Source organism: Xenopus tropicalis, chromosome 9 (assembly GCF_000004195.4).
Source record: "Xenopus tropicalis strain Nigerian chromosome 9, UCB_Xtro_10.0, whole genome shotgun sequence".
NCBI lineage: Eukaryota > Metazoa > Chordata > Amphibia > Anura > Pipidae > Xenopus > Xenopus tropicalis.
In genome coordinates, this window is record NC_030685.2 from 9,887,323 (window position 1) to 10,009,218 (window position 121,896).

A 121,896-nucleotide genomic window follows, 5' to 3' on the forward strand; every position below is an offset into this window, starting at 1 on the left:
CCAGCCAAACCCTTTCAAAGAACTAAGATAGGGTGCTAAGCACAGAAGACAGAAAAAACATCAAAGCTAGATGGTATCATAACCATGCCCCAGGCAAACTCTTTCAAAGAACTAAGATAGGGTGCCAAGCACAGAAGACAGAAAAAACATCAAAGCTAGATGGTATCATAACCATGCCCCAGCCAAACACTTTCAAAGAACTAAGATAGGGTGACAAGCACAGAAGACAGAAAAAACATCAAAGCTAGATGGTATCATATCCATGCCCCAGGCAAACCCTTTCAAAGAACAAAGATAGGGTGCCAAGCACAGAAAAAACATCAAAGCTAGATGGTATCATAACCATGCCCCAGGCAAACCCTTTCAAAGAACTAAGATAGGGTGCCAAGCACAGAAAAAACATCAAAGCTAGATGGTATCATAACCAATCCTCAGGCAAACCCTTTCAAAGAACTAAAATAGGGTGCCAAGCACAGAAGACAGAAAAAACATCAAAGCTAGATGGTATCATAACCATGCCCCAGGCAAAACCTTTCAAAGAACTAAGATAGGGTGCCAAGCACAGAAGACAGAAAAAACATCAAAGCTAGATGGTATCATAATCATGCCCCAGCCAAACCCTTTCAAAGAAATAAGATAGGGTGCCAAGCACAGAAGACAGAAAAAACATCAAAGCTAGATGGTATCATAACCATGCCCCAGGCAAACCCTTTCAAAGAACTAAGATAGGGTGACAAGCACAGAAGACAAAAAAAACATCAAAGCTAGATGGTATCATAACCATGCCCCAGGCAAACCCTTTCAAATAACTAAGATAGGGTGACAAGCACAGAAGACAGAAAAAACATCAAAGCTAGATGGTATCATAACCATGCCCCAGGCAAACCCTTTCAAAGAACAAAGATAGGGTGCCAAGCACAGAAGACAGAAAAAACATCAAAGCTAGATGGTATCATAACCATGCCCCAGGCAAACCCTTTCAAAGAACTAAGATAGGGTGCAAAGCACAGAAGACAGAAAAAACATCAAAGCTAGATGGTATCATAAATCATGCCCCAGGCAAACCCTTTCAAATAACTAAGATAGGGTGACAAGCACAGAAGACAGAAAAAACATCAACGCTAGATGGTATCATAAATCATGCCCCAGGCAAACCCTTTCAAATAACTAAGATAGGGTGACAAGCACAGAAGACAGAAAAAACATCAAAGCTAGATGGTATCATAACCATGCCCCAGCCAAACCCTTTCAAAGAACAAAGATAGGGTGCCAAGCACAGAAGACAGAAAAAACATCAAAGCTAGATGGTATCATAACCATGCCCCAGGCAAACCCTTTCAAAGAACTAAGATAGGGTGACAAGCACAGAAGACAGAAAAAACATCAAAGCTAGATGGTATCATAACCATGTCCCAGCCAAACCCTTTCAAAGAACTAAGATAGGGTGACAAGCACAGAAGACAGAAAAAACATCAAAGCTAGATGGTATCATAACCATGCCCCAGGCAAACCCTTTCAAAGAACTAAGATAGGGTGCCAAGCACAGAAGACAGAAAAAACATCAAAGCTAGATGGTATCATAACCATGCCCCAGGCAAACCCTTTCAAAGAACTAAGATAGGGTGCAAAGCACAGAAGACAGAAAAAACATCACAGCTAGATGGTATCATAATCAATCCCCAGCCAAACCCTTTCAAAGAACTAAGATAGGGTGCTAAGCACAGAAGACAGAAAAAACATCAAAGCTAGATGGTATCATAACCATGCCCCAGGCAAACTCTTTCAAAGAACTAAGATAGGGTGCCAAGCACAGAAGACAGAAAAAACATCAAAGCTAGATGGTATCATAACCATGCCCCAGCCAAACACTTTCAAAGAACTAAGATAGGGTGACAAGCACAGAAGACAGAAAAAACATCAAAGCTAGATGGTATCATATCCATGCCCCAGGCAAACCCTTTCAAAGAACAAAGATAGGGTGCCAAGCACAGAAAAAACATCAAAGCTAGATGGTATCATAACCATGCCCCAGGCAAACCCTTTCAAAGAACTAAGATAGGGTGCCAAGCACAGAAAAAACATCAAAGCTAGATGGTATCATAACCAATCCTCAGGCAAACCCTTTCAAAGAACTAAAATAGGGTGCCAAGCACAGAAGACAGAAAAAACATCAAAGCTAGATGGTATCATAACCATGCCCCAGGCAAAACCTTTCAAAGAACTAAGATAGGGTGCCAAGCACAGAAGACAGAAAAAACATCAAAGCTAGATGGTATCATAATCATGCCCCAGCCAAACCCTTTCAAAGAAATAAGATAGGGTGCCAAGCACAGAAGACAGAAAAAACATCAAAGCTAGATGGTATCATAACCATGCCCCAGGCAAACCCTTTCAAAGAACTAAGATAGGGTGACAAGCACAGAAGACAGAAAAAACATCAAAGCTAGATGGTATCATAACCATGCCCCAGGCAAACCCTTTCAAATAACTAAGATAGGGTGACAAGCACAGAAGACAGAAAAAACATCAAAGCTAGATGGTATCATAACCATGCCCCAGGCAAACTCTTTCAAAGAACTAAAATAGGGTGCCAAGCACAGAAGACAGAAAAAACATCAAAGCTAGATGGTATCATAACCATGCCCCAGGCAAACCCTTTCAAAGAACTAAGATAGGGTGCCAAGCACAGAAGACAGAAAAAACATCAAAGCTAGATGGTATCATAAATCATGCCCCAGGCAAACCCTTTCAAATAACTAAGATAGGGTGACAAGCACAGAAGACAGAAAAAACATCAACGCTAGATGGTATCATAAATCATGCCCCAGGCAAACCCTTTCAAATAACTAAGATAGGGTGACAAGCACAGAAGACAGAAAAAACATCAAAGCTAGATGGTATCATAACCATGCCCCAGCCAAACCCTTTCAAAGAACAAAGATAGGGTGCCAAGCACAGAAGACAGAAAAAACATCAAAGCTAGATGGTATCATAACCATGCCCCAGGCAAACCCTTTCAAAGAACTAAGATAGGGTGACAAGCACAGAAGACAGAAAAAACATCAAAGCTAGATGGTATCATAAATCATGCCCCAGGCAAACCCTTTCAAAGAACTAAGATAGGGTGACAAGCACAGAAGACAGAAAAAACATCAAAGCTAGATGGTATCATAACCATGCCCCAGGCAAACTCTTTCAAAGAACTAAAATAGGGTGCCAAGCACAGAAGACAGAAAAAACATCAAAGCTAGATGGTATCATAACCATGCCCCAGGCAAACCCTTTCAAAGAACTAAGATAGGGTGACAAGCACAGAAGACAGAAAAAACATCAAAGCTAGATGGTATCATAAATCATGCCCCAGGCAAACCCTTTCAAAGAACTAAGATAGGGTGACAAGCACAGAAGACAGAAAAAACATCAAAGCTAGATGGTATCATAACCATGCCCCAGGCAAACTCTTTCAAAGAACTAAAATAGGGTGCCAAGCACAGAAGACAGAAAAAACATCAAAGCTAGATGGTATCATAACCATGCCCCAGGCAAACCCTTTCAAAGAACTAAGATAGGGTGCCAAGCACAGAAGACAGAAAAAACATCAAAGCTAGATGGTATCATAAATCATGCCCCAGGCAAACCCTTTCAAATAACTAAGATAGGGTGACAAGCACAGAAGACAGAAAAAACATCAACGCTAGATGGTATCATAAATCATGCCCCAGGCAAACCCTTTCAAATAACTAAGATAGGGTGACAAGCACAGAAGACAGAAAAAACATCAAAGCTAGATGGTATCATAACCATGCCCCAGCCAAACCCTTTCAAAGAACAAAGATAGGGTGCCAAGCACAGAAGACAGAAAAAACATCAAAGCTAGATGGTATCATAACCATGCCCCAGGCAAACCCTTTCAAAGAACTAAGATAGGGTGACAAGCACAGAAGACAGAAAAAACATCAAAGCTAGATGGTATCATAACCATGCCCCAGCCAAACCCTTTCAAAGAACTAAGATAGGGTGACAAGCACAGAAGACAGAAAAAACATCAAAGCTAGATGGTATCATAACCATGCCCCAGGCAAACCCTTTCAAAGAACTAAGATAGGGTGCCAAGCACAGAAGACAGAAAAAACATCAAAGCTAGATGGTATCATAACCATGCCCCAGGCAAACCCTTTCAAAGAACTAAGATAGGGTGCAAAGCACAGAAGACAGAAAAATCATCACAGCTAGATGGTATCATAATCAATCCCCAGCCAAACCCTTTCAAAGAACTAAGATAGGGTGCAAAGCACAGAAGACAGAAAAAACATCACAGCTAGATGGTATCATAATCAATCCCCAGCCAAACCCTTTCAAAGAACTAAGATAGGGTGCAAAGCACAGAAGACAGAAAAAACATCACAGCTAGATGGTATCATAATCAATCCCCAGCCAAACCCTTTCAAAGAACTAAGATAGGGTGCCAAGCACAGAAGACAAAAAAAACATCAAAGCTAGATGGTATTATAACCATGCCCCAGGCAAACACTTTCAAAGAACTAAGATAGGGTGACAAGCACAGAAGACAGAAAAAACATCAAAGCTAGATGGTATCATATCCATGCCCCAGGCAAACCCTTTCAAAGAACAAAGATAGGGTGCCAAGCACAGAAAAAACATCAAAGCTAGATGGTATCATAACCATGCCCCAGCCAAACCCTTTCAAAGAACTAAGATAGGGTGACAAGCACAGAAGACAGAAAAAACATCAAAGCTAGATAGTATCATAACCATGCCCCAGGCAAACCCTTTCAAAGAACTAAGATAGGGTGACAAGCACAGAAGACAGAAAAAACATCAAAGCTAGATGGTATCATAACCATGCCCCAGCCAAACCCTTTCAAAGAACTAAGATAGGGTGACAAGCACAGAAGACAGAAAAAACATCAAAGCTAGATGGTATCATATCCATGCCCCAGGCAAACCCTTTCAAAGAACAAAGATAGGGTGCCAAGCACAGAAAAAACATCAAAGCTAGATGGTATCATAACCATGCCCCAGCCAAACCCTTTCAAAGAACTAAGATAGGGTGACAAGCACAGAAGACAGAAAAAACATCAAAGCTAGATAGTATCATAACCATGCCCCAGGCAAACCCTTTCAAAGAACTAAGATAGGGTGACAAGCACAGAAGACAGAAAAAACATCAAAGCTAGATGGTATCATAACCATGCCCCAGCCAAACCCTTTCAAAGAACTAAGATAGGGTGACAAGCACAGAAGACAGAAAAAACATCAAAGCTAGATGGTATCATAACCATGCCCCAGGCAAACCCTTTCAAAGAACTAAGATAGGGTGACAAGCACAGAAGACAGAAAAAACATCAAAGCTAGATGGTATCATAACCATGCCCCAGCCAAACCCTTTCAAAGAACTAAGATAGGGTGACAAGCACAGAAGACAGAAAAAACATCAAAGCTAGATGGTATCATAACCATGCCCCAGCCAAACCCTTTCAAAGAACTAAGATAGGGTGACAAGCACAGAAGACAGAAAAAACATCAAAGCTAGATGGTATCATAACCATGCCCCAGCCAAACCCTTTCAAAGAACTAAGATAGGGTGACAAGCACAGAAGACAGAAAAAACATCAAAGCTAGATGGTATCATAACCATGCCCCAGCCAAACCCTTTCAAAGAACTAAGATAGGGTGCCAAGCACAGAAGACAGAAGAAACATCAAAGCTAGATTGTATCATAACCATGCCCCAGGCAAACCCTTTCAAAGAACTAAGATAGGGTGCCAAGCACAGAAGACAGAAAAAACATCTTAGATAGATGGTATCATAACCATGCCCTAGGCAAACCCTTTAAAAAAATGAAGATAGGGTGCCAAGCACAGAAGACAGAAAAATTCAGGATTTACCTGTCCAAAAAGTTTGGCTTAAAATTAAGCCAGTAGGATTTGCACCCTAGTTTGAACGGTGGTGGAGGAGGACGCTAAAGGACAGCTGTGGGTGGTGTCAAGCGGCGTGCAGAGAAGGACAGCTGCATGGGCAGTCATATCCATGCCTCATTCATTTTAATAAAGGTCAGGTAATCAACACTTTTGTGACCTAGGCGAGTTCTCTTCTCAGTTACAATCCCTCCTGCTGCACTGAAGGTCCTTTCTGAGAGGACACTTGAGGCAGGGCAAGACAAGAGATTTATGGCAAATTGTGACAGCTCTGGCCACAGATCAAGCCTGCGCACCTAGTAGTCCAGGGGTTCATCGCTCCTCAGAGTGTCAATATCTGCAGTTAATGCCAGGTAGTCCGCTACCTGCCAGTCGAGGCGTTCTCTGAGGGTGGATCCAGAAGGGTCCTGGCACTGCCTTGGACTGAAAAAACTTTGCATGTCTGACGTTACAGAGTGGCCAAAGTGCATTGTCCTTGCAGGTGTGCTCGTGGGAGGATTACCAGCACCTCTGCCCCTGGAATGTGGAGTGACATCACCCTTAAAAGCATTGTACAACATGTTTTGCAGGCTGGTTTGGAAATGCAGCATCCTTTCGGACTTGTGGTACGTTGGTGACATTTCTGCCACTTTATGCTTGTAACGAGGGTCTAGTAGTGTTGCCACCCAGTACAGGTCCTTCTCCTTAAGCCTCTTGATACGGGGGTCCTTCAACAGGCATGACAGCAAGGTTGGATGCAGAGGTATCCATCTCCCCTTCCTCGTTATCAAGGACTACGTCCTCATCCACCACCGTCTCCTCCCCCCAGCCACGTACAAGACCAGGGCTCCACAAAAGGTGACCACAAGCCCCCGGGAAGCCTGCTCCTGTTGGTCTTCTGCCTCCACAAAGCCACCTTCCTCCTCTGACTCCACTTCTGACACCTCTCCCTGCGTTGCAGCAGGTGCCTGGGAACGTTCTGGTGATTCCGCCCAGAAATCATGCTCTTGGTCACGCTGGTCTACAGTGTCATCTGTCACTCGTCGCACGGCACGCTCAAGAAAAAAAGCAAAGGGTATTAGGTCGCTGAGGGTATTAGGTCGCTGATGGTGCCTTCAGTGCGACTAACCATATTTGTGACCTCTTCAAAAGGGCGCATCAGCCTGCAGGCGTCGCGCATAAGCACCCAGTAACGGGGGGAAAAAATCCCCAGCTCTGCAGATCCAGTCCTACCACCCAGTTCAAATAGGTATTCATTGACGGCTCTTTGTTGTTGCAGCAGCGAGTCTGGCTGTCGCAAATTAAACGCCTGACTGGCAACTTGTGTCGCCGCTGAATGTCAGCAAGGCATGCCATGGCTGTGTAGGAACGTCTGAAATGGCCAGACACCTTCCTGGACAGCCTGAGAATGTCATGCAATCCTGGGTACTTCGAGACAAACCGTTGGACTATCAAATTTAAAACATGTGCCATGCAGGGCACATGTGTTAAATTGCCCAGTCTCAGTGCTGCCAACAGATTGCTTCCATTGTCACACACCACTTTTCCGATTTTCAGTTGGTGTGGGGTCAGCCACCGATCGGCCTGTGAGTGCAGAGATGACAGGTGTGCAGATCTGGTATGGTTTCTACTTTCCAGGCACGTCATGCCCAAGACAGCATGACAACGGCGTACCTGGCACGTCGAATAGCCTATGTGGAGCTGGGGGTGCACAGGTGTGGAGGAGGACACAGCAGCAGAGGAGGAAGAAGCCGAGGAAGAAGCCAAGTTAGAAGACAACTTAGAAGACGACTTAGAAGACGAGTTAGACAGCAAAGGAGGAGTAGAGGTGGTGGCAGACCCGCATGCAACCCGTGGCGGTGACACCAACTCCACTGTTGTTGAACCACGCATTCCCTGCTTCCCAGCCATCACCAGGTTCACCCAGTGGGCAGTGTAGGTGACATACCTGCCCTGACCATGCTTGGAGGACCATGTGTCAGTAGTCATATGGACCTTTGCCCCAACACTAAATGACAGAGATGCGGTGATTTGGCTCTGCACATGCTGGTACAGGTGTGGTATTCCCTTCTGTGAAAAAAAATTGCGGCTGGGTACCTTCCACTGCGGTGTCCCAATTGCTACAAATTGGTGGAAAGCCTCAGAGTCCACCAGCTGGTATGGTAAAAGCTGGCGGGCTAAGAGTGCAGACAATCCAGCTGTCAGACGCCGGGCAAGGGGATGACTCGGAGGCATTGGTTTCTTACGCTCAAACATGGCCCTCACAGAAACTTGGCTGGGGGCAGATGAGCAGGAACTGGAAGGCGGAGTGGAGGGTGGTTGAGACGGGTCAAGGACAGCAGAGGTAGAGCAGTAAGATGCTGGAGCAGAAGGAGGGTGGCTTAGCGTTTGGCTGCTGCCTTTGAGGTGTTGCTCCCATAGTGCTTTGTGTTTGGCGTTCATGTGCCTTCGCATAGCAGTTGTACCTAAGTGGGTGTTGGGCTTCCCAAGACTCAGTTTCTGACTGCACTCATTGCAAATTACAGCGCTTTTGTCAGAGGCACACACATTAAAAAAATGCCACACTGCTGAGCCTTTTGATGTGGGCTTTCTAGCAGTAACAGTAGAAGTTGGCGGGTGCGTTGGCTGGCTGACAACAGGTGCCGATTCATGTTGTTGCCCTACTGTTCCCTGGGACCTGTCCCTGCTTCTTCTAAGTCTTATTCTCCTCCTGCCTCTCTGACTCTCCGTCTCTCCATCTGAACTATCCTCCTCTTGCTCTCTTCTTGTGGGCACCCACAAAACATCAAGCTCCTCATCATCATTCTCCTCAGATGCATCAATTTCTTCTGACAGCTCACAGAAGACAGCAGCAGCGGGGACCTCATTACACCTTATGTCCATCTCTGTTGTGTTGCCTGCCTGAATTATGATATCTGGTGTAACGTCCTCATCTCCTTCATCTTCTTCTGGCAATAATGGTTGCGCATCACTCAGTTCAACAAACTCATGAGTAAATAACTCCTCTGACTCCAGTGAAGAAGGGGCGGCGGTGGTGGAGGAAGTGGTACGTGGGGTGCCCATAGCAGAGGAGGATGAGGATGTTGTGGCAAAGTTAGAAACAGTAGAGGATGGGGTGTGCTGTGTAAGCCAGTCAACTACCTCTTCAGCATTTTGGGAGTTCAGGGTAAGTGCCTTCGGAAAACTGGGCAATTTCCTAGGGCCACAGGATATCATAGCAGCACGGCCCCTAGTGCCTCTGCGTGGCGGCCTGCCTTTGCCTGGCATTTTTTTTATTTTTACAAAACAACAACAACTTGGGTGATGTTTCTGGACACGGAATTATTATTGTTATTTAGACAAATTGTGAAAAAGTTCACACAGCTAGGTGGCACTTGGTTGCAGACACCGGGCAACAAGGCCTGCAAGGGCAACGTATACAGTAGTGGATACGGAATATATTATTGCTGGTGGAAAACCGTCACTCAGGTGATGTTTCTGGACACGGAATTATTATTGTTATTTAGACAAATTGTGAAAAAGCTCACACAGCTAGGTGGCACTTGGTTGCAGACACCGGGCAACAAGGCCTGCAAGGGCAACGTATACAGTAGTGGATACGGAATATATTATTGCTGGTGGAAAACCATCACTCAGGTGATGTTTTTGGACACGGAATTATTATTGTTATTTAGACAAATTGTGAAAAAGCTCACACAGCTAGGTGGCACTTGGTTGCAGACACCGGGCAACAAGGCCTGCAAGGGCAACGTATTCAGTAGTGGATACGGAATATATTATTGCTGGTGGAAAACCATCACTCAGGTGATGTTTCTGGACACAGAATTATTATTGTTATTTAGACAAATTGTTATTTAGACAAAAAATACAGAGCAGTAGAAAGTAGATTACTAGCCAGAAAACCTACTTAAACTCTCCCTCAAATCAATACACAGCTCTCTCCCCACACAAATACAGAGCAGTAGAAAGTAGATTACTATCCAGAAATCCTACTTAAACTCTCCCTCAAATCAATGCACAGCTCCTCTCCCCACACAAATACAGAGCAGTAGTAGATTACTAGCCAGAAATCCTACTTAAACTCTCCCTCAAATCAATGCACAGCTCCTCTCCCCACACAAATACAGAGCAGTAGTAGATTACTAGCCAGAAATCCTACTTAAACTCTGCCTCAAATCAATGCACAGCTCCTATCCCCACACAAATACAGAGCAGTAGTAGATTACTAGCCAGAAATCCTACTTAAACTCTGCCTCAAATCAATACACAGCTCTCTCCCCACACAAATACAGAGCAGTAGAAAGTAGATTACTAGCCAGAAAACCTACTTAAACTCTCCCTCAAATCAATACACAGCTCTCTCCCTACACTATCTCTTCAAGCACACACAGGCAGAATGTAAAATGGCTGCTGGGCTTCGGTTTATATATGGAAGGGAGTGGTCCAAGGGGGGGGTGGCCCAGGAGGGAGAGCTGCCTGATTGGCTGACATGTATCTGCTGGTCTGGGGTGAGAGGTCAAAATTTGGCGCCAGCTAAGGCGAACCCAAATGGCGAACATCGCCAAAAGTTCGCGAATTTGCGGACTTGCGAACACCCGATGTTCGCGCGAATTAGTTCGCCGGCGAACAGTTCGCTACATCCCTAGTTGTGATGAGATGTGTCGCAACAGCCCATATTCCAGCTAGAACTTCACGTACATACACCACCAACTGAATTTTGTTTCATACGCTCAGATGTTATATATAAAATACTTTTTGTTTGTAGAAAAGGTTATTTGCTTCAGTAAATATCACAAAATATAATTGTACTGTATTACAGTAGTAGAATTACTAGTACATCATAGTGATCAGCATTATGGCATTATTAGTGCTGAGCGAAACTGTCCCATTGTGCCTTGACCAGAAAATTCATGAAACTGTGAAAAATTTGCGTAATGACAAATAATTTGCAAAATGTGGGTACCGCATGACTTTTTTTGACACACGCAACTGTTTTGACGTAACCACTCTCTATTTTGACTCGACTGTGACCTTTTTAATGTGACCATCAACTTTTTTTTTTTAATGTGGCCACTGATTTTTCATGCCTGAATTCTGCTGAAGTTTTTCAAAACAATTAGCCAATGGCAAAATGCGGAATTTCGCTGCAAATTCATTCCTGGTGAAAAAAAGTTGGATTTTTTCTCGCTACTGCAATAGCATTTGAAGCTCGGGTTTTTACCAGCAGATCTGAAAACGAGTTGGCCTTCACTTGGGACATTTAGTCCCATTGGCTAATGTTGGCAGCAATGACTCTTGGTAAACTCTTCAAACTGCTTAATCAGTTGAGATATCTGCGCGGAATATTGCTGATTCTGTCTGGTTATCTCTGCCTGATGTTGCTGAATCATTCTGGGTATCTCTGCCTGATGTTGCTGAGCCAGTCTGGTTATCTCTGCCTGATGTTGCTGAACCAGTCTGGTTATCTCTGCCTGATGTTGCTGAACCAGTCTGGTTATCTCTGCCTGATGTTGCTGAGCCAGTCTGGTTATCTCTGCCTGATGTTGCTGAGCCAGTCTGGTTATCTCTGCCTGATGTTGCTGAATCATTCTGGGTATCTCTGCCTGATGTTGCTGAGCCAGTCTGGTTATCTCTGCCTGATGTTGCTGAACCAGTCTGGGTATCTCTGCCTGATGTTGCTGAGCCAGTCTGGTTATCTCTGCCTGATGTTGCTGAACCAGTCTGGGTATCTCTGCCTGATGTTGCTGAGCCAGTCTGGTTATCTCTGCCTGATGTTGCTGAACCAGTCTGGGTATCTCTGCCTGATGTTGCTGAGCCAGTCTGGTTATCTCTGCCTGATGTTGCTGAACCAGTCTGGTTATCTCTGCCTGATGTTGCTGAATCATTCTGGGTATCTCTGCCTGATGTTGCTGATTCTGTCTGGATATCTCTTCATGATGTTGCTGAATCAGACTTGATATCTCCTGGTGATGCTCCTTCTTAAACTCCTCAAGCTGTTGTTTTTGGTTGGATAGCTCGGTTCTCATTTGCTGTATAATGCTCAATATCTGATCCAACTTTTGACCAAAGATATGAGTGTCAGCCGGTGTCCGGGCTGATTCTGTTCCCCTAGAAATACCAGTCCCTTCACTGCGTAAAGGAAATTGATCATCCCCACTGCCTGGGGAAAGAAAAGAAGACGTTAAGAATTGAAGCAAAAGAAGATGTTCAGAATTGATTTGAACAGAGTGAATATCTGGAAATCCTTCAGGATTCCTCATTGGGTGACTGATAAATCTTTCCCATCTGATATGGGCAGTTATTGATGGATGTAAAAACAGGAAAGATACAGGTATTGATTTAATATAAGAATTTTAAGGGCCTTGATTTAATATAAGAATTTTCTACATACATTTTAGCAGGGCAGATTGGATAGGAATGGATATTTCTAAAAGAAAGAAGTTATGGTGTGGTTTTGTTTTGGTCCTAGAGAGATTCTGATCTATAGATGACGATGATGATGATAAGTGAGATTTTACTAAAAAAATGATTTAGTAAATAAATATAAATTATATCAATTCATAATTTAAAGAGTACTACAGCCCTCAGCGTATTCCAAGAAATCTGACAAATCGGGGCTTGAGAAGTGATACTGCTTGGTTTTACTTTTCCTCTGATCTCCAGAAGACAAGGATTCTCCAGTGGGAAAGAAGACTCAAGTGAGGAAACATCCCTATCAGTGTGCAATAAATATTAAATATATAGGGATAAATATTAGGCTGGAGGTGAGGAATCTGCCACTAGTTGTACAGAAAGAGTCAGCCATCTCCATTCCCTTCAAGAGGGAAGTCAATGATATAATAATAATAATATAATTAGATATATAATTGCACAAATTCAGTGCCTAATGAAGCTATTTAAATACAAAACCCAAAGTAATATTGTCAAATGGTACAACCAGGAGGTTGGACTGAAAGGCTACATCTACTGCCCTGCTGCTCTCACTGTATAGAACGGCTGTATGTATCAACTACATGCTTCATATCTGCCCTAAAGTGTGATCTTCCACCCATTTATGTGTATTGAATAAAGTAAAAGTGTGAGAGGGAGAATTTGTTGCTCTGAAATATAATATAATGTATAAACTTACGGCTGGTCTCCATGGACTTCTTGAGTATCTCCAGTCTGTCCTGAATAATTCCAGAAGCATAGCCTCCTGACTTTTTTTCTGTTTCACTGAAGAGAAGGAGTTCTTGGGAATATCGCCCGATGCTTGGCTGGTTCTGAAGGATTCTCCTCTTCTCCTGAAAACTGCTCTCCTTCAAGTCATCAAGTACTACAATGACTTTCTCCTTGCCTACAAACCCAGCGAAGGAAAACAATCATAAGTATTAACTGATAAAAAGCTTAAAAGAAAAGAATATTATTATGTTTTGCCTGACTCTGGCTGGCCTTGTCGCTTCTCGCCATAAGTTCCACCAAGAGAGGACAACCTTTCATTTAAGAAGTTCTGTTCAGAATTTTTATAGTCAGCACGTAACACCTTGCATGATTAAAGTTTCCCAGTCAATACTAAATTAACTTTGGGGGGGAAGGGTCTGTTGTGCACTTTATATAATTCTATATCTGTATGTTAATGTATATATGGTATCTAACTGCTCAACAAATTAGTATATGAATGTCTGTGTATCCCCTTGTAGTTTTGTCTTTGTGTGGCTTCTATAGTCTCCATTAGCCAGCTATCGCATTGCAAATTTTAATCAGTCATACCTAGTGATGAGCGAATATGTCCTGTTTCGTTTTGCCGAAAAATTTGCAAAACAACAGCAAAATTGCAACAACAAAAGTGTTTGTTGTGCGTTTTTTTTTGTCGCCCTCACCCATTTTTACGTTACTGCGACTTTGTTTGACGTGCACCTTTTGCCAATTAAGTCAGCCTTATGTTTTTCTTAGAAAAAAAAATACTTTGTTAATGGTCATTTCCCATTTCTCCAACTTACACAGATTGGACTCTAAGGGGCAGATTTATCAAATCACGAGTTCGAATCCCTAACACCTCTGTAGACACCATAGTGAGGGCAATGGTTAGTGAGTTGGCCAAGCTGCGCGTCCCAGTGCCATGATACCAGGGCACACATTAGCCGCCCTTACCCTGTTAGCTGCTGCCTGGCTTACTGGTTATTTGTGGTCTCAACTGGGATTCCCATGGGGCCATAGTTCATGTAACAATATGTTTCTCCCAGGTTTTCTAGGAGTTGTCACATTGTTATTAGACTTGGTTCTTACATGGGACTTGGAGCTTTCTGGACCTGCCAAGCTCACTATGTTGGATTTTGCTCCTTCAGACCCCCGGGAGCAATAGGATATAAATACGTTTGATTTTCCATCGTCCTCTTCCGGAAATCCACGGCAAAATCATAGACTCTTCCCAGGACTGAGACTGCTTTTCTCCATATGTCAGGATCTTCATCAGGACATTTGGCCAGTGGACTGGGGGGGTTGAATTTTAGTTGTAACTTGTAATTATTGGCCGGCATGTCGGTCTGAGCTCTGTTAATTCTCTTTTGTGAAGTTTTTAATAAAACCACATAAAAACCCTAATGGGAAAAATTTGGATTGGATATGAAAGATTGCAAATATCACGAAAATGCTTACGAAAAAATTGTATTAGTCACAATAATATCATATTGGCGATCCGAAAGTCACGGAATTTTCATACTGAACCATTGTAAACAGCGGCAAAACCGATCCGATTTTTTTGCACTAGAAATACGAAACCCAAACGTCGAAAAAGTCATGCAAGGTACGAAAAAGTCGCGGAAAATACGATCGGCCCGATCGAACGCACGCTCGGAGCATTCATGGATAAGTAAATGTGCCCCTAAATGTGAGCGACCAGGGTCAAAATGAAATCCATCTTGTTGGTCAAATTGCCCTACCAGCTTCATTGCTCTCCTCCTTTATCCTATAGTGGTGCAAAGTATTAGACTTAGTACAGCCTCAGAATAGTATACCTCATAACCTTCTGAGGGACTATGGGGTTATGGAAAGAAAACAGGGAGAGGAGTAGAATTGTTAGTAGGACCTGTATATAGAGTTTCCTGAGGAGCCTCAACGCCACTTTGTGACTACTTTCTAATGGTACTAGACCTTTCCCTTGATTTTAATTCCACTTAAAAGACAAACACTGTTTCTGCTCAAATAGTTTCTTTGGGCTCAGAATTAGCTGTAGCATATTACGGCAACTCTTTCTGGAATATATGAAATATAATGAGCATGTGTTTCTTTCTGTGGTTAGATGCTGCTCGGCAGGCACTCACCAAGACGCTGAGATAAGTCCTTTAGGTGTTCCTCATACAAGGAGTCAGGCACATCGGTGATGCTAAGGTGCCCATGGTGGAGTGAATGATAGAGAATGGCAAATGTGCAATTATTGGCATCGGATACAAATTTTGGAAGGGTGTTAGTTATTTCCACAGCATGGACCTCCTTCACCAGGCTCCCAAAGTCTTCATTTTGCAGCAGGTCTAGGAGCCAGTTATAACTGCTCTTTGCGCACCTTGAGAAGACCCTGACTGAATGCTTCTGCCCAGATGGAACGTCCAGCTTAGGATTCTTTCTGCTGAACTGTTGAGTTGCCCCTGTATCAACCTGTAACAACATTCACAAAATATACTTCAAATTGTCCCAGTATCTTAGTAGGAAATATGAATTCTGAATTCAGTTGTTAAACAATGGCCAGGCTTCCCCTCTTGATTGTTTTGTAAGTTCTTTTTCTCTTAGGGGAAATCACAAGAACCTTCCAGTTGTCCTTAATCACCTGTGAGTTTCATAAGAAACCATTAGAGAGATTCTGTAATTCAAACCTGTATAGAGAAGCCCTGCACTGATACTTTCTAGACTTGGTATTAGATCATTCATACGTACAAAGGAACTAGGTCCAGAACTTAAACATTGTGATAAACTGCATAGCAACATGTAATATATATATAGTGCTCAACAACTACAAGATCCCACTTTATTCCTCCCAGAAACATAACTTTAGTATCTCTTGTCATATCTAGCCATACCCATGACTGATAATGACATATTTCCGCATTATAATGATTATTAGAACTTCACAGATCTTCCTTACTTACTGAGTGTGTGTGTTTGTAATCAGTCTCAGGAAACCCTGAAGAAGAAGCCGAGGTTCTCTCTGATGGAGGAAAACCAAAACCAAAAAAAGGTAAGTTGGAAGCCTACAGCAGCAGTAATATATAGTAACATTAAGAGCAAATGGGTTTTCTCTGTGTTAGTAATGGCTTCTTGAAAACTTAGGTAGATATAGATAGATAGATAGATAGATAGATAGATAGATGATAGATAGATAGATGATAGATAGATAGATAGATAGATAGATAGATGATAGATTAGATAGATAGATGATAGATAGATAGATGATAGGAAAACTGCCTTCTCTGACTATGAATTTGTTGACTCTTTAGGTACCATGTTTATTCTTATATTATTATTATAAATCTGTGTATGACCCAGCCTGGCTTCTGTTCTTATGTTGGTTAAATCCTTTGGTGCTTCTCCCAGCAAACAGGCTTTGATTTACAGCTTTTTTTGTACACAGAAAGGGGCTCCGTACCTTTAGGTGAAGGAACCTTGAGGATGCTAGGGAGGGCAGGCAGGAGAAGGGTTAACAGGAGTTGGTTGGGATTGGTAGGAAATGCAGAGTTGCACGAGAAGTCAAGATAGGGAAGGATAGAAGTGAACGAAAGGAAGAAGAAGTCTCTTTTACGTGCTGGAAGGTGAGGAGCATCGTCCCACCCAACCTTTAAGTAGAACTGGTGGCAGAATGAAGGGATGCAGATATGGGGGGAATGCTTGAGGAGGAAAGCTTGCCAGGGGGTGGGAGTTAGGCCACGGTGATTGGACATGGGTGCCAAAATGGTGGATTGTAACCTCCATGGACAAGGGTCCCATCAGGCTGGTACATTACGGTTCCCTGCACCCACTTGCCCACCATAGTTGGTTGTTTCTCAGTCAGCAAGCATTCTGGTATTCTGGCTATAACATGTATGTTCCATGTTCCTGGTTAAAACATTGCACTTTCAATTACTTATTAGTATTTAGCTTTTTATTCTATTGCCTGTTTGATAAATGCTGTGACCTGTTTATATCCTATCCTGGTCTTTATCATTATCATTAAGATGGGGTCCATTGTGGGAGGATTGAAGGGAAGCAGAATGGGTAAGTGGTGAGTTAGAAGCCGGCACTTTCATGGCCAGCTAAAAATCCCAAGAGTCCCAGACCTTCCTGACTGTACCTGCTCATTAATGATCATCAAATCATAGGGTGTTGCATATCATTATGGGAACATATAATATCATTGGCTTACAGAAAGTAGGGCATCTTAGTTAGTAACACAAATAATACAAAAGTAGAACATTACCTCCCCTCAGAAACCGACATATGGAATCAATTTGGTCTAAAAATGTCTCTTTCTTATTGGCCTTTGGAATCAAGAGGAGAAGGGATGAGCAGCTATTGATGGTGGGATTGGCACTTGGGATTCTCTTGGTTTCTGTCATGTCCTCCACATCATCCAACACAACCATCACATTCTGCTTGTCTGTGTGACAAGAGAAATGAGAATGGAAATACACTCTGTGGGGCCTAAAGATGAAGGAAGGAAGAAGAGACCAACACCAACAAATAATGCATTGAAGAACATAAATGTGCAGTAAATTCCGTGTAAAGCTTTTTCTAACCAAATCATTTTTAGACGGAAATACGTATTTATCATGTACGACCTGACACAATGGGATCTAGAAAACAGAATAAATAGTGCTCCCACCTAGACAATAGGACAGATACACAAGCTCATCCTTGTACAGTGATTCGGCCACATTAGTGACGGTTTCATACTTCAGTCTGTGGTATAAGATCCCAACACGACACCCCCAACAGGACATCTTCCAATGATAATCATTAGCGATAGGAAGGTACCGCACCCCTGACACAAGCTGAGAGAAATGGGACTGAAGCAGATCCATCAGCCACTGAAGGTCAGACTGGGGGCATTTGGAGCTGATCCCCACCATCCGCCGTGAACTGCAAGAAAAATAAGTAATAATAATAATATATATTGCGCCAAATATTAGGGTATTTCTAAAATGACACAAATCACAAGCAAGATACCCAGTTACCCCCTTGCTGTGTCACTGGGGAAGGGGGGGGGGGCATTTGGGGCAAACCAGCCATTTTGAAAGCTCTTATGTTGGGTAACTTCTTGCTAAATACACCACAATTACACTTTAAATTGTCTCCAAATGTCATTGCTACAGTTGATTTTAAAGGTGAACTACTCGTTCAACTGTACGATACCATTTACAAAACCAACCTCACTATACAAACTTTTCTTCTAGACTCAATTTGTCATGTTTTTCCCCAAACATAGAATTTTCCTCCTAAAATTCTTTGTTCCTGCAATTGGAGTTGGGAGCATTAAGCACAGTTTCCCAGCACTGAACAAGTCTGTCCCTTTATCCCCATGTCTGATTCCTGTGCCATATAATGAGGGGAAAATGCCATCATTATCTCTATATGTAAGGTACCAGCAAGGGGCCTGACACAGTGCTGGGAATCAGCATTCTCATTGGTCACTTCTCTTGCATCTATAATTAAGTTTTGGGTCAGTAGAATTCTCATTGGTGAATTGGTTTCCATGTGTAAATACAGAGAACCTATGATCAGCTGGGATTCTCATTGGAGGATTCTTTTGCATATTTATGCAGCCACTGGCTCTGGAGAGCTGGGAAATGTTTCATTAAACAAAGTAAAAACACTAAAACCCACATTACATTACAGGGCAACACAGGAACCAGTGCAGTCTGCATATTATGATTCTTATTATTAATCAGCTTCTATGGCAGATATTACCTGACCTGCTGTTTTGATAATTTACTATAATCCCTAAACTCCGCCTCCCAGAGCAAACTGAGCATGTGCAGGAGCCAAATCTTACAAAAGATTGGTATAACAAACTAACAACATGGTGGTCCCCTCTGGACAGTTTTGAAAGCATAAATCATTACTTTAATTTGGCTTCTCAACCTCTGGGCTTGTGGATTAAGTTCCGAATACAAAATACAGCATTTCTTATGATTTTCAATTTTAGACTTTAGTTGTCCTTTAATGCTCCCAACTCCAATTGCAGGAACAGAGAACAGGGAGCCAGATTTATACAGATCAGCTGGGATTCTCATTGGAGGATTCTTTTGCATTTCAATGCTGCCAATGCGGGCCCTAGAGAGCTGGGAAAGTTTTATTGTGCAATATTGCTTTAAGAATACAACCCTGATGTTGCTGGACTACAGCTCCCAGCATGCCTCACCCTTCATTATATGTTACATTATTCTGGGATTTGTAGTCCAGCAACAGCTGAGTAACGTTTGGTTGAGCCGCGCTGTGCAGCAGGGTTTAGTGTCCTTTTAATACGTGCAACAAGTTGAATCATTTTTTGTGGGACTACTAGTGATGAGTGAATCTGTCCCATTTCACTTTTCCCAAAAAGTTTATGAAACAGCCAAATTCTCAGATGACTAACTGTAAGCTCTATCCCCTGTTCTCTCATATGGCTTGATATATCCCAACATTATGTACCTTATTCCTAGGATTGCCTTATACACATTACTCCCTGACCCCCACACTATTGCATCCCTTCCCATTGTCAGTGTTAGTTACAGACTCTATTGTGTTACTATCACAAACCCCTTACTCCCCTTAGTCAGTGTTACTATCACAAACCCCTTACTCCCCTTGTAGATAGAATTAAAGAATTAGCAGCCATCTTACCTCCTCAGTGGCCATTCCATGGTTACCTGGAGCTTTGGATTTATTCACTTTGTTTAATGAATCCTTTTCATGTATGTGTTCCTCTCTTTTTCATCCTACTTCTCCTTCTCTCCCTCTCTCCTCCTCCCTCTCTCTCTGTGTATTTATTCAGCGCAACTGCCAGTTTGGTTAGTTCTGCAGGTTGGGCTCCGGGGAGCGACTCTCACACTTTCACTTTCATTCTGATGAATACAGAATGGATGTGTATTTACTGCACTTTTGTTTTCTGTAGCAGGTCGGACACCTCCTTATCACCCCATTCAGGGCTATTGTTCTGCAGGGAAAATAAATCACTTGGGGAGAGTGAAAATTTGTTGGAAACTAAGCAACATAGGTGGTGAGGTTGAAAACAATATCAACACTATTACCCAACAGTTGAGGCAGAGGAAGAAATAAACCCCATCTGTAGCCTCTCCAGTTTGCACTAGAGAGAGATACAAACAAATTCTCCATAACGCCAAGGTGGCATTGGACCAATCCATGGATCATTTGTAGTAAATGTTAATTTCAGTAAATTTATATTTGTTGGCTGGATAAAAAGGCAAGTTGCCCTTCCTGCAGTTGGGTTTGAAGTAGTCAAATTCAAATGTTTTGTGCACTAAAACGCCCAGTACAGGTAAGGGATCCCTTATCCGGAAACCCGATATCCAGAAAGCTCCGAATTACGGAAAGCCTGTCTCCCATAGACTCCATTTTAATCAAATAATTCAGATTTTTAAAATTGATTTCCTTTTTCTCTGTAAAAATAAAACAGTACCTGTACTTGATCCCAACTAAGATATAATTACCCCTTATTGGGGGCAGAACAGCCCTATTGGGTTTATTTCATGGTTAAATGATTCCCTTTTCTCTGTAATAATAAAACAGTACCTGTACTTGATCCCAACTAAGATATAATTACCCCTTATTGGGGGCAGAACAGCCCTATTGGGTTTATTTAATGGTTAAATGATTCCCTTTTCTCTGTAATAATAAAACAGTACCTGTACTTGATCCCAACTAAGATATAATTACCCCTTATTGGGGCAGAACAGCCCTATTGGGTTTATTTCATGGTTAAATGATTCCCTTTTCTCTGTAATAATAAAACAGTACCTGTACTTGATCCCAACTAAGATATAATTACCCCTTATTGGGGCAGAACAGCCCTATTGGGTTTATGTCATGGTTAAATGATTCCCTTTTCTCTGTAATAATAAAACAGTACCTGTACTTGATCCCAACTAAGATATAATTACCCCTTATTGGGGCAGAACAGCCCTATTGGGTTTATTTAATGGTTAAATGATTCCCTTTTCTCTGTAATAATAAAACAGTACCTGTACTTGATCCCAACTAAGATATAATTACCCCTTATTGGGGGCAGAACAGCCCTATTGGGTTTATTTAATGGTTAAATGATTCCCTTTTCTCTGTAATAATAAAACAGTACCTGTACTTGATCCCAACTAAGATATAATTACCCCTTATTGGGGCAGAACAGCCCTATTGGGTTTATTTAATGGTTAAATGATTCCCTTTTCTCTGTAATAATAAAACAGTACCTGTACTTGATCCCAACTAAGATATAATTACCCCTTATTGGGGCAGAACAGCCCTATTGGGTTTATTTAATGGTTAAATGATTCCCTTTTCTCTGTAATAATAAAACAGTACCTGTACTTGATCCCAACTAAGATATAATTACCCCTTATTGGGGGCAGAACAATCCTATTGGGTTTATTTAATGGTTAAATGATTCCCTTTTCTCTGTAATAATAAAACAGTACCTGTACTTGATCCCAACTAAGATATAATTACCCCTTATTGGGGCAGAACAGCCCTATTGGGTTTATTTAATGGTTAAATGATTCCCTTTTCTCTGTAATAATAAAACAGTACCTGTACTTGATCCCAACTAAGATATAATTACCCCTTATTGGGGCAGAACAGCCCTATTGGGTTTATTTAATGGTTAAATGATTCCCTTTTCTCTGTAATAATAAAACAGTACCTGTACTTGATCCCAACTAAGATATAATTACCCCTTATTGGGGCAGAACAGCCCTATTGGGTTTATTTAATGGTTAAATGATTCCCTTTTCTCTGTAATAATAAAACAGTACCTGTACTTGATCCCAACTAAGATATAATTAATCCTTATTGGATGCACAATAATCCTATTGGGTTTAATTAATGCTTTATTGATTTTTTAGTAGACTTAAGGTATGAAGATCCAAATTACAGAAGGACCCCTTATCCGGAATACTCTTGGTCCCGAGCATTCTGGATAACGGGTCCCCAAATAACATGACCTACAACTGACCAGATTATGCCATTCCATAGTATTAGACATTTACTGTCAAGGCATTGTGGGAAAGGATATAACATATACTGAGAGATTTTTCAATCTTCAAGCTGCTATCTGGTTACATTAAAATCCCGTCTCAGTCTGACCAATGAGATTCCACCATTCTGTAGTATTGCAACTGTACTCAACAGCCCCCCACCTCTTTAAAGGGGCACTAAACCCTGCTGCACAGCGCGGCTCAACCAAACTTTACTCCGCTGTTGCTGAACTACAAATTCCAGAATAATGTAACATTGAGCAATATTGCACAATGAAACTTTTCTAAAACTTAAAGGGACACTAAGCCTTAAAGGAGAACTAAAGTCTAAAATGGAAAATCATTAGAAATGCTGTATTTTGTATACTGAACATAAACATAAACATTCTGAACTTACTGCACAAGCCCAGAGGTTGAGAAACCTAACTAAAATAATGATTTATGCTTTCAAAGTTGTCCACAGGGGGCTGCCATCTTGTTACTTTGTTATACCATCTTCTATAAGATCTGGCTCCTGCACATGCTCAGTTTGCTCTGGGCTGCTGTTGGGAGGCGGAGCTTAGAGAACGTAGTAAATTATCAAAACAACAGCACAAAGCCAGTGGCTGCATAAATATGCAAAAGAATCCTCCAATGAGAATCCCAGCTGATCTGTATAAATCTGGCTCCCTGTTCTCTGTTCCTGCAATTGGAGTTGGGAGCATTAAGCACAGTTTCCCAGCACTGAACAAGTCTGTCCCTTTATCCCCATGTCTGATTCCTGTGCCATATAATGACGGGAAAATGACATCATTATCTCTATATGTAAGATAATATCAAAATGGCTGATATAGTGCTGGGAATCTAATTAGCATTCTCATTGGTCAATGCTCTTGTGTATATATTTTTTTCTTCAACCTCCATAGAGAACTAGGTGGAACCTAAAAATGATCCCATTGGGACAGAGACACAGGTGCATCATGGGTACAGGTACATATAAACTAGCGGGAACCAGGACAGACACTTTCTTGGCTTTAAGGCAGTTTATTTACACAGGGGGCCCATTTCAGCATACAAAACAAATCATAAAAATAAATCCTGCCCTCTGGGCGCTCCCTTCACACATTAGATTAGTTCCCTCACTAACCTGGGCCCCTTGTGGCTACCAGTGGGAAAACACAAATGTTGGGGTCACCCCTGTACTCACAACCCTTCTGGGGGATTAGCTCAGCCTCCTGGCTTTCCTTTCAGCTCCTTAGATCCTCAGTCTCTTGGCAGCTTTCTCAAGTCTGGGCTCCCTCTGCTTCTGGCAGTGGCAGGAAGCCCCCCAGCCCCTCTGGGAGTCCTAATACAGAGAGGTGGCCTTCCTGCTCTGAGAGACTGTCTTACACCTTTCTATACCATTAAATACCTTTTCCACAGAACAGCCTTCCCGTGGAAAGTAAGCTCCAATAGGTGAGCTGGATTACTGGAATGGATCGCCTGATCCGTTTGTTCCTTCCAGAACCCTATAGCTTCCAGGGCCAGACAGCAACATCCTTTTAAACAGAGCAAACCTTCTCGGTTTATCATCCTCTGTCAGGAACTATAGGGATTCGATCCCTGGACTGTGTGTGGAACTGGAGGTGCACTTGCTTGGTGAGCCACAGGAGGCTCCATGGGATCAGTCGCCCTTATGTGCCTTCTGCATTTCCACCAGTTTTGCTTATGTCGCAACAGATATCGTTTATCACATGTGTGGCTGCTTTTCTAATTACCCGCCTATATAAACCCTCTTCGGGCAACACCCAGTTGCTTGATCATCGTTCCTGCTGAGCTTTGTCTTGCCACTCCTGATTCCTGTTCCCTGCCTTTGCCCTGCCTGATCTCTGTTTGGTTCCCCGGTTTGACCTCTGCCTGATTATTGGATTTGCTTGAACTCTGCCTGGACTGACCTCTGCCTGCTCACGGATTTTCCTATTGCCGGACTCTGCACCTTACCTTACCACAGGCTTGTACTTTACTTTTATTTTTGTGTTCATTAAACTACCTATTTTCATCTCACTTGGCTGTCTGGCCCTTTAAGGGAGTTCTGGGGGTTATCTATACAAAGGCTCCTACCTGCTGGTCTCTCGCCAGAGGCCAGGCCTGACATCCTCTCCCTTAAAGATTACATCTCCAACTATGGAAAACTTGAAGGGAAAACTCACCTTTTCTCTCATTTGTTGGGCCATTCTACCACATATCCCCCCCCTCAGCTTCAGCCCGTAGGGGTGAGCACAATAAGCCATCCCACTGCTTTCTTGCTCTAGGGACTTAGGGGCTTTTACTTCAGGACCGTCACCAGTTTTAGCTTGTCTCTGACTTTTCAAGCTCAGTTCCACACACTCTTGCTCCCTTAACAAAGTGGAGCTTGGAGTGAGACCATTTTTACTCACCATGATCTCAACATCCCTTTCATCACATCTTTGTGGACCCAAATGCATTTTTGGAATTCCTACAGCTTGGGACACCTGTCCTAGGGGTACATTTTTCCTACCTAGTGACCCCCACAGCAATTTAAAGTCTCCTTTCAAAAGCATCATTGGCATCACATTTACAATACTTCTCTGTTGTAACACAATTGGGTCTGGAACCTGCGGAGAAAAACGGTTAGACAACAAAACATCACTTTTAGAGTCTCTAAACTGTTCCTTTGCGTAAGGCACCTCCTTATCACTACTTGGCCTCACAGTTCTAGAGCATGAACATTTGTCATATATTTGTGCAACAGTCCAGCCACAGTTCTGTCTTGTTCCCAGTCCTTCTTGATCTTTTACATCAGAAAGTTCAATGTCATTTTCACCAGCACACTTTACTTTTGGTTGCAAGTCACACAGTATTAATCCTTTAGCTGAAGCCTTTACAGCATCAGGACTATGGTCATCAGAATCCACAGGAGTACTACCTGGCTGCACATTACAAACTGGACTTTCTAGCTCAAAGTCACTCAGTTCTTTACCTTGAGGTATACTTACCACCACTGGAATCTTACCATCAAGGTATGTGGTCTGTATGCAACCCACCCCCAGATAACTTTGTTGGTACTTTTAAAGGACAATGAAAGGTTAATATAAATTAAAAGTTAGTCTAAAGGCATTCTTTTTAAGTACTTACTGCATATCTAAATTCCCAGATCCCTGCTTGCGTCTCTGAGATATGGTGCTGGCAGCCTACAGCAGTGTGAAGCCTACAGTGACATCACTGAAATCTCTCTCCCCTTCCTGTAGGTGCCAGCGGCAGCCTTCCTATTCTCTGAGCATGTGTGTAACTTGATCCTGTCTCCTGTTCTGAGCTACACATGCCCACCAGCCAATCAGAAGCGGATCTGCCAGAGGGGAGGGGGGGAATGAAACACATGTGCAGTATGAAGCAAGGAGGGAAAGGAAGGGAGAATACCTTTTTAGAGATGGCTGCCTGTTCTAGAAAATGTGAAGTAAGTGTGACTGAGTAAATATGTGATTGGGTGAGCCAAAAGTGTGGCGTTTTTACTAAACAATAGGAGGACTATTGGGCAGTATGCTTTTTAAATTTTGACTTGCATTCTCCTTTAAGGCTTGGGGTTCCAGTCCTGGCACAACCACATCACTTACTTCATCAGAAGATAAGACTTTACAACGTAACCCTCCTACCTCCTCAGGCCTAGGAGGTGGTGCCACTAGATTCTCCTTTTGAATGTCATCTTGCAGCTTTTCCTGTCGCTGTAGCAACTGCTCCTTTAGCAGCTGGATTTCAGCATCCTTCTTACCAACACACTGTTTTAAAGATTCCATCTCTTGCCAAACTGTGTGGTTCTGTGTTGCTCCTCCTGTAACACTTGATCCTGAAACATGCTAAGTCTTTGCTGCAGGGAACCTCTCTCAACTTTTAAATCAAAGTTCTGATCCCTCAGAAACTTTTTGTCAGTCTGACGGACTGTTAGTTGGGCCTGAAGACTGTTAGCTTTGGCCTGTACCTGTATGCACTGCTCCAGATCCTCTTTCTGGGCTTTGCAATCACACAGCTGAGTCTCCAGCATTCCGTGTGACTTAAAAAGGTTATTTAACTGTAACTCCAATGTTGCTCTTTCTGCAGTGTCTTTCCTCAACTGTTCCTGCAGACTCTTTTCTCTCTCAGTCAATATGACCTTGGCATCAGTCAGCTCTGTACTTTGCCTTTGCAAATTTACTATGTGTGTGTGCAGTGCTGCATTTGCTTGGGCTAACTCTCTACACTTTTCCTCACATTTTTGCTCTCTCTCAGCAGTCTCTTTGTGAAGGTTTGAGGCCTCAGCAAGCCTCTTGGTTAGGTCAGCGACCTCCTTCTGTAGCTCCATCATGACTTTATTTTTCTGTTCTGACTCCAGTGCATTTCTCTCAACCTCTGAAGCCAGACTCTCCTTTAGAGTCTTGATTTCACTTTCCATATCAAGAATCTCTATAGAGTGCATCTCTTTAAGCAACACTCCTTCTCTTTGGGACTGTTCAAGCTGGCTTTCTTTCTCTTTAAAAGCCTTGACCAGTTGAGCATACATCACTTTCAACTTTTCAATGTATTTTACCTGTTCAGACTGATCACTCCTTTCAGCCTCTTTTACCGCAGCTTTAGTGGGCACTTTCACTTTAGCCGACAACTTTGCCTCTTTTGCCTTGGGTACATTTGCGGCACCAAACTCTTGGGACTTTACAGCACATTCACTCTGTATACCGGGCACACTTCCCACCAAGGATACACTCTCACTATTTGCCAATACCTTTACCAGTGAGAGTAGGGATGCCACAGTCTTGCTCCCCTTGCCATCAGACTGCTGGATGTGAGACACCAGTTCAGGACACAGCACTTTTTCCAACATCCCCTGGTTAAACTGGAAGTTATTAATGAGATGGAGGAAACACAGGAGTATACTTTCCACTGACTCCTTGTCCTGATGGGTTAACCTTTGTGATAATTCTGGCAAAGCTTTAGCAATCAAATGAAACTCACTGGGCTGAATGTCCTGGCAACATTTGGCAGCCATGGCTAAAGCATTTCTCTTTGCTTGGATGCTGAAGCATTCTAGGTCATAGAAACAATCCCCCAGTTCACCAGTCAGTAATATGGCCCTGCCCTGTGTATGAGACAAAATCTCAAGGATAGCAAAAGCTTGTTCCACCACATCAAGGTTTCTTACACGCTGTACCTCTTCCAGTAGTATGGGGACTGCATCAATTACTACTTCAGAAGAGAGAGGAAATACATCCAAAATACTTTTTAATGCTTGGCAGGTAAAGTTCATAATATCAAAGTTATGGTTCATTTCCAGCAGTTAAACCAGTGCAACTACAACACTCTGTACTGGAAAACTTTTTAAACATGTTACAGTCCATTCTTTTAACCACTGAATCAATTCAGCAAGGCTGACTCTCAATGTCAGGTTTCACTTTATTTAACCATTGCTGCACCTGGAAGTTTGCTTTTGTGTTAGCTCCCTTGGGCTGTGAAACGCACACTTTAACTGCACAATCTTCTGCTTGACACGGAGATATTTTACATTCATGCCATTTATTCACATCCCCAAGCATTGCACAGTCTATGCCCCATTTCTGTTTAACACCAACAGCAGTTTCAGGTTTAATCACAAAATTCACATCTTTTTGCAGTAAACACTCAGCATAATTTTGGTATCCCAAACTTTTCCCTTGTTCAAGACACATTTTCAGCAAACACTTTGCTTTCACAGAACCTTTTCTCTTTTTCTTGCCCATTTTGCACTCTTAGCCACATTAATTGTCCCGCACCTGTTAGCAGACTCTCAGCTTGAATCACAAGCAATGATTCCACACACCTCTCATAGGATTTTAAACATTTGTTTTAGCCCAAATTTACTTCACACAGTCCCACAGCAACTGCAACACACAGCATGGGTACTTTAAACTCACGGTACACTTTTAACAACTTCACTGTTGTTGGTCATCTTTAAACCTTGCCTTTAAGATGGTGTCTGTCACTTTAAATCTTCAAACCTTTGCTTTTCCTAGCAAACTTCTCTTTTTAAGCAAACTTTTGCATTTGCCCGCATCCTCCGCCATATGTAAACTAGCGGGATCCAGGACAGACACTTTCTTGGCTTTAAGGCAGTTTATTTACACAGGGGTGCCCATTTCAGCATACAAAACAAATCATAAAAATAAATCCTGCCCTCTGGGCGCTCCCTTCACACATTAGATTAGTTCCCTCACTAACCTGGGCCCCTTGTGGCTACCAGTGGGAAAACACAAATGTTGGGGTCACCCCTGTACTCACAACCCTTATACTCTAGACGCTGGCATAAGACGCAATCTATATGATCCTCGGACGTACTAAAGCGTGCGGATCGGCAAGAATGCCCTATAGAGTATCGCGGTCCATTCCCGTGGTGGGACGGCCCATACATTGGTGGCCTCTCGACATACACTCAATTGAGTGAAGACGCTGTTTCCTAGTGGGCGCTCTCTTTCTAATGCTTGCAGCTCCCTGTATTCGAGGTACTATTCTACTAATCGGTACCCCCACCATCCCATGATTTTTTATCCATTATGCGCTCTTAACAAAGTGACATCACGACCGGATAATATCCTTTTATTCTTATTTCTTTTATCCTTATTTACCCACCCGTCTCTCAGCACTCCCTGGGTCTCGTTCCTTTTATCTACCTATCTCCTTCTTATGCTGCTTTCGCCATCTGTTCTTTCGTATCTTTACTTTACTTTACTCTCCGTCTGACTTGCGGTTGGTATCCCGGGACCTAGCTCTCACTACTGGATTCTCACTAGCAGTCTCCGCGAATGGGGTGAAAACAATACCCGGCACTCGGTTGGAACAATCATCCCTTTTACACCAGATAGTCTGCAAGGTGTCCGTAACTTCGATCATGGTATAAATACTATACCTTTGTTCTTCACTCAAGAACTTGTTGGAGCTATGTGAATAATGTTATTTGTTTTTCTGGCATGTCACCATGAATGCGCTCTATACATATGACTACGCTGCATCAATGTAAATAACGTCATCTGTTCTGCATATTTCTAATTATGTAATTTTGGCTATTAATGTCCTTGCAACAGTTAAATTATAGCAGCTATCCACCTTCCGTCCGTAGTCGAACACAGCCGTATAAATAGTTTCCTTTATGTTGGACACTTTGTCACCATCTGCTGTTTCATTTTATATCTTTTATTGTTACATTCTCATGTTACTGTCTAATACGCACTATCTATTTGCTTGAATTGTTTTTTATCAGTCTCCATAACATAACCCCTTATAATGGGCTATGAGCTAGACACGGAGCAAGTGATAATTTTTTGATACTTAACCAATGATGCTCGGGGGATTTATATGCTTTCTTGAGTTAGTATCCTCCGATTTATAGTGTTTATTGTTTATTTTTTATTTATTTTCTTCTTTAATTTTGGTTGCCTTGATGTTTTGTTCGTTTTTCAATGTTTTACACATTTGGTGTTTTGTGTAGGTATATAGTGTTTCTGTACACTCCATTTTGTGACTTTGACAAAGGCTGGTGCTCCAGCCGAAACGTTAGTCCTCTGTTCACCTTAATAAACTGATTTATAACTACATAAGACCTGCGTGAGCGGTTCCTGAACTGTGACTATATATATATATATATATATATATATATATATATATATATATATATATATATATAGTGACAAAAAGGCTTGTCTCAGTGAGAAATGTCTGTTGGAGGGCAGGTATATAGCACCCAGGCTGAGGTACTGGCTCCTTTAAATCTCCAGGGCAGGAGAGGCTAGTGCCCTGCAGTATGGATAGAGAATGCTGGAGCCAATTAGGGAATGCTGGAGCCAATTAGGCAACAGCTGAAGCATTTAAGGTGAGCCTGGGTGTGCAGCAAGGCATCAGTTTTCTGAGAGACTTGGAGGTTGAGCCTGGTCTAATTGAAGGTCACTCCCAGAGCAGGGCACAGTGCAGGAGGGCTGCCTGTGTTGGGAACCCCTAGAGGAGCTGGGGGTGCCACCTGCCACTGTGAGGGAGCAGTGGGAGTCACGACCAGATAGTTCAGTTTCTGAGAGAGACTGAGAGGGGCAGGCTGGACTGACGACAAGCTCCCCTGATTCTGGGACTCCAGAAAAGGACTGCCGGGCATTGGCAGTGAGGATTTGGGTATCCCGTTTGTTGAAACTACAGTCTGGTGAGACTTATGTTTTCTTGAACTGTTTACTTGCAAAATACCCAGTTGTGATATGTACTGCTTTACTGTGGAAAATAAAGCACAGGCAGGAGCCTGATCGTTTTGGTTGCAAACCAGAGTTGTCTGTCTCGTCTGTGAAGCCCAGATTACCATCCGCTACCGGCTGCTACCAGCTAAATCCCCACAATTGGTGCTCGGATGCGGGCAGACAGATCCTTAAAGAGACATACACATTTGTACTAAAGCGGCAAGATGTGCCATAGAGGGGCAGAACTGCACCATGATGACTGGTGGTCGCAGTTTCTAGCAGACTGGATGAGAGTCTGTGAGCCCAGAGGGAAAGAGGCAACAAGTGTTGCATTGCAAGGAGCAGGAAAGGCTCCCTGTGTGTTTTCTAACCAAGAGATTGAGTTTTGTGTTCTACAGCGAGACTTGTTCCAGGATTCCTTAAAGGGACAGCGGCGTGTGGACTTGCAACAGATGGCAAAGGAAGTGAGGAAGACTTCGCGAGTGGTAAAGGAGACCGCTTCATCTGGATGCAAGCTTGGAAAAGGCCAAGGAGATGGGGCCCCAAGGTTGGAGCCTGTGCAGTTGGCACAAGTGCAGCATGCCAAGGAGAGAGGCTATGCTGGATTCTGGTCTGGAAAGGTTTGCCAGAGTTCATCCCCAGCAGTTCCAGAAAATATACCCTACAGGAATGGTAAGACTGTTCTTAAAGGGGTGGTGGAAAGGGAACAGTATGCTGGTGGGGTAAAGGACTGGGACTGTGTGCTTAAAGGCAAGGTCCTGGGAGCTGAGGTAAAGAAAGAAAGCAAAGAGTTAAGTGCCTGGACAGAGAGCACTGTGTCTCTTAAAGGGAAGGTTGAAAAATCAATTGAAGTAAAAGTGGATGGGATCCAATTATGGGTCACACTAGATGCTGAGTTACCCATGTCTAAGGTTTTGCATGAAACCCTGATGTTTGTTTTATCCCCGCAAGATATCCCAGAGATACAAGAGCTTCCTAATAAACCAACTGTCTGTGTGACTTTTGAAACAACAAGAGGGACAGTTGGCCACTCACTTATGGTGGTTGATGACATTGATGTGGAAATTATTCTGGGAACAGACTTTCCCCTATTCTGGGAGTTATGGGGGAATGACAAATCTTTGGTTGAGGGGCAAACAAACCAGTTGGCTAATGTTTGTTCTATGCAAAATGTTAACTGTAATTCTGCTGAGAAATGTCCAGATGTGAGTAATGAGAGTGTGACTGTGGGGTGGGAGGTAACACCCATGGTACAAAGTTTAGGGGTGACCCCTTGTGTAAAGGTTTCCCTAGAGAGTGTGAATGAGGGAATTCACAGGGGGAAACACTTGAATGCAGAGAAGGCGTATCTGCAAAAAGATTTCTCAAGTAAGAAATGTACCAATGTTGTGCCTGAGGTAAAGGGAGTAGGGGTGCCCCCCAATGTATATGTGTCCCTAGCAGGTGTGACTGACGCAGTGAGTGTAAACTGCTCTGAGTCTGTTAAAACAAAACAAAATGTTACCAGTGTGAATGGTAATGATTGTGCCGCTTTGTTGCAAAAAGATGTTGCAACTGATGCAAATGAGAGTCTGCATGTAGAACTGCTGAGCAAAGTGTGCTCAAGTTCTTCAGTGAACAAAAGTTAAAGCCATGTGTTGAGAGTAACACTTTGTTGCCCGGCTGCAGCTCATCTCCTGAAAGTCTTAAAGGGGATGAGTGTACTAATGAGCAATCTCTGTCAACTGCTATAGCTAGATTGGCTGAGCTAATTGAAAGGGAAAGGTGTACCCACTGTTATGTTACTGGGCATGTTACGGCTAACTGTCCGCTATATGCGGCAATACAAAGGTCACTAGAAGCCTATAAGGAGTGCTGGGGCAGTAAGGCACTTGAAAGTGAGTTCAGTGAGAAGTCAGGGGAACTTCCTGTACTTATTAAAGGTAAAGCTGTGTGTGTGAACAGAGCTGATGGCAAAATTGAAGTAAAAATTGGTAACATGGCAGTGAATGGTGGTAAGCCAAACAGTGTGTCTGAGGAGGTAAATGAGGAAAAGGTAAAACTACCTCCTGATTCTGTGTGTGAGGATGTGTCGGCCACAGAACTGGTCTCCAGTGAGCTGAATTGTGTGAGAGTGGGAACACAATGTGCTGGAGAGAAAAATGTCATGACTGAAAAGGGTGCTTTGCTATCTGAAGGGTTAATGCAAAGTGAGAATGTTTCCCTGTTGTGTGGTTGTGAGTCCACCTGGGAGTGCCTTAAAGGTGAGGGAAAATGCAAGCCCTGCACCATGTGTGACTTGTCTGAGAGTGTGTGCAAAGTGGAACCGGTAAATTGCACCTTTTGCTATGCTCCAGGTCATACTGCAGACAATTGTGCATTTGTGAAGGCAGCGGCTGCGTTGGCCCAGCTGAGAGAGACAAATCACCTGCAGTTGGGTGAGCAAGTTGATACAGGTGAATGGGTTGAGCTGACTGAGTGTCAGGTTTTGAGTGAAAATGGAACTGAGTGTTCCAAGGTAATTGGCAGCCACATTGCCAGTGAAAGTAAGCCAGATGGAATGACTGTGGAGGAAAGTGGAGTTACTTTGAAGCTTCCTCCTAATCAGTGCTGTGAGGTTCTGGACACCTCAGATTCTGTCTGCAGTGAGTACCTTGTGACGAATCAAATGACTGAGGAATGTCTTAAAGGACAACTAAAGCCTAAAAATGAATATGGCTAGAAATGATTATCTGTGTGTTTTGGGCCCTTGCATCAGCCCAATATCCCCAAAGCTCTATAGAAATAAAGCCCCATGCCCCTGAAGATGCCCCCAGTAGCTCTCCATCTTTTGCCTTGCCCAACTACTGCACATGCTCAGTCTGCTCTTGGCTGATGTCAGTGACCTGAGCTTAGGGATCGACTCACAATATTCTTCTTTCCCCTGCCTGCTTGGTCTGGTCACTATTAAACATGCATACTAGCCAACCAATCACAGTCCTGTCTGGCTGCTCTCTTAAAAACTAAAGGCCCTTTGAGCTTGGGGCGAGACTTTAGCTGAATCCTAAGTGTGACTTTTCTTTCCACCTTGTAATGATTCCAAATACTGAGCTGTGTAACAAATATAAGTTACAAAGGTTGGAAACAGAGGCAGAAGCTGTGACAAAAGTTTCAGTCACTTTGCTATTACCCAGCAGCCCCTCTGGGAATAAACTTTCCCATTGGAAAGGTTTGTCTGTATGTAATACAGTGATTGTATATGCACCTTACACTCCCCCCCATGGCTAAGGTACAGAATATTACTGGCTTTAGCACTGGGGCTGGCTGGCTGGCTGGCTGGGGTTGTTTTTTTTTTTTTTTTTTGCTTTTATATATACAACCACACAACAGACCAATAACTTCTCTCAAAGTGTTTATGAAGCAGTTGCATGGGGGTTTGTGTGCATTACACACGGGGAGAGGCCAAACTGTGCCAGTAGGTGTATAGGCAGAACAACATGATATGTACAGGGGAACCTCTGCACAAACACTATGTTCCTTCCCAGGATGCAAAGTGACTGACACTGAGCTCAGAGTTTGGGCTCTCACTATTATAAACAGGCTGTGTATGGAACCCCCAGGCTGCTCAGCAACCCTTTGCTTTGGTCAGTGTAATGCAAGTGTTAGAGAGAGTCATTTGTAGAAGGATAGAATTTATAATGTGTTTTGGTTAGAAAAAGCCACAATTATCTTCTGAGCTGATATTTTGGGGGATGGGGATATGGGAATATTTGGGAGTCTGTTATAAACAAGTTATGTCTAAATGCTAAGCTCAAACTTTTTTTTTCAGTTATATCCTGTAATAAAATGTGTATAATAGGGCAGCGCTAGTTTATATGTACCTGTACCCATGATGCACCTGTGTCTCTGTGCCAATGGGATCATTTGTAGGTTCCACCTAGTTCTCTATGGAGGTTGAAGGAAAAAAAATATGTACACAAAAGCATTGACCAATCAGAATGCTGATTAGACTCCCAGCACTATATCAGCCATTTTGATATTATCTTACATATAGAGATAATGATGTCATTTTCCCGTCATTATATGGCACAGGAATCAGACATGGGGATAAAGGGACAGACTTGTTCAGTGCTGGGAAACTGTGCTTAATGCTCCCAACTCCAATTGCAGGAACAGAGAACAGGGAGCCAGATTTATACAGATCAGCTGGGATTCTCATTGGAGGATTCTTTTGCATATTTATGCAGCCACTGGCTTTGTGCTGTTGTTTTGATAATTTACTACGTTCCCTAAGCTCCGCCTCCCGACAGCAGCCCAGAGCAAACTGAGCATGTGCAGGAGCCAGATCTTATAGAAGATGGTCTAACAAAGTAACAAGATGGCAGCCCCCTGTGGACAACTTTGAAAGCATAAATCATTATTTAAATTAGGCTTCTCACCCTCTGGGCTTGTGCAGTAAGTTCATAATGTTTATATTTATGTTCAGTATACAAAATACAGCATTTCTAATGATTTTCTATTTTAGGGTTTAGTTCTCCTTTAAAGGCAAAGTAATGAGGTCTTTGCCAAATTCTGTGGAAAGAGATGTTCAGACCGACAATGTGAGTTTGGCAGAGAGTGTTGATACAGGTGATGCCAAATGTGTGCTAGATGTGAACACTGAGTGTGTACCAGGCTGTGTGTCACAAGACAGTGTGCGAGAAGTGACAAATGCTACCAGATGGCAGGGTGCATCTGGTGAGCAAAAGCCTAAAGGCAAAGACAAATGTTTGCTAGAAAACCTAGTGTTGCAGGCCGAGGAAGAGCCCACTGTAGGTTTTGCAGCGGTGAGTGATAAAATGCTGTGCGTGCATGATTTTGACAAAAATGGTGAGGCATGTGTGTCTGACAGAGTTGGCAAAAGTCTGGCCACTGTTTCCTCCCCATTGGATGAGAAACAGGAGAAGAAAGTGTGTGTGGCTACTCATATAGAGACACATGTGTTAGATCCCGGTGATATAGGCTGCCTTAAAGGGTTCTTTCAAAGGTGACCCACCACTTTCCATTGATGGTAATAAAGTGGAAAATAAGCCTGAAACTACAGAGGCAAGTTTACTAGCAGAATGCGTGTCTGTGCATGATGAAGATGACTCAACTAACTCAGATGTGATAACCCTGTTGAGTGAAGCGATGCAGGAGTATGAAAGAGGGTCACTAATGCCTGAGAGAAAGGACTTTCAGAAAAGCATGTGTGTGTACTCTCAGACTGAGATGAGGGTGTTGGATTTTTCCCATGCTGGGAAAAAGTCATGCTTAAAAGGGGGTATGATTGGCACCTCCTGCTGTAGTGAAAAGCTTCTCCCTATCCCTTTAACGAAACACAAAGTGGAGAGACTTGAAATAGAAATCCCTTTAAGAGAAAGAGAGTTTCTAGGGGGATTGCAAGGTGTTTTGCCCCTGGGTCAAAACAAAGGGGGGGGATATGTGAGAGAGGCAATGGGAAATATCGTTATTTGGTGTGTTTCCACCAGGGAATCAGTGTCCGAACCCACGGGCTCGAACAGAGGGGGGAAGTATGTGACAAAAAGGTTTGTCTCAGTGAGAAATGTCTGTTGGAGGGCAGATATATAGCACCCAGGCTGAGGTACTGGCTCCTTTAAATCTCCAGGGCAGGAGAGGCTAGTGCCCTGCAGTATGGTTAGAGAATGCTGGAGCCAATTAGGGAATGCTGGAGCCAATTAGGGAATGCTGGAGCCAATTAGGCAACAGCTGAAGCATTTAAGGTGAGCCTGGGTGTGCAGCAAGGCGTCCGTTTTCTGAGAGACTTGGAGGTTGAGCCTGGTCTAATTGAAGGTCACTCCCAGAGCAGGGCACAGTGCAGGAGGGCTGCCTGTGTTGGGAACCCCTAGAGGAGCTGGGGGTGCCACCTGCCACTGTGAGGGAGCAGTGGGAGTCACGACCAGATAGTTCAGTTTCTGAGAGAGACTGAGAGGGGCAGGCTGGACTGACGACAAGCTCCCCTGATTCTGGGACGCCAGAAAAGCACTGCCGGGCATTGGCAGTGAGGATTTGGGTATCCCGTTTGTTGAAACTACAGTCTGGTGAGACTTATGTTTTCTTGAACTGTTTACTTGCAAAATACCAAGTTCTGATATATGCTGCTTTACTGTGGAAAATAAAGCACAGGCAGGAGCCTGATCGTTTTGGTTGCAAACCAGAGTTGTCTGTCTCGTCTGTGAAGCCCAGATTACCATCCGCTACCGGCTGCTACCAGCTAAATACCCACAATATATATTAAAAAAAAAAAAAAAGCAAGCCCCAGTGCTAAAGCCAGTAATATTCTGTACCTTAGCCATGGGGGGGAGTGTAAGGTGCATATACAGTCACTGTATTACATACAGACAAACCTTTCCAATGGGAAAGTTTATTCCCAGAGGGGCTGTTGGGTAATAGCAAAGTGACTGAAACTTTTGTCACAGCTTCTGCCTCTGTTTCCAACCTTTGTAACTTATATTTGTTACACAGCTCAGTATTTGGAATCATTACAAGGTGGAAAGAAAAGTCACACTAAGGATTCAGATAAAGTCTCGCCCCAAGCTCAAAGTGCCAGAGCAGGACTTGAGTTTTTTAAGGGGCAGCCAGACAGGACTGTGATTGGTTGGCCTGTATGCATGTTTAATAGTGACCAGGCAGAGACTAGAGCAAGCAGGCAGGGGAAAGAAGAATATTGTGAGTCGATCCCTAAGCTCAGGTCACTGACATCAGCCAAGAGCAGACTGAGCATGTGCAGTAAAAATAACACTTGTTGTTCTTTTTTTTGGTTGTTTGGTTGGTTGTTGTTATTTTTAGTCACTCTGGGGCCAACACAGACTTGAATAAATCCCACTGCAAAGTCCATTTTGTGTTGCCAAAAGCTCATTAACTGTACTTTTCTATAATTACCGCCTGCCCCAAGTAGGGGTTAATATTCGCACAGACTAATGCGATATTTAGCGCGTCTAAGTGTTTGTGAATCATGCGGTAGTGTTATGTCTGCGCGCAAATTAATGCAATGCGGTAATACTGTAGTGAATAGCACGTTAATTTTCGCGTCTATTTTAACGAAAAAAAGCGTGTGATAAAAATTAACGCACTTTTGTGAATCAGCCCTAATGTTCCTTCCCAGGCATGCTGATTTGCATATGCAAAGTGACTGACACTGAGCTCAGAGTTTGGGCTCTCACTATTATAAACAGGCTGTGTATGGAACCCCCAGGCTGCTCAGCAACCCTTTGCTTTGGTCAGTGTAATGCAAGTGTTAGAGAGAGTCATTTGTAGAAGGATAGAATTCAGAATGTGTTTTGCTTAGAAAAAGCCACAATTATCTTCTGAGCTGATATTTTGGGGGATGGGGATATGGGAATATTTGGGAGTCTGTTGTAAACAAGTTATGTCTAAATACTGAGCTAAAGCTTGTTTTTATTGATATCCTGTAATAAACTGTGTATAATAGGGCAGCGCTAGTTTATATGTACCTGTACCCATGATGCACCTGTGTCTCTGTGCCAATGGGATAATTCTGAGAAGTGACCAATGAGAATGCTGATTCCCAGCACTGTGTCAGGCCCCTTGCTGGTACCTTACATATAGAGATAATGATGTCATTTTCCCGTCATTATATGGCACAGGAATCAGACATGGGGATAAAGGGACAGACTTGTTCAGTGCTGGGAAACTGTGCTTAATGCTCCCAACTCCAATTGCAGGAGCAGAGAACAGGGAGCCAGATTTATACAGATCAGCTGGGATTCCCATTGGAGGATTCTTTTGCATATTTATGCAGCCACTGGCTCTGGAGAGCTGGGAATGTTTCATTAAACAAAGCAAAAACACTAAAACCCACATTACATTAAATGGCAATACAGGAACCAGTGCAGGCTGCATATTATGATTCCAATTATTAATCAGCTTCTATGGCAGATATTACCGGACGTGCTGTTTTGATATTTTACAACATTCCCTAAGCTCCGCCTCCCAACAGCAGACCAAACTGAGCATGTGCAAGCCCTAAATCTTACAAAAGGTGGTCTAACAAAGTAACAAGATAGCTCCACCTACGGGTGGGCGATATCAGGAGAATCCAGGCTAATTCGATGAAATTATAACAATGGGTATAGGAAAAGTCGGTCCAGGGACCTTATCAACGAGCCGATACGGTCGGCGATCCGACTAGATTTTTCAACCTGCCCAATCGAGATCTGGGCGATTTCAGGCCAGATATCAGTCAGGCAGGCCCGTCGGTAGTGCCCATACACGGGCCGATTAGCTGCTGAATCTGTCTAAGGAACCAATATCGGCAGCTAGAATCGGCCCGTTTATGGGGATCTTGGGAGGCCCATAAGATGTTTACACGTCATTCTCACGCCGGAACCAGTATTAAATGTATGTTTACCAATGCAAGGAGTCTGACTGGTAAAATGGGAGAGCTGGAGGTACTGGCATTGGAGCGGAAATATGATGTGATTGGAGTTGCTGAAACTTGGTTGAATGAGTCTCATGACTGGGCTGTTAATATTGGGGGGTATACATTGTTTCGGAGGGACAGGGGCAATAGAAAAGGAGGAGGAGTGTGTCTGTTCATTAAGCAGGAATTAAAAGCAAATATTAGGGAGGAAGTGATGGGGGGAACAGAGGGAGCTGAATCCTTATGGGTTGAGCTTCTCACAGATAGTAAAGAATCTACCAAACTAATTGTAGGGGTATGCTATAGACCCCCTAATGTAAGCGAAGAGGAGGAGGCCCAGCTCCTGTTGCAAATAGAAAAGGCTGCTAGTTTGGGGCAAGTGATAATAATGGGGGATTTTAATTATCCGGATATTGACTGGAGCAATAGTACTGCCAGGACAGTAAATGGGAACAAGTTTATAAACTTGCTGCACGACAACTTTATGTCACAGGTTGTTGAGGAGCCAACCAGGAACCATGCTATACTAGATCTAGTGATCTCTAATGGCCCAGAACGTATAGCAAATGTGCAAGTGGTTGAACCCCTGGGTAATAGTGACCATAATGTTATTTCATTTGATGTTTGGTGCAGGAAACAAATTTACACGGGGGCAACAAAGACACTGAATTTTAGGAAGGCAAATTTTAGCTCCTTAAGGGCAGCGCTTCAGGGCATAGATTGGGGCATTATGTTTTCTGATAAAAACACAGAGCAGAAATGGTTGTCATTTAAAATGATATTAAATCATTACTGTTCTCAATTCATTCCATTAATAAGAAAAAGTAGAAGTGTTAAGAATCACCCCATGTGGCTTAACTCTGAGTTAAAGAAGTTAATAGGGAGAAAAAGGAAAGCTTTTAAGAAATATAAGTCAGAGGGGACAGTAGCTGCATTTAATGATTATAAACACTATAACAAGTGTTATAAAACAGCAATCCGGAAGGCAAAGATAGAAAATGAGGAGCGCATCGCGGCCGAGGCCAAGACTAACCCCAAAAAGTTTTTTAAGTACTGTATATTAATAGTAAAAAGATGCAGGTTGAGGGTGTGGCCCCATTGAGTTATAATAACAATATGGTTACAGCGGATACAGAAAAGGCAGATGTGCTTAACCAGTTCTTTTCTTCTGTGTATACAGTAGGGGGAGCCAGTGGGCCAAGTCCCACCCAATAGCTGCACTGTTGCCTCAGCTCCAACTACACAGTGGTTGGCACAGGATATGGTGCTTAAAGGGTTACACACAATAAATGTAAACAAGGCACCTGGGCGGGCCAGATGGAATACACCCTCGGGTACTGAGAGAGCTAGGGGCAGAATTGCAGTGGCCCTTGTTTCTGATATTCTCAGACTCGCTTTCATCAGGTATGGTACCTAGGGATTGGAAGAAGGCGAATGTCATTCCCATATTTAAAAAGGGAGTAAGATCTCAGCCTGGCAATTATAGGCCTGTAAGTCTGACATCCGTGGTGGGCAAGTTATTTGAAGGCTTGTTAAGGGATCACATACAAAATTATGTAGTGGAGAATGGCATTATGAGCAGTAATCAGCATGGCTTTATGAAGGACAGGTCATGTCAGACCAATTTAATTGCTTTTTATGACGAGGTAAGTAAGAAGCTGGACAGTGGGGATGCAGTAGATATAATCTATTTGGATTTTGCGAAAGCATTTGATACCGTTTCCCACAAACGACTGCTTTCTAAGCTAAGGTCTATTGGTCTTAGTGAAGTCGTTTGCACATGGATAGAAAACTGGCTACAGGATCGGGTACAGAGGGTGGTTGTTACTGGTACATTCTCTACTTGGAATAAGGTTCTCAGTGGGGTCCCTCAGGGTTCTGTACTGGGGCCACTTTTGTTCAACTTGTTCATAAATGACTTAGGGGGAGGGTATTATAAACAATGTATCAGTGTTTGCAGATGACACAAAACTTTGCAGACCAGTCAATTCTACCCAGGATGTGACATCCCTGCAGCAGGATCTTGACCAACTGGCAATCTGGGCAGCTAAGTGGCAGATGAGATTTAATGTGGATAAATGTAAGGTCATGCACCTGGGATGTAAAAATATGCAAGCCCCGTATACCCTTAATGGGACTGCACTAGGCAAATCCATAATGGAGAAGGAGCTTGGAGTCCTTGTAGATAATAAACTTGGCTGTAGCAAGCAATGCCAGGCAGCAGCTGCAAGGCCAAACAAGGTTTTGAGCTGTATTATATGGGGTATAGATTCACGGGAGGAGGGGGTTATTCTTTACAGAGCGCTGGTAAGGCCCCATCTAGAATATGCTATTCAGTTCTGGTCTCCAGTGCTCAAACGGGACATTATTGAGTTAGAGAAGGTCCAGAGTAGAGATGTAGCGAACTGTTCGCCAGAGAACTAATTCGCACGAAAATCGGGTGTTCGCAACTTCACGAACTTTTGGCGATGTTCGCAATTTTGGGTTCGCCTTAGCTGGAGCCAAATTTTGACCTCTCACCCCAGAGCCAGCAGATACATGGCAGCCAATCAGGCAGCTCTCCTTCCTGGACCACCCTCGGACCACTCCCTTCCATATATAAACCGAAGCCCAGCAGCCATTTTACATTCTGCCTGTGTGTACTTGATGAGTTAGCATAGGGAGAGAGCTGTGCAGGGGTTTGAGGGACAGTTTAGGTAGCTTTGCTGACTAGTAATCTACTTTCTACTGCTCTGTATGTAGCTGCTGGGGACAGCTGTCCTGCTGATCATCTGCTGTAACCCAATAGTCCTTGTAAGGACTGCTTTTATTTTCTGATTACTGATTACAACAACGTATTTTTCAGAGACATTTTTGCCCTTGATCCCCCTCCTGCATGCCACTGTCCAGGTCGTGGCACCCTTTAAACAACTTTAAAATCAGTTTTCTGGCCATTTATGGCTTTTCTAGGTTTCAAAGTTCGCCTTCCCATTGAAGTCTATGGGGTTCGCAAAGTTCGCAAAAGTTCGCACTTTTTGGCAGAAGTTCGCAAACGGGTTCGCGAACTTTTTATGTGAGGTTCGCTACATCCCTAGTCCAGAGAAGGGCAACTAAGCTGGTAAAGGGTATGGAAAGTCTCAGTTATGGGGAAAGACTGGCCAAGTTGGGTCTGTTTACACTGGAGAAGAGACGCTTAAGAGGTGACATGATAACTATGTATAAATATATAAGGGGATCATATAATAACCTTTCTAATGTTTTATTTACCAGTAGGGCCTTCCAACGGGCACGAGGGCACCCACTCCGTTTAGAAGAAGGGAGGTTCCGTTTAAATATTCAGAAAGGGTTTGTTACTGTGAGAGCTGTGAAGTTCTGGAATTCCCTCCCCGAATCAGTCGTACTGGCTGATACATTATATAACTTTAAGAAGGGGCTGGATGGATTCTTAGCAAGTGAGGGAATACAGGGTTATGGGAGATAGCTCTCGGTACTAGTTGATCCATGGACTAGTCCGATTGCCATCTTGGAGTCAAGAAGGAATTTTTTCCCCTCTGCAGCAAATTAGAGAGGCTTCAGATGGGGTTTTTTGCCTTCCTCTGGATCAACTAGTAGTTAGGCAGGTTATATATAGGCATTATGGTTGAACTTGATGGACGTATGTCTTTTTTCAACCCAACTTACTATGTTACTATGTTTATAGGGACAAGTTTTCAATATCAGGGATCAGATTTATTCCTTCATGGTGATGACCTCCTCAGTATTCAGTAGAAGAACAAGAGTCTCTTTATTTTGTGGTGATACCTTAACATGTTTGTGGATAACTGCCTTACTCCAGCTAAATGATTACATGATATTTGCATAACTACTGAATATTTACTGTTTCTGAAGGGTTGGAGTCACTAAAACTAATCAATGTTGACTTTTTCTTAACATAGATACTATATCATATGACTCTGTGTAGACTGTAAGTTCCTGAGGAGGGACCTTTGGCTTTGTTGGAGATTGTCTGTGTATGTTGCAAATCTTGTATTGCTAACCATCATGCTCTTTGCTTCACTTTGATGCGAATGGATGCACTTTACAAATAAATAGCGACAGAATATGAGAACGTAAGATTTGAATACACGACTATTGTATTCCCTTTCGTTGACTTGACTGTTTTATTCTACATATTCTGCAGAGCAACTCAGAGAGATATATCTTTATAAAATGTTCAGCTTTCCCACCACTGAATTAAATACATTTTTTGTTGTTTAATGGCCCCCAAAACTAGAACAAAACAAAACAAGTTGATAAACTCTGTTTCTCAGGGTCCTCTCTTCACAGCTGCTCCCAGCATGCATTGCCTAAAGGGAATTTATATAAACTTTCCTCTTTTTCATATCTGAGCTGAGCCTTCCCAATAGGCATTAGAGAAGTCTATGCTTTTTAAAAGACAAATCCAAAATGTACTGGTAAAAGTCACAAGCAAGAACAGTTTGCGAACATATTCAATCATTTTGTGCCATTTTCTTTCTAAGAGAATTTGCTGTAATTTTTTGGTAAATCTTTTTGATATAGGTTTGCCTAATAATTGAAAAAAAAAATCTATATTACTTAATATTAACACATTTATCAGAAACATAATTTATTTTATACATGGAAATACAACTGATTTGGAAACACCCATCTGTAACAAACATGCCAATACCAAATACGTATCGTTGTATAGATTTTTTATTTGTTCAGCTCAAAAACTCCCAGCAGTGCGCTACCAAATTTCCAAAGCGCTGCTCCAGAAATCTGTATACTTGAGATTTCAAGGAGAAAAATTCCACTAACTGTAGGGCTATCCCAGGAACCAATACATTTTTGGAAACTAAACTTTCTAAAGAATCCAAAATGGGTATACATGTCTTCATTGTTTTCATTTAGCACCCTGCCTGTGTATTATGTTTTAAAAGATCCCCTAACAGTATAAAGGTACACATTGGATAAATTCAGTAAGGGTAGATATGTCTTTTTACACCAAACTTGTAAAGCTTTGCTAAATACACATAATTAACTATAATGCTGTGATAAATACAATAAAATAACAATAATCAAATAAAATTGTGTAAATCAATTAACTAACAAAATAACTGATCTGTCAGAATGATTAGTGGTCAAAATTGCTTGTGAGTGTTTGTGTATGAAGAAGCAAGCTTTAGTAAAATGTGTGTACGTTTGAGTATATGAATAAATAAGAATAACTTACTGTTTTTTGTAGTAGGAAGACCACTAGCATCCATGGAGTGTCCTTGTGCATGATTGTGCCAGAGTTGCAGAGTATTGTGCAGTAGGTGGGGAGGGGGCTGTTGGAAAGGTCCAACCAGTAGCACGTGGTCACGTCTGCTGTTTGGTTGTCACTCTGGCAACAATTGTCAGACATTGCTTGAACTTGTAAAACTATAACTGCCAGAGAATGTATTTACTACACTCTTGGGTGTTAGAGCCTTGTCCTGCCAGCACATAGGAAATACGTGCTTGGCAGGCAAATGGTTAAAGCATGGTGCTTCACAGTATAGAAATACCCCTTATCTGAAACACCCCAAATTTGGATAACACATCCAGTACCATCAGAACATTTATATTTTGTCACATCACCTCCAATGGAACCTCAGGGAAACCTCTAACCTAATTCTCTTCCCACTATGATCCCTACACTAACAAGCAGTACCGCTGGGAGAGATACCCCTAACCTGTCCTACGTTGGAGCTCAGAACTGCTCTTATCTGGCTTGCCTATTTTACATGACTAGAGTAAACTATAAAAGAAGCCCAAATAACCATCTCCAGTAGAGATAGATATATACAGATTAAGTTCCTGAATAGAGTGTATCTTACCCCACAAAGAGTTGATAGAATATATCCTGGGGCCTCTGACCTATGCCCTAAATGTCTCAATGGTGGGGACCTTCTACCATGTCTTTTGGGAATGCCCAGTAATAAAGGGATTTTGGCGAGAGGTGCTCAGCTACGCTGAGTCGCACTGGCACTTCCCAATATTTTGTTACCCAGTCTATGTTTACTAGGCATACTGGACACCCTACAATTGAGACCTCCAGCTAAATTATGCTACTTACAACTGCTATACTATGCCAAAAAGGCATTATTATTACACTGGAAATCTACAGGACCACCCTCGCTGAACTTCTGGAAAAAGCTTATTGATGACTCTTTGCCAAAACAGAAACTAGTGTATCAAGCCCACGGATGCCCGGAGAAATTCGAGGCCATATGGGGGGCATGGCTCTTGGCAAACGCACCACCTTAACTGGCTCTGAACAGTTAGCAAAAAAGACACTTTTTTTTTTCTTGGTTTTGTACAAATGTAACCCTCTGACTTTACACCCGCCCCCAGCTCATTTCCCTCTTCCTTCTTCTTCTGACTCCTCTTGATCTTCTCTTCTTGCTTTTCCTTAAAGGGACTGTTCCCTTATGTTGTTAAAATTCAAAAATGCAAAATAAAATCTAAAACCACCTACCTGTATCTACATACAGTATCTCATTCATGAGGTCCCTGCTCCCCAACTTACACTAAAGGGATTGTTTCTTTAGGGCACATGTTCTTTATTGGGCATAGAGGGAAATAATACCAGTAGTGGATTTAACCCTATGGCTCACGTCATTTTATTCTCCACGTTATCTAGAATCCTGTTTAGGATCACATAAATACAGAAAGCAGCCATACGTGCCCAACAGTTCTACAAAATAGGCGCTCTACAGAAACAACATGCTTTATATGTCTGTCTAGCAGTGATAAATCCTTTTCTAGTTTGTTATTTTAATAATATAATAAATCACATAATGAGACTAGGGATGTAGCGAACCTCAAAAAAAAGTGCGAATATTCGCGAACTTAGTGAAGCCCATAGACTTCAATGGGAAGGCGAACTTTAAAACCTAGAAAAGTCATTTCTGGCCAGAAAACTGATTTTAAAGTTGTTTAAAGGGTGCCACGACCTGGACAGGGGCATGCAGGAGGGGGATCAAGGGCAAAAATTTCACTGAAAAATACTTTGTTGACACAGTGTTGTGTAAAATTGCAAAGGCAGCTGGCAGACCTAGCGGAAATACGCTGAGTTTTTTGCTATTTCGCGCTATTAGCACCATGGAAACTGGATTTGCGGAAAAACGCCATGTGTGGCTTGCGCGGCGTTTTTAGGCCAAGAAAAAACGCAGCAGAAAAACGCCACGTGAACCCAAATTGCAAACATACGCAGAAAGTTCGCAAACTTGCGCGTTCGCGAACACCTGATGTTCGCGCGAATTAGTTCGCCGGCGAACAGTTCGCTACATATCTAAATGAGACACATTTTACAAAAATTCTACTTCTAAAATAACATTTCACAATGATTCCTTGAATTCAGACTCATACCCATGGCTTTGCTAGGCCTTATCCTTACCACTACACCGGCTGTCAATTTGCTAAAGTGGCAAGTTTTAGCTGGTGAATTGTTGCATTTGGATTTTTAGCTGTTTTGTTGCATAGCGAATCTCAGAAAAGTCACAACTTTTCTTTTTCTGCAACTTTTAGCTCTAAAAATCTGAATTCGAAAAAAAAAAAATTCAGACAGTTTTTGCATTTCCATTTGTATTAATTACGGGGGGAAAAAAGTTTTTACCCACAATCTTGTTTTTTTTCCAATCATTTTATAAGAAAATCTATCAAATTTGGCTGTATAGAAAAACTTAAAAAGTAAAATACACTTCCTATTGACTTTTACAGAAGCTTATGGATTTGATATAGAATTGCTAAATGTTTTAATTCAAATGATCAAGGATGTTTTCATTTGATAAATCTTAAAAATTGGGGTTCAGAAATCTTATATTTGAAAATTATAATAAAATAAATTGCAGCAGAACATCATATACAAATTTGAATGAATTTTGCCACTTGATGTCGAAGCTCCGTTTTCTTTAGCGATGAGCAAATTTTTTTGCCAGCCACGAGTTCGCTGTGAAATGACGCATTTCGCCATTGGTGAAACTGCTGCAAAAATGTTGCCGCAACAAAAATTCACAGAATGAGAAAAAAGTTGCGGTTGCGTCAAAAAAGCAAGGTCGTGTCAAACAAGTTGTGGTTGCGTAAAAATAAGTTTTTTTTGCTAATTTTCCAGCAGTTTCCTAAATTTTAGGTGAAGTGAAAGGGGACAGACTCGCTTATCACTAATTTTCTTTCATTTTTTAAACCGTTGTGCTGAGATAATGGTCCCAACAGCCCATATTCCAGCTAGAACTTCACGTACATACACCGCCTACTGAATTTTGTTTCATACTCTTAGATGTTATATATAAAATACTTTTTGTTTGTAGAAAAGGTTATTTGCTTCAGTAAATATCACAAATTCGGTATTACAGTAGTAGTATTATTAGTACATTATAGCCAATGGCAAAATGCAGTATTGCGCTGCAAATTCATAACTGGCGAAAAAATTTGCCCATCACTAGACATTATTATGAAAGGACTTCATGGAGTTGGATTTCTTCTCGCTACTGCAGTAGCATTTGAAGGAAAAGGGACGCAGCTCAGGTTTGTCTCAGCAGACCTCAAAACGTGTTTACCTTCACTTGTGACATTTGGTCCCGTTGGCTGATGTTGGCAGCAATGACCCTTGGTAAACTCTTCAAACTGCTGAATCAGTTGAGATATCTGTGCGGAATGTTGCTGATTCAGTCTGGATATCTCCTGGTGATGCTCCTTCTTAAACTCCTCAAGCTGTTGTTTTTGGTTGGATAACTCGGTGCTCATTTGCTGTATAATGCTCAATATCTGATCCAACTTTTGACCAAAGACATGAGTGTCAACCGCTGTCCGGGCTGATTCAGTTCCCCTAGAAACACCAGTCCCTTCACTGCGTAAAGGAAATTGTTCATTCCTACCGCCTGGGGAAGCAAAAGAAGACGTTCAGAATTGAATTACACAGAGTGAATATCTGGAAATCCTGCAGGATTCCTAGTTGGGTGACTGATATATCTTTCCCATCTGATGGATGTAAAAAAAGATACAGGTGTTCTTCGGCCTCGATTTAATATAAGAATCACCTTATTTGGATAGGAATGTATATTGCTAAAAGAAAGAAGTTATGGTCTGGTTTTGTTTCTGTCCAAGAGAGATTCTGATCTATAGATAACGATGAGGATGATGAGATTTTACTAGAAAAATTATTTAGTAAAAAAATCTGATACCATTGCATAATTTTTCACTTTAAAGTCGACATTTTTTATGATGTAGAGCAGGGATCCCCAATCTTTTTTACTTGTGAGTCACAGTCAAATGTAAAAAGACTTGGGGAGCAACACAAGCACCATAAAAGTTCATGGAGGAGCCAAATAAGGGCTGTGATTGGCTATTAGGGGCCTCTATGCACCCTATCAGCTTACAGGGGCTTTATTTGGTAGTAAGTCAGGAATTCAAAAATAACTCCCTGGTTTGGGGGCACTGAGAGCAACACCCAAGGGGTTGGGGAGCAACATGTTGCCCCTGAGCCACTGGTTGGGGATCACTGGTGTAGACAATGCTAGTACTATTTATATTTATTCATTAAATTCTAAAGTGAACATTGCTCCACCTAAATGTTGCAGTACTACAGCCTCCAACATATTCCAAGATGTCCTCAAAGATTTATGTTGGGAGCTCTAGTCTGACAATTCGGGGCTTGAGAAGTGATACTGCTTGGTTTTACTTTTCCTCTGATCTCCAGAAGACAAGGATTCTCCAGTGGGAAAGAAGATTCAATGAGGAAACATCAGCGTGCAATAAATATTAAATATATAGGGATAAATATTAGGGAGGCTGGAGGTGAGGAATCTGCCACTAGTTGTACAGAAAGAGTCAGCCATCTCCATTCCCTTCAAGAGAGAAGTCAATGATATAATAATAATATTAGATATATAATTGCAGAAAAACAGTACCTAATGAAGCTCTTTATAAAAAGAAAACCCAAAGTAATATTGTCAAGGGAGGTTGGACTGAGAGGCTACATCTACTGCCCTGCTGCTCTCACTGTAAAGAACTGCTGTATGTATCAGCTACATGCTTCATATCTGCCCTAAAGTGCAATCTTCCACCCATTTACGTGTATTGAATAAAATAAAGTGTGAGAGGGAGAATTTGTTGCTCTAAAATATCATTAATAAACTTACGGCTGGTCTCCAAGGACTTTTTTAGTTTCTCCAGTCTGTCCTGAATAATTCCAGAAGCATAGCCTCTTGACTTTTTTTCTGTTTCACTGAAGAGAAGGAGTTCTTGGGAATATCGCCCGATGCTTGGCTGGCTCTGAAGGATTCTCCACTTCTCCTGAAAACTGCTTTCCTTCAAGTCATCAAGTACCACAATGACTTTCTCCTTGCCTACAAACCCAACGAAAGAAAACAGTCATAATTTCCACCAGTAGAAGACAACCTTTCAGTTAAGAAGTTCTGTTCAGAATTTTCATAGTCAGCACGTAACACTTTGCATGATTAGACAGGGGGGGATTTTAGAAAGAAAGAATAAAAACAATATGTGGAATACATTCTTCAGTAGAATAAACTCAAACTCAAAGAAAACAGGGAGAGGAATAGAATTGTTAGTAGGACCTGCATATAGAGTTTCCTGAGGAGCCTCAACACCACTTTCTGACTACTTTCTAATGGTACTAGACCTTTCCCTTGATATTAATTTCACTTAAAAGACAACAATGTGTCTATGAAGATTCTCATTCATCCAGGCCATGATATACAGTATCTAGTAGAATCAAGTCTGAAACAACTGGACTTTTCTGAGTTTTTCCTGAAAACATTTCACCACTCATCCGAGTGGCTTCTTCAGTTCAACTCCCCGGTATTTAAACCCTTGATGGTAGCACAGACACAAAAAAAACCAGACCAACAAACAGAAGGGAGGAACACAGCAGGCGAAGCAACATAGTCATCCTATATGTTGCTGGAACATCGGAAAAACTTAGGGGATTTTTTTTTAACCCAGCAACACTCTGAGACAGAAGTTGATGCACCCTAAAGACTCTACACCAAACCACATGAAAAGTAATGTGGTCTATGCTGTCAAGTGTAGTGAAGAGTGCTCTGACCTATACATTGGGGAGACAAAACAACCTCTCTGTAAGAGAATGGCCCAACATAGGCGGGCGAACTCCTCAGGACAAGACTCAGCAGTCTATCTACACCTCAAGGAAAAAGGACACCCTTTTGAGGACAGTAACGTGCATATTTTGGACCAAGAGGACAGATGGTTTGAAAGAGGCCATTTATGCCAGCCTGGAAATACCATCCCTGAACAGAGGAGGGGGCCTGAGACACCGCTTTCCATCAACATACAATGCCGCTTTGACATCCTTCATCACATCAACACACCAACAGTTCACACTTCCAGTCATGTACTTTGAAGGATTAACCCCTGCATTAATGGAAATCATGGTACCATTGTGACTGGATCATACCTTCTTACACCTGTCGGTTTCAGCCAACGCCTAACTGAACAGGTTCAATAGAACCATTATGATTGGATGCCTGTGACTGTACTACCCTCAAGGGTTTAAATGCTGGGGAAGTCCCTACCAGTCATTTGACCTGAAGGAGCCACTTGAGTGGTGAAATGTTTTCAAGAAAAACTCAGAAAAGTCCAGTTGTTTTAGACTTAATTCTACTAGATACTGTAGACAACAATGTTTTTGCTCAAATAATTACTTTGGAAATAAAACTTCTCGACCAGTCCCTGGATCAGGCTTCTGATCAGAATTACCTGTAGCATATTACGGCAACTCTTTCTGGAATATATGAAATATAATGAGCATGTGTTTCTTTCTGTGGGTAGACGCTACTTGGCAGGCACTCACCAAGGCGCTGAGATAAGACCTTCAGGTGTTCCTCATACAAGGAGTCAGTCACATCGGTGATGCTAAGGCGCCCATAGTGGAGTGAATGATAGAGAATGGCAAATGTGCAATTATTGGCATCGGATAAAAATTTTGAAAAGGTGTTAGTTATTTCCACAGCATGGACCTCCTTCACCAGGCTCCCAAAGTCTTCATTTTGCAGCAGGTCTAGGAGCCAGTTATAATTGCTCTTTGCGCACCTTGAGAAGACCCTGACCGAATGCTTCTGCCCAGATGGAACGTCCAGCTTAGGATTCTTTCTGCTGAACTGTTCAGTTGCCCCTGCATCGACCTGTAACAACATTCACAAAAGATACTTCATATTGTCCCAGTATCTTAGTAGGAAATATGAATTCTGAATTCAGTTGTTAAACAATGGCCAGGATTCCCCTCTTGATGTGTTTTGTAAATTCTTTTTCTCTTAGGGGAAATCACAAGAACCTTCCAGTTGTCCTTAATCACCTGTGGGTTTCATAAGAAGCCAATAGAGAAATTCTGTCATTCGAACCTGTATAGAGAAGCCCTGCACTGATACTTTCTAGACTTGGTATTAGATCGTTCATACGTACAAAGGAACTAGGTCCAGTACTTAAACATTGTGATAGCAACATGCAATTATATATATAGTGCTCAACAGCTACAAGATCCCACTTTATTCCTCCCAGAAACATAACTTTAGTATCTCTTGTCATATCTAGCCATACCCATGACTGATAATGAGATATTTCCGCATTATAACGATTGTTAGAACTTCACAGAACTTCCTTACTTACTGAGTGTGTGTGTTTGTAATCCATCTCAGTAAAGCCTGAAGAAGAAGCCGAGGTTCTCTCTGATGGAGGAAAACCAAAACCAAAAAAAGGTAAGTTAGAAGCCTACAGCAGCAGTAATATATAGTAGCATTAAGAGCAAATGGGTTTTCTCTGTGTTAGTAATGGCTTCTTGAACACTTAGGTAGATAGATAGATAGATAGATAGATAGATAGACAGATAAATAGATAGATAGATGGAAAACTGCCTTCTCTGACTATGAATGTGTTGAATGCCTGAAATCTGTGTATGACCCAGCCTGGCTTCTGTTCTTGTGTTGGTTTTATCCTTTGATGCTTCTCTCAGCAAACAGGCTTTACAGCCTTTACAGCTTTTTTTAATTCTATTATACACAGAAAGGGGCTCCGTACCTTTAAGTGAAGGAACCTTGAGGGTGCTAGGAAGGGTTAACAGGAGTTGGTTGGGATTGGTAGGAAAGGCAGAGTTGCACAGGAAGTCAAGATAGGGAAGGATATAAGTGAACGAAAGGAAGAAGAGGTCTCTTTTACGTGCTGTATGGCAAGGAGCATTGTCCCACCCAACCGTTAATTGGTGGCAGAATGAAGGGATGCTGATATGGGGGGAATGCTTGAGGAGGAAAGCTTGCCAGGGGCTGGGAGTTAGGCCACGGTGTTTAGAACATGGGTGCCAAAATGGTGGATGGTAACCTCCTTGGACAAGGGTCCCAGGCTGGTACATTACATAGTTGATCGTTTCTTAGCAAGCATTCTGGTATTCTGGCTATAACATGTATGTCCCACTTTCAATTACTGTATTTAGTATTTAGCTTTGTACTCTATTGTATTATGTTTAATAAAAGCTGTGGCCTGTTTATATCCCATCCTGGTCCTTATCATTGTCTTTAAGATGGGGTCCATTGTGGAAAGTTTGAAGGGAAGCAGAATGGGTTTGTGGTGAGTGAGAAGCAGCACGTTCATGGCCAGCTAAAAATCCCAAGAGCCCCAGGCCTTCCTGACTGTACCTGCTCATCAATGATCATCAAATCATAGGGCGTTGCATATCATTATGGGAACATATAATATCATTGGCTCACAGAAAGTAGGGCATCTTAGTTAGTAACACAAATAATACAAAAGTAGAACATTACCTCCCCTCAGAAACCGACTTATGGAATCAATTTGGTCTAAAAATGTCTTTTCCTTATTGGCCTTTGGAATCAGGAGGAGAAGGGATGAGCAGCTATTGATGGTGGGATTGGCACTTGGGATTCTCTTGGTTTCTGTCAAGTCCTCCACATCATCCAACACAACCATCACATTCTGCTTGTCTGTGTGATAAGAGAAATGAGAATGTAAATACACTCTGTGGGGCCTAAAGATGAAGGAAGAAAGAAGAGACCAACACCGACAAATAATGCATTGAAGAACATAAATGTGCAGCTAATTCTGTGCAAAGCTTTTGTTAACCAAATAATTTTTTGACGCAAATACATATGTATCATGTACGACCTGACACAAAGGGATCTAGAAAACAGAATACAAAGTGCTCCCACCTAGACAAGAGGACAGATACATAAGCTCATCCTTGTACAGTGATTCGGCCACATTAGTGATGGTTTCATACTTCAGTCTGTGGTATAAGATCCCAACAGGAGACCCCGGCACTTCCATCTTCCAATGAGAATAACTAGTGATAGGAAGGTACCGCACCCCTGACACAAGCTGAGAGAAATGGGACTGAAGCAGATCCATCAGCCACTGAAAGTCAGACTGGGGGCATCTGGAGCTTATCCCCACCATCCGCCGTGAGCTGCAAGAAAGATAAGTAATAATATATATTCCGCCAAATATTGAGGTTTCACTAGAATGACACAAATCACAAGCAAGATACCCAGTTACCCCTTTGCCATTGCTCTGTTAACGGGGGGGGGGGGGGGGGCATTTGGCACAAACCAGCCATTTTGAAAGCTCTTATGTTGGGTTGGCTTCTTGCTAAATACACCACAATTACACTTTCAATTGACTCGATTTGTCATGTTTTTAGCACCATTGCAACCAAGTAGCTCCCAATGTGTCAAAATGTGTGTATTGAAGAATCGGGTGCGATTGCATTCTAAATTCTGGGATTGTGTCATTTCAGGTGTTCCATGGTAAAATGGTGTTTGCCGGCAATTCATTTGGCACAAGTTGTGCTTATTAATACAGCCCACAGAGGGAAAACCATGAATTACCACTAGATTAAGAGTGATGGCAGCTCCAGGGTTCCTCTGCACCAATAGGCCCAGGAGACAGGACAGACTGAGCAAAACCAGACGGAAGTGTAGAAAACGACTTTGGACACAAGAATTCTATAAAAGAGTGCACTAAACCCAACCGTAAAGCTGCCCCACTGCGCCCCCTAGTTCTCTATAGAAGTTGCTGAAAAACATAATTACACATGGAAACCAATTCCCCAATGAGAATTCTACTGACCCAAAACTTAATTATAGATGCAAGAGAAGTGACCAATGAGAATGCTGATTCCCAGCACTGTGTCAGGCCCCTTGCTGGTACCTTACATATAGAGATAATGATGTCATTTTCCCGTCATTATATGGCACAGGAATCAGACATGGGGATAAAGGGACAGACTTGTTCAGTGCTGGGAAACTGTGCTTAATGCTCCCAACTCCAATTGCAGGAACAGAGAACAGGGAGCCGGATTTATACAGATCAGCTGGGATTCTCATTGGAGGATTCTTTTGCATTTCAATGCTGCCAATGCGGGCCCTAGAGAGCTGGGAAAGTTTTATTGTGCAATATTGCTTTAAGAATACAGCCCTGATGTTGCTGGACTACAGCTCCCAGCATGCCTCACCCTTCATTATATGTTACATTATTCTGGGACTTGTGACTATCACAAACCCCTTACTCCCCTTAGTCAGTGTTACTATCATTCCCCTTGTAGACAGAATTACAGAATTAGCAGCCATCTTACCTCCTCTGTGACCATTCCATGGTTACCTGAAGCTTCGGATTATTCTTTTCTGTTTCTCTCTTTTTCGTCCTGTTTCCCCGTCTCTCTCTCTCTACCTCTCTCTCCTCCTCCCTCTCTCTCTGTGTATTTATTCAGCGCAACTGCCAGTTTGGTTAGTTCTGCAGGTTGGGCTCCGGGGAGCGACTCTCACACTTTCACTTTCATTCTGACGAATGCAGAAATTGGTTGTCGGATTGTCTGTTTAACCCATTATTATCTATTTCAAATGAACAATGCACCTTTGTTTTCTGTAGCAGGTCAGACACCTCCTTATCACCCCATTCAGGGCTATTGTTCTGCAGGGAAAATAAATCACTTGGGGAGAGTGGAAATTTGTTGGAAACTAAGCAACATAGGTGGTAACACTGATAATAATATACATAACTATTACAATTTTCCAAGAGAAACCGGCCCAACAGTTAAGGCAGAGATAAAAATAAACCCCATCTGTAGCCTCTCCAGTTTGCTTTAGAGAGAGATAAAACAAATTCAAGGTGGCATTGGACCGGTCCATGGATTCATTTGTAGTAAATGTTCAAATTAGTAGTCAAATTAAAATTTTCTATGTGCTAAAACTCCCAGTATTCAAATTACGGTTTAATGGGTGAGTGTAGGACTGGCCAGACCGGGGGTGAGTGAGTGTAGGACTGGCCACACTGGGGGTGAGTGAGTGTAGGACAGGCCAGACCGGGGGTGAGTGAGTATAGGACAGGCCAGACCGGGGGTGAGTGAGTGTAGGACTGGCCACACTGGGGGTGAGTGAGTGTAGGACAGGCCAGACCGGGGGTGAGTGAGTGTAGGACTGGCCAGACCGGGGGTGAGTGAGTGTAGGACTGGCCACACTGGGGGTGAGTGAGTGTAGGACAGGCCAGACCGGGGGTGAGTGAGTGTAGGACTGGCCAGACCGGGGGTGAGTGAGTGTAGGACTGGCCACACTGGGGGTGAGTGAGTGTAGGACAGGCCAGACCGGGGGTGAGTGAGTGTAGGACAGGCCAGACCGGGGGTGAGTGAGTGTAGGACAGGCCAGACCGGGGGTGAGTGAGTGTAGGACTGGCCACACTGGGGGTGAGTGAGTGTAGGACTGGCCAGACCGGGGGTGAGTGAGTGTAGGACAGGCCAGACCGGGGGTGAGTGAGTGTAGGACTGGCCAGACCGGGGGTGAGTGAGTGTAGGACAGACCAGACCGGGGGTGAGTGAGTGTAGGACTGGCTAGACCGGGGGTGAGTGAGTGTAGGACAGGCCAGACCGGGGGTGAGTGAGTGTAGGACAGGCCAGACCGGGGGTGAGTGAGTGTAGGACAGGCCAGACCGGGGGGTGAGTGAGTGTAGGACAGGCCAGACTGGGGGTGAGTGAGTGTAGGACAGGCCAGACTGGGGGTGAGTGAGTGTAGGACTGGCCAGACCGGGGGTGAGTGAGTGTAGGACAGGCCAGACCGGGGGTGAGTGAGTGTAGGACTGGCCAGACCGGGGTGAGTGAGTGTAGGACAGGCCAGGCCGGGGGTGAGTGAGTGTAGGACAGGCCAGACCGGGGGTGAGTGAGTGTAGGCCAGACTGGGGGTGAGTGAGTGTAGGACTGGCCAGACCAGGGGTGAGTGGGTGTAGGACAGGCCAGACCGGGGGTGAGTGAGTGTAGGACAGGCCAGACCGGGGGTGAGTGAGTGTAGGACAGGCCAGACCGGGGGTGAGTGAGTGTAGGACTGGTCAGACCGGGGGTGAGTGAGTGTAGGACAGGCCAGACCGGGGGTGAGTGAGTGTAGGACTGGCCAGACCGGGGGTGAGTGAGTGTAGGACAGGCCAGACCGGGGGTGAGTGAGTGTAGGACAGGCCAGACCGGGGGTGAGTGAGTGTAGGACAGGCCAGACCGGGGGTGAGTGAGTGTAGGACAGACCGGGGGTGAGTGAGTGTAGGACTGGCCAGACCGGGGGTGAGTGAGTGTAGGACAGGCCAGACCGGGCGTGAGTGAGTGTTGGACAGGCCAGACCGGGGGTGAGTGGGTGTAGGACAGGCCGGGGGTGAGTGAGTGTACTCCAGACTGGGGGTGAGTGGGACGCAGTTGGGCAGCTTGAATATATTACAATATAAGGACAAACAATCCCTGTGTTGCTTACAGGGGAGGGCATTGCTTGGAAGCTTTAGGTACGTCAGAGAGTTTAACTTGCGTAACCAGTTTCTGTAATCTCACTAGTCTCTGCAGTCTGACACACAGGAAAACAAACCTTTGGGGTTATAAAATTTTCATTAACTGGGGCAGGGGGGTAAAACAGAAGTATCTCCTGATGCTTCTCTGCTCATTTCTATGCCTCAATATGGGACAGAACAGCAGGGGGCACTACTGATACACTTTCATTCTCTTAGCAGTGTAAAAATATTCATTGGACCCTCCATAGACCCTCTCAAAAGGCAGCCATTTTGTGATGGGCTGTGTGCTCCCCCAAGCAATGTAGGTCTCTATATAAATATATTGCATGAACAGCTCATATGTATGTAGCCCACTTTTGGTTATTTCAGTGCTGCTACCTGCTGATTACGTGTTACTTGGTGCTACAGGAGTCCTGAGCCCCCGCTTACTATGGGGGTTAACAGGGATTTCTCCCTTAAAGGCGTGCCTCCACCCAGGGATGGTCTTGTGGAACTTCAACCCACACCCTGGGAACTTAACAGTTCAGTAGTACCTCTCAATGGGACCCACTTACTCCTGGTGTAATGTACCCCTCCTTGGGGTAATTCCTTACCAGCTTGGTAGTGGTCCTCTGGGCTTGAAGGATATTCAACACAGTAGTATATGTGAAACAGATGCGTTGGTTTATTCAGAGCAGAGACCTCTCCAGGAGTGGCATACAATCATCACACGCAGGGCACATCTCCTTACTTCTCATTGAGACCCTTTTCCTGTTGGGTAACCTACGGTATTCACGCCATGTGCTCCCCTCTAGGTGATCTCCCCGGTACTCACGCCAGGAGGCACCCCCTCTTGGGGTCCTCCCCGGTAGTGATGTAGCGAACATCGCCGAAAATGTTCGCGAACCCGTTCGCGGACTTTCGCCAAAACTCGCGAACTTTGCGAACCCCATAGACTTCAATGGGAAGGCGAACTTTAAAACCTAGAAAAGCCATTTCTGGCCAGAAAACTGATTTTAAAGTTGTTTAAAGGGTGCCACGACCTGGGCAGTGGCATGCAGGAGGGGGATCAAGGGCAAAAACTTCTCTGAAAAATACTTTGTAAAAAAAACGGCAAAAAAAACGCCAAAAAATGACGCCAAAAAAAAAAAACCGCAAGCTATTCCTATGTATATGCAAAGGCGATAAAACAAAGCGAAAAAACGCGGCGGAAAAACCAAGGCGGAAAAAACACGGCGCAAAAAAAAAACGCGGCGAACCCAAAACGGCAAACATTGCCAAAAGTCTGTGAATTTGCGGACTCGCGAACACCCGATGTTCACACGAATTAGTTCGCCGGCGAACAGTTCGCTACATCTCTACTCCCCGGTACTCACGCTAGCAGCCTCCCAACAGGGACCCACCCCAGTACTCTTGCCTAGGCACCCTCAGATCCGGACTCCTGGACTAGCGGTGACCTGGTCCACCTATTCTAGCCACTTGTGGCCCTGCATTTTAGCAGATGTAATGCTGGGGGGTATTAACCCCGCTACCACTCCTGGAGGGGCAATGTCTGCCCATTCTAAACTCCTTTGTCCTACATGTCACTCCTAGAGCCACCTCTTATATAACTTCTGTCTATCAACTGTGCTAGGGGTGCACACTACCTGAGCAGTCCCTGAACTAAAATGTCTGCCCTCAGCACATGGCTGCATCCCCTTACATGGGCCTATGCACCACCCTGTGGCCATAACACGAACTGCAGGTATACTCCCTGTTGACTATTTAGAACCCAGTCATCCCAGTGTCCCTGTTAACTAGCACCACCCTGTGGCCTGTCCTAGGGTTGTCTGTCCTAAGGGCCCATTTTTGGTAAACCCCTACATGTAAAACCCTGCTTCATCTAAATAAACCATTTTCATATAAATATACTTTTTAGCAGTATGTGCCATTGGGTAATCCTAAATAGGAAACTGCCATTTTAAGTACTAAGGGCCGCCCCCTGGGATCATAGGAGTCACAGTGCACACAAACAAGCCAAGGCACACATACATGCTAGGCCCCATCAGCCAATGAATGGGCAGAGTTCTGCCTTTTGCTCCCACACTACTTCCTGTTACAGTTAGAGCTGCATCACTTCCTGTCAGCTGATCTTTGAGGGAGCACACAGCCCATCACTAAATGGCGGCTCAAGGGAAAGGATGTAAAAGGGCAATATTTACTGATATATATATTCCAGTTTGGGGAGATTCTTTAATAGGTCACTTAACATAATATAAACTGTCTGTTGGTTACGTATTCATTCTGGGGGTGTAGTTTCCCTTTAAATCAAAGTAGTAGAGTGCTGCTAGGCAAACTCATCTTATATATATATATTGAAGAAAGTTTGTTTTCTGTTTGGACACTGTATGGCCAAATGCAACAAAAAATCTCAGGAACCATCCTCTAACAAGTACATCAACAGGTCTTTTGGTTCAATAAAACTTGGGCCCCACCCACATTCAATAGCCCCTCCTATTTTGAAGCCCCATATGTTTTTTTACACTCCACAAATCATTCCAGATTATGCCATTTCATAGTATTAGACAATTACTGTCAAGGCAATTACTGAAAGGATATAACATATACTGAGAGATTTTTCAATCTTCAAGCTGCTATCTGGTTACATTAAAATCACATCTCAGTCTGACCAATGAGATTCCACCATTCTGTAGTATTGCAACTGTACTCAACAGCCCCCCACCTCTTTAAAGGGGCACTAAACCCTGCTGCACAGCGCGGCTCAACCAAACGTTACTCAGCAGTTGCCGGACTACAAATCCCAGAATAATGTAACATATAATGGAGGGTGAGGCATGCTGGGAGCTGTAGTCCAGCAACATCAGGGCTGTATTCTTAAAGCAATATTGCACAATAAAACTTTCCCAGCTCTCTAGGGCCCGCATTGGCAGCATTGAAATGCAAAAGAATCCTCCAATGAGAATCCCAGCTGATCTGTATAAATCCGGCTCCCTGTTCTCTGTTCCTGCAATTGGAGTTGGGAGCAATAAGCACAGTTTCCCAGCACTGAACAAGTCTGTCCCTTTATCCCCATGTCTGATTCCTGTGCCATATAATGACGGGAAAATGACATCATTATCTCTATATGTAAGGTACCAGCAAGGGGCCTGACACAGTGCTGGGAATCAGCATTCTCATTGGCCACTTCTCTTGCATCTTTAATTAAGTCTGTCATATCATAATCTGTATGAGGAAGGGGAAGACTAGAGCGAGGGCGATACATATGGAAACCCTTGTACGTTGGACTTGCCCGGCCACAGTCACATGACACGCCCTGGAACACATTTTTACATGACAATTCCTGAGAAGTGAGATAGCACAGCGAGGTAAGTACTTTCACTTTTACTTCTTTCTGCCGACTTTACTTTGCAGCTCAGAGACAGAGGAACAGAGATGGCTGGATATGAGAGACCCGCGGATCATGTGAGGGACTATATCCGGCGCTTCAGCCTTGATAACTGCGCTCTTGGGAGCCAGGGCTATAACCGAGTCCTCCTACAGCTGTTTGGGTATATGGGCCATGGCAAGTCCTCCCTCATCAACTCATGCAAGTACGTATTAGATGATGGGGAATATCACATTTATGCCAAAGCATCGGCTTCCCATAAGAGCGTCACTTACAGCAGAACAGCCTACCCCCTCACCGACACCATCACCATTGTGGATAACAGGGGGTGCGCTACGTTCAACGCGTATGAGACGGGAGAAATTTACGCCCAGCTGGGTAAGTGGCATTTGATAGAACTGAAAATGGTTGTATTATATTGCATAGCATAATATCTTTACACCTCAGTCATTTCTAATATCCTTATTATTTACAGTAGGGGGTACATTATCCCTTATAATACATGAGTGATACTCAGAGTTCCCTGTATAACTCAGCCTGCAGCCTTGTGCCTTTATATGGGCACAGAACCCCTCAGTGACTGCTAATATCCTTATCATTTACAGTAGGGGGTACATTATCCCTTATAATACATGAGTGATACTCAGAGTTCCCTGTATAACTCAGCCTGCAGCCTTGTGCCTTTATATGGGCACAGAACCCCTCAGTGACTGCTAATATCCTTATCATTTACAGTAGGGGGTACATTATCCCTTATAATACATGAGTGATACTCAGAGTTCCCTGTATAACTCAGCCTGCAGCCTTGTGCCTTTATATGGGCACAGAACCCCTCAGTGACTGCTAATATCCTTATCATTTACAGTAGGGGGTACATTATCCCTTATAATACATGAGTGATACTCAGAGTTCCCTGTATAACTCAGCCTGCAGCCTTGTGCCTTTATATGGGCACAGAACCCCTCAGTGACTGCTAATATCCTTATCATTTACAGTAGGGGGTACATTATCCCTTATAATACATGAGTGATACTCAGAGTTCCCTGTATAACTCAGCCTGCAGCCTAGTGCCTTTATATGGGCACAGAACCCCTCAGTGACTGCTAATATCCTTATCATTTACAGTAGGGGGTACATTATCCCTTATAATACATGAGTGATACTCAGAGTTCCCTGTATAACTCAGCCTGCAGCCTTGTGCCTTTATATGGGCACAGAACCCCTCAGTGACTGCTAATATCCTTATCATTTACAGTAGGGGGTACATTATCCCTTATAATACATGAGTGATACTCAGAGTTCCCTGTATAACTCAGCCTGCAGCCTTGTGCCTTTATATGGGCACAGAACCCCTCAGTGACTGCTAATATCCTTATCATTTACAGTAGGGGGTACATTATCCCTTATAATACATGAGTGATACTCAGAGTTCCCTGTATAACTCAGCCTGCAGCCTTGTGCCTTTATATGGGCACAGAACCCCTCAGTGACTGCTAATATCCTTATCATTTACAGTAGGGGGTACATTATCCCTTATAATACATGAGTGATACTCAGAGTTCCCTGTATAACTCAGCCTGCAGCCTAGTGCCTTTATATGGGCACAGAACCCCTCAGTGACTGCTAATATCCTTATCATTTACAGTAGGGGGTACATTATCCCTTATAATACATGAGTGATACTCAGAGTTCCCTGTATAACTCAGCCTGCAGCCTTGTGCCTTTATATGGGCACAGAACCCCTCAGTGACTGCTAATATCCTTATCATTTACAGTAGGGGGTACATTATCCCTTATAATACATGAGTGATACTTAGAATTCTCCTTGGGGATTGCCGGTTGCTCACACAGTACAGGAGTAGGTACAATACACTGTTAGACTTCCCTATGAATGATCATAGCAAGCCTATGAATAAAACTGTTCCCTGTCTGTAGGTAACTTTATCCCTCTGAATCAGAGAGTTGAATGGACAAATAACTATATACAAATGATAAACAGATTGGAGGACTCAGAAATGGATCCTAATTTCACAGACTTTACTATTCCCGTGTTTGTTTACAGGTAAATATATTCAGCTATATAAAATATTTCAGTATATAATCTTGGTTATTGTCTTCCATATCTCACACTTGTTCACTCGTCTCTGTCTTATTTTACAGGCTAGAAATACACATTCCTATGCTTTATATACCATGTGTAACCTTCTTATTGTATCTGTTTGCAGCGTTAAAAAGGGACTCGCTGAAGGGGAGAAGAAAGAGACTAAAGAGTTCATTGACAACTGTCGGAAAATGACAGGTGGGTTTCCAACAGGAGAGTTAGTGCAGGATATCGTGAAAATTATTTCTGATCATGGAGCCAATGACATAATGTATATAATATATAAAGTGCCCCCTATTGTAAAATATAGGGATACTAGAAGTCACTGAGGAGTTCCATGATCATATAAAAGTACAGTAGGGGGCACTTTATTCACTATATATTATAAGGAACTCCTCGAGGACTTATAATATCCCTATATGTTACAATAGGGGGTACTTTATTCACTATATATTATAAGGAACTCCTCGGGGACTTATAATATCCCTATATGTTACAATAGGGGGTACTTTATTCACTATATATTATAAGGAACTCCTTGGGGACTTATAATATCCCTATATGTTACAATAGGGGGCACTTTATTCACTATATATTATATGGAACTCCTTGGGGACTTATAATATCCCTATATGTTACAATAGGGGGTACTTTATTCACTATATATTATAAGGAACTCCTTGGGGACTTATAATATCCCTATATGTTACAATAGGGGGCACTTTATTCACTATATATTATAAGGAACTCCTCGGGGGCTTATAATATCCCTATATGTTACAATAGGGGGCACTTTATTCACTATATATTATAAGGAACTCCTCGGGGACTTATAATATCCCTATATGTTACAATAGGGGGCACTTTATTCACTATATCAGTGCTGTCCAACTTGCGACCCCCCTCTGTGTGGCCCCCCACCTGTCTGGCTGCTTTGATGGCTTACTCTTGTGTAAGCTTTAAATGGTATCAGTACTGTGATTAACTTCCCCCCCCCCTGCATGGTTCTCACCTCAGATTCAGGCTGTAATCAGGCTGTATTGTTTAAATATGTAATCCCCTGTGTTTTTCACACCTTTTAGTTTCTGCATTGTTCACCCCCTGCAGTGTTCACACCTCAGGCTCAGGCTGTAATCACCCACATTGTTCCCCTGTTCACACCTCAGGAGCAGTAGAAACCCACAAATAATCCCTGCACACTACAAAAAGAACATATACTGAGGTGGTACTGCAATTAAAAAGTTTTTTTAATATATAGTTATTGTGCAGACTGTAGGAGCAGTGCCAGCATTGTGTCACTGTAGGCTGCATGTGTGTGCCATACACACAGGCATCATAGGGCAAGCAGAGTATGGCACACACAGGCAGGGTAGGGAAGGCAGAGTATGGCACACACAGGCAGAGTATGGCACACACAGGCAGGGTAGGGAAGGCAGAGTATGGCACACACAGGCAGGGTAGGGAAGGCAGAGTATGGCACACACAGGCAGAGTATGGCACACACAGGCAGGGTAGGGAAGGCAGAGTATGGCACACACAGGCAGAGTATAGCACACACAGGCCAAGTATGGCACAAACCAGCCAAGAATGGCAAACACAGTGAAAGTATGGCACACTCAGGCAGAGTATGGCACACACAGGCAGGGTAGGGAAGGCAGAGTATGGCACACACAGGCAGGGTAGGGAAGGCAGAGTATGGCACACACAGGCAGAGTATGGCACACACAGGCAGGGTAGGGAAGGCAGAGAATGGCACACACAGGCAGAGTATGGCACACACAGGCAGAGTATGGCACAAACCAGCCAAGAATGGCAAACACAGTGAAAGTATGGCACACGCAGGCAGGGTAGGGAAGGCAGAGTATGGAACACACAGGCAGGGTAGGGAAGGCAGAGTATGGCACACACAGGCAGGGTAGGGAAGGCAGAGTATGGCACACACAGGCAGAGTATGGCACACACAGGCAGGGTAGGGAAGGCAGAGAATGGCACACACAGGCAGAGTATGGCACACACAGGCAGAGTATGGCACAAACCAGCCAAGAATGGCAAACACAGTGAAAGTATGGCACACGCAGGCAGGGTAGGGAAGGCAGAGTATGGAACACACAGGCAGGGTAGGGCAGGCAGAGTATGGAACACACAGGCCAAGTATGGTATGGCACACAGGCAGGCAGAGTATGGCAGGTTTTTGCTGTACTACAACCATTAATATGGGTATGGTCATGTGATAACATGGGTGTGGTTTCAAGTGGGTGCGGTTTCAAAAAGGGGAGTGGTCAAAACTGGCTTCCATTATCGGCCCTCCACCACGCAGGTCGAAAAAATTCCGGCCCTCAGTCAGTACAACAGAAGTTGGACAGCACTGCACTATATATTATAAGGAACTCCTCGGGGGCTTATAATATCCCTATATGTTACAATAGGGGGTACTTTATTCACTATATATTATAAGGAACTCCTCTGGGACTTATAATATCCCTATATGTTACAATAGGGGGTACTTTATTCACTATATATTATAAGGAACTCCTCTGGGACTTATAATATCCCTATATGTTACAATAGGGGGCACTTTATTCACTATATATTATAAGGAACTCCTCTGTGACTTATAATATCCCTATATGTTACAATAGGGGGTACTTTATTCACTATATATTATAAGGAACCCCTCGGGGACTTATAATATCCCTATATGTTACAATAGGGGGCACTTTATTCACTATATATTATAAGGAACTCCTCGGGGGCTTATAATATCCCTATATGTTACAATAGGGGGTACTTTATTCACTATATATTATAAGGAACTCCTCGGGGACTTATTATATCCCTATATGTTACAATAGGGGGTACTTTATTCACTATATATTATAAGGAACTCCTCGGGGACTTATTATATCCCTATATGTTACAATAGGGGGCACTTTATTCACTATATATTATAAGGAACTCCTCGGGGACTTATAATATCCCTATATGTTACAATAGGGGGCACTTTATTCACTATATATTATAAGGAACTCCTCGGGGGCTTATAATATCCCTATATGTTACAATAGGGGGCACTTTATTCACTATATATTATAAGGAACTCCTCTGGGGCTTATAATATCCCTATTTGTTACAATAGGGGGTACTTTATTCACTATATATTATAAGGAACTCCTCGGGGGCTTATAATATCCCTATTTGTTACAATAGGGGGTACTTTATTCACTATATATTATAAGGAACTCCTCGGGGGCTTATAATATCCCTATATGTTACAATAGGGGGTACTTTATTCACTATATATTATAAGGAACTCCTCTGTGACTTATAATATCCCTATATGTTACAATAGGGGGTACTTTATTCACTATATATTATAAGGAACTCCTTGGGGACTTATAATATCCCTATATGTTACAATAGGGGGCACTTTATTCACTATATATTATAAGGAACTCCTCGGGGGCTTATAATATCCCTATATGTTACAATAGGGGGCACTTTATTCACTATATATTATAAGGAACTCCTCGGGGACTTATAATATCCCTATATGTTACAATAGGGGGCACTTTATTCACTATATCAGTGCTGTCCAACTTGCGACCCCCCTCTGTGTGGCCCCCCACCTGTCTGGCTGCTTTGATGGCTTACTCTTGTGTAAGCTTTAAATGGTATCAGTACTGTGATTAACTTCCCCCCCCCTGCATGGTTCTCACCTCAGATTCAGGCTGTAATCAGGCTGTATTGTTTAAATATGTAATCCCCTGTGTTTTTCACACCTTTTAGTTTCTGCATTGTTCACCCCCTGCAGTGTTCACACCTCAGGCTCAGGCTGTAATCACCCACATTGTTCCCCTGTTCACACCTCAGGAGCAGTAGAAACCCACAAATAATCCCTGCACACTACAAAAAGAACATATACTGAGGTGGTACTGCAATTAAAAAGTTTTTTTAATATATAGTTATTGTGCAGACTGTAGGAGCAGTGCCAGCATTGTGTCACTGTAGGCTGCATGTGTGTGCCATACACACAGGCATCATAGGGCAAGCAGAGTATGGCACACACAGGCAGGGTAGGGAAGGCAGAGTATGGCACACACAGGCAGAGTATGGCACACACAGGCAGGGTAGGGAAGGCAGAGTATGGCACACACAGGCAGGGTAGGGAAGGCAGAGTATGGCACACACAGGCAGAGTATGGCACACACAGGCAGGGTAGGGAAGGCAGAGTATGGCACACACAGGCAGAGTATAGCACACACAGGCCAAGTATGGCACAAACCAGCCAAGAATGGCAAACACAGTGAAAGTATGGCACACTCAGGCAGAGTATGGCACACACAGGCAGGGTAGGGAAGGCAGAGTATGGCACACACAGGCAGGGTAGGGAAGGCAGAGTATGGCACACACAGGCAGAGTATGGCACACACAGGCAGGGTAGGGAAGGCAGAGAATGGCACACACAGGCAGAGTATGGCACACACAGGCAGAGTATGGCACAAACCAGCCAAGAATGGCAAACACAGTGAAAGTATGGCACACGCAGGCAGGGTAGGGAAGGCAGAGTATGGAACACACAGGCAGGGTAGGGAAGGCAGAGTATGGCACACACAGGCAGGGTAGGGAAGGCAGAGTATGGCACACACAGGCAGAGTATGGCACACACAGGCAGGGTAGGGAAGGCAGAGAATGGCACACACAGGCAGAGTATGGCACACACAGGCAGAGTATGGCACAAACCAGCCAAGAATGGCAAACACAGTGAAAGTATGGCACACGCAGGCAGGGTAGGGAAGGCAGAGTATGGAACACACAGGCAGGGTAGGGCAGGCAGAGTATGGAACACACAGGCCAAGTATGGTATGGCACACAGGCAGGCAGAGTATGGCAGGTTTTTGCTGTACTACAACCATTAATATGGGTATGGTCATGTGATAACATGGGTGTGGTTTCAAGTGGGTGCGGTTTCAAAAAGGGGAGTGGTCAAAACTGGCTTCCATTATCGGCCCTCCACCACGCAGGTCGAAAAAATTCCGGCCCTCAGTCAGTACAACAGAAGTTGGACAGCACTGCACTATATATTATAAGGAACTCCTCGGGGGCTTATAATATCCCTATATGTTACAATAGGGGGTACTTTATTCACTATATATTATAAGGAACTCCTCTGGGACTTATAATATCCCTATATGTTACAATAGGGGTACTTTATTCACTATATATTATAAGGAACCCCTCGGGGACTTATAATATCCCTATATGTTACAATAGGGGGCACTTTATTCACTATATATTATAAGGAACTCCTCGGGGGCTTATAATATCCCTATATGTTACAATAGGGGGTACTTTATTCACTATATATTATAAGGAACTCCTCGGGGACTTATTATATCCCTATATGTTACAATAGGGGGTACTTTATTCACTATATATTATAAGGAACTCCTCGGGGACTTATTATATCCCTATATGTTACAATAGGGGGCACTTTATTCACTATATATTATAAGGAACTCCTCGGGGACTTATAATATCCCTATATGTTACAATAGGGGGCACTTTATTCACTATATATTATAAGGAACTCCTCGGGGGCTTATAATATCCCTATATGTTACAATAGGGGGCACTTTATTCACTATATATTATAAGGAACTCCTCTGGGGCTTATAATATCCCTATTTGTTACAATAGGGGGTACTTTATTCACTATATATTATAAGGAACTCCTCGGGGGCTTATAATATCCCTATTTGTTACAATAGGGGGTACTTTATTCACTATATATTATAAGGAACTCCTCGGGGCTTATAATATCCCTATATGTTACAATAGGGGGTACTTTATTCACTATATATTATAAGGAACTCCTCTGTGACTTATAATATCCCTATATGTTACAATAGGGGGTACTTTATTCACTATATATTATAAGGAACTCCTCTGGGGCTTATAATATCCCTATATGTTACAATAGGGGGCACTTTATTCACTATATATTATAAGGAACTCCTCGGGGGCTTATAATATCCCTATATGTTACAATAGGGGGTACTTTATTCACTATATATTATAAGGAACTCCTCGGGGACTTATAATATCCCTATATGTTACAATAGGGGGCACTTTATTCACTATATATTATAAGGAACTCCTCGGGGACTTATAATATCCCTATATGTTACAATAGGGGGCACTTTATTCACTATATATTATAAGGAACTCCTCGGGGACTTATAATATCCCTATATGTTACAATAGGGGGTACTTTATTCACTATATATTATAAGGAACCCCTCTGGGACTTATAATATCCCTATATGTTACAATAGGGTCACTTTATTCACTATATATTATAAGGAACTCCTCGGGGACTTATAATATCCCTATATGTTACAATAGGGGGTACTTTATATACTATATATTATATGGAACTCCTCGGGGACTTATAATATCCCTATATGTTACAATAGGGGGTACTTTATTCACTATATATTATAAGGAACCCCTCTGGGACTTATAATATCCCTATATGTTACAATAGGGTCACTTTATTCACTATATATTATAAGGAACTCCTCGGGGACTTATAATATCCCTATATGTTACAATAGGGGGTACTTTATTCACTATATATTATAAGGAACTCCTCGGGGACTTATAATATCCCTATATGTTACAATAGGGGGTACTTTATTCACTATATATTATAAGGAACCCCTCTGGGACTTATAATATCCCTATATGTTACAATAGGGTCACTTTATTCACTATATATTATAAGGAACTCCTCGGGGACTTATAATATCCCTATATGTTACAATAGGTGGTAGGGATGAGCGAAAAAATGCGCCAGTGTTAGATTCGCGGCGAACTTTCACGATTCGCAGTGCGGCTCGTTTCGCCGTGCGGCAGAATTTTGTCGCACGACAACAAAAAAATCTTTGTGGCGCGGTTTTTCTTGCCGAGCGCGGCCAAATTTTGTTGCGCGCGAGTAATTTTTGCCGCGAACGACCAATTTTAGTCGCGTGCAGGCAATTTTTGACGTGTGCGCCGATTTTCGCGCCGCGACGGAAAACTAGGGCGCACAACTTATTTCGCCGCGCGCAGAAATTACGCCGAGAAATGACGCCGCGACAAAATTTACGCCGCGCGACGAAAACAAAATTACGCCGCACGACAGATTAGTTTCGCGAATTTGTCGCCGTTTCGTGAATTTTTTCGCCGTTTCGCGAAAAATTCGGCGAAGCGAAACGGGACAAATTCGCTCATCACTAATAGGGGGTACTTTATTCACTATATATTATAAGGAACTCCTCTGGGACTTATAATATCCCCATATGTTACAATAGGGGGTACTTTATTCACTATATATTATAAGGAACTCCTCGGGGGCTTATAATATCCCTATATGTTACAATAGGGGGTACTTTATTTACTATATATTATAAGGAACTCCTCGGGGGCTTATAATATCCCTATATGTTACAATAGGGGGTTACTTTATTCACTATATATTATAAGGAACTCCTCGGGGACTTATAATATCCCTATATGTTACAATAGGGGGTACTTTATTCACTATATATTATAAGGAACTCTTCTGTGACTTATAATATCCCTATATGTTACAATAGGGGGCACTTTATTCACTATATATTATAAGGATCTCCTCGGGGACTTATAATATCCCTATATGTTACAATAGGGTCACTTTATTCACTATATATTATAAGGAACTCCTCGGGGACTTATAATATCCCTATATGTTACAATAGGGGGCACTTTATTCACTATATATTATAAGGAACTCCTCTGGGACTTATAATATCCCTATATGTTACAATAGGGGGCACTTTATTCACTATATGTTATAAGGAACCCCTCGGGGGCTTATAATATCCCTATATGTTACAATAGGGGGCACTTTATTCACTATATATTATAAGGAACTCCTCGGGGACTTATAATATCCCTATATGTTACAATAGGGGGCACTTTATTCACTATATATTATAAGGAACTCCTCTGGGACTTATAATATCCCTATATGTTACAATAGGGGGCACTTTATTCACTATATATTATAAGGAACTCCTCGGGGACTTATAATATCCCTATATGTTACAATACGGGGCACTTTATTCACTATATATTATAAGGAACTCCTCGGGGGCTTATAATATCCCTATATGTTACAATAGGGGGCACTTTATTCACTATATATTATAAGGAACTCCTCTGGGACTTATAATATCCCTATATGTTACAATAGGGGGCACTTTATTCACTATATGTTATAAGGAACCCCTCGGGGGCTTATAATATCCCTATATGTTACAATAGGGGGCACTTTATTCACTATATATTATAAGGAACTCCTCGGGGACTTATAATATCCCTATATGTTACAATAGGGGGCACTTTATTCACTATATATTATAAGGAACTCCTCTGGGACTTATAATATCCCTATATGTTACAATAGGGGGCACTTTATTCACTATATATTATAAGGAACTCCTCGGGGACTTATAATATCCCTATATGTTACAATACGGGGCACTTTATTCACTATATATTATAAGGAACTCCTCGGGGGCTTATAATATCCCTATATGTTACAATAGGGGGCACTTTATTCACTATATATTATAAGGAACTCCTCTGGGACTTATAATATCCCTATATTTTACAACATGGGGGACTTTATTTATTATAATATACAACTTTTAGTGAGTCATATGACAGAAATGACATCACTAAGCTCCGTTTATAAGGATATAATATACAATTTGGTCCCATAGGGAAATGACCAGACTGTATATTATATATATATATATATATATATAATAAGCCATGACTTGTGTTCCTTTAGCATTTATTGCCTTATATAAGTGAAAGTCTTATACACGGCATGTTTAACACTACTCAGTTGCAACAAAGCTTAACATAAACATTGCTATTTATCTTCTTTTAAACCTGTTCAGCCAGTTAGTTCCCTACTACATATTTTCTATCAGTGAGTTCTGTTTGTTTACATTCCTCCATACGTTTCCATGTTCATACATATCTGTAGCTGTTGTACACGGTAAATGTAAATGTCTAGCATAGGATGGTAGAGCATCAATCACCTTGGACTCCTCTTCTCAACTGATCCCTCACTAAGTGGAGAGGTGGTGAGCATGTTGCCAACTACACCTCTTTGCTTAAGTTTCCTAAGCATGAAACAAAACAGCAAATCTTTGACATAAAAGAAATGTAGACAGATATATTCAAGGTAGAGCTTAAACCTTGCACCACTGTGAAAATGCTTGGTAGGTTTATGATACACCTTTAGGTTATCAGTTAGTGGTTTAGATTTCCTCCATTGGAAAAGTTCAAGGAGATAAAAAAAAAATGAATATCTTCAGCACTGTGGTCCCTTCAGTTTAGGCCAGCTATCTCCAGCTCTCAGTCCTCAGGTGGAGCACAAGGCTGCTCTTCTAGCTACATCTTATTTTCCTAGAATGTACTCACAAAAGACAAAGCTAGTCCTATATTTGACTTACATCATTCATGGTGTTTCTGGTCTCTGATTCTCTAGAACAAGGATCCCCAACCTTTCTTACTCGTGAGCCACAGTCAAATGGAAAAAGACTTGGGGAGCAACACAAGCACCATAAAAGTTCATGGAGGAGCCAAATAAGGGCTAATATTGGCTATTAGGGGCCTCTATGCACCCTATCAGCTTACAGGGGGCTTTATTTGGTAGTAAATCTTGTAATTCAACCAAAACTTGCCCCCAAGTCAGGAATTCAAAAATAACTGCCTGGTTTGGGGGCACTGAGAGCAACATCCAAGGGGTTGGGGAGCAACATGTTGCCCCGGAGCCACTGGTTGGGGATCACTGCTCTAGAAGGGCAGGACTCTTTACTAGGGCTTGTTGATACCAGGTTTCCCAGACACATCCACCTGGGTCAGAAGATGGAGGTCCAAGAGGTAGAAGGTGTACAGGAAGTTGTCACTAACTTTATGGGCCAATAGATACAAGTACTGGGGCTTCCAGCTACTAGGGGTTTTCCAGTCACGGGAACTGTTCACCCTATGGGTCCCTACACATTGTTCCATTGTATATTGTAAAGAGAATAAAGAGAAAACCAACAATTTTGGAAACCCGAATGTGTGGTGTGTGTGTGTACATATTTTGAGATTTCTTTTCCTATTTCATATATTAATTTCTGAGGGACCCTAAGATATTTAATTGGTACGAAAGTGAAACACTGTTATATCCCAAGCTTACTGTTTGGTTGGCTTAACGGAGGATCCATGGGCGTCCGCAGAAAATTTTCCAAGGGGGGGCAAGTAAGCTAGCATCATCCTGCAACAGACAAATATATATATATATATAAATATATATATTTTTTTTGCAGGATGATACTAGGGGAGGCTAATGATGGCCCATACACAGACTGACCTACAGCTAATGTGACACTTAGTGGATTCGCTGCTGGCGTAAAAAGTTAACCTCCCAACTACCTCTTGCCGTTCCCACTGACTCCCAGGGATACTGTACAAAAGTGCGGGTGGGGGTGCTTTTTTTTTTTACCCTAAAATGTTTAGGATGTAAAAGTATTCATACGCGCACTTCTGTTAGGGGATCTGCAAACATTTGTGTTTGGGATCAGTTAGCTTCAAGGGGTAGTTCGCATTCGAATTCACTTTTATTTTTAATGGTTTTTCAGTTATTTAGCTTTTTGTTCAGCAGCTCTCCATTTGGTATTTCAGCAGCTATCTGGTTGCTAGGGTCTTATTTACCCTAGCAACCAGGTAGTGGTTTAAACAAGAGATGGGAATATGAATAGTTAAGGGGCCTACTTGGAAAAATAAGTAATACAAAATTATAATAATAATAAAATTGTAGCCTCACAGAGCAATATTTTTTGGCCCCCATTGGAATTCTGGAAAGAGGCAGAAGAGAAAGGCAAATTATTCAAAAAAATTAATTAGGAAGACCAATTGCAAAGTTGCTAGGAATAGGCCATTTTATAACATACTAAAGGTTAACTTAAAAGTGAACCACCCCTTTAGATGTGTTTATGTTAGTTTTATAGCAAGAAAGGCAGTGGGTACTGACTCCCCATTATATACAGTGAGACGCAGTCCGTATTTACAAACCCAGCACATTATATACAGTGAAACACAGTGGGTACAGATGGCAGATATTCAGGCCCTGGCACTATAACACTGGCACTGATACACAACATTGGCCCCACTGTAACTTACTATAAATGAACAAAACAATGACAAAAAAAAAAAAAAATAGTAAGTGCAAAAAACAACAACAAATATATAAACACACAATGAGCTTTTTCAGAGGGAAAGAGTTAACTTACCCTCCATGTGTTAGGGTAGGGGATAGATTATAAATTATTATAGATGTCAGGTCAGGCAAAAAACAATTTAATGTCAGCTAGTGATTCTTTAGAACTGTATAGTACCTGTGTATAGTACCTGTGTATAGTACCTGGGTATAGTGCCTGGGTATAGTGCCTGGGTATAGTGCCTGGGTATAGTGCCTGGGTATAGTACCTGTGTATAGTACCTGGGTATAGTGCCTGGGTATAGTGCCTGGGTATAGTGCCTGGGTATAGTGCCTGGGTATAGTACCTGGGTATAGTGCCTGGGTATAGTACCGGTGTATAGTACCTGTGTATATAGTACCTGTGTATAGTACCTGGGTATAGTGCCTGGGTATAGTGCCTGGGTATAGTGCCTGGGTATAGTACCTGTGTATAGTACCTGTGTATATAGTACCTGTGTATATAGTACCTGTGTATAGTGCCTGGGTATAGTACCTGGGTATAGTACCTGTGTATAGTACCTGTGTATAGTGCCTGGGTATAGTACCTGTGTATAGTGCCTGTGTATATAGTACCTGTGTATAGTACCTGGGTATAGTACCTGTGTATATAGTACCTGTGTATAGTGCCTGTGTATATAGTACCTGTGTATAGTGCCTGGGTATAGTACCTGTGTATAGTACCTGTGGGATGAAAACTGCAGCAAAAGTTGAGAGTTGGTTCTTAGGTAAAGTTACAGCTTCTTTTTAGTCTTCATTTCTGTTTCCAGTTTGCAAAATCTCCCGATCCCTGTGTGCATCTGTGCTCTGATTGGTCAATTTTACTGTCTGTCAAGGAAGCTGTGCTCTGATTGGAGAATCCACAAGAAGAAAGATCCAATCGGAGCACAGCAAAAACGGGCTTGAGGGGAAAGTGCAGAAACGGAGTAAGGTTTTTGTTTTTTTGCTACTTTTCCAGGGGGGGGCAAGTGCCCCCTCTTGCCCCCTTCTGTGGACGCCCATGGGAGGATCTAGGCTTTTTTATTCACCACGGAAGCAATGTAGTAACCAACTGTATTCTTTCTAACAGGAGTTTATCCAATTGTGGTTCTGACCAACAAGACCTCTGGTGACTTCCTACAGGCTGAGAAGGAGTTCCTGCTGATGGGGGTAGAAAAGGTGATTAAGGTAGAAAACTACACAAGGGAGGATCATGGCAGAACCCAAGGGCGCCACAAGGAGATCCTACACTTTCTCTACAGCGTTCTGGAAGATGTCAACTTCCAGATGAGATATCGGAAAAACCCAAGGAAAGAGCGGATTGAGCGCAAGAAATTTCTGCTAAACTTTCTGCACGAGAGAGAGGTGACTCAAAGATTGGAGCAAACGAGTAGTCAAGATATAAGGAACTAATATTAAATGGTGGACAACTGACCAAACAAAACACTGATCTGGAGCTTTGGGAGATTTCCTTCCTTATATCAAGTAGACCTGTAATGGTGCTGGCAGGAATTGTGCTATGGTCTTGATTGTTTTCCACACATGTTGCCTCCAAGCCAACGGTCCCAACTGCGATTCCCTGCTTTTTCTTTCCACTCCCTTTAGAAACTCATGTTGTCAGAATCCTAGCACCCTAGACAGTGATCTCCCAATGGAAATCATCAATGTGCCCAACTTTCATCATCACAGATCTGTTTATACTAGTGATGAGCCAGGTTGCCCAATGCAAAAATGCCCATAGACTCCAAAGGCTTCATAGACACCCATTGACTTCAATAAAGGAAAAAGGGACAGATTCACTCATCACTAGTGTATAGTGATGAGCGAATCTGTCCCGTTTCGCTTCACCAAAATATTCACAAATCTTTCAAAAGACTTGCGGAACGGCAAAAAATTCACGAGACGGCGAAAATGTTGCACGTCAAAAACAATTGTCACCCGCTGCTATTCTTTTGTCGCCCGTGGCTATTCTTTCGTCTCGTGGCTATTCTTTTGTCACCCGTGGCTATTCTTTTGTCACCCGTGGCTATTCTTTTGTCACCCGTGGCTATTCTTTTGTCTGGCGGCTATTCTTTTGTCACCCGTGGCTATTCTTTCGTCTCGCGGATATTCTTTTGTCACCCATGGCTATTCTTTTGTCACCCGTTGTCAAGAGTCATTCTGTAGTGAGTGGGAGACGGTAAGGTGAGTCCTTCAGGCAGGGGCTGTTATAGGATGGAGGAGGCATGGACAGGACGTAGTGGGCGTAGACCAGATGGGACAGGACAGATCGGAACAGGACGGAGTGGGTGTAGACCAGATGGGACAGGACGGGACGGAGCGGGCGTAGACCAGATGGGACAGGACGGAGCGGGCGGAGACCAGATGGGACAGGATGGGACGGAGCGGGTGGAGACCAGATGGGACAGGACGGGACGGAGTGGGCGGAGACCAGATGGGACAGGACGGGACGGAGCGGGCGGAGACCAGATGGGACAGGACGGGACGGAGCGGGCGGAGACCAGATGGGACAGGACGGGACGAAGCGGACGTAGACCAGATGGGACAGGATGGGAGGAGCAGACAAGGCAAGATCAGGCAGAACAGGACGGAGCAGACAAGGTAAGATCAAGAGTGAGGAATAAGGAGAGGAGTGAGGAGTGAGGAGCAAGGAGTAAAACAAGAACAAGACAAGGGGCAAGGAAGCAAGAGAACAAGGCTAAGAACAAAGAAAAGAAGAAGCAAGACAAAGGAGCCAGAACAGAAACACCAGCTAGGGTCAGGCCACAGTGCTAAATGTAAACAATGTTCAGGCACTGAGTGTGAGGAGGGCTGGGCTTATATAGGGCAGAGTCAGCCCTGTTTGGCTGACCCCACCTAGCCAATAAGGCTGCTGGGGTAATGTTATTAAGCCCAGGACACTGGTGAAAGGGATTACAAAGCAATTCCCTCTCACCAGCTGCTCTCCTGGCTCAACAGTTAGGGAGAGCAGCCAGGAACCAGTAGGTCCTGGGATCAAACCCCAGCAGAGACTTACACCCGTGGCTATTCTTTTGTCTGGCGGCTATTCTTTTGTCGCGTGGCTATCCTTTTGTCGCCTGCTGCTATTCTTTTGTCGCGTGGCTATTCTTTTGTTGCCCGCGACTATTCTTTTTTGACGCGTGATTATTCTTTTGACACAGGCAACAATTTTTGGACGCGCAGCAAATTTTTCAGCTGCAAATTTTTTCATCCGTTTCGCGAAACAATCCGCCAATGGCGAAACACGGAAATTCACCGTGAATCCATGCCTGGCGAAACATTTCGCCCATCACTACAATTTTATACTAATCATTTTTGTTTTTATGTTTCTGCCTTCCTTTTATCTGATCTTTCGCTGTTTTGGAAACACTTTTATCCAGTTCAGGAACAAAGGACCCTTCCCCCATTAGAGATAATTTCACATATTTATGGATTAGCTGCCTCATACTAACTAAACGAATGAATAATTAGCAAATCAGCTGAGGAATATTTAACGTTTTGGAATGATTATGGCCACTAAATCCCCAATTAGTCTTGACCTTCGATTATTATATACACTGTGTGTCATAATATAATCCTTTGTAGACTGTACGCTTCTAAACTAGATCATTTCAATAAATGACTATACAATTGATTTCTTTCCAATTTGCTGTCTAGTTAGTTTTATTTCACATTATATGGCTCATCACTGGTTGTACAGATGCCTATAAGGTACTAAGGTAGGTTTCTATACAAAAGGGATATTATGCAGAGCTACTTACTTTAAATCTTTACTTAATGTTCATCTTTGCTTCCAGTGCATTCCCAATCTACAAACATGGGAGGAATTAATGGACTGGCCAAGTCTAAAGTATCAATAAGTTGCTGTGTTGCTGCTACCAGAACATTTATTAAATCCCCAAAGCAAAGCAAAACCCAACATATCCATCACACATCTCAAGGAAATGAAATCACCTGATGAACTTTGACATTTGTTTTCATATTCCACAAACAACTTAGCCTATATGTTGCCATACTCAGTGTACTTAAGCCTTTAATGAAACGTGTAACTCAGCAACGTGGGACCTCACCCCTTAATGGAATCACTGCACATAAATCCCCTCTTAACAGGCTTCAGATATCATAGGGGGTCATTTATGTCAGTGATCCCCAACCAGTGGCTCAGGGGCAACATGTTGCTCCCCAACCCCTTGGGTGTTGCTCTCAGTGCCCCCAAACCAGGGAGTTATTTTTGAATTCCTGACTTGGGGGCAAGTTTTGGTTGAATAAAAACAAGATTTCCTACCAAATAAAGCCCCCTGTAAGCTGATAGGGTGCATAGAGGCCCCTAATAGCCAATCACAGCCCTTATTTGGCTCCTCCATGAACTTTTATGGTGCTTGTCTTGCTCCCCAAGTCTTTTTACTTTGACTGTGGCTCATGAGTAAGAAAGGTTGGGGACCTCTGTCTAAGGGGGTCATTTATGGCAATGACTGCAGTTGTGATCAAGCTGCAATAGACATATAGACAACCTTTGTGCAAATTTCCACAATTTTCATCTTACCAGGGTCAGTAAAACGCAGCTTCTGGTAACTTAAAGAACCAAAATTCCACTTTTTATATTGGAATTTTGACTCTTCTAGTTCTAGAGTGCTGTTGCCTCTTATGCGAAAAAACAAACTGCAAGATGGAGCGTGGGGGAAGTTAGATGAGGTAACTTTCTGCCACTGCTTTCATAATTTTAAAGCTTTGGAAGCTTAGGGTCTCGACAGCAGCCCAGAGCACACTGAGCATGTGCAGTGCCGCTGACATTCAAAGGATGGCCTAACAAGATCTAAGATGGGGATCTGCTATAATGAAATGTAATGCCTGGTTTATTGCTGTAATAGGGCTGCTGAACCTTCTGGTCCAACCTGGTCTGGTACAGTAAGTTCAGTATATAAAGTACAGGTATTGGATCTGTTATCCGGAAACCCGTTATCCAGAAAGCTCCAAATTACGGAAATCCTGTCTCCCACAGACTCCATTTTAATGAAATAATATAGATTTTTAAAATGTATTTCCTTTTTCTCTGTAATAATAAAACAGTATCTTGTGTTCGATACCAGCTAAGGTATAATGGGTCCTTATTGGAGGAAAAACAATCCTAATGGGTTTAATTAATGTTTTACTGTTTTTTAGTAGACTTAAGGTATGAAGATTCAAATTACAGAAAGACCCCTTTTTTCGTAAAACCCTTGGTCCCGAGCATTCTGGATAATGGGTCCCATACCTGTACAACATTGTTATGGTAGGTTTTAGCAAAGTAGGCAGTAATTTTCCCCTGTTTCTGTTACTACATACCAGGTTCCTACCTAGTGCTACCTACCTCTGTTTCTAATTTGTAGGCAACATGAGAGAACTCTTTCACCTACATTTTCTAAACTTGGCCTATAACCTAAGTATGAATCTTCCCCTGTCCGTTGTTGTTCCTCAGTCTTTAATTTTCTTGGAATTGTCTTGAAATCAGATTGGAATTCAAAGTGTAAAGTCTATAATCTGAAAGGAAATATATAATATAAAGGTGAACATCCCCCTTAAACCTCAGGCTACAGAGAGGGAACTTCATGTTTGCATAGGAACGTACTAGGTGGACTTATGTTGGAACTTTAGGCTTTAGGTTCTTTCTCTGGGGAGAACAATCATTTTAAGGGCAGTGGGGGGGGGGCATTTTCTTGAGTTTGAACTGAGCGGCTGTAAGGTTGTGTTGCTGGAAACGAGAGTAGTAGGAAATTGTGCAATGAGTTGCCGAACATTCTGCTAAACCAGTGATCCCCAACCAGTGGTTCTTGAGCAACATGTTGCTCCCCAACCCCTTGGATGTTTCTCCCAGTGGCCTCATTTTTGAATTTCTGGCTTGGAGACAAGTGTTGATTGCCTATAACCCAGTGTAAAGCCAAACAGAGCCTTCTATAGGCTGCCAGTCCCACATAGGGGCTACCAGATAGCCAATGACAGCCCTTATTTGCAACCCATGCTTGTGTTGCTCCCCAACACTTTTCCCATTTGAATATGACTCACGGGTATAAAAGGTTGGGGATCCCTGTGCTAAATGGTTGCTACAAAACCAGTTTGAATTCATACACATCAATACAGCACATTTAAGGTATATTTATTTATTTATGGTATTTGGGTTATTTACTTTAAATGACAAGTACATTTAAATCACTTATTAGGTGTTTAGTTTCCAAGTTATATTGTACTGAGAATCATTTATCTTCTCAAATATTCACTCAAGCAATTGATCAGCAATACATAAGATCTAGCGATAATAAGTCCCAGTACCAGTATATGTCAATTAATAATAATGTAGAGAGGCATACATGCCATGGCTTTGTTGCAGATTTTGGTTATCTGGTCTCGTTGGCCAATGCTGAGAGCATAATGTACAGGGCCCCCTCCTAGAGTCTTCAACTTGCTGCTTCAGTCTGGATATCTCCATGCGGTGCTCTTCCTTTAACTCTTTCATCTGTTGTTTCAGGGAGGCTATCTCTGATTGATGTTTCTGATTCAGTCTTAACATCTCCATGTGATGTTCCTTCTCAGTCTCTACTAACTGTTGTTTCAAGTACATTGCCTCTGTGGGCGATTGCTTTAGAGAATGATCCGACTTTTGCCATGAAACATTGTTCTCTGGTGCTCTGTGTTTATGTAAATCCCAGGAAATGGGATTAGAGGAACCTGACGGGGCTACAGGAGATGTGGAGACACCAGGTCCCACTCTGTTCGAAGGAAACTGAGGAAAATCACCAGCACCTTGGGAAACAAAGAAAGATAAGGGTACAAAAAACTGCAATTTATATAAAATAAATTTATGGAACTCATCTATATTATTCCCATGATTAAATGTCCAGATATCAACCTTTTCATGGGCCCCCATTTCTGTTAGCAATGCAGTAAAGAGTGCTAGGTGGTCAACTGCCTAGGTGGTCAACTGTCTTGGCCCAGTGTCCCGGGAGGCCATGTTTAGTGGCACATAATGAATGCTTCTCCCAATGCGAGTGGCTTAGTGTTTGGGGGGGTGGAATTTTTCTTAAAAAAAAGAATAACCATTGTTTGCCCCAACTGGACTGCAACAAGGGGACACAGTTTTGGGGGTACCAAGTGCCCTTTGAGTATTGGAATATTGAAGAAAATAAAGGGAAATGGGTTTGGAGTTTAGTGTTCTATTTGGGGCTTTTCCTATGTATAAACTTACGGCTGGTCTCCAACGCTTTCTTGAGTGCCTCCAGTTTATTCTTAGATGTGTAACTTCCCGCCTTCTTCTCTGTTTCACTGAAGAGGAGGAGTTCCTGGGAATATCGCCCAATGCTTGGCTGTTGATGGAGTATCTTCTTCTTCTCCACAGAACTGCTTTGTTTCAAGTCATCAAGGACCACAATGATGTTCTCCTTGCCTACGAGCCCAGTAAAGCAAAAGGTACATAAATATTAACTGCATATAAAATTAGAATACAAAGGAGAATATTTAAAAAGTCAAGCAATAAGGGGCCTATCAGTTTTTTTCCCCGCGATTGAAGAACATCAAGGAGGAAAAATTTGATCTTGAATATTTTTGGAATTCTAATTTTTCAATTTGAACTTGAAAAATCATCTGTAGATATCAACATGAGCAGTATTATCAATATATTATCACAACTGGGTATATCCAATTTGAGGGTTTTTTTTTATAAATATGAGAGCGCTCAAGAAAAAAAATTGCAATCCCCCCAACAATTTTGTTGAGTTTTTTAAAAAATAATACAAATTAGAAAATTAAGAAATCTGTCTCTAAGGGTTTGATTTATTAACATGGTAAATATAGTGTTAATGATAGTTACCAATCTCTAACATATTGTAATTCTTTTTTTATTGAACCATATATTTTATTTTACAGAAATTGCCCAAAGCCTTTCCCCACCAAGCTATCTGCCCCAGGAAGCATTCGGAACACATTCTGTGGAACTGACACAGGTATTGGCTTTGATAAATGTGATCAAAAATCATTAAAAACTTTCCTGACTGTGAGGAAAATGTTCTTTATAGGAAGGTTTTGTAAGCCTTTGAAAGTTTTGTATGCCTCTGTAAGTTTTGTATGCCTTTGTAAGGTTTGTATGCCCTTGTAAGTTTGGTATGCCTTTGTAAGGTTTGTATGCCCTTGTAAGTTTTGTATGCCTTTGTAAGGTTTGTATGCCCTTGTAAGGTTTGTATGCCCTTGTAAGTTTTGTATGCCTCTGTAAGTTTTGTATGCCTTTGTAAGGTTTGTATGCCTCTGTAAGTTTTGTATGCCTTTGTAAGGTTTGTATGCCCTTGTAAGGTTTGTATGCCCTTGTAAGTTTTGTATGCCCTTGTAAGTTTTGTATGCCCTTGTAAGTTTTGTATGCCTTTGTAAGTTTTGTATGCCCTTGTAAGGTTTGTATGCCTTTGAAAGTTTTGTATGCCTCTGTAAGTTTTGTATGCCTTTGTAAGTTTTGTATGCCCTTGTAAGTTTTGTATGCCTTTGAAAGTTTTGTATGCCTCTGTAAGTTTTGTATGCCTTTGTAAGTTTTGTATGCCCTTGTTAGTTTTGTATGCCTTTGAAAGTTTTGTATGCCTTTGAAAGTTTTGTATGCCTCTGTAAGTTTTGTATGCCTTTGTAAGGTTTGTATGCCCTTGTAAGTTTTGTATGCCCTTGTAAGGTTTGTATGCCCTTGTAAGTTTTGTATGCCCTTGTAAGTTTTGTATGCCTTTGAAAGTTTTGTATGCCTCTGTAAGTTTTGTATGCCTTTGTAAGTTTTGTATGCCCTTGTAAGTTTTGTATGCCTTTGAAAGTTTTGTATGCCTCTGTAAGTTTTGTATGCCCTTGTAAGTTTTGTATGCCCTTGTTAGTTTTGTATGCCTTTGAAAGTTTTGTATGCCTTTGAAAGTTTTGTATGCCTCTGTAAGTTTTGTATGCCTTTGTAAGGTTTGTATGCCCTTGTAAGTTTTGTATGCCCTTGTAAGGTTTGTATGCCCTTGTAAGTTTTGTATGCCCTTGTAAGTTTTGTATGCCCTTGTAAGGTTTGTATGCCCTTGTAAGTTTTGTATGCCTTTGAAAGTTTTGTATGCCTCTGTAAGTTTTGTATGCCTTTGTAAGGTTTGTATGCCCTTGTAAGTTTTGTATGCCCTTGTAAGGTTTGTATGCCCTTGTAAGGTTTGTATGCCCTTGTAAGTTTTGTATGCCTCTGAAAGTTTTCTATGCCTTTGTTAGTTTGCTACTTCTTTGTAAGTTTGCTACGCCTTTGTAAGTTTTCTATGCCTTTATAAGTTTGCTACTTCTTTGTAAGTTTGCTACGCCTTTATAAGTTTGCTACTTCTTTGTAAGTTTGCTACGCCTTTGTAAGCTTTTAGTAGCTGCTGTGGTATTGGCTTGACCACCAAAGGATCTCCTCTCTCTCTCTGTACATACCAGGTACCAACATCTGACTATCACCCCATTCACAAAAGTTTCAAAAATATTTGATCTCCTCTTTGGTTGTCATTTTTTAACAGAATAATGAGTGGTGTACATAAAGGTAAAAATAATGTTGAAATGACAGTAAGATAATATGAATATTGACCCTAGAAATGATGTATGTAATGCACTGATAACAGTTCAACCAATTTTTCCATTGTGATTTAAACAATGAAGGAAAGGTGATCTGATAACAAAGCACAAGGAAGTTGGTGTCTTCTATATTCCATGTAGTGCAATGTTTGCCTCTGGGCCAATCACCAATAGTAACTAATCAGCATTTAGCTTTTACTAGTCACCTGTATAAAGGCAAGCATTTTTGGTTGCTATGGGTTGCTGGGTAGAATTTGCACAATATATTATATCCTACTTGGAGCCCAATATCGAATCAGAAGAAGTATTTTCTAGTATATTTAAATTTGTGGAAGATCGTTAGCTACCCCTGAAATAAAGAGTGGAGAATGTATAGAACAGGCACAACTACATTCCAACCCCTGGGCAAGACACATAAAGAAGAGCAGAAAGACTTGGAGCTTCTGTAATTTTGCAACCTTGTCAGATATAGATACAGTAGGAGGTCTCAGTAAAATATAATAAGCATGGAAATCTCTCTGGGGTTGGAGACTGTATAGAACAGGCACAACTACGTTCCAACCACCGGGAAAGACACATAAAGAAGAGCAGAAAGACTTGGAGCTTCTGTAATTCTGCAACCTTGTCAGATATAGATACAGTAGGAAATAGAATAAGCATGGCAGTCTCTCTTGGCAGGCACTCACCAAGGCGCTGAGATAAGGTCTCCAGATGTTTGTCATACAAGGAGTCGGGCACATCAGTAACATTTACACGTCCATGGTTGAGTGAATGATACAAAATGGCAAATGTGCAGTTATTTATATCAGATAAAAACTGTGAATAATTGTTAGATATTTCCACAGCATGGACCTCCAAGTTCCCAAAGTCTTTACTTCTCAGAAGGGCCACAAGCCAGTTATAATTACTCTTTGCGCACCTAGAGAAGACCCTGACCCAATGCTTTTGCCCAGATGGAACATCCAGCTTAGGGTTCTTCTTGCTGATTTGTTCAACCGCACCAGCATCAAACTGTGACAAGAGAGAACATTTCAGATTAACCCTTCCCAAACGCCCAATGGGAGTTTGTTTGTTTTTTTAGGTAAAGGAAAAATTCTATATTTCCTTTAGGGACAGACCCACGATAGAGCAGTTTCTTGAATTTCCAGTGTGAAGAAAATATGGAGGGGTGGGCTCTTTCTCTGTGGAGTAGTGGGCACTGTTTCTGTGGAGTGGTGGGCTCTGTTTCTGTGGAGTGGTGGGCTCTGTTTCTGTGGAGTGGTGGGCTCTTTTTCTGTGTAATGGTGGGCTCTTTTTCTTTGTAATGGTGGGCTCTGTTTCTGTGGAGTGGTGGGCGCTGTTTCTGTAGAGTGGGGGGCTCTTTTTCTGTGGAGTGGTGGGCTCTGTTTCTGTGGAGTAGTGGGCTCTGTTTCTGTGTAATGGTGGGCTCTGTTTCTGTGGAGTGGTGGGTGCTGTTTCTGTGGAGTGGTGGGCACTGTTTTTGTGGAGTGGTGGGCACTGTTTTTGTGGAGTGGTGGGCTCTGTTTCTGTGGAGTGGTGGGCATTGTTTCTGTGGAGTGGTGGGCACTGTTTTTGTGGAGTGGTGGGCTCTGTTTCTGTGGAGTGGTGGGCACTGTTTTTGTGGAGTGGTGGGCTCTGTTTCTGTGGAGTGGTGGGCACTGTTTTTGTGGAGTGGTGGGCTCTGTTTCTGTGGAGTGGTGGGCATTGTTTCTGTGGAGTGGTGGGCACTGTTTTTGTGGAGTGGTGGGCTCTGTTTCTGTGGAGTGGTGGGCACTGTTTTTGTGGAGTGGTGGGCTCTGTTTCTGTGGAGTGGTGGGCACTGTGTCTGTGGAGTGGTGGGCACTGTTTTTGTGGAGTGGTGGGCACTGTTTCTGTGGAGGGGTGGGCTCTGTTTTTGTGGAGTGGTGGGCTCTGTTTCTGTGGAGAGGTGGGCACTGTTTCTGTAGAGTGGGGGGCTCTGTTTCTGTGGAGTGGTGGGCTCTGTTTCTGTGGAGTGGGGGGCTCTGTTTCTGTGGAGTGGGGGGCTCTGTTTCTGTGGAGTGGTGGGCTCTGTTTCTGTGGAGTGGTGGGCACTGTTTTTGTGGAGTGGTGGGCTCTGTTTCTGTGGAGTGGTGGGCACTGTTTCTGTGGAGTGGTGGGCTCTGTTTCTGTGGAGAGGTGGGCACGGTTTCTGTAGAGAGGTGGGCTCTGTTTCTGTGGAGTGGTGGGCTCTGTTTCTGTGGAGAGGTGGGCACTGTTTCTGTAGAGAGGTGGGCACTGTTTCTGTAGAGAGGTGGGCTCTGTTTCTGTGGAGAGGTGGGCACTGTTTCTGTAGAGTGGGGGGCTCTGTTTCTGTGGAGAGGTGGGCTCTGTTTCTGTGGAGTGGTGGGCTCTGTTTCTGTGGAGTGGGGGGCTCTGTTTCTGTGGAGTGGTGGGCACTCTTTCTTTGGAGTGGTGGGCTCTGTTTCTGTGGAGTGGTGGGCTCTGTTTCTGTGGAGAGGTGGGCTCTGTTTCTGTGGAGTGGTTTGCTCTGTTTCTGTGGAGTGGTGGGCTCTGTTTCTGTGGAGAGGTGGGCTCTGTTTCTGTGGAGTGGTGGGCTCTGTTTCTGTGGAGTGGTGGGCACTCTTTCTTTGGAGTGGTGGGCTCTGTTTCTGTGGAGTGGTGGGCTCTGTTTCTGTGGAGAGGTGGGCTCTGTTTCTGTGGAGTGGTTTGCTCTGTTTCTGTGGAGTGGTGGGCTCTGTTTCTGTGGAGAGGTGGGCTCTGTTTCTGTGGAGTGGTGGGCACTGTTTCTGTGGAGTGGTGGGCACTCTTTCTTTGGAGTGGTGGGCGCTCTTTGGAGTGGTGGGGGCAGAAGCCAGATTGTAGTGGGTCCAGTAGTTAGATGATAGTGTGAGAGTTCATTGTGTACATGTTCTAGTAGTTTTGAAGAGAAAGGAAGGAGAGAGATCAGAGAATAGTTGGAGGGGATTGAATTTTAAGGATAGGTTTAAAGTTTGTCCATATTTCATCCTGCAAATCTTACTTTAGTATCATGTGTCTTTTCTAGCCATTCGCATTACAGATCACTATACATTTCCATATTATCAGCAGATCACAGGCTTTCCTTACTTACTGAGCTCGTTTGTTTGGAGTGCTTATTAGAACCACCAGGGGAAGAAGCTGAGGTTCCTTCTGACAGACCTTTAGGAGATAAAGGAACAGATAACCGATAAACTGGATAAAGTCTGTAGCGGGAGCATTGTGGGTATTTAGAGATCTGAATGATTAATGATGTTTCATAGACACATTAAATAATAAAATGAATTTCTCATGGGGGGGAAAGCTTTAAAGCCAGTGGTTATGACTATGTCCTCACCCACCCCACCCCACTGCGCTATAAAACCAGGAAACCTTTGTCATAGAGGTCTAGTGCCCTTTTTATATAATTTTATGCGGTTACAGGGCATCTGCAAGCGATCCAGAAAGCATTCAGCTTCATGCAAGTATCTCAGCAGGGGAGGACCCCAGATGTGGCAGCTAGGGTAGGTGTTGATGAGAAACAAGTCCCTTGTTAGATCTTATGGGAGAGGGAAAGGTAAAAACTCAGTAAGCTTTATCAGAAAGGTCTATGTAAATATAGCCATAAGCACTCACATAAACGCTGAAATGAGTCCTCTATCAAAAGAAACACAGGATTTCTTGTCTCCTTTTGTGTACACATGTTCTTTGGTATCAGACTTCCTGCTCTCAGAAAAATCCTTCAGGGCACGGGCACGAGTCTGCTCAGTTTGCTTCTCTCTCCCTCTCCCTTCTCCTGCTCCCCGTCCCATCAGAATTTACTCCCCCTCCCATCAGAATTTGCTTCCCCTCCTAAATAGGGATGTAGCGAACCTGAAAAAAAAAATTTGCGGACCCGTTCGTGAACTTACGCCAAATCTCGCAAATATTTGCGGACTTTGCGAACCCCATAGACTTCAATGGGAAGGCGAACTTTAAAACCTAGAAAAGCCATTTCTGGCCAGAAAACTGATTTTAAAGTTGTTTAAAGGGTGCCACAACCTGGACAGGGGCATGCAGGAGGGGGATCAAGGGCAAAAATTTCTCTGAAAAATACTTTGTTGGCACAGCGTTGCTAAAAAAAAACCGCAAGATATTCTAGCGAAAATACGCGGCTTTTTTTCTATTGTGCTAAACACCATGAAAACGGGATTTGCGGAAAAACGCCATGTGTGACTTGTGCGATATTTTTCACGACGATTAAAAAACCATGGAAAACGCCACGCGAACCCAAACTGCGAACATACTGTGAAAGTTCGCGAACATACGCGTTCGCGAACACCCGATGTTCGCGCAAATTTGTTCGCCGGCGAACAGTTCGCTACATCTCTACTCCTAAATGTGCTGTGTAATCTGAGCTATCAGGAGCCAGAGCTGCAGAACAGAAGCTACTAAGACCAAGCTAAAATGGCAGCTGCTATCTTAAACAAACATAGGAAGTTTCTAGGGCTGTTTACTCAGGTATGGTAAAGCTTTCTGCACAACAAATATAGCGTTCTAGCTTTCTAGTGTTCTAGCACTATTGTGGCTAATCTATTGGCAGTAAAATGCCTTTCCTTTTCCTGTATCAGTGCAGCACTGGGTTTCTACAATACCTACAGTGCTATCACTATGCTTTGAAAGTGGATGATGGTCATCAGATTAAGATCTTTCTCTTCAAATGGTGTGGAATTGTTTCAGTTTTTTTGTTTCCCTAGGTGATATTGTATTTGCAAAAATAATAGGTATGCCAGAATCATAGATGTAGCCATCACATATAGCATTATAGAAACCTACTACAGCCTACGCTTATTAAAAAATAGCAGAATTTAGCAACAGTATTAACAAACCCAAGAGGAAATAGGACAGTAGGGCATTACCTCTTTCCAGAATCTCAATTATTGAACCACTCTTGGTTTTAAATGCCCTTTCCTTATTATTAGTCGGAGTCAGAAGGAGAAGAGAGGAGCAGCTATTGATGGTGGCATTTGCACTTAGAATTTGCTCCGTTTCTTTCTTGTTATATTGCTCCACATCATCCATCACAACCATAACCTTCTGCTTGCCTGTGTGAGAAAGAAATTTCCATGTAAATATACTCTGTGGGGCTGAAAGATTAAAGATGAAAAAACAAGTACAGGTATAGGACCTGTTATCCAGAATGCTCGGGACCAAGGGTATTCCGAATAAGGGCTCTTTCCATAATTTGGATCTACATACCTTAAGTCTACTAAAAAAATCAATAAAACATTAATTATACCCAATAGGATTGTTCTGCCCCCAATAAGGGGTAATTATATCTTAGTTGGGATCAAGTACAGGTACTGTTTTATTATTACAGAGAAAAGGGAATCATTTAACCATTAAATAAACCCAATAGGGCTGTTCTGCCCCAATAAGGGGTAATTATATCTTAGTTGGGATCAAGTACAGGTACTGTTTTATTATTACAGAGAAAAGGGAATCATTTAACCATTAAATAAACCCAATAGGGCTGTTCTGCCCCAATAAGGGGTAATTATATCTTAGTTGGGATCCAGTACAGGTACTGTTTTATTATTACAGAGAAAAGGGAATCATTTAACCATGAAATAAACCCAATAGGGCTGTTCTGCCCCCAATAAGGGGTAATTATATCTTAGTTGGGATCAAGTACAGGTACTGTTTTATTATTACAGAGAAAAGGGAATCATTTAACCATGAAATAAACCCAATAGGGCTGTTCTGCCCCCAATAAGGGGTAATTATATCTTAGTTGGGATCAAGTACAGGTACTGTTTTATTATTACAGAGAAAAGGGAATCATTTAACCATGAAATAAACCCAATAGGGCTGTTCTGCCCCCAATAAGGGGTAATTACTGTATATCTTAGTTGGGATCAAGTACAGGTACTGTTTTATTATTACAGAGAAAAGGGAATCATTTAACCATTAAATAAACCCAATAGGGCTGTTCTGCCCCCAATAAGGGGTAATTATATCTTAGTTGGGATCAAGTACAGGTACTGTTTTATTATTACAGAGAAAAGGGAATCATTTAACCATTAAATAAACCCAATAGGGCTGTTCTGCCCCCAATAAGGGGTAATTATATCTTAGTTGGGATCAAGTACAGGTACTGTTTTATTATTACAGAGAAAAGGGAATCATTTAACCATGAAATAAACCCAATAGAGCTGTTCTGCCCCCAATAAGGGGTAATTATATCTTAGTTGGGATCAAGTACAGGTACTGTTTTATTATTACAGAGAAAAGGGAATCATTTAACCATGAAATAAACCCAATAGGATTGTTCTGCCCCCAATAAGGGGTAATTATATCTTAGTTGGGATCAAGTACAGGTACTGTTTTATTATTACAGAGAAAAGGGAATCATTTAACCATGAAATAAACCCAATAGGGCTGTTCTGCCCCAATAAGGGGTAATTATATCTTAGTTGGGATCAAGTACAGGTACTGTTTTATTATTACAGAGAAAAGGGAATCATTTAACCATGAAATAAACCCAATAGAGCTGTTCTGCCCCCAATAAGGGGTAATTATATCTTAGTTGGGATCAAGTACAGGTACTGTTTTATTATTACAGAGAAAAGGGAATCATTTAACCATTAAATAAACCCAATAGGGCTGTTCTGCCCCCAATAAGGGGTAAGTATATCTTAGTTGGGATCAAGTACAGGTACTGTTTTATTATTACAGAGAAAATGGAAATCAGTCTTAACATTTTGAATTATTTGATTAAAATGGAGTCTATGGGAGATGGGCTTTCCGTAATTTCGGAGCTTTCTGGATAATGGGTTTCCGGATAAGGGATCCAATACCCGTACAATGGACAGTTTTCTGACTAATAATACATTTAGGAAGCAATAATGCAAAGTTCTGTGTAAGGTTTGCTCAGACCAAAGACCAAGTGTATATATTTATAAGGACCTGACATAAAAGGATTTTGAAAAAAAGACTAGAAAGTGCTCTTACCTAGACAACTGGACATATACTTAAGTTCCAACATGGGCAGTAATCTGTCCATGTTGCTTTTGTTGATCCTTTCGTATTGCGGCAAGCTGTGGTACAAGATCCCAATAGAACATTTCTCCAAGTCCTTCTTCTGGTAATAAAGGTCAGTGATTAGAAGATATGTCGGCTCGAACCCAAGGTTACAGACATATGGATTAAGGATGCCCGGCAGCCACATGAACTTATGTTGTGGGCAACTTGAGCTGATTATAGCAATATGACATGGCCTTCAAGGAAACAGAGCATGGTCAGGTTAGAAAAGCTGAATTTCACTCTGAAGAGAGCATTAAGAAAATAAGATATTTTGATCATGGCTGCCCCATGGGTTGTTTCCTATTGGCTAAAATCTCAGGTTCCATAGAGGAGGGTTAACAGTACTATTCCCAGAGTTGCTAGGCAAAAGTCTTTGTATCTAAATGATCTATGTTATTGGCCCATAGAGTTATTGACCACTTCCTGTGATTAGAAAGGGATGGTCTTTCCTTTTTGGTCTCCATCTTCTGACCCAGGTGGAGGTGTCTGGGGATCCTGGAGTCAACAAGGCCCAGCAAAGAGTTCTGCCTTAGAGGGGCAACTATTCTAGTGAAAGATGGGGAACAGGGACCCCATGAAGGAGGTTTAGTCAGTTACAGGACTAGCAATTGTCAGGAGAACATTCTGGGAACGTAAGACAGTAAGGCATAGCGTTATTCACAGTAAGTCAATATGAACTGCTGAACAGTTGCTATTAATAACTAAAGCTATGAATTTAATTTATTATTGATCGGCAGTTGCATAAAAATGGGTGGGAAAGTGTTGCTTTTGTATTTATCTCCTTGACCCCCTCAGATTCCAATTTTGCACAAAATGGAGAAGAATTCCCTCCCCGAATCAGTCGTGCTGGCTGATACATTATATAACTTTAAGAAGGGGCTGGATGGATTCTTAGCAAGTGAGGGAATACAGGGTTATGGGAGATAGCTCTTAGTACTAGTTGATCCAGGGACTGGTCCGATTGCCATCTTGGAGTCAGGAAGGAATTTTTTCCCCTCTGCGGCAAATTAGAGAGGCTTCAGATGGGGTTTTGCCTTCCTCTGGATCAACTAGTAGTTAGGCAGGTTATATATAGGCATTATGGTTGAACTTGATGGACGTATGTTTTTTTTCAACCCAACTTACTATGTTACTATGTTACTATGTAATATGGAACACCTTGCACCTTATTCTGCAAAGCAGACACAACAGGCATATTGGTAAATTGTGCAAGTTACTTTATGGTGATATTGTGGTGAAGTAGTCAAATATTCTGCACTCTGCACATAGCGCCAGGTCATTAAAGGGTTTGTTCACCTTTGAGTTCATTTTTAGTATGATATAGAGAGTAATATTCTGAGACAGTTTTGCAATTGATCTTCATTAACTATTATTCTTAGATGTTATTTCACTTTTTGTTCAGCAGCTCTGCAGCTCAGTAGCTATTTGGTTGCTAGGGTCCAAATTACCTTAGCAACCAGGGAGTGGTTGGAATGAGAGACCAGAATATGAACAGGGAAGGACCTGAATAGAACAATAAGTTATAAAAAGTAACAATAACGATAAAACTGGAGCCTCACAGAGCAATAGTTTTTGGCTGCCGGGGTCAGTGACCCCCATTTGAAAGCTGCAAAGATTTAGAAAGAAAAGGCGAATAATTCACCTATACACTATACATAACTATAAAAAAATAAATAATGAAGACCAATTGATTTTGACTGGCCTCGGCATAACAATTATACAGGGTGTGACAGGGAAGCCAGAGAGAGTATCTTGGTAACAGAGCAAACAACAAGCTCTTGTATTTGTACAGAACTGTATGGAACCCCCCGTCTCTATATACAGTGTGGGAAATACCATGCAGGGAATTCTGAGTATCAGTCCAGTATTCATATTAAACATCTCTCCTTAGCCAAAAGGTCTGAAACTTTGCAGTGAGTCCCTCTAATGGGGTGTGAGACGGAAGATGGGGGGCAGGAAGCCTCTTCATATTGTCCCAGCACCCATCATTGTACCTCGATCTCTCACAAATAGCTTTGGATATTTATGTTCTCGGTGTACCAGATCCAGGCAGCCCCCACAGGCCCAAAACATAGACTATGGCATCTCTCAGCAGCCCCTCTGGCATTGACCAGAACCAACAGACTACCAGTCCAGGCCTGCTGTGTGCTGTTCCCAGAATTTCTAACACGGAACTCCCTGTCCCCCAATAATCCCCACTTTTTATACTCACTGTGCATCACATACATTTTAGAGTTATTCTCTCAACCCCAAATTATCAGCCCTTTACTTCCCCTTTACTTGCTGAAAATACTTACAGTGTTGGACCCCACATCCCCCTGAGGCTAGAATGATTAAATAAACACAGTATCAGTCCTACCTCTTTGGGGTACGGTTCATGGTTCTCCTATCCGCTGCCTCGAGCCTCCGAAATGTTTCTAGTTTGCTTGTTGTTGTAGCTTCTCTTATCTGTCTCTGCCCTCGTCTCCAACTGGCTGTGATACTGGGAATCAGGCAATTATACTTTCACTTTCATTCTGATAAACCTGAACTACATACTGGGTCTGCTGTATTGTAATTCACCCCCCCAATCTAAACATCTTCAACTACAGACAAAACTACACACAAAACAGGGGTTTGGATCAAATTGCCACGGCCGCAGAAAAAAGGCCACGGTCGTGTCAAAAAAGCGCGGACAAAAGCAGCAAAAAAAAAATAAACGCAGCAACAAAAATAGACACAGGCGACAAAAATAGACGCGGGCGACAAAAATAGACACAGGCGACAAAAATAGACGCGGGCGACAAAAATAGACGCGGGCGACAAAAATAGATGCAGCAACAAAAATAGACGTGGGCGACAAAAATAGACGCAGCAACAAAAATAGACGTGGGCGACAAAAATAGACGCAGCAACAAAAATAGACGTGGGCGACAAAAATAGACTCAGCAACAAAAATAGACGTAGGCGACAAAAATAGACGCAGCAACAAAAATAGACGTGGGCGACAAAAATAGACGCAGCAACAAAAATAGACGTGGGCGACAAATATAGACGAAGCAACAAAAATAGACGTGGGCGACAAAAATAGACGAAGCAACAAAAATAGACGTGGGCGACAAAAATAGACTCAGCAACAAAAATAGACGTGGGTGACAAAAATAGACGCAGCAACAAAAATAGACGTGGGTAACAAAAATAGACGCAGCAACAAAAATAGACGTGGGCGACAAAAATAGACGCAGCAACAAAAATAGACGTGGGCGACAAAAATAGACGCAGCAACAAAAATAGACGTGGGCGACAAAAATAGACGAAGCAACAAAAATAGACGTGGGCGACAAAAATAGACGCAGCAACAAAAATAGACGTGGGCGACAAAAATAGACGAAGCAACAAAAATAGACGTGGGCGACAAAAATAGACGCAGCAACAAAAATAGACGTGGGCGACAAAAATAGACGAAGCAACAAAAATAGACGTGTGCGACAAAAATAGACGCAGCAACAAAAATAGACGTGGGCGACAAAAATAGACGAAGCAACAAAAATAGACGTGGGCGACAAAAATAGACGCAGCAACAAAAATAGACGTGGGCGACAAAAATAGACGCAGCAACAAAAATAGACGTGGGCGACAAAAATAGACGCAGCAACAAAAATAGACGTGGGCGACAAAAATAGACGCAGCAACAAAAATAGACGTGGGCGACAAAAATAGACGAAGCAACAAAAATAGACGCGGGCGACAAAAATAGACATGTGAACCCTAAACAAAAATGTTTAGGGTTCTCAGTTAGTGGTGAGTAGAACAAAGGATTCTTTTTAGCACAGAACTTTATTATCTCTTGGGAAACTTGGAACAGGCTATTTGAATAGATATCGGTGATCTGGAAAATAATAATAAAAGTAGACAGTAGGCTGTAATTGATTTAATATGCTGTAAAGTTATGAGCCATATGTTACATAAAGCATAATGCACTTGATTCAATTAATGTATTGCCAATTAGCTGCAACCTATGAAAGTCTTGGTTAAAGGGAAACTACCCCCCCAGAATGAATACGTACCCAACAGACAGTTTATATTATATTAAGTGACCTATTAAAGAATCTCCCCAAACTGGAATATATATATCAGTAAATATTGCCCTTTTACATCCCCTAATTCGGAGCTTTCTGGAAACAGAGGGTGCTTTATTTATTATAATATACAAGTTTTAGTGAGTCATGTGACAGAAATGACATCACTAAGCTCTGATTATAACTGATGACATCACTAAGCACCGTTTATAAGGATATAATTTACAGTTTGGTCATTTCCCTAAGGGAACACAACTCACTTCTATGACCTGTATAAAAGACTCCTTGTTGACTCATAATATCCTTATATTATACAGTTGGGGGTACTTTATTCACTATATATTATAAGGAACTCCTCTGTGACTTATAATATCCCTATATGTTACAATAGGGGGCACTTTATTCACTATATATTATAAGCAACTCCTCAGGGGACTTATAATATCCCTATATGTTGCAATAGGGGGCACTTTATTCACTATATATTATAAGGAACTCCTCGGGGGCTTATAATATCCCTATATGTTACAATAGGGGGCACTTTATTCACTATATATTATAAGGAACTCCTCTGTGACTTATAATATCCCTATATGTTACAATAGGGGGTACTTTATTCACTATATATTATAAGGAACTCCTCGGGGGCTTATAATATCCCTATATGTTACAATAGGGGGCACTTTATTCACTATATATTATAAGGAACTCCTTTGGGACTTATAATATCCCTATATGTTACAATAGGGGGCACTTTATTCACTATATATTATAAGGAACTCCTCGGGGACTTATAATATCCCTATATGTTACAATAGGGGGTACTTTATTCACTATATATTATAAGGAACTCCTCGGGGACTTATAATATCCCTATATTATACAACAGGGGGCACTTTATTCACTATATAATTTACAGTTTGGTCCCATAGGAAAATTACCCAATTGTATATTATAATCATATCTCGCACAGTCGTTCATATCTCCTGGGTATCTTGCTTTACCCTATATGGGCACTCATATAATAATCATGGGCTAATTTGAGAAGAAGTTTCTTGTTCTTTAGCCGTTCCTGCTTCGGTTCCTTGGGTCGCCCCATACAGAATCGGACATTTTCCAAAGCGCAGCTGATAATATTCAGGAAACTTAAATGTCTCTCCTGCGTGGAATCCTTGTCGGTGTAGTTCTGCACCTCCAGCACCGACTCTGCTCCCATTTGTACAAACGTTTGTTCCCACCTCTTTATTATCTCCTTGTCAGACTCTCCCGCAAAGGTGAGGGCAACAATAGGGGCAATGCCTTACAAACAATGGGAAACCAAAGGTTACATACATTAAAGGGGATATAGACCCTGCTGCACAGCCAAACGTTACTCAGCTGTTGCTGGACTACAAATCCCAGAATAATGTAACATATAATGAAGGGTGAGGCATGCTGGGAGCTGTAGTCCAGCAACATCAGGGCTGTATTCTTAAAGCAATATTGCACAATAAAACTTTCCCAGCTCTCTAGGGCCCATATCATTACAAATGCAACATACCCACAGTCGCCTTGTTTGCCCCTAGAGGCATATTAAATAGAGCACAATATTACCTGTTATATCTGTGCAGGTCTTAAGGAACGATTTTAGGGCGGGTTTCTCCTGTTCCAACAGTCCCCTCCGCGCACTAAAACAAAAATACAGTTAAAGAAGACATATAGGATAAAAGAAAAAACCCTAACCCTGTAGGCAATTATGAATAATATACGGTGCTGGTTTCCCTTTGGGCTAAACATTAATCCTATCTGTAACAATGGCCCCTTTATTGGAGCTCCCTATAGATCCTCTCAGGTCCCTGTCTGGGTTTCAAATGAGGGGTGGGCGTGTCCTAACGGTCCCTGCCAGAAGCACAATAGGAGGGGGAGAGCCAATCACAGCCCTGCAGTCACACAAGCACAGACAGGCTTCAGTTCATATCCTACAGTGGCTCTGATCAATTGGCCTAGATAAGGCCGGACCCTCTTGGGGGTCCAGATGATTTTGATGGAGCAGGTTGGGGTCTAATACGTTGTAATTATTTCTATTCCCTCTGTCGTTATCCTATGGGTTTTAAAATGTTATGGAAAAGGTCTTTTACCTGTAAACCAATATTGGAACTAGAATATCTGTGCCGTTTGGATGCAGCTCAGCTTCTTCCAGTTGAGAAGTGTAATCATTGTAGTTCTCTTTCCTTTCAACCTTCTCATTAATGGGAAAGAAATTACCTATGGTGGGGAATACACACATTAATATATAGTGTAACATTAAAGGGGATGTAAACCCAGCCATGATGCTGTCCCACTGTGTTTTGCTATAGGAACATCATTATAGATGCAATAAAGTTCACCAATGAGAATTTGACGGATAAACTTCATTTAAATGTGTCAGGCCCCTTGCTGGTACCTTACATATAGAGATAATGATGTCATTTTCCCGTCATTATATGGCACAGGAATCAGACATGGGGATAAAGGGACAGACTTGTTCAGTGCTGGGAAACTGTGCTTAATGCTCCCAACTCCAATTGCAGGAACAGAGAACAGGGAGCCAGATTTATACAGATCAGCTGGGATTCTCATTGGAGGATTCTTTTGCATTTCAATGCTGCCAATGCGGGCGGGAAAATGAGGTTGTGCGTAAAAGTCATCATCTGGTGGATACACCAACACGCCCAACCCCCCAACAACCCTTCCTGCACTGGGCATGGCTGCTTTATTTGGGGGATCACAGCTCTTTTTATGTTTTGGAGACTAGTGATGAGCGAATCTGTCCCATTTTGCTTCGCCGAAAAATTCGCAAATCTTTCAAAAGATTTGCGAAACAGCAAGGATCAAGGATGTGGATATTTGTATTTTAGCAATCAGGGTTGGATTCATAAAGTAATGTTACTCACTAGGACCTAATTAATGCAAGAGGATTGTCCAATAAGAATCCTACTTTCCCTGAGCAACAGCTGGGTACATTTGGATGTGCCAAGCCGCTATAACTGTATTAAGTATTGCACCGAGGCATAAGGAATTGATACAAGTCTTGAACCTGGGTCCAACTCCTGCTTCTTCTCATTACTTGATACTTCTTATTATTGTAGCTGTATTTGTACATATATATAAAAATACACATATTTGCACATAATATTTGTAGCACCTCACTTACCCAGCTGAGCATAGATCTCCAGCATTTCGGCGTGGTCCAGTTTGGTACAGCCCTTGTTGTCCACAATGGTGAGCGTGGGGGTCAGCTGATAGGCGCTCCTCTCCATTGTGACACAGCCATCGCTGGGCTCAGCCATAGCATGCATCTTGTACTTCCCATCAATAGCATATTTACAGGAGTTGATGAAGGCAGACTTGCCGTGCCCAGTGTAGCCAAACAGCTGTAGGAGGACCCTCTTGTACCCCTGGTCCCCCCCACTGACGTCCTTCAGCCTGAAATTCTTAATGTATTTTCTGAGCTGCCTTTCATCCATTGCCGATCTACGTTCTCCTACTCTTTGTCCTCTTTCACTTTTATTCCTCCCTCTATTTCCTTGTTTGAAATACTTGTTTGAACTGGCCCAGCCCCGACTGCTGAATGCAAGCAGCTTTAAAGAAAACTCCTTCAGGAAGGGAGGATTTTTTCACAGGTGATTATATGGATACTGCCACCAACTGATGTGATCCTTAATATAAAAATTAATGTTTGGTACAGGTATGGGATTCATTATCTGGAAACCCGTTATCCAGACTCCCATAGACTCACATAGACTCCATTATAAGCAAATAATTCTAATTTTTAAAAATTATTCCCTTTTCTCTGTAATAATAAAACAGTACCTGTACTTGATCCCAACTAAGATATAATTACCCCTTATTGGGGCAGAACAGCCCTATTGGGTTTATTTAATGGTTAAATGATTCCCTTTTCTCTGTAATAATAAAACAGTACCTGTACTTGATCCCAACTAAGATATAATTACCCCTTATTGGGGGCAGAACAGCCCTATTGGGTTTATTTAATGGTTAAATGATTCCCTTTTCTCTGTAATAATAAAACAGTACCTGTACTTGATCCCAACTAAGATATAATTACCCCTTATTGGGGCAGAACAGCCCTATTGGGTTTATTTAATGGTTAAATGATTCCCTTTTCTCTGTAATAATAAAACAGTACCTGCACTTGATCCCAACTAAGATATAATTACCCCTTATTGGGGCAGAACAGCCCTATTGGGTTTATTTAATGGTTAAATGATTCCCTTTTCTCTGTAATAATAAAACAGTACCTGTACTTGATCCCAACTAAGATATAATTACCCCTTATTGGGGCAGAACAGCCCTATTGGGTTTATTTAATGGTTAAATGATTCCCTTTTCTCTGTAATAATAAAACAGTACCTGTACTTGATCCCAACTAAGATATAATTACCCCTTATTTGGGGCAGAATATTTATTATAGCGTGTAAGCCAATATCACCGGTGATGTTCCTCATGGTAACCAATTAGCAGTTAGATTATAATGGTTACCTACAAAAGCAGAGATCTGATTGGGTGCTATGGGCAACATCACCCATAGTGTGCTTCTGCCATGTGTCAAACCCTGACTTTTCTGTCAGACATCCAAATGGTGAAATGTGATTTATCACTCCATATTTCCAATGAAATTGACATTCATATCACCCCAGCTCAGACTGGGCATGGTGTATGGTCATTTTAGGTTTGTTTTGTTCTTGATGAGCCATAAATACCCCATGCTCCCTACAAATATGTTAGTCCTTGAGTTGATTTTGCTTCTGGGCTTAGTTTCCAGGGGAGGACATTTTAGACAAATATTTTGATACTTTTACTGCAACAGCGCCTACATGATTGTTATGAGGTCATAAAAGGCCTGACATCACTAAAGGTTTTAATAGACTATAATTGCCTATAAAATTGGCATCATGGACGATTAAGAGGAGTCACTAGGTAAGATATAAAAGGCTTTCTGCATTTCCAGTTTCCATTTCTTGTGCGTCTTGTTAAAGGGAAACTATACCCCCAAACAATGTCGGCCTCTATAAAAATATATTGCATAAACAGCTCATATGTAAAACCCTGCTTCATCTAAATAAACCATTTTCATATAAATATACTTTTTAGCAGTATGTGCCATTGGGTAATCCTAAATAGAAAACTGCCATTTTAAGTACTAAGGGCCGCCCCCTGGGATCATAGGATTCACAGTGCACACAAATGTAGGGACCCATAGGGTTAAGTGCCCTATGGCTTCATATCCCCTTCCTCTTCACAATTTGTATTGTTATTGGGTATAAGCCCTTATTTAAGTTACACTAATCCCTTATAGGTTTAGCCAGGTTGAACACTCCCCTTGCAGACTATATAGTGTCTAGCAGGAGGGAGTGGCTTCCTCTTTGGCTGCAGGCTGTCTTCCAAGCATAAGTCCCCTGAGCCTGGAGGCAGACCCCAAGCCCCAGTAACAGCCACTGGAACAACTAAAGTCGGGGACAGGGAGTAAGTCAGCACAGTCAGCACAGTCAGATTCTGTTACCAGCACTTTCTAGGAAAGAGAGCACAGTCAGTCTAGCTAGAAAGGGCAGCCATTAGCCCCACCAAAGGAGTGATTAGGACCAAAGGAGTAGTTCTCCTATCCGGCAATGTTGCTTCAGTGCAGGGCCACAGAGTAGAAGTAGGACAGGCAGGCACAACCCCTGATCCACTCACCTGTAGGACTCATCCACTAGAGGTTATTAGCCGTAAAGAGTACCTACTACCTGAACTACCTCCTAAGGGCATTGGTGTTTCCTGGCCCAGACTCTACCAAGAGGTGGGATAAACTGGTGCACACCTTCCCTTCTGCTAAAAGGCATTCTCTCATTGTATCATCTATACTGCTGTGTCTGTAAGTATAATACCCTGTTACCATCTGTGTCTGGGACAATAAACAAGTTTAGTTCATCAGCAAGAACCTTTCTGGCGTCCATTCTTACTAACTGCACCACACAGCTCTATTCAAGTTGTAGTTCAGCAATATCCTCAGCTCCATCTGTCTCCCACTTAGCGGAGGCCCACACTGGGAAAAGGAATTGCATGTAACACATGCTCTACAATACACTACTAGCCTGGGTTTGCCTAATCTAAGCCAAACAAATGTTAAACAAACAAGCCAAGGCACACATACATGCTAGGCCCCATCAGCCAATGAATGGGCAGAGTTCTGCCTTTTCCTCCCACACTACTTCCTGTTACAGTTAGAGCTGCATCACTTCCTGTCAGCTGATCTCTGAGGGAGCACACAGCCCATCACTAAATGGCGGCTCAAGGGAAAGGATGTAAAAGGGCAATATTTACTGATATATATATTCCAGTTTGGGGAGATTCTTTAATAGGTCACTTAATATGATATAAACTGTCTGTTGGTTACGTATTCAGCTATAAATTTTTATAGGAATGTTGTGCCTCCTACTTTGAGGCAACAATGTAGGAAACACCCTTTCCTGTTTCAACATTATAATGCCGCTGTGCACAAAACAAAGTCCATAATAAATTATTTTACTGATACGGGAGTATCATTGAACACCTGTGGGTTGGGAAAGCAAGCCAGGCCTGATCACCTGAGCCTAACCTCACCAATGAGTGGAAGGAATCCAGCCTACAATGTTCCAATATCTGTGTAAGTCAGGGAGTTGCAGGGGGGGCAGCAAAAGGGTGGGAGACGGTCAACTCGGCTAAGTCCTAGTTCAGCAGCAACACTGCAATGGTGGGATGAGGTGCCCCAACCAGAAAGCGCAGCATCTGCAACTGTATGAGCAAGTAGAGCTTATCTGCTGTAATGTGATATGACTCCTTTGGACTTTCAGCTGTTTTTACATGACCTACCATTATAAATAAGTACTATATGTATACAGTGAAGTAAACTGCTTTCTCTTTTATTAGTCTCCGTGCCTTGAATTTTACAGTCAGATGGATAGGGATGCCTGGATATGAGAGACCCGTGGATCGTGTGAGGGACCATATCCAGAACTTCAGCCTTGATAACTGCGCTCTTGGGAGCCAGGGCTATAACCGAGTCCTCCTACAGCTGTTTGGGTATATGGGCCATGGCAAGTCCTCCCTCATCAACTCATGCAAGTACGTATTAGATGATGGGGAATATCACATTTATGCCAAAGCATTGGCTTCCCATCAGAGTGTCACTTTGAGCAGAACAGCCTACCCCCTCACCGACACCATCACCATTGTGGATAACAGGGGGTGCGCTACGTTCAACGCGTATGAGACGGGAGAAATTTACGCCCAGCTGGGTAAGTGGCATTTGATAGAAACTTATTTGGTAGATCTGAAAATGGTCTTATTACATTGCATAGCATTATATCTGTACACCTCAGTCATTTCTAATATCCTTATCATTTACAGTAGGGGGTACATTATCCCTTATAATACATGAGTGATACTCAGAGTTCCCTGTGTAACTCAGCCTGCAGCCTTGTGCCTTTATATGGGCACAGAACCCCTCAGTGACTGCTAATATCCTTATCATTTACAGTAGGGGGTACATTATCCCTTATAATACATGAGTGATACTCAGAGTTCCCTGTATAACTCAGCCTGCAGCCTTGTGCCGTTATATGGGCACAGAACCCCTCAGTGACTGCTAATATCCTTATCATTTACAGTAGGGGGTACATTATCCCTTATAATACATGAGTGATACTCAGAGTTCCCTGTATAACTCAGCCTGCAGCCTTGTGCCTTTATATGGGCACAGAACCCCTCAGTGACTGCTAATATCCTTATCATTTACAGTAGGGGGTACATTATCCCTTATAATACATGAGTGATACTCAGAGTTCCCTGTATAACTCAGCCTGCAGCCTTGTGCCTTTATATGGGCACAGAACCCCTCAGTGACTGCTAATATCCTTATCATTTACAGTAGGGGGTACATTATCCCTTATAATACATGAGTGATACTCAGAGTTCCCTGTATAACTCAGCCTGCAGCCTTGTGCCTTTATATGGGCACAGAACCCCTCAGTGACTGCTAATATCCTTATCATTTACAGTAGGGGGTACATTATCCCTTATAATACATGAGTGATACTCAGAGTTCCCTGTATAACTCAGCCTGCAGCCTTGTGCCTTTATATGGGCACAGAACCCCTCAGTGACTGCTAATATCCTTATCATTTACAGTAGGGGGTACATTATCCCTTATAATACACGAGTGATACTCAGAGTTCCCTGTATAACTCAGCCTGCAGCCTTGTGCCTTTATATGGGCACAGAACCCCTCAGTGACTGCTAATATCCTTATCATTTACAGTAGGGGGTACATTATCCCTTATAATACATGAGTGATACTCAGAGTTCCCTGTATAACTCAGCCTGCAGCCTTGTGCCTTTATATGGGCACAGAACCCCTCAGTGACTGCTAATATCCTTATCATTTACAGTAGGGGGTACAGTATCCCTTATAATACATGAGTGATACTCAGAGTTCCCTGTATAACTCAGCCTGCAGCCTTATGCCTTTATATGGGCACAGAACCCCTCAGTGACTGCTAATATCCTTATCATTTACAGTAGGGGGTACATTATCCCTTATAATACATGAGTGATACTCAGAGTTCCCTGTATAACTCAGCCTGCAGCCTTGTGCCGTTATATGGGCACAGAACCCCTCAGTGACTGCTAATATCCTTATCATTTACAGTAGGGGGTACATTATCCCTTATAATACATGAGTGATACTCAGAGTTCCCTGTATAACTCAGCCTGCAGCCTTGTGCCTTTATATGGGCACAGAACCCCTCAGTGACTGCTAATATCCTTATCATTTACAGTAGGGGGTACATTATCCCTTATAATACATGAGTGATACTCAGAGTTCCCTGTATAACTCAGCCTGCAGCCTTGTGCCTTTATATGGGCACAGAACCCCTCAGTGACTGCTAATATCCTTATCATTTACAGTAGGGGGTACATTATCCCTTATAATACATGAGTGATACTCAGAGTTCCCTGTATAACTCAGCCTGCAGCCTTGTGCCTTTATATGGGCACAGAACTCCTCAGTGACTGCTAATATCCTTATCATTTACAGTAGGGGGTACATTATCCCTTATAATACATGAGTGATACTCAGAGTTCCCTGTATAACTCAGCCTGCAGCCTTGTGCCTTTATATGGGCACAGAACCCCTCAGTGACTGCTAATATCCTTATCATTTACAGTAGGGGGTACATTATCCCTTATAATACATGAGTGATACTCAGAGTTCCCTGTATAACTCAGCCTGCAGCCTTGTGCCTTTATATGGGCACAGAACCCCTCAGTGACTGCTAATATCCTTATCATTTACAGTAGGGGGTACATTATCCCTTATAATACATGAGTGATACTCAGAGTTCCCTGTATAACTCAGCCTGCAGCCTTATGCCTTTATATGGGCACAGAACCCCTCAGTGACTGCTAATATCCTTATCATTTACAGTAGGGGGTACATTATCCCTTATAATACATGAGTGATACTCAGAGTTCCCTGTATAACTCAGCCTGCAGCCTTGTGCCTTTATATGGGCACAGAACCCCTCAGTGACTGCTAATATCCTTATCATTTACAGTAGGGGGTACATTATCCCTTATAATACATGAGTGATACTCAGAGTTCCCTGTATAACTCAGCCTGCAGCCTTGTGCCTTTATATGGGCACAGAACCCCTCAGTGACTGCTAATATCCTTATCATTTACAGTAGGGGGTACATTATCCCTTATAATACATGAGTGATACTCAGAGTTCCCTGTATAACTCAGCCTGCAGCCTTGTGCCTTTATATGGGCACAGAACCCCTCAGTGACTGCTAATATCCTTATCATTTACAGTAGGGGGTACATTATCCCTTATAATACATGAGTGATACTCAGAGTTCCCTGTATAACTCAGCCTGCAGCCTTGTGCCTTTATATGGGCACAGAACCCCTCAGTGACTGCTAATATCCTTATCATTTACAGTAGGGGGTACATTATCCCTTATAATACATGAGTGATACTCAGAGTTCCCTGTATAACTCAGCCTGCAGCCTTGTGCCTTTATATGGGCACAGAACCCCTCAGTGACTGCTAATATCCTTATCATTTACAGTAGGGGGTACATTATCCCTTATAATACATGAGTGATACTCAGAGTTCCCTGTATAACTCAGCCTGCAGCCTTGTGCCTTTATATGGGGGGCACAGAACCCCTCAGTGACTGCTAATATCCTTATCATTTACAGTAGGGGGTACATTATCCCTTATAATACATGAGTGATACTCAGAGTTCCCTGTATAACTCAGCCTGCAGCCTTGTGCCTTTATATGGGCACAGAACCCCTCAGTGACTGCTAATATCCTTATCATTTATAGTAGGGGGTACATTATCCCTTATAATACATGAGTGATACTCAGAGTTCCCTGTATAACTATCTCTATCCCTATAACGTATAGGAATAAGTACATTGTTGATGATGAATACTCTGCAGAGCATTACATTGTTCCCTGTCTGTAGGCAACTTCATTCCACTCAATGAACGAGTTAAATGGACAAATAACTATGAAGAGATGATTTACAGATTGGAGGACTCAGAAATGGACCCTATTTTCACAGATTTTACTATTCCCGTGTTTGTTTACAGGTAACATTTTGTGTATTAATTAGACTCTTTCATGAAATAATTCTTACAGTAACCTGTTCCGTTTAGATTCTACATACAGTATCTAGGGGGGCATTTAACAACATTCAGATTATCGTGGTTTTATAGTTTTTATTTAAACTATGAAAAAATGTATTCATTTATCAAAAGATCTCAATTGAAAAAGCACGAACCCATTGGTATGTCATTCCTATAAAGACCTGCTTCTCTTATTCATTTATATTATCTGGAGAAAAACAACATACATGAATAGTTTAATGGGACACTAAACCCAACCGTAAAGCTGCCCCACTGCGCCCCCTAGTTCTCTATAGAAGTTGATGAAAAACGTAATTACACATGGAAACCAATTCCCCAATGAGAATTCTACTGACCCAAAACTTAATTATAGATGCAAGAGAAGTGACCAATGAGAATGCTGATTCCCAGCACTGTGTCAGGCCCCTTGCTGGTACCTTACATATAGAGATAATGATGTCATTTTCCCGTCATTATATGGCACAGGAATCAGACATGGGGATAAAGGGACAGACTTGTTCAGTGCTGGGAAACTGTGCTTAATGCTCCCAACTCCAATTGCAGGAACAGAGAACAGGGAGCCAGATTTATACAGATCAGCTGGGATTCTCATTGGAGGATTCTTTTGCATATTTATGCAGCCACTGGCTCTGGAGAGCTGGGAAATGTTTCATTAAACAAAGCAAAAACACTAAAACCCACATTACATTACAGGGCAACACAGGAACCAGTGCAGGCTGCATATTATGATTCTTATTTTTTAATCAGCTTCTATGGCAGATATTACCTGACGTGCTGTTTTGATAATTTACTACGTCCCCTAAGCTCCGCCTTCCAACAGCAGCCCAGACCAAACTGAGCATGTGCAGGAGCCAAATCTTATAGAAGATGGTCTAACAAAGTAACAAGATGGCAGCCCCCTGTGAACAACTTTGAAAGCATAAATCATTACTTTAATTAGGCTTCTCAACCTCTGGGCTTGTGCAGTAAGTTCAGAATGTTTATGTTTATGTTCAGTATACAAAATACAGCATTTCTAATCATTTTCTATTATAGTTCTCCGGTGTTGGTCTGAAACATTGCTAGTGCCCGGGTCAGAACCCTTATTTCAATAAAGGCTTTTAAGAAGCTATTGCCCTGCTGTTGCTGTCTATTCAAAGGAAGTTGCAAGCCAAATACCATACGGAGATTTTTCTACTACATTCAGAAATAATGCCCCATTGTGAGACATCAGTCCATTAGTTTGTTTTCATTGTATCTTTTTTTTTTTTTTTGTAGCGTTAAAAAGGGCCTCACTGAAGCGGAGAAGATAGAGATAAAAGAGTTCATTTGTAACTGCCAGAAAATGACAGGTGGGTTAGAGTCAAGTCTAAAACAGCAAGAAGGTGTTTGCTTAGATGTATGATATCTATAACAAAGCACCGTGGTTACCTTCTTACTAAGGGGTTATTCTTATTCTTTTTACTGGAGAGGAAAACTAAACGAGACAAAGGAACTATTCTGTGCTAAACTGTCCTACCATACAATGATTGGTGTATACAGTATTTTGGAGTTTTCCATTATAACACTGAAATCAACTATCAGATGGCGGATAAATCTGCTTTGATAATAGAACTATTGAAAGCTGTAATGTAAACCCAGCCATGATGCTGTCCCACTGCGCCCCCTAGTTTTCCGATAGAAGTTGCCAATAAACATTATCATAGATGCAAGACAATTCACCAATAAGAATTCTACTTATTATTTCATTATCAATGCAAAATAATGGACCAATGAGAATGCTGATTCCCAGCACTGTGTCAGGCCCCTTGCTGGTACCTTACATATAGAGATAATGATGTCATTTTCCCGTCATTATATGGCACAGGAATCAGACATGGGGATAAAGGGACAGACTTGTTCAGTGCTGGGAAACTGTGCTTAATGCTCCCAACTCCAATTGCAGGAACAGAGAACAGGGAGCCAGATTTATACAGATCAGCTGGGATTCTCATTGGAGGATTCTTTTGCATTTCAATGCTGCCAATGCGGGCCCTAGAGAGCTGGGAAAGTTTTATTGGGCAATATTGCTTTAAGAATACAACCCTGATGTTGCTGGACTACAGCTCCCAGCATGCCTCACCCTTCATTATATGTTACATTATTCTGGGATTTGTAGTCCAGCAACAGCTGAGTAACGATTGGTTGAGCAGCGCAGTGCAGCAGGGTTTATATCCCCTTTAATAACCAACTGTATTCTTCCTAACAGGAGTTTATCCAATTGTAGTTCTGACACACAAAACCTCAGGTGACTTCCTACAGGCTGAGAAGGAGTTCCTGCTGATGGGGGTAGAAAAGGTAATAAAGATAGAAAACTACACAAGGGAGGATCATGGCAAAACCCAAGGGCGCCACGAGGAGATCTTAAACTTTCTCAAAAGCGTTCTGGAAGATGTCAACTTTCAGATGAAATATAAGAGGGACCCAAGAAAGGAAAGGGTGGAGCGCAAGAAATTTCTGCTTAATTTCCTACATAACAGAGATATGAAGAATAAAGAGGAGCAAAAGTTTGGGGCAGAGTTACGACATGCTCTGCAATCAACTATAAAACAATAGCCGATCACTGATAACGCTGATCTGGGGCTGCGGAAAAATCATCAGTTTTATTGCTGGATTGCTCCTTATACTCTGCCATTTTGTTAATATGGTCTCAGTAACGTGATTGATATTCTGAGATTCTGAGCCCTCTCATGATACCCATATAAAACCTTTGCAACTGAGTGCTTTGTATGTATAAAAGTGCCCACGTGTTTCTTGTATCATTTGTAATTCCTTTATTCATTTATTAGGTTTATTGCATGTTTCAAAAGTAGGTACATTTTTTAAAAAAAAAAAAACTTGTTATGTTACTCTGTTGCTGGACTACAAATCCCCGAATAATGTAACATATAATGAAGGGTGAGGCATGCTGGGAGCTGTAGTCCAGCAACATCAGGGTTGTATTTCAACTTCTGTTTTTTGTGCTATTAAAGCAGATCTAGGATAATTTAGGGTTAAATGTACTCAGTATCGCTGCCACCTACATCTGTTAATGATAAACAAGTAGAACTATAATCTCAGATCATTTAATAACTTTATGGTGTCTGACCAGGAAATGTATTATCACCTTGTTGGCAGGTCTTTATCAAAAGTAACTGGGCTTATCAGATGAGTAAATGGACTGTTAAAGATTTAATTGTGGGTACAAAAAAAGACATACTTTACATTAAAAAAAAAAATATATTATTATTATTTATATAGCGCTGTCAATTCACGCAGCGCTTTACAGAATAAAGGGGTACAAAAGACAAAACAGTTAACATGTACAGATAAACAGTTCATGAATACAGTTACATTTGGATAGGATTGGAGGCAATGCTCACAAGAGCTTACATTCTACAAGGGAGGGCTGAGACATAAGGTCAGGGTAACTAGCATGGCGTTAGAGTTGTGTAAAGTGACAGTAAGTGCGGAGTGAGAGTTGGAAACCAGTGGTTAGTGAGTGTCTGAGGGAAGATTAGGGGGGCTCAGTGGGTAATCGCATTTCTGAGAGTTTGGGCTTGAGTGAAAAGGTGAGTTTTAAGAGACCGTTTAAAGGCTTGGAGAGTCTGGCAGTGCCCAATGGGATGGGGAAGAGCGTTCCAGAGGTGCAGCGCGTGAGAAGCCCTGGATGCGAGAGTGAGAGGAGGTGATGAGTGAGGAGGAGAGAAGGAGGTCGTGTGTAGAGAGAAGGTTACATCTGGGGGTGCACTTGGGGGTTAGGGGGGTTAAATAGAGGGGTGCGGCACCAGTGAGTGCTTTGAAGGTGAGTACGAGAACCTTGAACTGAATCCTGTACGTGACAGGCGCCAGTGCAAGAATTGGCAGAGAGAGGCGGCACTTGGGGAGCGGGAGGAGAGGTGTATGAGTCCGGCAGTACTGTTCATGATGGATCAGAGTGGGGTCAGTTTAGACAGGGGAAGCCCACAGAGCAGTGAGTTGCAGTAGTCTAAGCGAGATATGATGAGGGCGTGGATGAGAATTTGCTCTCATGAGCGAGGAAAGGTTGAATGCGTGCAATGTTTGTAAAGGCGAGACTGACAAGATTAAGAAAGTGTTTGAATGTGGGGAGTGAAAGAGAGAGCAGAGTCAAATGTGACTCCTAGACAGGGAGCGTGTGGAACTGGGGTTATATATATGTTTTCCATGCAGACAGTGATGTCAGGCAGGGAAACGGAGTTGGAGGGTGGGAAGGTGACTAGCTCAGTTTTGTCCACGTTGATTTTTAGGCAACGGGAGGACATGAATGCAGAAATTGCAGTTAGACAGTTAGAGACACGAGCTCGGAGCAAGCGAAGGTCTGGGGAAGAGAGGAAGATTTGGGTATTATATGCGTATAAATGATGTAAAAACCAAAAGAGCTTATTAGTTGACCCAGACCAGTGGTGTAGATTGAAAATAGGAGGGGTCCAAAAACAGAGCCTTGAGTTACCCCAACTGAGAGAGGCTGAGGAGTGGAGGCCGAATGGGAGACACTGAAGGAACGGTTGGAAAGATAGGAGGAGATCCAAGATAGAGCCTTATCTCGAATCCCCAGTGAGGATAGAATATGGGGCAAGAGAGAATGATCGACAGTGTCAGACGCTGCAGGAAGGCCAAGCAGGATTAAGAGAGAGTAGTGGCCCTTTGGCAGCCAGTAAGTCATTCGCTACTTTAGTGAGGGCAGTTTCTGTAGAGCCAGACTGAAAAGAGTCAAGTAGGGAGTTAGATAGTGTGAGAGTTTGTTATGTACATGTTGTTCAAGCAGTTTTGAGGAGAAAGGGAGTAGAGAGATCGGCCGATAGTTAGAGGGGAGTGTAGGATCCAGAGAAGGCTTTTTAAGTATGGGCTTGATGATTGCGTGTTTGAATGATTGTGGGAATATGCCAGTAGGGAGATTAGAGAGAGAGGTGAGAGTTGGAGTAAATATAGGTGAAAGAGGAGGAATGAGATGAGAAGAAATAAAGATGAGATTCAGACAGGATAAGAGAGACAGTCTCTTCTGTTAGAGCGGGAAAGGATTTAAGAAAAGCAGCAGCTGAGGGAATGTATGTTAGAGTGCTGTCCTTATGGTTCCACTTTATTTCCATGTAGATTTTTTGGAATTTTATCTGTGAAATAGCTAGCAAAGTGCTCAGAAGTGATAGAGGAGGCGGCAGTAGGTTGGGTGGGTGGATGTAGAAAGGAGTTGAAAGTGTTGAACAGATGTTTGGGATTGTGAGACTGTGTGGATATGAGAGCGGAGAAGTAGGACTGCTTTGCAGAGGACAAAGCATCCCTGTGGTTGTTTAGTGCATTTTTGTAGTGGTTGAAATTTGTCCTGAGGCTGTTTTTTCTCCAGCAGCGTTCAAGTCTACGGGACTGCCTTTGGGGTTGTTTAGTGTGCTTAGTGTGCCAGGGTTGTCTGTTGGTGCAGCACCTAAGGTGTGAAAGAGGCCATTTATGCCAGCCTGGAAAACCCATCCCTGAACAGAGGAGGGGGCCTGCGCCACCGCTTGTCATCAACATACAATGCCGCTTTGACATCCTTACCTGGCGGTTTCACAACAGTTCACACTTCCACTCATGCACTTTGAAGGATTAACTCCTGCATCAATGAGAATCATGGTACCATTGTGATTGGATCATACCTTCTTACACCTGTCAGTTTCAGCCAACACCTAACTGAACAAGTTCAATGGAACCATTGTGATTGGATGTCTGTGACTGTGCTACCCTCAAGGGTTTAAATACCGTGGAATTCCCTACCAGTCATTTGAACTGAAGAAGCCACTCGGATGAGTGGTGAAACATTTTCAAGAAAAACCTGGAAAAGTCCAGTTGTTTTAGACTTCTACTAGAATACTGTATATCAGTGCTGTCCAACTTCTACGGTGCCGAGGGCCGGAATTTCTCTAGCATACATGGTGGAGGGCCGCTAATGGAAGCCAGTTTTGACCACTCCTCTTTTTGAAACCACACCCACTTCAAACCACACCTATTTTATCACAATGGTGGTAGCACAGCAAAATCCCAAATGCTTGGTCCTTACTGTGGGGATATCAACCATCATTCATATGTGAAAGAATTATGTCATATTAAGATATACCCTTAAATTCCATATGCCTCCTCCTCCCCTGTGGATAGCACAGCAACCCCCAGTACATAATTACACACCTTAGGGACCATTTAATGGCTATTTCCAACTGCTAACAAACTCCCACAACAAACCCCTGCCAGGTTCACCTCCCACAAGCAGCATAGGGCAAGCAGAGTATGGCACACACAGGCAGCACTCTGCCTGTCCTATGCTGTCTGTGTGTGCCATACTCTGCCTGCCCTTCCCTGCCTGTGTGTGCCATACTCTGCCTTCCCTATGCTGCCTCTGTGTGCCATACTCTGCCTGCCCTACCCTGCCTGTGTGCGCCATACTCTGCCTGCCCTACCCTGACTGTTTGTGCCATACTTTGCCTGCCCTACCCTTCCTGTGTGTGCCATACCCTCCCTGACGTATGCTGCCTGTGTGTGCCATACTCTACCTGCCCTATGCTGGCTGTATGTGCCATACTCTGCCTACAGTACCTATGCCTGAGGTGTGAAGAAATGAACAATGGGAGTGATTACAGTCTGAGCCTGAGGTGTGAACACTGCAGGGGTTGAACAATGCAGGTATTAAAAGGTGTGAAAAACACAGGGGATTACATTTTTAAACAATACAGAGGGATTACAGCCTGAATCTGAGGTGAGAACCATGCAGGGGGCCAGTTAATCTCAGTACTGATACCATTTAATGCTTACTCAAAGGTAAGCCATCAAAGCAGCTAGACAGGTGGGGGGCCACACAGAGGGGGGTCGCGGGGCGCCAGTTGGACAGCACTGCTGTATATCATCGATGAAGGAGAATCTTCATAGACATGATGAAGGTTCTTGCGTCTGGTGGTAGGATTTGGGGGAGGAAGAGTGGTGTGTGTGAGAGAGAGTGTGGCACACAGCTCATACCCACCCTGGCACACAGCTCATACCCAACATGGCACACTGCTCATACCCACCCTGGCACCCTGCTCATACCCACCCTGGCACCCTGCTCATACCCACCCTGGCACACCACTCATACCCACCCTGGCACACCGCTCATACCCACCCTGGCACACAGCTCATACCCAACATGGCACACTGCTCATACCCACCCTGGCACACTGCTCATACCCACACTGGCACCCTGCTCATACCCACCCTGGCACCCTGCTCATACCCACCCTGGCACACCGCTCATACCCACCCTGGCACACTGCTCATACCCACCATGGCACACTGCTTATACCCACCATGGCACACTGCTTATACCCACACTGGCAAACTGCTCATACCAACCCTGGCACCCTGCTCATACCCACCCTGGCACACTGCTCATACCCACCCTGGCACCCTGCTCATACCCACCCTGGCACACTGCTCATACCCACACTGGCACACTGCTCATACCAACCCTGGCACACTGCTCATACCCACCATGGCACACTGCTTATACCCACACTGGCACACTGCTCATACCAACCCTGGCACACTGCTCATACCCACCCTGGCACACTGCTTATACCCACACTGGCACACTGCTCATACCAACCCTGGCACCCTGCTCATACCCACCCTGGCACACTGCTCATACCCACCCTGGCACACTGCTCATACCCACCATGGCACACTGCTTATACCCACACTGGCACACTGCTCATACCAACCCTGGCACCCTGCTTATACCCACCCTGGCACACCGCTCATACCAAATCCCTACAAAAACACGTACACTTGAGCGCCGCTGGCGCAAATCAAGGTCAGAGTCAGATTTCTGCAGCTACAAATCTGCTCTGCTCTCCTACAACACCACCCTCTGCCAAGCTAAACAAACCTACTTCACTGCACTTATTAACTCCCTCTCTAAAAAACCTGCACAACTCTTCTCTACCTTTAACTCTCTGCTGTCCCCTCCTCCGCCCCCTCCGTGTGCTTCAGTCACTGCTCAAGCTATTGCTGAGCACTTTAAAAATAAAATTGACACCATCCGAAGTGACATTGCACAACTTCATCCCCATAACCATTCCCCTCCCTCCCTACATGCTCCCCAGTCTCTTCTTGACTCCTTCTCCCCAGTAACTGAAGTCTTACTACCTGCCTGCTTGATCCCATTCCTACCAAACTTCTACGTAATGCCAACCCCTGTCTTATCAAATCCTTAACTCATCTATTCAATCTCTCGCTCTCTACTGGAATCTTTCCCTCCCAACTGAAACATGCACTGGTAACCCCTATTCTGAAAAAACCCTCCCTTGATCCCTCCAATCCTACTGACCTCCGACCTATCTCTCTGCTCCCATTCATCTCCAAACTGCTTGAGCGCCTAGTATACAACCGACTGACGCTATTCCTCTCTGACAATAACCTCCAGGATCCCCTACAATCTGGTTTTAGACAACAACACTCCACCGAAACTGCTCTAACCCGACTAACAAATGACCTCCTATCGGCTAAAGCCAAAAAACACTACTCGCTACTAATACTTCTCGATCTCTCTTCTGCTTTTGACACTATGGATCACCTTCTTCTCCTCCAGACTCTCCGCTCTCTTGGCCTTCGTGACACTGCCTTATCCTGGTTTTCATCTTATCTCTCAGATCGATCCTTCAGTGTCTCTTACAATGGGGAATCATCTTCTCCCTTGCCTCTTTCTGTCGGGGTTCCCCAAGGCTCTGTCCTGGGCCCCTTACTATTTTCTCTCTATACCACCTCACTTGGCAAATTAATCAGTTCTTTTGGCTTTCAGTACCACCTCTATGCTGACGATACTCAGATCTATCTTTCCTCTCCTGATCTCAACCCAGAGCTTCTAACTGGCGTCTCTTCCTGCCTGTCCGCTATCTCCACTTGGATGTCCCAACGTTACCTTAAATTAAACCTCTCTAAAACTGAACTGGTTCTCTTTCCCCCATCCAACGCCCACATTGTTCCCGAGGTATCTATACAGGTTAACAATTCTACCATCACCCCATCTTCCCAGGCCCGGTGCCTTGGGGTTATCCTTGATTCTGCCCTGTCCTTCACCCCTCATATCCAGTCACTTATCAAATCATGTCACTTTCGCCTAAGAAATATCTCCAAAATCCGATCATTTATCACCCAAGATCCTGCCAAAATTCTTATTCACTCTCTTATAATATCTCACCTGGACTACTGTAACTCAGTGAAAACTCACCACTGTCCATGAATGGTCCGGGTGCTCAAAAGCCCCAAACCCGTAGCCTAAGGAAGAAAACCCAATTCAACCTAAACACAGCATCAAAGGCACACCGGCCTGCCATGGAATATCATAAAACGTCAGCCTTTATTCATTTCCTTAAAACCAACACGCCTGGGGTTTTAAGGAAATGAATAAAGGCTGACGTTTTATGATATTCCATGGCAGGCCGGTGTGCCTTTGATGCTGTGTTTTGGTTGAATTAAAGTAATATTGCACAATAAATTATATCTTAGTTGGGATCAAGTACAGGTACTGTTTTATTATTACAGAGAAAAGGGAATCATTTAACCATGAAATAAACCCAATAGGGCTGTTCTGCCCCCAATAAGGGGTAATTATATCTTAGTTGGGATCAAGTACAGGTACTGTTTTATTATTACAGAGAAAAGGGAATCATTTAACCATTAAATAAACCCAATAGGGCTGTTCTGCCCCCAATAAGGGGTAATTATATCTTAGTTGGGATCAAGTACAGGTACTGTTTTATTATTACAGAGAAAAGGGAATCATTTAACCATGAAATAAACCCAATAGGGCTGTTCTGCCCCAATAAGGGGTAATTATATCTTAGTTGGGATCAAGTACAGGTACTGTTTTATTATTACAGAGAAAAGGGAATCATTTAACCATTAAATAAACCAGTGTTTTTCAACCTTTTTTGGGCAGAGGCACACTTGTTTCATGAAAAAAATCACGAGGCACACCACCATTAGAAAATGTTAAAAAATTTAACTCTGTGCCCAGCAGCAGTGCCCCCCTAGTACATTGGTGCCCAGCAGCAGTGCCCCCCTAGTACATTGGTGCCAAGAGCAGTGCCCCCCTAGTACATTGGTGCCCAGCAGCAGTGCCCCCCTAGTACATTGGTGCCAAGAGCAGTGCCCCCCTAGTACATTGGTGCCAAGAGCAGTGCCCCCCTAGTACATTGGTGCCAAGAGCAGTGCCCCCCTAGTACATTGGTGCCAAGAGCAGTGCCCCCCTAGTACATTGGTGCCAAGAGCAGTGCCCCCTAGTACATTGGTGCCAAGAGCAGTGCCCCCCTAGTACATTGGTGCCCAGCAGCAGTGCCCCCCTAGTACATTGGTGCCAAGAGCAGTGCCCCCCTAGTACATTGGTGCCCAGCAGCAGTGCCCCCCAGTACATTGGTGCCAAGAGCCAGCCCCCCTAGTACATTGGTGCCCAGCAGCAGTGCCCCCATAAGTCAGTGTGCCCCGTGGCCCCCCCTAATACATTGGTGCCCAGCAGCATTTTACTCTTCGGCGGCTTCAGCAGCATCTTCCCCTCAGGCGCGCTGCCTCTGCACTTCTGCCTACACGCGACCGCACACAGGCCCTTTTATAACGTTGCGCCCCGTGCGTACTGACGTCACCCGTACACACGGGGAGCAACCAATGACAGGGCCCGGATTTTTTTTTTAAAGTAAAAATTGCGGCCCTGCCTATGGCACACCAGGCAACAGCGGTTGAAAAACGCTGAAATAAACCCAATAGGGCTGTTCTGTCCCCAATAAGGGGTAATTATATCTTAGTTGGGATCAAGTACAGGTACTGTTTTATTATTACAGAGAAAAGGGAATCATTTAACCATGAAATAAACCCAATAGGGCTGTTCTGCCCCCAATAAGGGGTAATTATATCTTAGTTGGGATCAAGTATAGGTACTGTTTTATTATTACAGAGAAAAGGGAATCATTTAACCATGAAATAAACCCAATAGGGCTGTTCTGCCCCCAATAAGGGGTAATTATATCTTAGTTGGGATCCAGTACAGGTACTGTTTTATTATTACAGAGAAAAGGGAATCATTTAACCATTAAATAAACCCAATAGGGCTGTTCTGCCCCAATAAGGGGTAATTATATCTTAGTTGGGATCAAGTACAGGTACTGTTTTATTATTACAGAGAAAAGGGAATCATTTAACCATGAAATAAACCCAATAGGGCTGTTCTGCCCCCAATAAGGGGTAATTATATCTTAGTTGGGATCAAGTACAGGTACTGTTTTATTATTACAGAGAAAAGGAAATCATTTAACCATGAAATAAACCCAATAGGGCTGTTCTGCCCCAATAAGGGGTAATTATATCTTAGTTGGGATCAAGTACAGGTACTGTTTTATTATTACAGAGAAAAGGGAATCATTTAACCATGAAATAAACCCAATAGGGCTGTTCTGCCCCAATAAGGGGTAATTATATCTTAGTTGGGATCAAGTACAGGTACTGTTTTATTATTACAGAGAAAAGGGAATCATTTAACCATGAAATAAACCCAATAGGGCTGTTCTGCCCCAATAAGGGGTAATTATATCTTAGTTGGGATCAAGTACAGGTACAGTTTTATTATTACAGAGAAAAGAGAATCATTTAACCATGAAATAAACCAGTTGACAGTTGTCAAACTTCTCTATGAAAGCTGTGTATGAAACACCTATTGAGGTAGTGGGCATCACCTGGATGGATATTACACTGCTTGGGCAATGTGTGCCCTACTAGAGATGTAGCGAACTGTTCGCCGGCGAACTAATTCGCGCGATCATCGGGTGTTCGCAAGTCCGCAAATTCGCGAACTTTTCATGATGTTCGCAATTTGGGTTCGCCGGCACCGGAAAAATCGCAAAACTTACGATAACGTTACGACTGCTCCGAAAAAGTCGCAAAACTTACGATAACGTTACGAATGCTCCGAAAAAGTCGCAAAACTTACGATAACGTTACGAATGCTCCGAAAAAGTCGCAAAACTTACGATAACGTTACGAATGCTCCGAAAAAGTCGCAAAACTTACGATAACTTTACGAATGCTCCGAAAAAGTCGCAAAACTTACGATAACGTTACGAATGCTCTGAAAAAGTCGCAAAACTTACGATAACGTTACGAATGCTCCGAAAAAGTCGCAAAACTTACGATAACGTTACGAATGCTCCGAAAAAGTCGCAAAACTTACGATAACGTTACGAATGCTCCGAAAAAGTCGCAAAACTTACGATAACGTTACGAATGCTCCGAAAAAGTCGCAAAACTTACGATAACGCTACGAATGCTCCGAAAAAGTCGCAAAACTTACGTTAACTTTACGAAAGCGCCGGAAATTACGAAAAAGTCGCAAAATTACCGATCATTTCGAAAAACGGCGTGTGTCAATTTTTCAGAGAAGTTTTTGCCCTTGATCCCCCTCCTGCATGTCACTGCCCAGGTCGTGGCACCCTTTAAACAACTTTAAAATCAGTTTTCTGGCCAGAAATGGCTTTTCTAGGTTTTAAAGTTCGCCTTCCCATTGAAGTCTATAGGGTTCGCAAAGTTCGCGAATATTCACAATTTTCGGCGGAAGTTCGCGAACAGGTTCGCAAACTTTTTTTTTGAGGTTCGCTACATCCCTATGCCCTACAAGGGAGTTGTGGTGGTAAGACAAGCCCAGAGCGGGAGCCCCTCGGTTATTATTGGCATGAATGTCCTGCAGGAATTGGATGGCCTGCTCTTGGCAGATGTAGGGCCAGAATATTGGAATCGGGTCCCTGCCAACTTGGAGACATGCCGACTGCTGAAGCAGTGTTTGCTATTACTCCACATGATGTGTTGGATGCCACTGAGGGGAGCTTTTGCCTCTGCTGGACCCAAATGCCTCCCGAATAAAGCTGAACAATGGGTGATCCTACAGCAATTGGGTATAGCCAGCCTGAATTTGACTGAATCATAGAGGCAAGCCTTGAACACAGTACTGCTGCAACATGGGGGGGCGGGGCATATGCCTGTGATGATGAGGACTATGGGTTTACCTCTGCCATTGATCACCCCATTGAGACTGGGACAGCTCCCCCTATTAAGGAACGGTACAGAAATATCCCACCTGCATTGTATCAGGAGGTCAGGGGTTTATAGCGTAAGATGCTTGATGGGGGTGTTATCTGTGGAAGTTAGAGTCCTTGGGCAGCCCCCACTGCCCTGGTCCGAAAGAAAGATGGCTCCCTTCGATTCTGTGTGGACTATTGGTGGTTAAATGCTTGTACCCGCAGGGATGCTTAACCACTGCCGCGAATCAAGGAGTCACTAGCCACATTGAAATGGGCCACTTATTTTTCCATATTGGATTTAGCCAGTGGTTACTGGCAAGTGACTGTGCGACCAGAGGAGCGGGCCAAGACGGCATTTATCACCGCTATGGGCCTTTATGAGTTTAACAGAATGCCCTTCAGGCTGACAAATGCCCCCAGCACTTCCAAAGACGAATGGAGCGGTGTTTAGGAGATATGAACTGCGACAAGCTATTGATGTATCTCGATGATATCATCATTATCTCCTGTTCCTTCTCTGCAGGAGGCCTGTAAAGAGGTGCCACGAGTTGACCCAGCATCATTAAAGAAGGGGAATCTATGTTGATGCGGAACCCAAAGGCGCAGCGAGGTTCTAAGCTGTGGCCAAAATGGGAACCTGATCACCACATGAGAATCTTCCCATCTATCTGGTGGAGCGGGATCAGGAGACGTATAAGCGGGTACAACTGAAATTATGTGTATTCTACAGTGTCCTGGAGAGCATGACAAGGCTGTTGACACAGGGAAAGGAGCCCGAGAAGGCTCCAACCTCACCGCCAGTGGGACCCCCGATTATTTGGTGGGCATTGCCAACTGAGGTGTGAGTGGGGCCACCGATGCAAGCAAGTGACCCAGAGGGTTCGAGGCTGAATGGAGATGTGGAACCTGTAACCACAATGGAGGAGGAGCCCTGCACGGGCGATTCAGTTGGGGCCTTACCTGGAGGTTCGGGGCCCCCTGCTTTAGAGGATTGTTAGACTAGTGTTTGTACACTGTCAGTTAGCAAAGAAAACCTTCTCTCTAATATACTGTGTTATACTGTTATATTCTGCCAGTAGGTGTCAGTATACATACTGTTTTGTGTTTATAAAGCTTTTATGAACCTATGCATTCTGGGAAGAGTCTCCAGGATGTGATGTTATGTTCCTGGTTCCTTCTTGTTGTAAGGTGAATAAAGTATCAGCCATGCTTGCAGCATCATCCTGATTGGTCCTGACTGTTACTGCTACTCCAGATTACCCACATACTCTGCTATCAAGGATCCTGTTACCGTGGAGATGGGTAGCAGAGAGGAGGAGCTCCAGGAGCTAGTTCCCTGGTGGTAATTGGCAGACACAAGGACGTGTCTGGTTTTCACAAGGGGAAATGTAAGGATGTGAAATGTTAATTGTTAATACAAAATAGTTTAGCCACTAGGTGGCAGTGTGTTCTGATGTGAAATAATAAAGTTGTGTGAGACAGTAAAGTAAATAAAGGAAAGAAGAACAGGAAACAGAGCAGCCATTTTGGAAAGTAAGGGAAAGAAGTGCTTGTCAGGGAAAGTTTAGGAAGGAGAAGAGAGCCAACACTGTGTGCTGTACTGAAGTCACACAAATAAAATTAAACTGGTTTACAGGAGAGTCTTCCAACACATGTGTCTCAAGCTAACATCTGTGTCAGGAAGTAGTAATGAGAGGCCGATGTCTATCAGGGAATCTATTGCTATAAAAAGCTAAATAATTGTATTGCAAATACATCAACGCCTGCAAATATCTCCCTAATATAAAGTGCACATCCACCTACCATTAATACAGAATCAATGAGTGCACCTCCAGAGTACATCCTTACCGGAACATACCTACTTTTATTTGATTTTAAAACTCCATTTTGTTTTATTCGTTCCATAATGATTTGCCTTAGTGGAATTCAAGCAGTCTCTGACTGGGGGAACTCATTCTGTTGATCCCCAACATGTATATAAGGATCTAGCAATGCCAGTGATTCCATGGAGTGGACGTTTTCTTCGCTACAAGAGAATTAGTAGATGTTTTATTTTTCCACTGAAGAATGGGATGAGGGTACAGCTGATCCCCTTTGCTGAAATTGCCAACAGTGTTTACATTGCTCCTTGCTAAATATCCGTGTGTAATGTTGCTGGTTCACTGGATATATCTTCATTAAGTTGCTGATTTAGCTTGACTATCTCTGCACAACATTGCTGAACCAGTCTGGGTATCTCTGCCTGATGTTGCTGAGCCAGTCTGGGTATCTCTGCCTGATATTCCTGAACCAGTCTGGGTATCTCTGCCTGATGTTGCTGAACCAGTCTGGGTATCTCTGCCTGATGTTGCTGAGCCAGTCTGGGTATCTCTGCCTGATATTCCTGAACCAGTCTGGGTATCTCTGCCTGATGTTGCTGAACCAGTCTGGGTATCTCTGCCTGATGTTGCTGAGCCAGTCTGGGTATCTCTGCCTGATGTTGCTGAACCAGTCTGGGTATCTCTGCCTGATATTCCTGAACCAGTCTGGGTATCTCTGCCTGATGTTGCTGAACCAGTCTGGGTATCTCTGCCTGATGTTGCTGAGCCAGTCTGGGTATCTCTGCCTGATATTCCTGAACCAGTCTGGGTATCTCTGCCTGATATTCCTGAACCAGTCTGGGTATCTCTGCCTGATGTTGCTGAACCAGTCTGGGTATCTCTGCCTGATGTTGCTGAACCAGTCTGGGTATCTCTGCCTGATGTTGCTGAACCAGTCTGGGTATCTCTGCCTGATGTTGCTGAACCAGTCTGGGTATCTCTGCCTGATGTTGCTGAACCAGTCTGGGTATCTCTGCCTGATGTTGCTGAGCCAGTCTGGGTATCTCTGCCTGATGTTGCTGAGCCAGTCTGGGTATCTCTGCCAGATGTTGCTGAGCCAGTCTGGGTATCTCTGCCTGATGTTGCTGAGCCAGTCTGGGTATCTCTGCCTGATGTTGCTGAGCCAGTCTGGGTATCTCTGCCTGATGTTGCTGAACCAGTCTGGGTATCTCTGCCTGATATTCCTGAACCAGTCTGGGTATCTCTGCCTGATGTTGCTGAACCAGTCTGGGTATCTCTGCCTGATGTTGCTGAACCAGTCTGGGTATCTCTGCCTGATGTTGCTGAGCCAGTCTGGGTATCTCTGCCTGATATTCCTGAACCAGTCTGGGTATCTCTGCCTGATATTCCTGAACCAGTCTGGGTATCTCTGCCTGATATTCCTGAACCAGTCTGGGTATCTCTGCCTGATGTTGCTGAACCAGTCTGGGTATCTCTGCCTGATGTTGCTGAACCAGTCTGGGTATCTCTGCCTGATGTTGCTGAGCCAGTCTGGGTATCTCTGCCTGATATTCCTGAACCAGTCTGGGTATCTCTGCCTGATGTTGCTGAACCAGTCTGGGTATCTCTGCCTGATATTCCTGAACCAGTCTGGGTATCTCTGCCTGATATTCCTGAACCAGTCTGGGTATCTCTGCCTGATGTTGCTGAGCCAGTCTGGGTATCTCTGACTGATGTTGCTGAGCCAGTCTGGGTATCTCTGCCTGATGTTGCTGAGCCAGTCTGGGTATCTCTGCCTGATATTCCTGAACCAGTCTGGGTATCTCTGCCTGATATTCCTGAACCAGTCTGGGTATCTCTGCCTGATATTCCTGAACCAGTCTGGGTATCTCTGCCTGATATTCCTGAACCAGTCTGGGTATCTCTGCCTGATGTTGCTGAGCCAGTCTGGGTATCTCTGCCTGATGTTGCTGAACCAGTCTGGGTATCTCTGCCTGATATTCCTGAACCAGTCTGGGTATCTCTGCCTGATGTTGCTGAACCAGTCTGGGTATCTCTGCCTGATGTTGCTGAACCAGTCTGGGTATCTCTGCCTGATGTTGCTGAGCCAGTCTGGGTATCTCTGCCTGATGTTGCTGAGCCAGTCTGGGTATCTCTGCCTGATGTTGCTGAGCCAGTCTGGGTATCTCTGCCTGATGTTGCTGAGCCAGTCTGGGTATCTCTGCCTGATGTTGCTGAACCAGTCTGGGTATCTCTGCCTGATATTCCTGAACCAGTCTGGGTATCTCTGCCTGATGTTGCTGAACCAGTCTGGGTATCTCTGCCTGATGTTGCTGAGCCAGTCTGGGTATCTCTGCCTGATATTCCTGAA

The 121,896-nt window shown here is 42.9% G+C and overlaps 4 protein-coding genes across 4 annotated transcripts; 1 reads left to right on the top strand and 3 right to left on the bottom strand.

The window, feature by feature from the left end:
• Positions 1-46,419: 46,419 nt before the first annotated feature.
• Positions 46,420-54,503, bottom strand: LOC100498006. The gene is made up of 7 exons (XM_002939159.5): positions 54,303-54,503; positions 52,879-53,135; positions 52,474-52,653; positions 51,329-51,387; positions 50,517-50,847; positions 48,826-49,032; positions 46,420-47,565 (listed from the first exon to the last, which is right to left on the bottom strand). The coding sequence occupies exons 1-7, from the start codon at positions 54,320-54,322 to the stop codon at positions 47,150-47,152; spliced, it is 1,470 nt and encodes a 489-aa protein (XP_002939205.1). The 5' UTR covers positions 54,323-54,503; the 3' UTR covers positions 46,420-47,149.
• A 5,237-nt stretch (positions 54,504-59,740) lies between these two features.
• On the top strand, positions 59,741-75,032 carry LOC101733769. The gene is made up of 4 exons (XM_018097221.2): positions 59,741-60,221; positions 61,779-61,905; positions 62,069-62,142; positions 74,358-75,032. Exons 1-4 carry the CDS (start codon positions 59,891-59,893, stop codon positions 74,678-74,680), a joined length of 855 nt encoding a protein of 284 aa, XP_017952710.2. The 5' UTR covers positions 59,741-59,890; the 3' UTR covers positions 74,681-75,032.
• A 4,353-nt stretch (positions 75,033-79,385) lies between these two features.
• On the bottom strand, positions 79,386-92,582 carry LOC116407692. Its single transcript, XM_031893537.1, has 7 exons — positions 92,229-92,582; positions 89,798-90,063; positions 87,703-87,888; positions 85,920-85,987; positions 83,515-83,839; positions 80,484-80,681; positions 79,386-80,041 (listed from the first exon to the last, which is right to left on the bottom strand). The coding sequence occupies exons 1-7, from the start codon at positions 92,246-92,248 to the stop codon at positions 79,584-79,586; spliced, it is 1,521 nt and encodes a 506-aa protein (XP_031749397.1). The 5' UTR covers positions 92,249-92,582; the 3' UTR covers positions 79,386-79,583.
• A 2,201-nt stretch (positions 92,583-94,783) lies between these two features.
• LOC100498429 lies at positions 94,784-97,463 on the bottom strand. The gene is made up of 4 exons (XM_002939161.3): positions 97,100-97,463; positions 96,045-96,171; positions 95,521-95,594; positions 94,784-95,226 (listed from the first exon to the last, which is right to left on the bottom strand). Exons 1-4 carry the CDS (start codon positions 97,410-97,412, stop codon positions 94,928-94,930), a joined length of 813 nt encoding a protein of 270 aa, XP_002939207.2. The 5' UTR covers positions 97,413-97,463; the 3' UTR covers positions 94,784-94,927.
• Positions 97,464-121,896: the final 24,433 nt, after the last annotated feature.

What these genes read in the sequence shown, in the direction of transcription:
- LOC116407692 (XM_031893537.1), bottom strand. Translation starts at nt 92,248, where the DNA reads ATGAACCGTACCCCAAAGAG. An exon ending in GTATATGTCCAGTTGTCTAG is followed by an intron (nt 87,889 to 89,797) that starts GTAAGAGCACTT and finishes TTTCTCACACAG; the next exon opens with GCAAGCAGAAGGTTATGGTT. An exon ending in GACCTTATCTCAGCGCCTTG is followed by an intron (nt 80,682 to 83,514) that starts GTGAGTGCCTGC and finishes CTGGGCTCGTAG; the next exon opens with GCAAGGAGAACATCATTGTG.
- LOC100498429 (XM_002939161.3), bottom strand. Translation starts at nt 97,412, where the DNA reads ATGGATGAAAGGCAGCTCAGAAAATACATTAAGAATTTCAGGCTGAAG. An exon ending in GGAGATCTATGCTCAGCTGG is followed by an intron (nt 96,172 to 97,099) that starts GTAAGTGAGGTG and finishes TCCCCACCATAG; the next exon opens with GTAATTTCTTTCCCATTAAT. An exon ending in GACCTGCACAGATATAACAG is followed by an intron (nt 95,227 to 95,520) that starts GTAATATTGTGC and finishes ATTGTTTGTAAG; the next exon opens with GCATTGCCCCTATTGTTGCC.
- LOC100498006 (XM_002939159.5), bottom strand. Translation starts at nt 54,322, where the DNA reads ATGGAATGGTCACAGAGGAG. An exon ending in ATGGAATGGTCACAGAGGAG is followed by an intron (nt 53,136 to 54,302) that starts GTAAGATGGCTG and finishes TCTTTCTTGCAG; the next exon opens with CTCACGGCGGATGGTGGGGA. An exon ending in GGTCTTATCTCAGCGCCTTG is followed by an intron (nt 49,033 to 50,516) that starts GTGAGTGCCTGC and finishes TTGGGTTTGTAG; the next exon opens with GCAAGGAGAAAGTCATTGTG.
- LOC101733769 (XM_018097221.2), top strand. Translation starts at nt 59,891, where the DNA reads ATGGCTGGATATGAGAGACCCGCGGATCATGTGAGGGACTATATCCGG. An exon ending in AGAAATTTACGCCCAGCTGG is followed by an intron (nt 60,222 to 61,778) that starts GTAAGTGGCATT and finishes CCCTGTCTGTAG; the next exon opens with GTAACTTTATCCCTCTGAAT. An exon ending in CAACTGTCGGAAAATGACAG is followed by an intron (nt 62,143 to 74,357) that starts GTGGGTTTCCAA and finishes TCTTTCTAACAG; the next exon opens with GAGTTTATCCAATTGTGGTT.